At 34.4% G+C, this 144,179-nt stretch overlaps 1 non-coding gene across 1 annotated transcript; it reads right to left on the bottom strand.

Moving 5' to 3' along the window:
• Positions 1 to 75,884: 75,884 nt before the first annotated feature.
• TRNAN-GUU (transfer RNA asparagine (anticodon GUU)) lies at positions 75,885 to 75,956 on the bottom strand. The gene has a single exon. It is a non-coding gene; the product is annotated as a tRNA-Asn (tRNA).
• Positions 75,957 to 144,179: the final 68,223 nt, after the last annotated feature.

Below are 144,179 nucleotides of genomic sequence, written 5' to 3'. Positions count from 1 at the left end.
TTGAAGCATATTCTCTGAAGTTGAATTTATCGCTTCTTGAATATAATTTTTTAGTACGATATTATTAATATAGGTTCTTTCTTTTATAGAAAACGCAATCATATTTCTGAAACACACTATACACTGCAGTGTTTACTTCACTGCTTGAAGACTTCGAATGCAACAGCGGCTGTAAGTTTGTGTGTCTGACGGGAGCAAGGACATTAGTGAAGGGGTGAGAGTGAAGTACATTCAGAAATACAGGTACAATAAAAATGCAAGTAAAAATAAAATGATGTCCCTGTACATCCTGACATTATATTAATAATAAACTTTCAAATTTTGGAGGTTCCCGGTAGAGACTGTATTTTTCTACAGTTTTCAGTACATGATTTATTTGAACACCGAATATACAGCCTCAGACAGCTTATAGATATAAATAATTAAAAAAACAGATTGAGATAGTTTTTAACATTACGAGGTTTATTCTTAAAAATTAATGGAAATAATCAACAGTGGTAACAGATCATTCATATCTTATATTTTAGATTAATTATATTAAAATATGCAACGAAATAGCATTGACTACAAGTATGCGGAGTTCAAGTACTACAGAAACCAATTAAAGTAAATTGATTACAAGTACATATGTCTCGAATAAAAGCAACCGCATATTTGGGATGACTTGTTAGCCTCTAAATCCTTCGAACAAACCGTGACATTTAGCTGCACTTCCTGTACTAAATGTTTCCACAACGCTGTATGAACAACATTTCACCTCAGTTCATTTGATGCCAACTGGCTCTCTTCAGTCAACAATTCTAGAGTACCATATATCTGTTCAACGTTTTGCATTTATAGACTTAAGTGTGCATTTTGAGGAAATGAAATTAGACTTTCATATCTCAAGTAAATTTCAAGAATCCAATTTTACTTGACAATTCTGGTCTTTGAAGTAATTACTCGTACATCTTCTGGGTTACAAGGATGTGTTAATTAGTTCATCAACACAACCAACATAATCACTAACGTATTATTATTATTATTATTATTATTATTATTATTATTATTGCAAGGCGGTGCACTATCACATTTACTTTTTAACTTTGCCCTAGAGTATGCCATTAGGAAAGTCCAGGACAACAGAGAGGGTTTGGAATACAACCGGTTACATCAGCTGCTTCTCTATGCGGATGACGTGAATATTTTAGGAGAAAATCCACAAACGATTAGGGAAAATACGGGAATTTTACTTGAAGCAAGTAAAGAGATAGGTTTGGAAGTAAATCCCGAAAAGACAAAGTATATGATTATGTCTCGTGACGAGAATATTGTACGAAATGGAAATATAAAAATTGGAAATTTATCCTTTCAAGAGATGGAAAAATTCAAATACCTGGGAGCAATAGTAACAAATATAAATGATACTCGGGAGGAAATTAAACACAGAATAAATATGGGAAATGTCTGTTATTATTCGGTTGAGAAGCTTTTATCATCCAGTCTGCTGTCAAAAAGTCTGAAAGTTAAAATTTATAAAACAGTTATATTACCGGTTGTTCTTTATGGTTGTGAAACTTTGAGAGAGGAACATAGGCTAAGGGTGTTTGAGAATAAGGTGCTTAGGAAAATATTTGGGGCTAAGAAGGATGAAGTTACAGGAGAATGGAGAAAGTTACACAACGCAGAACTGCACGCATTGTATTCTTCACCTGACATAATTAGGAATATTAAATCCAGATGGGCAGGGCATGTAACATGTATGGGCGAATCCATAAGTGAATATAGAGTGTTAGTTGGGAGGCCGGAGGGAAAAAGACCTTTGGAGAGGCCGAGACGTAGATGGGAAAATAATATTAAAATGGATTTGAGGGAGGTGGGATATGATGATAGAGACTGGACTGATCTTGCTCAGGACAGGGACCAATGGCGGGCTTATGTGAGGGCGGCAATGAACCTCGGGATTTCTTAAAAGCCTTATTATTATTATTATTATTATTATTATTATTATTATTATTATTATTATTATTATTATTATTACAGGAAGAAATTGTACGTTCTGTGTAATAGATCTACTGATGGACTAATAACAAATCACAGACATGTAAATCTGGAGGGGAGGGGACATCGGACGACCTAGAAATCTAAGGTAGGATATAGCTGAAAAAATTCTGAGAAAAATATATAAGAGATCAAATATTCGTACCTTTATACTGTACAATTTCCAAAAGGAAGTTTCGTTTCTGCTCAGAATTAAGTAACAAAAAATAGGTAGCGAAAAGAAGGTGGATTGTATTATATTGTTAAGTTCTGTTCTTGTGTCCTAAATTGCGAAATAAGAGTTCATCCACAGATCGACACGTGTCCATAAATTTCAGCCGTCGTAATCATGAATTACATAGTGTAACACTAGATATATGGGTTCAATGTATTTAGGTCAAAATGTCCTTTGTAAGTGATATATTGCGCTTGTCGGTGACATCGGCGCCGCGAGCACAACCTCCAAAATGTTACTATGTCAAGATGGAGTGATGAAACCTATTTTATATTACCACAACTACAGTTAACAGTTAGGCCTACAGTTCGTATGTCTTCTTTACTGCAATGCTGATGAATCGTATTATTAATTTATATCTCTTTATTTTCTGAGGTTATTTTATAATAGTTAAGTTAATTATATACTTACTGGATTTTGAGGAACCCGGAGGTTCATTGCCGCCCTCACATAAGCACGCCATTGGTCCATATCCTGTGCCAGATTATCCAGTCTCTAACATCATTCCCACCTCCCACAAATCCATTTTAATATTATATTCCCAACTACGTCTCGGCCTCCCCAAAGGTCTTTTTCCCTCCGGCCTCCCAACTAACACTCTATATGCATTTATGGATTCGCCCATATGTGCTACATGCCCTGCCCACCTCAAACGTCTGGATTTAATGTTCCTAATTATGTCAGCTGAAGAATACAATGCGTGCAGTTCTGTGTTGTGTAACTTTCTCCATTCTCCTGTAACATCATCCCTCTTAGCCCCAAATATTTTCCTAAGCACCTTATTCTGAAACAAACTTAACCTTTTTTCCTCTTTCAAAGTGAGAGTCCAAGTTTCACAACCATACAGAACAACCGGTAATATAACTGTTTTATAAATTCTAACTTTCAGATTTTTTGACAGCAGACTGGATGATAAAAGCTTCTCAACCGAATTATAACAGACATTTCCCATATTTATTCTGTGTTTAATTTCCTCCCGAGTATCATTTATATTTGTTACTGTTGCTCCCAGGTATTTGAATTTTTCCACGTCTTCAAAAGATAAATTTCAAATTTTTATTTTTCCATTTCGTACAATATTCTCGTCACGAGACATATTCATGTACTTTGTCTTTTCGGGATTTACTTCCAAACCTATCTCTGTACTTGCTTCAAGTAAAATTCCCGTATTTTCCCTAATCGTTAGTGGATTTTCTCCTAACATATTCACGTCATCCGCATAGACAAGCAGCTGATGTAACCCGTTCAATTCCAAACTCTCTCTGTTATCCTGGACTTTCCTAATGGCATTCTCTAGAGCAAAGTTCAAAAGAAAAGGTGATAGTGCATCTCCCTGCTTTAGCCCACAGTCGATTGGAAACGCATCTGACAGAAACTGACCTATACGGACTCTGCTGTAAGTTTCACTCAGACACATTTTAATTAATCGAACCAATATAGTTTCTTAGGAATACCAAATTCAATAAGAATATCATATAATACTTCTTTCTTAATCGAGTCATATGCCTTTTTGGAATCTATGAATAACTGATGCACTTTACCCGTATACTCCCATTTTTTCTCCATTATCTGTCGAATACAAAATAAGTTAATTATATATTCAATCAAATATTATATTGTTTAATATTGTATTATTTTGTATAATTTTATTGATCTACTCTGTGACTCAAGTTGGAGCGAATTCCTTTAGAAATCACGCCAACCTAAACTCAATATCCAACAACAGATTACAGATCTATCTACTTCCTAGACTATTGAGACTGGTTTTGTGTTCCTAGAGTTTCGTTTATTCGTCTGTTCTTGCGTCTTATTGACTACATTGCTAATATGAACTTCATCGTTTCATTTCTTGTTTTATTCTATGTAGAAATGCTTCCAGCGAAAATTGCAAATAATTCTGTCTAACCAATTATTTATTCCACGTAAGTAATCTTGCTTCGCTTGATATGAACTTCACCGTTTCATTCCTAGTTTTATTATAAGTAATAGAAATGCTTCCGTCAAAAATTACAAATAATTCTGTATAAGTAATTATTCCACTTAACTAATCTTGTTGTGCTTGTCTTGCACCGTTTCACTTCTCGTTTTATTGTACGTAACAGAAAAGCTTTCGGCGAAAATCATCTGTTCTTTCATGAAGTATATCTACACTGTATTTTTCTTTTTCAAAATACAAAACCGTCAGCACTTTACTACAGTTATGATGCTTCATGCATATCATGCCATGATAAATTGTTTGACTAATGCCGAATATGAACAAAATTGAAGCAACAGTTTAGGATACATCACTGTACACAGGCAGATAGGAAGATGGCATGACCATAGAAGTTTCTTGGTATCAGTGTTTCCAGACAAGTTTCTAAATTAATTTTTTGCAGGATTACAATATTTTATCTCTATAATTCGTATAGTGAGAAAGTAAAACGCGTCAATAAGAATTATGTTAAATATTATAAACATATGAGCATAGGACTGTGGAAGTTTAAAATAGCAACTAATAAATAACTATAGCAAAATATTAATGCTAACTGAACATTTCTGAAATATCTGCCACTATCTAATATTTTATCTGCAGTCTTTCTGAACGACCTATTCACTATTTACGATAATTTCATTGAGTTTCTAATAGGTTTAAACGTTTATTTTAGGACTTTAAATTCTATACTAAACAATATTAGTTTCTTTATTGAATTTCGAAAACAAATAATGTTAAAAATGACTATCATCATAATCATCTATCACGAAATCTTAGCCAACAGTCCTTACAAAGTCTTCGTTTATGTTCGTGAACCTGTGATGTGTAATTTTCTTTCATTTAAGGTCTTCTAACTTGTTTACTTTGCATTTAATTATTTTTCGATTTTGTAGTATGACTAGTTCCACTTTTAATTCTTTAAATTCTTTTAATTTCTCTATTGATTGAAACATATCTTTCGACCTATTTTCGGTCATCTTCGGAACTGGTCGTTGTTGGTCTTGGCGCCTCTTGTTTCCTGTATGGGTGCGTTCGTAGTGCAGTATTTCCATGTCTGTGTTGTAACAAAATTACAAAACACCTCCATATATGCAGAACACATCACAAATGCCAACCACACCTACAGAGACATCAACACAGACATGGAAAGCCAAAAAGCCAGAAACTCAACACACTATAACAATATGAAATATACAGACACACGAAAACACACCCTAACGATATTCTCAACACATAACTCAATTTCAAAACACATACACTCTTTGACTCTACACTACGAACGCACCCACACAGGAAACAAGACGCGCCAAGACCAACAATGACCAGTTCCGAAGATGACCGAAAATAGGTTGAAACATGTTAACAAGGTACGTTAAAATTTAACACAAGAAACTTCTTATCATACATATTCCGATATCTGTATACTCGAATTAAGAATTAAGTGATATAAAAATTCTGAATTCCTCTGAAATGCAATAGTATTTATTTAAAACTTCACATTAATTGCATTTGAGAAAACGCAATTTTCACTTTTCTATCTTTGTAAATATTTGTGATACCCGAACGCGCGAAGAATTACAATTTTCACAAATGTTTAAAAATTCTCATACGAAAGTAATAATGAAACGTAAACAAATTTCAATATTCCCAGATTTAACAATAACTGAAAAAATAGGTAAGCCAATAAGTGCTAAGTAATACTTGAAACCCACTAGTGTTACCCTCTAATGGTATATCTAGTAATACAATACTTCACACCCAAAGTTCGTGTCACTGCAGATGGAAAATCGCATAAGCTCTGCACAAAGGGAGATAAAACCAGAGATGCACTGCATACAATGGGAAGGAGATTAGAGGACTGCGCCGCCCATCCCATGCGTCTAGGTCAGTGACATCGGTGCATCGTTCTAATTACATGGTGCAGTTTACTTGACCTCGATGTCTGATGACCAACTGATTTTGATGCCAGAGACACTCTGCGAATTAATTACGGGTCTAAGTTAATCCTGATTATCAGTACGTGGCTGGAGGACAGCCACTACGCCAAAGAGGTGACAGTAATTCGTAGAAGCATATGTAACTGACAGACGAGATATCCAGACAAAATGATATGGCAAGCCCAGTGACATTTATTTTCTTCTAATTTTCTATCTTCGCCCCCATTCTTGTTCTTCTTCTTTTCCTCCACTTGTACTTGTTTTTCTTCTCTTTTGTCTCCACTTCCTCCTAATCTTGTTTTCCACCCCACTCTTTTTGGATCTCGTCCTTCTTACCTTCCATTTCTTCCTCCTCTCCCCTATTCAATCGCTCCATTTTTCTCCCCAGTGTGCTCCAATTTATTATTCTTCCGGACAATGCAAGGAAAATATGGATCGATAAAAAAATTCTTAAATGTTAATACTCGTACGCAATTAGTCTTTAATAAAATGTCATCAATGTCATCATCATCATTCACGGATTAGGTCATTATACCTGTTCCGACTTCAGCTCATCGCTTCTTATGTCTGCCTACATCACTTCTTCCTTTTGGTTTGTATTGCATTATTTCCTTAGCATATCTTTCTTAATTCATTCCGTCTATAGTCTATGTAGTAGTAGTAGTAGTAGTAGTAGTAGTAGTAGTAGTAGTAGTAGTAGTAGTAGTAGTAGTAGTAGTATTTATTCCATATTTATAAACCCTATTTTACATATAGTATATTAGGGTTATATTTTAAACTAATCATAACAAATTGAAACTTACAGACTACCATACAATAAATATACACTTGTAAGAGTGTAACATATATAAATTAATTAGATTAATGCCTTGAAATTACAGTCGAAAAACATAGAGAATTTAACATGAATAGCATGTTGCACTTATAGATAATATTATGACACTTCGCTAATATACACACATACACACATACATACATACATACATACATACATACATACATACATACATACATACATACATACATACATACATACATACACACACACATACATACATACATACATACACACACACATACATACATACATACATACATACATACATACATACATGCATACTTACGTATGTAGAGACATAACATATAGATACATACGGTGAATAACATTAATTTGATTGAAGGCTTGAAATTATAATCGAAATATCTAGAGAATTTAACATGAATAGACATGTTGAACTTGTAGATCATATTAAGACATTTCGCTAAAATATGTACATTCGTAGACATAATATAACAACATGTAGACATATATTTATAAATATACACATGCATACATACATACATATATACATATATACACTCACACACAGATACATATATATATAATATATATTTTATATATACGTATATATGCACACAGCAAGATGTACGTCAGTAACAGATAATTGGAAAAGATGAACAATATTAAATACCTTGGACATTCATTATCACTTACACATGACTTTGATATACAAAATAAATTTACCAAATTTATAAAAACATAATGCATAATAAATACAATTTTAAAACCATAATTTATTTAGAGTTATACACGAATCGCAGTTAAAAAAAAAAGGAACTCTTGCCCGACAGTTTTAATCGCTGCCGAGATGGACTTCATGAGACACAAAATGGAACCACGAAAGAAATAATGATATCCTGAAATAACTCAAAGTCGAATCAATATTACAATATGTTAATCATTTCAAAAGGATGGATAGAACACTGATACCGAAACAAATCCTGCAGTACGCTCCTCGTGAAAGAAAATTCGTTGGTCGCCCTGCTAAGAGTTGGACTGACGTGAGACCTTAACAGACCATCTAGTCTAATACATGTTTTGGATTATCATGATGATAAAGATGAAATTATAACCTTGAATATATAAGATGTATGAATTTGACGAAACGTTTGTAGCAACAGTGCTTTTGAAAAACAGCGCATATAGTCTATGTAATCTTTACAGTTTTATCTGTATGTCTCTATTTTGTCTGCTATTGCAAATACTTAATACCTGATCTAATTTCTATGTTTTCAATTCTGTTTTCCCTTGTACCGCCTTTAACAGAACGTACAAATTTCATTTCTGATGCTATTTCTTCGTTTGTTTGTCTTTGTTTGTTTCTTTGTCTGTCTTTTTATTTATTTACTTATTTATTTATTTACTTATTTATTTATGTATGTATTTAATTAATTAATTAATTTATTGTATTTATTTATTTATTTATTTATTTATTTAGTGTAAAGATTGGTAATACTGTGATACGAGTAATATTGTGATGTTCTTTTTGAGAACTTAGGCCTATTACAATTTTACTGAGCGAGAGGAAGATCGGATTTTTGCGTCAATGTGTTAAGGGAATGTTCGTAGACAAGTTGCTGCACAAAACCGGTCCTTCTCTGGCACAGTAAAATTGTAATCATTTCTCAAAAAGAACTATCACAATATTACTCGTATCACAGTTTTACCAAACTTTACCTTATTTATTCATTTATTCATTCATTAATTCACTCCTTTATTCATTCATTCATTTATTCATTCATTTATTTCTTTATGTATTCCTTTATTCATTTATTTATTTATTCATTCATTTATTGCTTTATTTATTTATTTATTTATTCATTCATTTATTGCTTTATTTATTTATTTATTCATTTATTCCTTTATTTATTTATTGATTCCTTTATTTATTTATTTATTTATTCCTTTATTTATTTATTTATTTATTCCTTTATTAATTAATTGATTGATTTATTTATTTATTTATTTATTTATTTATTTATTTATTTATTTATTTATTTATTTATTTATTTATTTATTTAATTTCTCATCAATCTTGTGTGAACATGGCGGATTTGATGCATTCCAGTTGAAATCCGTCATTCCCATCTACACCCTTTATAAATGTAAGACAGAATTTTTGAAAATATATTCAGAATATTCTTTTTCTCGCCCCCTATAAGTTTTGTATACAGACTTTCTTCATAAAATTAAAAATAGGAAAGCTACAAATAGCGTTAAATAATTTTTGCTGACCTAATGTATTAATTACAATATATAAAGTTTTTCTAACTTCTTCACTCGTTCCTGTTTACGTAGTCCAATTCTTCCAGTCCGCTTTCTCTCATTCCTGTAAAATATGTCTCATTAAACATTATGAGTACCAATTGTGCACAATACTCTGTTACACAGTCATTGGCCTCTAAATGGCACAGAGGAGATCGGCTTCATTCACACGTAATCTGCTCATTATCATTTCAACTGTCATGTGTTATAAATGACAGGTTTATTGGATTCACTTTAATGAGTCAACACAACTCAACGAATCTCATACAGTAGAGGGCTGATGTAAATCAATAGGCATAATTTTTTACAGATGTTGCTGGAATGAGTACGAATGAATAGACTTTCCAGTTAATCATTCCATATTTCCACATGCCTGTGTCATTCTCGTCGCGTTTAGATGTCATAATTAAAGCAGAAAATATTTCTAAAGCATATTCAGGGAATATCGCTGACAGTGGTGTACTCAACAGCTAAAACACAGCTTTGACGTTACGTACGTGCCATCGACACGGGTTCATACACCTGTCGTTTGTCGTCATTGATTTGTGAAGGCCAGACATGAGTTGACGCAATATCGCAGAAATTCCAGTGTGCTCGAGCGACAGAGAATATACGAAAACCTGAATATTAATAAAGGAAAATAAATAAATAGAATCTTTGAGAAGAAGGCAAGCAAGAGTAATAAAATATTAATGAGCGAAATATTTTTTATATAAGTTTATTTATATATCCTTCAAAACCTACGTCAGATCGTGTGTGAAGGATCTTTGGCTATATCAGTAGGCCGTGGTCGGTGTCCTATGTAATATGGCTTGTATTCATTCTTAACTTATTTAAATTGTATTATTGCCTATTATCATGATACTGACTAAGGCGGCGATGAAGCACGGTATGTAAATTCCAAATCCGGCATTTGTCTTTGTCTCACTGAGGGAAAGCATAAAAAACCTCACAAGATTGGATCCAGGTGGTTATCGTCAATAAATAAATAAATAAATAAATAAATAAATAAATAAATAAATAAGTAAACGGCATATGACTCGGTTAAGAGAGAAGTTTTATATGATATTCTTATTGAATTTGGTATTCCCGAGAAACTAGTTCGATCAATTAAAACGTGTCTCAGTCAAACGTACAGCAGAGTTCGTATAGGTCAGTTTCTGTCAGATGCGTTTCCAATTCACTGTGGGCTAAAGCAAGCAGATGCACTATCACCTTTACTTTTTAACTTTGCTCTAGAGTATGCCATTAGGAAAGTCCAGGATAATAGAGAGGGTTTGGAATTGAACGGGTTACATCAGCTGTTTGTCTATGTGGATGACGTGAATATGTTAGGAGAAAAGCCACAAACGATTAGGGAAAAGCACGGGAATTTTACTGGAAGCAAGTAGAGAGATAGGTTTGGAAGTAAATCCCGAAAAGACAAAGTATATGATTATGTCTCGTGACGAGATTATTGTACGAAATGGAAATATAAAAATTGGAAATTTATCTTTTGAAGAGGTGGAAAAATTCAACAGTAAAAAATATAAATGATGCTCGGGAAGAAATTAAACACAGAATAAATACGGGAAATGCCTGTTATTATTCGGTTGAGAAGCTTTTTCATCTAGTCTGCTGTCCAAAAATCTTAAAGTTAGAATTCATAAAACAGTTATATTGCCTGTTGTTCTTTATGGTTGTGAAACTTTGACTCTCACTTTGAGAGAGGAACATAGGTTAAGGTGTTTAGAATATGGTGCTTAGGAAAATATTTGGGATTAAGAGGAATGAAGTTACAGGAGAATGGAGAAAGTTACACAACAAAGAATTGCACGCATTGCATTCTTCACCTGACATAATTAGGAACGTTAAATCCAGACGTTTGAGATGGGCAGGGCATGTAGCACCTATGGGCGAATCCAGAAATGCATATAGAGTGTTAGTTGGGAGGCCGGAGGGAAAAATACCTTTGGGGAGACCGAGACATACATGGGAAGATAATATTAAAATGGATTTGAGGGAGGTGGGATATGATGATAGAGACTGGATTAATCTTGCTCAGGATAGGGACCAATGGCGGGCTTATGTGAGGGCGGCAATGAACCTCCGGATTCCATAAAAGCCAGTAAGTAAGTAGTAAATAGATAAGTAAATACATAAGTAAATAAATAAATAAAGAAAATGAAGAAAGTAAATAAATAAAATCTGAATCACACAAGTTTATTTCTATTTTAGAACATAAGGAAAGAGGAATGGCGCGATTTTTTAATATGCTATGGAATACATGTGCCTGAGGGAGAGGCGGTGGAAAAATATGGAAAGGGGAGGGGTACAGGCGACGAGACACGGAAGCGGTTCTGCCAGCTGTATGTTAGAGCATATTCCGAATCTCAGCGCTGAGCTCTCCAATGGCATCACGGTGTTCCGAATTCCACCGATGACGTCATTGATGCTCCATCGGTGTCGCACCGGTGCCATCAGCTTGCAGAGGTGGTGGCAGTCTCCATCAGCCCCCATCAGTGAATCTGATTGGTTCTTGTATAGGGCGGGAATTAGCAGACGAATGACATCGTGCACTGTTGTGTCATGGCGATGTGTTCTGTTTTAGTTCTGCTGTATTGTTTGTAATGAGCATAACGTAAAAACAATATGTTAATGGCTTATGAGCGAACATGTCAACGGACCAGTTATTACTACCGGTTCAAGAAATAAGTTGTTTATGATCTCTTTTCTTTGAACGAGATGGTAGTACGGAAATTCCGAAAAATTTTGCTAGCGTAGCACAGATAACAACTTATACAGTCGCCATGACATCCATCGATCCTTCCAGCAGTTTTGTTCCTATTCCGCTGCAGCGTGACGTCATTGTTGTCCACCGGTCCTGTGAGATTCGGAATACGCTGTTAAACACGAGTGTTGTGTGCATCATATAGAATGAAACAAGCTGTGATGGTTAAGTTGCTAGTGGATTTTTTTTTTTTTTTTTTTTGGCATTTCGGAGGAAACGCTAACAAGGGAAGAACTTATAGTTTCTGAACAATTTGAAAACAGTTTATTGAATAAGAGGTTGTTATTGAAGAGAGTAATATACTTATGACTGACGAAGAAATCACGGATGATAAGAAAATTGATAGAGATTTTGGCGATAATCCAGCGTTACAAGATAAATCACGTCCAGACAGAAGTCCTACATTTGTTGATAGTTGTAGGCGCCATCATCACCACTACGTAAGAAGAGCACAAAATTCACTGAAGGGTACTTGGCTGATGCTTATAAAATCTGCACAAAGGAACTAAGAGGACAGGATCCTCCCCAGTTGTGTCCTCCTGGTTTTGACAGCACAAAAAAGACTGATAAAAATAAGACAGTCTTGCAAAAATCTGAAAATATGCTTAAAACTCCATAAACATTACCGTACTGTGGTCATTTTTGTGTTTTTACTCACATTACTTACATATGGCTTTTAAGGAATCCGCAGGTTCATTGCCGCCCTCACATAAGCCCGCCATCTGTCCCTATCCTGTGCAAGATTAATCCAATCTCTATAATCATATCCCACCTCACTCAAGTCCATTTTAATATTATCCTCCCATCTACGTCTCGGTCTCCCCAAATGTCTTTTTCCCATCCGGTCTCCCAACTAACACTCTATATTGATTTCTGGAATCGCTCATACATGCTACATGCCCTGGCCATCTGGATTTAATGTTCCTAATTATGTCAGCTGAGGAATACAATGCGTGCAGTTCTGCGTTGTGTAACTTTCTCCATTCTTCTATAAATTCATCCCTCTTAGCCCCAAATATTTTCCTAAGGACCTTATTCTCAAATACCCTTAATCTCTGTTCCTCTATTTCTGTGTTTTTATAAAAAATTAAATCAATGGCCTCATCAAAATGTAGACAGATACCTTTGTCATTATACATAGTTTCCATATTTTGAGGCTCATACCTGCGTGTTTACATCTAACAGACTATCATAAATGATTATTTATGAGTGCTGAACCAGAGGATGTCTAAATTGCGTATTTTACTAAATTTTTTTAATATAGTGGCATGCCGCATTAGATTTGCACACCCCTAAGCTGAAGAGAAGCCAAGTTCATGTAGTTAATCGTTGATGTAAACACAGGTAGCTACCTCCGAAATATTGTGGAAAGAGTGAACTCGATCATCTATACCTTCTCACCCTTATTCCCTTGCCTGATCTACTCCATTAGGCCCGTTACACACTTGAAGAGTTCTCGCCAGCGAGAAATGTGTTGCGAGAAAATTCAAAGATTGATAACATGGATTCAAATGGACGTCCACACACTGGAGGAGATTCTCGTTCGAGGCGAAAACCTCGAGCGAGTTTCTCGCTGAAATCGGTAGCTCAGCGAATTTTCTTGACACATTTATCAAAGATGTTTGACATGTATACTCTTTATGACGATTGAATGTACAAAAAGATGAAGAAGTAACATCACAGGTGGCGATGAATTATGTTGTTTTTATTGGCAATGAGGAAAGATGGATGATAATTGCAGTCAGAAACTTATCGAACTTGTACGATGTCACCCGTAGGCCTATTTATTTGATACACGGGATGAAAACTATAAAAACACGAAACTTAAGGAAGAAATCCGGGGACAAATATCAGATGATCTGGTCTATACATGTGGAGTAACGGCTAGCGCGTCTGGCCGCGAAACCAGGTGGCCCGGGTTCGATTCCCGGTCGGGGGCAAGTTACCTGGTTGAGATTTTTTCCGGGGTTTTCCCTCAACCCAATATGAGCAAATGTAACTTTCGGTGCTGGATGCTAGCGCGATGCTATAAATCTTGTAATATGTATATTTTGATACAGACTATACAGCAAATTACACAGAAATCGAAATCGTGCGACAACACTTGGAACCCCTTCCTTATCAGTCAGATTGGCCGGCCAGGGGTTTTGAACTGGAACCTATCGAATAGCAAGTCTAGTGCGTTACCACTGAGCTACCTCGCCACCGCATTTAAATGCGGTGCGTTGATGAGCTTCATTCAAAGCTCGTTCTAAACCGATTTAATTATACACGATTCAAACGAAATTATGTTAATGAAATTTACATCGATGATGTAACGAGATTAAATGCTTGACCTAAATGAAGCGATTGTAGCAAAAGTGACCACCCCCCATCAGTCATGTGTCTCGGCCTCACGTGCTCATTAAGGCTGTAGCTCTCATCAGCAAACGTCCTGCGTAGTCGAGACGTGCAGCCATTCTTTGTTTCAAGCTCAGCTCCCTGTCAAACGCATGCCTTATCTGTGAGCCGCGTCGGTTCGTTTACTGCAGGGTGATTATCAACGATATCACACGTTCGGAAATGATGATCTAATATAGAAAACGTAAATATTCTATATTTCTCTCAATTTCAAGAAATGTAATCTATTATGATTATTATCTCATCGTTTTCTTTTTTGAGATTTTTCAATGTTAACATAGAATAAGGAGAACAATATACAGTCATAATGAAAGATGGACACCGAAAGAATTTAAGTAACCTTGATTATAAAAATAACAAGGAAAAGATAAGGCCCGTTACACACTTGGCGAGTTCTCGCTATCACAGATCACATCTCGCTATGATCATCTATGCACCGCCTTCATGCAGAAAGCATTTTTCTGATTATAGTAGTAGTAGTAGGTTTATTTTGCCTGGCAGAGTTAAGGCCATGAGGCCTTCTCTTCCACTCAACCAGGTTTCAATAATATACATGAGATACAAAATTTGATTACAAAACAACACAAAAGAAAATACCTTAGAAATTACATAAAATATAGTAGGAAATTACAATAGACAAGATCAGTTACATAATATATAAAATAAAGTAGAAAATTACACATAATCAAAATCAGTTACATAACATAAGGGGAATATACACACACACACACACACACACACACACACCTAAAATGCCCGAGACAAATTGGACGATTAATTTACTTGAGATATATTATTCAGTTAATATACTAATTGGAGAATACATATGGGTGACAAGACATAAAATGTTGATTAGCAAAGTAATCACTTGTTGGGAGAAATATTACAGGTTATGTATTTACGTATATTGTCGTACTTAAATATATAACCTGTAAGTATACTTTACAAATTACGTACGAACGCTATGTTGAATCTGAGTATTCAGATGATGAGGAAATGGAGTTACATGAACATATTTTGCTAATGAAAAGAAAAAGTACGCCTAAAATTAAAGCCAGTAATATCTGGAAATCACATTATATATCACGAAGATAAGGGCGAGTTTCGGTCACTGACTTCGATTTGGATGATGTTACGTTTAGGCGCTATTTCAGGTTGAATAGACATCAGTTCTTTCGCCATTCAAGATATGATAGAGGATTCTCTAGACCTACGGGTGACATCGTACAAGTTCGATAAGTTTCTGACTGCAATTATCAGCCATCTTTCCTCATTGTCAATAAAAACAACATAATTCATCGCCACCTGTGATATTACTTCTTCATCTTTTTCTACATTCAATCGTCATAAAGAGTATACATGTCAAACATCTTTGATAAATGTGTCAAGAAAATTCGCTGAGCTACCGATTTCAGCGAGAAACTCGCTCGAGGTTTTCGACTCGAACGAGAATCTCCTCCAGTGTGTGGACGTCCATTTGAATCCATGTTATCAATCTTTGAATTTTCTCGCAACACATTTCTCGCTGGCGAGAACTCTTCAAGTGTGTAACGAGCCTAATGGAGTAGATCAGGCAAGGGAATAGGGGTGAGAAGGTATAGATGATCGAGTTCACTCTTTCCACAATATTTCGGAGGTAGCTACCTGTGTTTACATCAACGATTAACTACATGAACTTGGCTTCTCTTCAGCTTAGGGGTGTGCAAATCTAATGCGGCATGCCACTATATTAAAACATTTAGTAAAATACGCAATTTAGACATTCTCTGGCTCAACACTCATAAATAATCATTTATGATAGTCTGTTAGATGTAAACACGCAGGAAATTGTTCGAATCACATTTCTGCACATTTGAAGAATAAAACCAAAATTATTTCAATAATTTAATATCAAAATGCACTGCTTTCTTAAATTGACTGAGCATATTGGTAATTAAATCAATGGCTTTCCCAAAACACGCTATTAAATGTTTCATGTAAAACAATTTTTATCTCTAAAAGGAAGCAAAAAGGAGCAAAATTGTTTTAAACTTTTTTTTTTAAATAACTCAAAGAATGACCTCATGAAATTAATGGCATTACTTTCAGTTCTTCCTGTATACTCATTTCGCTATTGCTCCAACATCACAATCAACATCAATTGCCTATCATGAATGAATATAATTCATATCAATATCATAACATAGAGTCAAAATTTATATTAGGCTGTATAACTTAATAATTCCGTATAACTTCTATTATGATTTACTAAGTTTGTATTGGCTGTTGACTCACGGAATGAGTACTTTAGGAATTTTATGCAGAGGCACCTGGAAGGCACATGAACGAGATGTGGCTGTGAGTCAAATGTTTGTGAATATTTAAAAGTGTTCAGAAGTAAGAGGAAGCAAAAACAAACAAGACCTTCAACCTTAACGATTTTCTCTTTCATTTTTTTTTCTAATTACAGCACGAATATCAGTAAGTATAATTATATAATGTAGCCGTTACGTAAAAACATATAACTTATTTATTTATTTATTTATTTATTATTTACTTATTTATTTACTTAACTTGGTAGAGATAAGGCCATCAGGCCTTCTCTTCCCCTCTATCAGGGGATTGCAACTACAATATTAAGAATACAATTATAATTACAATTAATATTAAATTTACAAGTACAATAAAAATCAAAGTACTAAAAGATTAACTGATTAATAACAGCTAGACAGCTAACTTATATACCTTTACAATGGATATTCAGTGAACAGGATATGAGGAAAAGGTAAAGTCATCTCCATTGTAGGCCCTGAGTTCCACGCAATATCGAGAGGCTAAGATCTCCATCTGTGCTGACAGTTGGCACTAATGACTAGAGAATGGATTTCTAAACCCGTACCTATTTTGTTTCGTACGTCCTACACTTAAGTTATTCAGATATCTTTCATGTCCACATGATCCCCCTATTAAAATTCTATAGGACCTAAAAAGCCTAAATCAACTATAAACTCCTTTAAATATATAAAAACTGTGTGCCTGAAAAGCCCCGTTTTAGTGTTTTGCATATATTTAAAAAAAAATATTGGTACTAAAAATGCAAAAGAATTTCCAAAAATTACAAAAATTCAATATACTATAATATATATCTTACAGGCTAGCAATTCGTCTCATTTTAGTCTTAGAATGGGAGGGAAGAAGATTTTACCTAATATCCTGGAACCGAAGTTAGTTTCGAAAAGTCCATCTAGCATATTATTATTATTATTATTATTATTATTATTATTATTATTATTATTATTATTAGTATTTTCGTTCCATTCAAGAAAATAACATATCGTCGGTTTCTTGGTAAAAGTGACCAAGTCACATTCCAAGGCTTCCAACCATTATGAAAATTTAAGACATAATTTTATATTAAAAACTAATAATATAGCACATTTACCTTCAAAATAACTTATTACTAATATCTAAAGAAGTACAGTTACCTTTGGATGGATCATTAAACCTTTAAATGCCTTTTTCCAACAATTTTGCATTTTGAACTTGGTCACTTTTACCAAGAAACCGACGATATGGAGAATTTTGAAGAACAAGGAACTAAGGGATAAGAACTAAGATCCGGACATAATAGCCTTAATAAAAAGTCGAAGACTGCGTTGGCTTGGACACGTTCTACGGCGTGATGACTCTCTTCTACGGAAAGCTTTCGACTATTCTCCACGATGTAAGAACCTCTTGGTAGACTTCGTCTCCGTTGGCAGGACCAAGTATATGATAATCTTTGTACAGTGGGAGGACGACAAGAAGATGCAGAAAACAGAGATGAATGGCGATATATCGTGAATGAGGCTAAAAAACTTAAGTTTTGAAATTCCCTAAATATATTGATTATTATTATTATTATTACTATTATTATTATAATTATTATTATTATTATTACTTCTGTAACGGATCAAGTTATGTAATATATTTTATTTTAGTAGGTTATTTTACGACGCTTTATCAACAGCTTAGGTTATTTAGCGTCTGGATGAGATGAAGGTGATAATGCCGGTGAAATGAGCCCGGGGTCCAGAACCGAACGTTATCCAGCATTTGCTCATATTGGGTTGAGGGAAAACTCCGGAATAAACCTCAACCAACTAACTTGCCCCGACCGGGAATCGAACCCGGGCCACCTGGTTTCGCGGCCAGACGCGCTGACCGTTACTCCACAGGTGTGGACTCAGTGATGTTGTACGTCATTTTAATAAGAGTCCAAAAGTAGCAATTAAAATTCTGAAGAGGATGGGAATAAACCCTGGGACAAACACCATCGCAGGGTTTGTTGCTTCAATGGAAAATAAGGACAAAATGCCAAAAAAACATTCGCGGCCAGACGTGCTAACCGTTACTCCACAGGTGTGGACTATGTAATATATATATATATATATATATATATATATATACACATATTTAATAAATACTCCTTTAAGTTACAAAAATTTGTGTGAAGCAATGTTTAATTGTAGGATAAATTCTTGTTGTAACAATCTGTATAGAAAAATAATACCGTATCTTTATTGTGATTTGCTTCCGTAAGAGCTCAGTACGTTAATTTTACAAGACAATTACATGCAAATATTTTAAGCTCTACAGTATTTGTGCAGATAAAATTATTTCTGTAATTAATTTCCCTAACGAAAACGAACTTGAACACGTAACGCCTATGACAATATACAGTATGATCCGTTTGAGAAGACATAAAATAAAATGACTATAAAAATTTATAGGCCTAATGGGAGTGCTGTAGAATTCATTTCAGTATCAATGTGATACTGAAGCACGTTACCGTATAACAAACAAAATAAGTTACAAACTATTTAACATTAAATAGCAACAGTTCTCAATTTACCATGTTTTTATTTTAGCTTCCCAAACAGATCACCCTGTAGAATATAACCTTATGTATGAAATGATATTACGAAACATATCATCTAATCCAACTTAGAGTAGATCACCAATTTGCATAATTATTATCTGTAAATAAAACCCATTTATATTCATTTAAATTATTGATTTCATGTGCATAGTTCAAGGATAAAATTACTGGTAGATACTGAGTCAGATAGAAAAATTATTGCACAGGCAGAGACGGATGGACGGACAGATTACAACAAATTTTCATTGCACTGGAAGATGACAAACAAAAAACAAATACTTTAAACTAATGGAACAACCTTCAAGGACCACCTTATAGCAGATGAACTTGAAAAGTCAATAGGAATGCCACCCACATTTCTATACATGACGTGATCATTTTCTATGCACAAGAAATGTTTCACGGTCCTCAATTGTTTCCTGGCCGACATCATGTCTCATCTTGAAACAGACGTCACCTTTCATCTTCAACATCTCATTGTGAATATGTTGTAATGCTCTGTTTACAAAACAGAATACTTCCTTCTAATTGTATTCAAAGTCATCAACAGAAAAAAGGGTTAATTTTTTTTTTTTTTACTTTTCTAGACTTCCTTTGCGCTTTTATACAGCTGTTTCTGTTGTGGGTTTCAATGTCAGAACATTCAATTTGTTAATACCTCAGCAAATAACGTTTCATGTTTGCATGAAAGACAAGTAGGGTAGGAATAACAAAGACTTTAAATAGCGTGAGCATCATTAAAAATGTATCTGAGGGAACCGGCAATTGTTATACGATATGAAATAAATGTGTCATCTTGGCAATAAATTTAATTCTAAGAGACGTAATTTATTTTCAATAGGTACATATTTAGACTCACTGGTTCGATTTCAGAGGGGTAAATAAAAATCCATCTTTCTCCAGAAGGGACTATGGGAATGGCGGCCCATACACGAAAAAAAAATTGCACAACAAAGGCCGTTGTGAAAACATTATGACTGGGTATGTTGTGGAGTGAGTTGATGCACAGCAGTTTAAAATCAATCGAACGTATTCGAAGTGTATTTGCGCAACAAGTATTGTTGCAAAACAAATGCAGATAGAAACATGTATGGTAGTGTTTGACAAGACAACTGTAAACAAGCAGCTTTTAAGAACATCTTAAGGGGTAAGGATGGTATTTTTTGTTAAAAAATGAGTAAATTAAAAAAATTGTTTTCTTTAAAATATTCTGCAATATGTGTGGAATATATTGCATAACATTTTGTGGGTATTTGTGCCCTTATCGGATGTTGAGACGCCATTTTTAAACATCCTGCGCTCTGGATTTTTAAATCACAAATCCCCTTTAATTGTTTCTGATAACTTTATTTTTTTCCTACATTGCGAGACAAAAATGGATATAATTTCTGAACTATTAAAAATACATGCATAAAATTTAGAACACACATTCTCTAGACTATTAGGAAACTTTTCTCTGTAACAGAATTTTGTTAATTGGTTTCATTTTAAAAACATGTCTGTCTGTTTGCAAAAAAGGAAATAAAAAAAGTGTTATTAAATTTTAATTATTTATTTTAAAAATCTAGGGACTACTATCAAAATTCTGTTACAGACTGTTTGTAGAGCATGCTTTTACAAGTAAAATTGAAAAAATTGTTTGAATTCTTCTTTAAAAATGGCTTAGATATATCTAAAATCCTACATTGGGTACATTTTTTTTCAAATCTGGCCCCTAAATCATTTTTTATTATATTTATACTGTATTTGGTTCAGTTGTTATAGCCATGAGCTCTCTACATACAACAAATTAATATTCTACATCAAATAGGAAAAAAGTTAAAAAAAACCATCCTCTCTCCTTAACACAATAAATATCACAAACTAATATGAGTTTTGAATTTTTCGCGGTGACTGTGATCAGAATTAGGTTTTTTGGTAATCCACAGTGTCATGCAACGTGGCATGTCATACGATGGGAGAACTGAAAGACAATATAGACCTAAGAAGAGAAATTTCAGCAATTTTATAAGAACTAATGCGTGTTTATTTTTTAGTATGGTATTTTACGACGCTTTATCAACATCTTAGGTTATTTAGCGTCTGAATGAGATGAAGGTGATAATGTCGCTGAAATGAGTCCGGGGTCCAGCACCGAAAGTTACCCAGCATTTGCTCATATTGGGTTGAGGGAAAACCCCGGAAAAATCCTCAACCAGTTAAGTTGCCCCGACCGGGAATCGAACCCGAGCGACCTGGTTTCGCGGCCAGACGCGCTAGCCGTTACTCCATAGGTGTGGACTAATGCGTGTAATGCAATTTTTTTTTAAATGTGACAGATGTATGGCGGCACAAGAACATCATTTCCAACATATTCTATAGAGATAAGTGGTTTTGTAGTTATTGTAATTTGCATGAGCAATCTATACGTTTGATTTCAGGAGCTATCAATATCCGATTTTTCCTGAAAACAGCGCGCTTCCAGGCGCCACGCACGGCCGTATACTCACGGATGAACACCTATTTTAAGGCTCCATGTGTGTATAAAGTGCGGTTTATGAATTTCTAATTACATATGTCTTGAATTATGTGTAAATGTTTTGGTGCAGGAATTTGGAAGTAGACTGTTTCCTTCGAAAGAGAATTACAATTTTTTAAGTTGTACCAAAGGGCAGAAATGAACTTTAATAATTGATAAATACTGTGATACCAAAAATCATCGTAAAAGTGTAGTATTGTTGGAGCAGCAAGAGAAGGAAGAAACTGCATTCACTTAAAATTCAATTAAGCAGTCTGAGTTTTTTCGTGACGTAAATAAGAAATAAAGCTGTGCTAGGAAGAGTGGGTGAAGAGAGAATGATGCTGAAATTTATCAGTAAGAGAAAAAGCAATTGATTGGGTCACTGGCTGAGAAGCTGAAGAATGCACTGGAAGGAATGGTAAACGGGGGAAGAGTTCGGATTAGAAGAAGATATAATATGATAAACGACATTGAGATATTTGGATCATATGCAGAGACTATGGGGAAGGTAGAAAATAGGAAAGATTGGAGAATGCTAAGTTTGCAGTGAAAGACTTGCCATTTGGCAGAACACTACGTCTGTTCAGTCTTAGAAAAAAGTTTTATCGCACAGACACTTTGTAAGTCCCAGAAAGGAGGCAATGCGCATGATCAGAGAATGAGCGACCTAGTTCACAAGAGGGCTATGGTCCGTCCCAGGAATCTGTGGAGTATAAAGACGAAACAAGATCTCTGCTCAAGTGGTATGTGGGAGGGCTAGGGCCAATGATTACACTGGGGGGAGCTATTGCTTGAACGAAGAGAGCAATCGCTTGCAGTAGGGGATAATTTCTACAGCATGTGAATTCTACTGGGTGTTCAGTTCAAAGTGTGTCAAGGCTCGCTATATGTCGTCATGTGGCTAGTTTATGAGCCTAGAGAATTCAATCTTCCTACACTTCCGCAGAGGTGTATTACTTATTTGCCAGAGAAGTTGCCTAGCAATTACGGCGTTCATTCAGAAGAGTACTTACCGATACGTACGGTAACGCCGATAGTGGCAGGAATGTGAACTGTTTCGAAACATGTACTGAGGTGAGTTTTTTCTTACTGTCGGGATATGGGGAGACGGTTAAGACGATTACTTCCGTATTTGTTGACATTAACTTCGACGGTCAACATGGACACGGAGCATTTGATTTGTGTTGTGGAATGTTGCCGTACGCAACCGATGATAACAAATACCCTGCGTACGACTTGGCCGCGCAAAACATAGTTCGAAAGAGGTTATGGTAGCACACACACCGTACAGACCGCCATCTGTTGCTACGACGTTCAAGTTATACCGTACACTTTCTCAAGTTCATTGAACGCCTTAACTAATAGGCAACTTCTCTGACACAAAAGCTGAAACTCGCTTCAAATCGCTGACTCATTAACAGTGACGTCATGGCACACTTTTCAATGAACACCCAGTACTGTGCCTTCTACCACGAGCATCTTACCCCTTAGCGGACTCGAACTGATGCTGCCCGCAATACACTCCGGCACAGATGGACTCCGCCCCCCTATGTGCGACGTTACTCCACAGATTCCTGGGACGGACCATAGTTGAGGCAATAAAATTAGTTTTGTTCGTTGTATGTCTGATCAAGAGCAGTGCCTCCTTTCTGGGACTTATAAAGTATCTGTGGGACAAAACTTTTTTTATAAAAATTGTACGTATATTGATATAATTTTAAATGATACGTAATTACACCAAATGTCAGTTAATATAGAATTGGCTTTTTATGTGTATTGAAATAAAAACACTGTGAAATTTAATAACAATAACTAAGTGTTTTTTTAACTTTATTGTCGAAGGCATAATATATGCATAGACATGGTCAAATATATACAATTGCAATTTAATTTAAAATAAGTTAATTATAAAGAACGTTATTCATTTCGAGGGCCCATGCGTGCATCCTCAAGATTGTATGGACACAATTTTATTAATTTCGTTTTTATATAATTCCTAAATTTGAGAGAATTTTTTGTATATTTGATGTCATCAGGCAAACTATTGTACGAGGCGCATCCAGAAAGTAAGTTTCCCGATTTTTTTCCCTTGAAAGTAAACGTAATTAGCCGTGTCAATTGCGCATGCGTAACAGATCTATGACGTATCAATCATATGCCAGCCGGACAGGTCCCGCCTGGTGCCAGTAGCGTGTCAGCGGTGGTCCGAAATGGAAGCTCTTATTCCTTCTCCCGCCGCCTGCGAGGTTCAGTCGGTGATAAAGTTCTTTAATGCACAAAGCATTGTGCCAATTGAAATTCATCGGCAGTTCTGTCAGGTCTATGGGCCGAACATCTCTCTCTCTCTCCCTCCCCCTCCCCACCCCTCCTCATCCCCCCCTCTCTCTCCCTCTCTCTCTCTCTCCTCAAGAAATTCCTGTCCTCCGGTGAGCGTTTTGGCAACGACGAAGAGCTGAAGACGTCTGTCACACACTGGTTCCATTCACAGGCGGCAGAGTTCTACGACAGAGGGATACAAAAGTTGATCCCACGATACGACAAGTGTCTGAATTCTGATGGTTGCTATGTTGAAAAATAGCTGAAACATTGCTGTACCTGTTGCCAATAAATGTCTTCCTGAAAGTGTGTGTTCTTCTGTTTAAAAAAATAGGGAAACCTACTTTCTGGATGCGCCTCGTAGATTTTGATACCAAAGACCATATAGGTACTACGAGTATAGTAGGTATGGAAGTCACAATTTTGGTGAAAATCAGACAGATTTTTATAAATTAGTTGTAAAACATTAAAAATATATAAACCATAAACAGTAAGAATATTATAAGCTAAAGAAAGAAAAAAGCATTTTGTCGTAAACTGTTTCTCTCCTAGTAATATTCGTTTGCATCGAAAGAATATTTCATATATGAGTCAGAAATGAATGTTTGATAGAGACTTGTTTATGAATGTAACCTCAATTGTTATCCCGCCTTGATTTTAATTACAAGTTGAAAGATAACCCATTTCTTTCGCTTGACCGTGAGACGAACAAAATATCGACGTTTAGCATTGCCACAACGTGGATTTGGGTCACGATTAGCACCAGAGTGACAAGTTTTGTGTGCGGCCGACAGCCCGTAGAAGCGTCGCCGTGCTGGAGGGAGACCTACTTTTATCCGTCAGATAAAATGAAACCCAGTCTTACAGAGAAAGTCCTACCTATAAAGATGCAAAGTTGTGAAAACTAATTCAGTATGCAAGGAATTATATTGCTTCCCCTTCTTTATATTCTGCAAACATATTCTTATTCAACTTCGATGTTCTCGTTTCTCGGCGTAATCGACATGTAAGCATGTTTTCTGATATCACCTGTCCCAAATCTGACATCTGAGGACGCACGAAGATGTTTATTGCGTACTAGGTCAGTTTTCTTCAAGTAGCTGCTTCATGTCATGGTCAATAGTGATTTACATAACATGGCGAAGATGATGATAATGATGACGGTGGAGACGAGGAGAAGGAATAAATGTAATTTCATTGTCAGCTTTCATTCACGTAGTTTGTTCATGGATAGTGTTAATACCGTAACTATTAAAATAATATGACGAAGGATGGGTGGAGCGGAGAAAAATTCTCTCCGGCACCGAGACCCGAACCCGGGTTTTCAGCTCTACGTGCTGACTCTTTATCCAATAAGACACACCGGATTCCAGTTCCGATGCCGGATTGAATTGACCAGTAAAGGGAACGTAAGAGGTGAAACTGAAACCGACAAGCAAACGTTCTAATGGGGGCAGATAAAAAAGTTAATTTTTTTCTTCCACCATGTTAATAATGTCAAAAGAAGTGCTTATACAAATTTTGGCCACTCGACCGCAATTACGACGGCCGTAAAAAAATAAGTTCGTCAGGGGCCTCTAACAGAAAAAAAAAAACACAATTTCATGGACAAATTTATTGGAGCGGACACAGCAATTGTTGAGCTATTTTTCAACATATTTCCCATCGGAATTAAGAAAATTCTCATATCATGGGATCGACAGAGAGAGGTGCAGACGCAGTCAAACGCTGGTTCCGATCTGAGCCGGCTGACTTCTACGACACAAAAATTGATCCTATGTTATGACAAATGTCTCAGTGTCAGTGGGGGATATTATGTTGACAAATACCGCAACAATTCATGTATCTGTTTCAATAAATATTTCTATGCAATTGTGGTTTTTTCTATAAACGGTCCCAGGGAAAATCACTTTCTGGGCGGCCTCGTAATTACGGTCGAGTGGCCAAAATTTGTATAAGCACTTCTTTTGAAATTATTAACATGGTGGAAGAAAAAAATTTAATTTTTTTATCTGCCCCCATCAGAACGTTTGCTTGTGAGAGGATTGCTCTGAGCGCCACTCATGGGGTCGTAGCTGAACGCGAAAACATCCATGGAGTAAAGTACGTATTTAAGCATTAACCTATACCGGTATGCAATTTATTTACACTGATTTATAATTAATTCATCACCTACAAACAGTATCTATATGCTATTTGTTAGAGAAATACCCGTTCTCTATATGTTTGTCGTTTTGGTTCACCGACATTGACAACTGTGCTACTCGTACTACTTTTCATTCGGTAGATATATAGTCCGAGCTCACATAACTTAACAGTTTCGGTACCAACTTCGTAGTTCTGTTGATGGCTGAACTACTGGATATAATCTAGACAATATTTTTAAGGACCTTTCTTGTTTATTTTAAATTAAAAATTAACCGAAAAATAAAGATTAATATGTAAACTACTGTCAAGTTATTTCAGTTATAGATGATCCGATACAAAAGATATTTTTTGTTACTAAACATGCGCAGTTGGAAAATGCAATAATCATCGCAAAATAAATTTACAAGTACCATTAACAAAAGTTTACGAAAACTAGTTTATGATACAAGAGCTTCTTAAACACTTAATTGTGTCCACAAGCATCGAAAATTAGATTTAGATTTTTTTAATAATAACATATACATAAATAACGCTACATGAAAGTACCCCGAAAGAGCAAAGCTCGTGTTCGGGCACAATTTCGTTTTGATAGAAAGACTTGAAAATGACATACAATTTTACATTGTTCACCAAACATACTTCTTTTTTTAATTTAAGATTCTGATTACACAGATTATACATAATCTTACCGGTAATTCACAAAAATAGAAATCTCTACTGTTTCTAAAATAAAAGTTAAAATTCTTGCGCTAAGATCACATTCTTAAGAAGAGTAGATAGAAACATACATAAATAGACATACTTTGTAGACAAAAAAAATGTACACAAGCATTATTTCTGAAAGAAGTAAATGAAAACTATCGGTGTGGACATACCTAAAGGTTTCAAAGAAACGTATTAAACTAGCAATAGAAACTTAATGTATAAAGGATGATAATCACTATAACCAATATCATAAGAAACAATAATTATCACAGCATGCAAAGATAGAAAATTTCCTCAAATGTATCTGTGAACCCAGCGTACTGGTCATTGCCATTAACCTGCCTAATGAGATTTATCGGGATAAGTAAAATACGGATATGAAGTTCACATATCAGTGATTAATCGTTTGGTAACAAGTGCACTCACCTTGGAGTTACAAACTAATTTTAGCGTGCAAGGAAATGTTCTCATATTCGTACGCTGGAGTTTGAATAGCTCCATTCATGTGATTTCGAGTATAGATTGGCGTTCATAACATTTTATTCCGAGACTTCTTCAATTTCTACGAAAAAATGTAAACAGCGTTATAACTAAATTTTAGTACTCTTGAATCTCTCTTTTAATACATATATCCTGTTGGATTTGTTCCCAAATTCCGTTTTCCGCTTAGATGCATAAATCGATAGCCTTTCCGATTCTGGAATAGAATGATGGGTCTTGTACATCTTAATTCTGTACGCTGATGCTTGTTCCAACTACTTGAATCGGTTATTTTTGAAACCCCGTAAGTCGAGAATTGTAAAGTTGTGGGAAACCGAAAAAAAATGTAATAATTTATAAACTAGGATGTATTTGTAAAACGATTTACTTCTGAATGTTATACAGGGTGATTCATAAATACCTGTAAAAATTTTGTGGGTGTAATGTAGAGGTAAAAATAAAACTAAAATGTTCTATGCAACTTTTCCCGCAAATCCTTACTTCCAGAGTTATGATGCAGTCCCATTTATATTGCCAGGATTCAAAAACATGGGGCAGTAAAGCCTTCGCCTATGTCACGTTCGCATACATAGCGACTGCGGTAGATGTTTCTTATTTGTACACCCCACTACAGTTGATTCCGACCTGATAAGACTTTGCTTACTGTACGTAAGTATGTTTAGTTGTAAGGCACTATTGCAGTTCCTACAGTCACCATGACCCGTAGGACACATTCATTTTGTCGTTAGTTCAATAGGCTTCAGTTGTGTACGGTAAACTAGATCGTGAAACACCAGTTGTTTGGCCAGCCAGATCACCAGATTTCTATCTTTAGGGTCATCAGAAGGCGCTCGTTTATGCCACTCAAATTCTGAACATAGCATAACTACAGTAGTGACATCAAAATAGCTATGAAACCGTTTGGAATGAATTGAACGGGGTCTGTAAAATTCTAAGATCAGTACATACATATGTACAGTAAACGAAGTCTTATCAGGTCGAAATCAACTGTAGGAGGGATGTACGAATAACAAACATCAAACGCAGTCGCAATGTAGGCGAGCATTACACATCCGAAGGCTTTACTGGTCCATGTTTTTGATACCTAGCAAGATAGGACATTTTGCATCATAACTCTGAAAGTAAGGATTTGCGGGAAAAGTTGTATAGGACATTTTAGTTTTAGTTTTAGCTCTACATTACACCCACAAAGTTTTTACAGGTATTTATGAATCACTCTGCATATTGAGTGAATAAGTCACGGAAGGATGCAATGAACGTCTCTATGATATTACTTTTCTGCTAGAGAAGTTAAAATGTTCATGATTTAAGGGATTTCAAAACGTAATGCACAATATGTTGTATTATATTAAGAAAAATCAATAAATTCAGACTTCATTTATAAAATAACATGTGTTACAATAATTTGTTTACTTACATTGTTCAAGTACATAAAATGTTATAAATATTTAAATTATTAATAAGTTGTGCTGAGGCACACGAGAAAAAACAACATTTCATGAAATTACACAGAAAATATTTCAGGAATGGAAATTCTCAATTCATCTGTCTTCAGTTACGTCTCAATCATACACACTCTTCGAGAAACTTTGAATTTCCTCTTCATTAGGTAAATATCCCTAAAATTTTCTCAAATCCTTCATTTTCTTTACAGTTATTGGAAGCCTGTGCAAGTGTGCTCTTTTTCCTGGTATCACAATGACCGTCTTAATCTTTTAACACTTATACAATAGTAATATACGTTACAAGAGCGGTATGTTGACGTTTTCATGGTCGAGGAAAATATTGAAAAAGCGAAACGTAGTTGAGCTTTTTTAATTTCCGAGAACATGAAAACAAACATACCGCCCGTGTATCGTACATTATTTTGTGCGAAGATCGTTTATTACATACCTGAAAGACGAATTTCTAATTAGTTGCAATGAAATCTCCATGTTGGTTTCTGTTTAATGACGGCAACTTCGGAACACCAAAATATCTTTCTTCAACATTGTTGCTATAAAATGTTTTCTGTGTTTACTATACTCCAGCAGGTCGTGATATACGTCTGTCTTTTTTTTTCCCCCAGTCTATAAATGCGAACTTAAAACAAACGGTAAGGTTATGTAATGATTTATTTTTCATTTTAATATTTTAACAATATTATTTATATAACATACTGCTGTAATAACATCGGCATCTGGAATCTTGTTGATTTTTTCACGGCTTCCTTAATGTTACTTGTATTAGGAATGCAATAAGTTTCGTGGAGTAGTAGACTTTGCTTAATTTTTGCAAATATTTAAAAACAATAATTAACATTGCAATTTAGGTGAAATCGCAGTGGTAAGTTTCCAATTTATAATTATTACTATGTTGAACGTCTCTAAAAATAATATGTTAAAAGCCTAAAGCAGTAAAATGAATGTCGCGCTTAAGCGGTAAGAAGAGGGAAATTGTTATGTGTGTTACGTTGGGAATACTGAATGTGGTATTTCACACTTACCGCGTATTGGTTCTGTGCGGAAAACAAGCAAATACGCACGATCTCGCACAAATGATTATTTTATTCATTTTTTTTTCTAACGTATTTAACTCACTGTCGCCCGCTGAATACATGTTGGCATAGTATAAACAATCAGATCAAATACTACAACAAATTAAATACAACTTGCTTTACTGTATGAGTGACTTGCGTGTTTCCAACAACTCGCTATAGGGAACACACTCATAGCGGCCCATGACTTAAGGAGTTTAGAAACCAAAGCAAATATAGGCCTATGCTTTGTCCTCACAAGCTTTCTATACACCAGACTTGTGGTGTTTCAACATAAAATTATATCTCTAGGTTGCGGCTTTCATTTTTTCACACAAAACGAAAATAACAAAATGAGTGACTTATGGGGTTTTAAAAATAACCGATTCACTTAAATTCGAGGCGTTCACAATGATGGGAGTGTGGTGCATGGTTAAACCATTTTAGCTGTGTCATGGAATGTGTGTGTGTGTGTATTTATTCACACTGCAATGGGTATATACCCGGTGGCAGTGGCAACTAATTACACTCAATAAAGACAATAATAAACACAATTAATAAAAAATACAACAATAATAATAATACTAATAATTAATGGATTAATGGCGGGCTTATGTGAGGGCGGCAATGAACCTCCGGGTTCCTTAAAAGCCAATAAGTAAATAATTAGTACTAATAATTAATACTAACAATAATTAATAATAATAATAGTAATAATAATAATAGTAATAATAATAATAATAATAGTAATAATAATAATAATAATAATAGTAATAATAATAATAGTAATAATAATAATAATAATAATAATAATAATAATAATAACAGGGAACATCCTAAATTAAATGAAGCACGATCGGTTATAATAACATTTAAAGTAAATCTAATTTGTACCTTAAACCTATGTTCGAACTAAAACCCACGAGTATGATATGTTCATATCTGCACAAGTACCTTTCAACACTACACTCATTTCGCTGTCAACTCACTCACTGCACTGGAACTGCGACACATTTCACTGATTCTATCCTGATTTCACTAACACTTCAAAAACATTTCACTGTTCAAATACTTTGCACTGCCACTATAAACCATAAAGCTTCACTCACAGGAACACGTTTCACTTACTCAACACACTTCACTGACACAACATAATTCTTCATTGATAGAACACTTCAATAACAAGATATCAATTACAATGGACAGTCTCCCAGCAATTTCGGAACTCTTATCTGCTCTAACTTATATTTAGTAAAAAAAATTATACAAATGTGCCATAAACGTTGCAGTAATCGCTTAAAAACCACAAAGAATATATAAGATTGGGTTGAATGAATGAATGAATGAATATATTGTTTCATGGAAGCGAAGTTGAGAAAGTGAATGCATTGGTGGACGGATCATAGCCTGCTGAATCTGATATGTGACTATCCATAATCTCATACAGCAAAAACTATAACATAACCTAAATAATATCAATAAGATAAATGATAGAAAAGTTTTAATTAAGTATGAAGAAATAAACATGAATCATTTTAAAAGATACATTTGAGGAGTGCTCTGCAAAAACAAGGTAGTCTATGTGTGTGCGGAGAAAAGGACTCCTACAGACATATTTTATTGCAGTATGTCGAATTGGAACATATCCGGAGAAAATATCTAACACCGTCAATGCTAAGTCAGAATAGGGGTTCGTTTGCATGTCTTGACCTCATGGGGAATAGAGAATGCGAACAAAAGACTGGATTGTTCCTCTTGAAGGCGAGACAGATTAGAACTTCAGCTGTTGAAGTTTGTGATGCGAACTGACGAAGGGATAATGGTATCTACTCAATTAGGCCTATACACTTTTATGTCTGTTTTAGGTTAGGATATATTATATATAATGTATTTTGTTTGTGCCATTTTCATTTTAATCTGTGTGTTCTTTTGAAGAGTGGTTGGATCTAATCATAAGTGAGGGGGGTGAAACCTACAAAGTAGGACTTGTTTCACGTACAAAGCACGTACAGTCAGAAGACCCGTGCATTGGATTTAAGAGAAAATTATGATAATATAGTGCATCTGTATGTATAATGTTGCTCAATAAATCCATCAATCTACTATCTATCTAACAAGGTATGTGTAAGAAGTGAGTGTTTGGCAGTAAGTAAAAGTAACATTATTTTCATAAACAAAGAAAGGCCTTTGCAAATCTCCGTTTTTGAATTAGTATTATTGGTACTTAATATTTATAAGTTTCATGTATTATTCGTCAAAATCTCGTTACTGAATTTGTTATTTTGATACATTAATTGTGCCGACTATACCGAGGTATGTGTACATACCTTGTTATTGGGGAGCATCCCTCAATTATTGAAAGTACAATGTTGGCAGACAAAGAAACAAATTCTAGGTAGGCAATAAAAACAAATAAATGCTAGAGAGGTGATAAAAATTTTAGGATAAGCAGCCATGATTCGTTGAAACACATCGATCCGTACCGTTTTATTGGTCAACAGTAGTATGACGTAGTAGAAGTGTAATAGTCACCAAGAATTCCATCTATAAGCAAGTAAAAACAGAAATGAATCTTTTGCAAAATGTAAAGGATTTAAAACAAAAATCAATACGTTTCACTGTGATTTTGCTCTTCTCTTATATTTTTGTACAGAATACCGTTGTAGTTCCTTCCCACTTGTGAGGACAGTGTTAATAATAATGTAACTGATAGAGAAATAACAAGAAACACAATCTCATGACTACCCACGATAAATTAACCTACAGCCCCAATTCTCTCTCCTGCTAACTGGATCTACTGAAGCTTGAAAACGAAGGACTCTCTAGTGGCCATTGGGCAGTCTTCCATCTACGTCCACTCGGAACCAGCCGTCAACAAGTACCTCCCCCGCAAGCACTTGACCTTCCAAGAGTAATTGAACAAATTGTGTAAATAGACAAAAAAAGAGATTTCCTAAAGAAAAAAGGAAGAAAGAATCATCTTGAAGAATATTGTTTTCGTGTAATTTTATTACGTTGATATTGTTCAATAATTTTATATGGTTTTTCAAACCTTGACATTAATTTATCATCTATTATTAAAATTATAGAAGAATTACATAATATTAGCACATTCTCATACTAATAGTGTGGATCCAAGGTCCGCGGGTTCCAATCTGCCAAATGCCGGGCATTGTAGTGTTACGTCAGCAGCAGTGGTGGACAAAATTCTTTTGCTCATATAGTAAGTAACATTTGATATTTTGAGTTACATTGCGTTTTCAGTGTTGTTGTCAGCTCCCTGTTGTCTGCAATATATTATTATTATTATTATTATTATTATTATTATTATTACTATTATTATTATTATTATTATTATTATTATTTTTGGTTCAGTGCCCCTTTAATAGTCATCAAGTCCACACCTGTGGAGTAACGGTCAGCGCGTCTGGCCGCGAAACCAGGTGGCCCGGGTTCAAATCCCGGTCGGGGCAAGTTACCTGGTTGAGGTTTTTTCCGGGGTTTTCCCTCAACCCAATACGAGCAAATGCTGGGTAACTTTCGGTGCTGGACCCCGGACTCATTTCACCGGCATCATCACCTTCATTTCATTCAGACGCTAAATAACCAAAGATGTTGATACAGCGTCGTAAAATAACCCAATAAATTTAATAGTCATCAAGTCGTTAATTATGGGTTGCTTTCCGAATCCGTTGAGCACCAGAAAGAAACGCTATACTTCGCATATATCAAATGTTGGAAGGAGAAGGGAGTATAATAGTTGTTTACATTATGATTATCATAAGGTTTGATATCTCAATACGAGATTGGAAAGTTGTCAAACGAGGAAGTAGTTTAACCAGTCGAGTATTGTAATATGAAGTTTCCAAGTATATCATACAACGTTTTAACCACAATAAAAAAAAAACTTTTAAATAAAAGTAATTGTATTATTTTTATTAGTTTTGAACTTATCTTTTGTGGAGAGGCGATTGTGTTATTAGTTTCTTCATGAGAGGGGCGATTCGTGTATGTATGTATGTATGTATGTATGTATGTATGTATGTATGTATGTATGTATGTATTAACAATACAATTGGGTATACACCCGATGGCAGTGATATACTCGTATAATGATACAATAATAACATTACAATATTAATAAAATTTACAATTACAGAAATATAAAAATAAAATAAAAGTAAATTTACTTCTAACTATAAATAAACAGATGCAATAAACCTAGGACTATAAATAAAACTATGCTATAATAAAGCCTACAATAAGCAAAAGTAACTTATAAGTACTTCTATTACACCCAACTATTACCAACTTAAGTAATTACATATCACCTTAATTAATTACATATCATCTTAATTTATTTACATATCAACTTGATTACATATCATCTTAATTGATTACAACTTAATTAACTACATGACATAACTTAGATAGTTACACTGCACCTACAATTACATTTTCAGTCTAATCTTCTCAACCTTTCCTTAAATGTATTGATTTTCAGAGGACCACCCTGAAAGATTGCCGAAGGTAAGCTGTTCCATTCTACTATTGTGCGGTTAACAAAGGAGCATTTTGCAACGTCCGTTCTTTGTTTCCTGCATTTAAACTTCCTAATATGATCAGCCCTGCCTAAGTATTATTGTGTCACTAATCTAGCATTGATGTCGGTCCATGCTTTGTGTCCCATTTGTGCCTTAAACAATGGGGTCAGTCTGGTTTTTCGTCGCCTAGATTTGAGAAATTCCCACCCTAAGTCTTTTACTATCTCTTCACCATGTCCCTTTCCCATTTTGACATATTTTGCTGCCTTGCGTTTATGTTTGTTTCATTACTTCTGAACAGGATAACAGGATAGGTATTTGTTTATAACAGAAGAACAGAGCAATACTATGAGGAATAAACATTGTCAAAATGAGTGCAAACGAGAGTTCAGATATTGGAAATGCTACAAATTCTGCAATTGAGTGTTTATAATAAATTGTGAACATATTTATGTTAATGTTTATAATAAATAAAATAAATTCAATTTTATTTAATTTAATATGTGGTTCACATTAGGCCACCAGTTAGGTAATAGTAGTATCAGAAGAACAGAGCAGTACTATGAGGAATAAACATTGTCAAAATGAGTGCAAACGAGAGTTCAGATATTGGAAATGCTACAAATTCTGCAATTGAGTGTTTATAATAAATTGTGAGCATATTTATGTTAATGTTTATAATAAATAAAATAAATTCAATTTTATTTAATTTAATATGTGGTTGACATTAGGCCACCAGTTAGGTAATAGCAGTATCATTACCTAACTAGTTTCGTAATAGAAGTATCATTACCTAACTAGTTTCGTAATAGAAGTATCATTACCTAACTAGTTTCGTAATAGAAGTATCATTACCTAACTAGTTTCGTAATAGAAGTAACAGAAGAACAGAGCAGTACTATGAGGAATAAACATTGTCAAAATGAGTGCAAACGAGAGTTCAGATATTGGAAATGCTACAAATTCTGCAATTGAGTGTTTATAATAAATTGTGAACATATTTATGTTTATGTTCATAATAAATAAAATAAATTCAATTTTATTTAATTTAATATGTGGTTGACATTAGGCCACCAGTTAGGTAATAGCAGTATCATTACCTAACTAGTTTCGTAATAGAAGTATCATTACCTAACTAGTTTCGTAATAGAAGTATTATTACCTAACTAGTTTCGTAATAGAAGTATCATTACCTAACTTATTTCGTAATAGAAGTAACAGAAGAACAGAGCAGTACTATGAGGAATAAACAATGTCAAAATGAGTGCAAACGAGAGTTCAGATATTGGAAATGCTACAAATTCTACAATTGAGTGTTTATAATAAATTGTGAACATATTTATGTTTATGTTCATAATAAATAAAATAAATTCAATTTTATTTAATTTAATATGTGGTTCACATTAGGCCATCAGTTAGGTAATAGCAGTATCATTACCTAACTAGTTTCGTAATAGAAGTATCATTACCTAACTAGTTTCGTAATAGAAGTATTATTACCTAACTAATTTCGTAATAGAAGTATCATTACCTAACTAGTTTCGTAATAGAAGTAACAGAAGAACAGAGCAGTACTATGAGGAATAAACATTGTCAAAATGAGTGCAAACGAGAGTTCAGATATTGGAAATGCTACAAATTCTGCAATTGAGTGTTTATAATAAATTGTGAACATATTTATGTTAATGTTTATAATAAATAAAATAAATTCAATTTTATTTAATTCAATATGTGGTTGACATTAGGCCACCAGTTAGGTAATAGCAGTATCATTACCTAACTAGTTTCGTAATAGAAGTATCATTACCTAACTAGTTTCGTAATAAAAGTATCATTACCTAACTAGTTTCGTAATAGAAGTATCATTACCTAACTAGGTGCGTAATGAATATTTTACAACATTTTTATTAGTAATGTAAAGTCCACAGCAAAGTGGATAAAGAAATAAAACAGATTGTCCTCTTCAACATTACGGTCTCCGAAGTACTTCGTGTGGCCATGCAGCTGGACGCGCTATTAAACAGACATAACGGTCAACTACAGTACCTATAAGCGTTATTTGCGGATGCTTCAACACAATATCCTGTCACATCCTCTTACGACTGTAAGATCTTTCTATCGATGAACCCTGGGACTTTGCATAATCATACGAAGCAACTTCGCTGCTTGACGTGCGTCAGTGTGATGATGACGCTTGTGATCCTTTTTTGTTGCTTACACTCCCTTCTTCTCCGAACGTTTGACACAAAGAAAGTGTAGTGTTCTATGCTGATGCCCAACGAGCTTGAAAAAGAGCTAGAAATCTCCTTTGCGTGAGGGTAACGCTCTTCGCTTTGATTAAACCAGAACGACGTCAGTTCTGAGGAAGCGTAAGCTGACCGTGATCCACCATCGTGCCGAACTGACTCTTCCAAGGCAGCAGTAGAGTTTCGCATCATTTATCAGCATGTAGGGGAATTTTCACAAATGATTCTAGGTTACCGTGTAATATGCTTGTAACACCTTTTCTGTTGTAGCTACTGTATGTTTCGAAAATCATCTCTTAGCGATTTTTCTGTATAACTTTTTTAGATATATTCATATTGCCTAATTTTTAGAAGTTTCTTCTGGATAGGTATAATTCTTTATAGATACAGTGATATCACTACTTCTTTTCTACAGGGATACCACTTTATTTTTACCAGCATTTTTAACATTAACCTGGCTATACTCGGAAACACTGTTGCCCCCTTCCATTACAGGAGTTTGAAGTTACTAGTGCAATATGTAAACAAATGATTTTACTAGGTATAGGAGGAGAGAAAAGTAGTGTATCCATTTATGTTGTAGGGAAATACGATATTACGATTTTCAGTTTGATCATCACTTTTACGGAATTTATTAAAATACAGTAGAGTAGTAACATTTTTTTTTTTTCAAAAACTCAACTTTTCAGGCGGCTATGTTCGTTACGTAATGTCTACTTTATTTAGCATACTAATTATTGGTGTTAACATATAATATAGAGAGTGCATTTAAATTGAGGGGGACATAAGTAAAGGGCTGTAAATGCACTTAAGTTACTTTTGAGAAAATGGGGTTTAAATATTTAAGCTTTCGTAAAATCGGTGAAATTTTTATTTAAATTTTAATATGTGATGCGATTAAAATATCCCTTTGCCACTAAAAGTTTAGATACTTTAGCTTACACTGGATGCACTTAACTCATGTTATTACAAATGTCACTAGCATTCCTTTGCTTCTAGCCACCTCAATTCAAAAAAGCTAAACTGAATTTTTAAACAAGTTGCTGAAAATGGTTGCCATTCATTACAATTCAGGCTTCAATTCAGTACGCATATTATTAAAAACATTTTGAAGCATATTCTCTGAAATTGAATTTATCGTTTCTTGAATATAATTTTTTAGTACGATATTATTAATATAGGTTCTTTCTTCTATAGAAAACGCAATCATATTTATGAAACACACTATACACTGCAGTGTTTACTTCACTGCTTGAAGACTTCGAATGTAACAGCAGCCGTAAGTTTGTGTGTCTGACGGGAGCAAGGACATTAGTGAAGGTGTGAGAGTGAAGTACATTCAGAAATGCAGGTACAATAAAAATGCAAGTAAAAATAAAATGATGTCCCCGTATAATGATATTATTTAATTAAGATTAATTGGTGTAAAATGTAGAAGTTAGAAATTTCACAGATCAATAGTCTTAAGGGAGGAAATGGGTGAAATTTTGGCCATTTTTGGTCAAAAATTTGTTTTTCATTTTATTGCATAAAATTAATCTATAGACCCCTAATATATGAGTCTGCAAAGTTTCAGTGCCATGTGACGCTTGGAACTGTCATTAATTACGCCATATTTAAATCATTGAGCTCTTTAAATGCCTAGCATATATACTTTCAAAGTGACTTTTTTTTTCCAATTAAATTTTTTGCTTCTTTCTATATATTCAAAATCTAAACGTTTCTACAATTTTCAAGCTACCAAGCTGAAAATTTTTCTGCATGTTCTATAAAGTACGGTTAACAAATTATAGCATCGGGTTTTTGATTTGTTAATAAGGGTAAAGTTGCCTATTTCCGTGATACCCCTAATCCCGTGATACCTTTTTTAAAATTGAATGTCAGTCTACCGTTCTACTATAGCGACAGACATCTTTCTCGAAAGAGTGCATTCTTCGCCTACTTTTGAGACATCGGTGAACTTCCTAACAAGATACCTAACCCTGTGACATTCAGTGAAAAAAACGTATCACGGAATTAGGCAACTTTACCCTACTTTTCAAATTAAAAAATAATGTGTATAACAATAGGTACTAGAAAATTAAAAAAAAAATATATATATACTTTTGACAAAATAATAATTTTTTCTCTATTGTAGGGATATATTTCTGAAATATGGATGTTTAGTGCATTTCTAGACACTGTCATTTCTTTTCTAGATCATAAACTTGATATTTGTAAGAGGAGATAGATTTTGATAATATTCCTCCATTTTTTTTTTTAGAAAAAGGGCATAATTCAGAAAATATCTGGGTGATGCATGAAAATTTGTAGCATGTATATACAGAGTGTTTCCGAGGTAGTGTTACTAACTTTCAGGGATGATGGCGAAGGACACATGTATCAATTTGAGATAAGGAACCATGGTCCGGAAATGACGGAGTCGAAAGTTATAAGCAAAAATAGTTGTGTGGAAATGTAATTGTAATTTGGCACCACGTGCCCTCCTTCCCTTAACCTTTGGAACAGTCGTGGAAAGATGGTATGGGCCGGAATCTCCTACGTTGGTACTTGTCCCGATACAATCTGTGAGCTTGTCTACTGTTCCCATTGGCTCATCCGTATTCGAAAATCAGGTCTGCTTATTCCGCTCTCCTGTACTCCTCCATTTCACTAGGACTGATCGACTGGACACTACAACTTGTACACATACACTGCTGTCTACAGGCGTGCATATCAGGACCGACCATGTCCGTTACACATTACGCTATCTGCATTGCTTTAGTGTAGTTTCCTGTCCCCACCCTTCAGACAGCGCACTGAATGGAATACAGTAAGTAGACAACGTAAGCAACGTCAGATGAATACAGTATGTGTAAGATGTACAGATCAGTACACATAAATAAGGTGTACAGAGGAATAAAATTATTTCATTTCCACAGAACTACTTTTGCTTGTAACTTTCAACCCGGTTATTTCTGGACCAGGGTTCCTTATCTCAAATTGATACATGTGCCCTTCGTCATCAACCTTGAAAGTTTGTAACACCACCTCGGAAACACCTTGTATATATCATATCTGAAATATATGTGCCAAAAATGAACCAATCAGCTCAAAAACTACAGAAATTAGAAATTTCAGCTATCTCCCCCCTTAAAAGGAGTATTAGACATTCACGCCAGAGATATGGGTTAAAATACTAACAAATTAAAGGAAAGCTGAGTTGGAGAGTTACAATGTTAAGCCAAGTTTCTGAGGGATAGCCTACAGTTCTTTCCCTTGCCATTATTTCACCTGAAGTCTTTAAAATTTATGGCCATTCCACTTTTCTTTTTAACATAACATTCCACATTCTGATTCTGATTACATCTTACGTGTCAATTTGTAAGCGCAAGTAACGAGGTCGTTGCATAACTGAGTTCACTTCCTATTTACCCTTGTCTTCACCTCTACCTGCCTTTTTATTACTCCAACGTCTGGGTAATGTTGACCTGAATTCCTGCCGTCCGTTCTGTTGCCCTGTATTAATAATCGACTTCCTTTCCGTCCTATGATAAATTTTCACTAGTGAAAATATCTTTAAATTATATAGTTACGCTAGTCGTAAGTCTCAGTATTATTATCCTTTTCCATATTTTATGAGCATCCTTAAATTTCGACCAAGTTCAAAACAAGATTGCTTTAGTAATAAATAATATTCCCAGCCTGAAACATTCTTTGAATCTAGAAGAAACTGAACTATTGGCTCTCTTGCTGTCCATTTCACTGTAGATTTCTAAGAACGCTACTCCAAAAGTTTAAAGTAATATGTCCCATTTTTTTCTATCACTATCGCTAATACTATTATTGAAATACAACGTAGATCTACAATATAATACAATAACAACACAAAAATTAGAATATCCGCAACAGGATGCTACTATTGTTTGTTGTTTAGTCAACTGTTCGAAGACAGATTTGAACCTCATAAGTGACATCAATAAGGAATCGCTCACGAGGCAACTAAGTCAGGAGATAATGTGGTACGGTGGCGAGTTCCTTTCTCCCTCATGCTAGCATAATACTGCAATCCTATATTAATAACATAATACCACAACACTCTGCTACTATTACGAGTATATTACAATCTAACTTAAGATTCATTTCTTTGATCCTACAGAATTATCTGTTATCGTTACCATTGATTATTACTTACTTACCTTACTTACTTACTTACTTACTGGCTTTTAAGGAACCCGGAGGTTCATTGCCGCCCTCACATAAGCCCGCCATTGGTCCCTATCCTGAACAAGATTAATTCAGTCTCTACCATCATATCCCACCTCTCTCAAATCCATTTTAATATTATCTTCCCATCTACGTCTCGGCCTACCCAAAGGTCTTTTTCCCTCCGGCTTTCCAACTGACACTCTATATGCATTTCTGGTTTCGCCCATACGTGCTACATGCCCTGCCCATTTCAAACGTCTGGATTTAATGTTCCTAATTATGTCAGGTGAAGAATACAATGCGTGCAGTTCTGTGTTGTGTAACTTTCTCCATTCTCCTGTAACTTCATCCCTCTTCGCCCCAAATATTTTCCTAAGAACCTTATTCTCAAACACCCTTAATCTCTGTTCCTCTCTCAAAATGAAAGTCCAAGTTTTACAGCCATACAGAACAACCGGTAATATAACTGTTTTATAAATTCTAACTTTAAGATTTTTTGACAGCAGACTAGATGACAAAAGCTTCTCAACCGAATAATAACAGGCATTTCCCATATTTATTCTGCATTTAATTTCCTCCCGAGACCATTGATTATTATTGGAAAAAAATTTGCTCTTCCGCCGGGAGTCGAACCCGGAACCCCCAGTTCTACGCACTGGGTGCTCTAACCGCTGAGCTACGCCGAGGCTCAATCAATAGCACCGGATAGATAATATTATACATATTACATTATATTAGGGTCTACTACAATACCGCAATACTATGCTAACATGACACCGTAATATTATACTGTTATATTGCTACATCATGCTACCCTAATAACGAAAATTTATTCTGCCATAATAATGTAATAAATATACTGCTCAATAGTAGTATAACACCGTAATAATAGGCTATATTACTACAACACTGCAATACATACTACAAAACTAGACTATATAACTGCAATATTACACTTACAAATTGGCTTTTAAGGAACCCGCAGGTTGATTGCCGCCCTCACATAAGCCCGCCATCGGTCCCTATTGTGTGCAAGATTAATCTAGTCCTCATTATCATATCCCACCTCCCTCAAATCCATTTTAATGTTACATTCCCATCTACGTCTCGGCCTCCCGAAAGATCTTTTTCCCTCCGGTCTCCCAACTAACACTCTATGTGCATTTCTGGATTCACCTATACGTGCTACATGCCCTGCCCATCTCAAACGTCTGGATTTAATGTAAGCATGTAAGTAAGTAAAGTAAGTTTATCAAACTTGAAATAAATTCCTTAATATCGTTAAGGACTGATCTAATGTGGGGTACTTTACCTGATCTAATTGAAGTGAAGAAATACATAAGTAAGATATTTTGAAATGGTTTCCCGTGCTCCAATTATTGTCCACCAGTTACTGTCAAATCCACAATGGGAAAGATAAATTTATGTCTGAAAACAACTAAGGCCATTTTAACAGCGGGAACTGTTGTAGTAGCGTTCTTTAATTTGTAATCGATTTTTGTAGCAATCAAGTTGAGCGGAGAACACAGATGGCAGTGTCCGATATGGTTACCACGTGTTCAGCCCATGACCCAATAAACAACAAAATGAAGGCCACCCTGCAGTAAGCGGAACAATATTGACAACGTGTCGGCCTGATACGAAGAGAGATTAAAAACACACTCCCTTTTAAATCACCTTTATCTACAATTTAGCCCTTCTGCAAAACAATACAAAACAGCGAACTCTCAGCAAATGAGGTCAGCACTGGGACAAAAATCATTTAAAAGGAAATCACGAAGAATGCAGCGACATTAGATTTTGGGACACGGTGGTAATTCCTTAAACGTCTGCCAGTGATTTATTATGGAGTAATTGCAACATACTTTCTGATGACGATGATAAATTGTAATGTTTATTTTTCGACCGCGGAGTCTCGCGTTGTTGGTGTCAGTCATCCCCATGTGAACTGGGTCAGTGTCGAATGTATCATTAATATTCTGTTCTTGAGTAAGGCGGGTCAGGGATATTCGCCCAAACCACTCACTGACATTGCATTGTTAACAACGGTTCGGTCATCCCCACTTAATGGCCGTGTTAACCTGATAAAATCGAGTTTCTTTTGTAAAAACATTTTGATAGTGAAATTCATATTTTGCGTGTATAACCTAAACCTTGTTAGATAATTGGAGATATCAGACCTGAGTCAATAATTACGCAAGCCATTATTGCTTGTTCACTGTTCCCTGTTATTTTTAATAAACACACTGACGCAGCTATATGCGAATGCAAGGGAATTTTAAATTAAGGTAGGTGTCCCTGATATGGCCATGCTAAGGTTTGAAAATTTTTCTAGCCGCCATTTTGAAAATAAAAATGTAAACCACTTTTTTCTTACTCGTTCTCAGTCTAATGGACTTTCTTAAAACAACTTCCTTTCCCCATAAAAATAGTTTTAATTGTCCAAAAGGTCCCAAATTCCAAAAGTCTACCTAGTGGCCATATCAGGAACATGTGCAAATGATATGGCCACCCTTGTTCCATGTTCTACAAATCGTGATTGTTTTCAGTTTGATAGCGCAGTTGTGCTAAAATTAAATAATTTTGGTGTAAAATGAATAAATATGACACTTAATAATCTTTTTTATAATTCAAAAGTGTAGTCAAAACAGGTTTTTCCATCAAAAATTAAGTTTTTTTTAACTTTTTTGTAATCCCAGCTATAAGGCATGTAAATTTGTCAGGTGAAAAAATAAAAGTGAAATGAACCTGATATGGCCATGGTGTATTGGATATGGCCATATCAGGAGCAGGTAAGCTTTCACGAAAATCGTTTGATTATGAACAACTCGTAAAAGATACATCAACGACAACACCAATCAATAGAACATTAAAAACTGAATGGAGTACGATGGTTTTCATGAAACAAGTATTTGAAAAACATGCATAAAACATAGGAGACTTACCAGAGAAAAATAAGAAGAGGTCACTTGAAAACCGCAAAACAGGCAACTGACGCCATATTCCTCAACCTGACTGGATGGAAAACGATCAAGTGACATACCAGGATGTCCTTTCACTGGATACTGCTGCAATTTAGCGGATTTTTTGGTTCACTAACTCACAATAGGGGGGTGGCCATATCAGGAACATGGCCATAACAGGAGCACCCACCTTAGTACATTATGCAACGAGCCTATAATGGTAGTAATTAAGACACGAGTATGTTTATTAAACGAGCGCAAGCGAGTTTCATAATTTTCATACCATTATAGGCAAGTTTCATACGACTTTTTATGCTCGACCATATTTATAACTTGAAATTATTCATAGGCTAAGTATTCATGTTATTCTTATCTGACTGGGGAGGGGAACTGACCTTGTGCAATATCTCATAAATTGTGAGATGTGCGCAGACGCGAAAGTATTTATTTTTTCCGAGGAACAAATGTCATTGACCTTGATATAATCTAGAGAGTAAAATGAACATTAATCTTGATATAACCTTGAAATTGATTTAGGCATTGAAAAACGAGATGACATATTGAATTTATTTGAATATTATTTACAATTAACGCTAATTATTATAGTAACAGAACATAACCTTCTGCGACAGTATTGGATTTCCAGCCTCCGTGACGTTTCGTTAGTTGTCTTTCGATTGCATATCCGAGAATAATCGATACTTGCACTTTCATATTGCTACAAAGGTGATTTGTCATTGTCTGAACACCTGAACTTTAATGAATAGGTGTACTTTAATGAGGTGCATTAAAGGACTGCTACCAGGTGTATAATTACTACATTTCGGCATGGTCGAGCATAAAACCATTTTAAATTCATCTTGAATCTCGCGTACACTACTTTTAACACTTAAATAAATAAGTGATTCACTAAATGGCGCTTGGTCCACTATGGTTCTGAACCCTTCAAATAACTTAAATTATATTATATTATATTATATTATATTATATTATATTATATTATATTATATTATATCAGAAGTTACTGTAATAACATTATAGCATTATGTCCATCTAGAGAAACTACACTTTCCAATGGTGAAATAATAATTAATTATACAAATCGGTTAATTTAGCTTCCGATATTACTTCATACAAACACAGAAACATTCCCTGTAGGCTATCTTTCATAGCTTTCGATTGTTGCTGTCCAAGGCCCCTTATAGACGAAGTCATTTATTTTTTAATTCATTACACGGCCTTAGATGGCAGTTATTTTAATTTTAAAACTCATTTATTTCATTAAATATCAGTCCTATCAAACTTTTTCAAGGAATAAAACTTATCGAAAATTATGTTTAAAGAAACTTTTGTTATTTAACATTTTTCACAAAAATCAATAATAAGCGAGGTATTTTGATTTATTAAATTCAGACCCCCTTATAACCCCCCTTTTAAATAATGTATTTTGAATGCCATATAGCCTAAAATCTAAGTTACAACGAACTTAATTTATATTCCAATGTTCATCCAAATCCGTTCAGCCATTATCGCATGAAAAGGTAACAAACATCCAGACAGACAGACAGACAGACAGACATACAAACAAAAATTTCCAAAAAGCGATTTTCGGTTTCAGGGTGATTAATTATATATGTTAGGACCAATTATTTTTGGAAAATCGAAAATTACCAGAAAAATTTTGGCTACAGATTTATTATTAGTATAGATAAGTTGTTAATTTTATTGATTTTAGTTAAAGATTGATTTTGTTTCTTTTGGATTTATATTTTAGCGGGGCTTTGGAGTTTGTTGCTATAATATTATTGTTGCTATGTAGCCTACATGCAATTTCATTATTGTTCTTTTTCTTTCTGCATCAGTTGTAATTTTCTGCCAGTTTTGATATTAATCGTAGAATTTATGGCACAAATGATTGTAGATAACGTTTGTGCTGATGCGATGGACTGTAGTGATATAGAAGAGGCGTGGAATGTAGGTTGTGCTTGTATGTATAATTTTACTTCCCGACGGTATGCGGGAAAATTTCATAACAGTATTGTTTTTTTTCTTGTTGCTACAGTTACAGGGAATCGTGTGGGAATTTGAAGTTTCGTGCCATGGTAACACTAATAGTACGTAATAAAAACGCATGATCGTCCAAAAAAATATTATCATGTCAACTAAAACGTCATGACGTCTATTAAGGAGGCACAACTTGTATCATAAAGTTAATATTATGAAAGGATTGTCAGTGCTATAATATTTAATATATCATTGTTGTCATAGCAACCTCTTTCTTCATAGACCACGATGATAAACTACCCATAATTACAAATCTGATGTTATTCCTTTATTAATTGTTTTATAATGCTGTCGTACAAAAAATAACGTATGAAGCACGTGTATAATGTTATACACTGATTGCATTCGTCAAAATTAAGAAACTCGCTTCGCTCGGTCCCTAAAAATTGACTCATGTCATTATAAACTTGTTTCGTAATATACTATTATTTCATACTTGAATTTTCTTAGTTTTATTCAGATAATATTAGGATGTAGACATTATGTTCAGTTCAGGACTCACCATCAAACACTCGACACCATTCATAATAGAAACGATGACATTCAACAATCAATCGATAGATGAAATAATCATGGAAGGAGAGTCAAATGTAGAATTGATGTTCCAAAAATTATTTTAGATAAATCCAAGGAAGCAAACGGGGAACTGTTGTTGTTTAGTCAACTGTCCAAAGACAAGTCTGGACCCCACAAGTGACAACAACAAGGCATCACTCATGAGGCAACTAGGAGAGGAGATAATGGGGTTAGATGGCCAGTTCCTTTCCCTCTCCATTGCATACATCGCTGAATAGATACATATTATAATCATATTTCAGTTGCATACAAACAATTGTTTTTCCTCCGGCACATAGGCCTACCGTCAAGTAAGATGTACTGGCTGGGTAAAAGAAGTACAAGTTGAATGGCGTAAGTTATTATAGTAGCGTAAAGTTCCATTTTGTTTTTCATTCCTCTGAGAAATTCGACATAATGTGAAATAAAGGTTATTTTTAAGTAGGCAATTTTACACCGCGTTTCTGCAATAATACCTATGCTTGCATAGAGAACACCCGCGTCGCTTAGACGGCAAAGAAGTTGCCTAGCTTCCGGGAACCTTACGTACTTAGCTCGGAATGTTGTTTAGTCAACTGTCCGAAGACAGGTCTGAACCTCACAAGTGATACAAATTAGGCAACACTTAAGAGGTAAATAAGCCAGGAGATTATAGGATAGTATGGACAATTCCTTTCCCTCTCCATTGCATACATCGCCGATTAGCTACATATTACCTAATCAGTAAACTTGTAATGTAGGGGACAGATTACACAAGTTGACTGCAGCAAGGTACATAGCTGGGGACGTAATCTAGTAGGAGGACATTGACTTGGTTCTGCGATCGATTACGCGACTAACAAGGTGTATATAAACAAATCTGGACAGCTCCAAAGAATAAATAGCGCTACATAACATTATAAAGATATATTTTTACGTACCTTTCGTTATATGCAGAAGAATTATCATAGAATTTTTCGTGGGTTTGAGTTTCCTCCTTTCTTTTCTTGTGCTATAATGTCTCTGTATATAATATAGCTTGTCATCTCGTCTGTTTGTATTACATAATTTCATGTAATGTTCCCGTCATTCCTTTCAAAACACTCACCAAATTCCGCTGCAAAAATATGCGCCTGAGAACCTTTAACCTTCAGCATTATTATTCAGCAGGTACACTGTTTACGCATGCTACGGTAGTGCCTGGCGAACGGAGTATTCAGCAGGTACATTGTTTATGTATGCTAGTATATTGATTGGTGAACGGATAGTCAACTTGAAAGCACCGTAAAGCACCTTATCGGTCCCCAATATTACAAGCCTACTAACCAGACTTCTAGCTCAGCATAACAGCTAGCAAATAAAGAAAACCCTAATCTTATCTTTAAATGACAGAATGGGCTTAACCATATCACCTGGTAACATTGTGAAAAGCAAACAATTGTATAAATAAATACACAGTGAGGCTGAAGTCAGGTTACAAAGGAGAAAACTGTTCGTCTTCTTTCTACTATTCTGTTCGGTGATGAAGTCAAGTATTATAATGGCGAAATAAATAACCAAAATTAGGGATATTGGAGTGATACCAACCCCAAATGGATGAATCTGTCCAAAATACAGTGGACAGAAAAGTTGATGGATTGGTGCCTTCGAGTGTTACAACAAATTTTATTCACTTTGATTATATTTGAGAGTCTTTCTTGTTTTGTTGTTTAGGACATGTATTATTTTATTCACATATATTGCAATACTAATACTTTCTCCTATGTTACAATCTGAAATGTGTATTAATTTATATCATACATATTTTCATTTTGAACTTGTTATTAATTTCAATGTGAACTCTTGTGTGTTATACGTAACAAAAATATTTCATTTGGTTTATTTTATATTACAGTTCGAAATTGAACTGTACAACAGTTAATTGTAGTTTGTAGATCAATCATATGACATTTATAACAATACCTGCCACAATGTTCGTTTCTCGTTCCGCGTATTACAGAGTATAATAATTATAAACATTCAATTTCGTTTACACGTATTGCAGCTAACATGAAAATTAAGAGAAAAGGTTTCACGAACAGGACACCATGATTCGAATACTGGTATTGATCCATCCATAGTTCAGTTTTCTGACCAATAGAGCGGCAGCTCTATTAGTACGTCGATTTATCATTTTGTCTTTGAGAAACCTTTCTGATTCATCGCTTTTTAGGCTCAGTTGTACTATCACGAAATAAATCTTCGACTAGTTATTCGTAGAATAGCTTAACTATAGAATAAATAGAGTACCGTGTTGTATGACATTCGTTTATTCCAAGGTTACCTATTCCATGAACAGCCGAAATGGAACAGAGGTTGACAGTATTTGTAGATGGTGTTTTGTTTATAAAGTGTATTCACAATACCATTAGTTGTTGAAATATTTTTGAACATATCATTATAACTGAAGAATATTACTGGACAATCTTTTGTGTATTGTAAATATTCATAATTTAAATATATATGTCACTATTATATTGATTAAGACTGGTTGAGTGGAAGAAAAGGCCTTATGGGCTTAACTCTGCCAGCGAAAATAAAACTTTCTATTCTATTTCGTCTTACTTACAACTTACAAATGGCTTTTAAGGAACCCGGAGGTTCATTGCCGCATTCACATAAGCCCGCCATCGATCCCTATCCTGAGCAAAATTAATCCAGTCCCTATCATCATATCTCACCTCCCTCAAATCTATTTTAATATTATCCTCCCATCTACGTCTCGGCCTCCCAAAGGTATTCTATTTCTTCTACGAAGTTTATTATAAGGGAACGAGTAAATCGAAACAAATCAAAAATCAATACATCTATTATATCAGACAGTATATCTCACTTGACGCTATGCATCAGAGGAAGAATAATATAATTGTTTGTATACATCTGAAGCCTGATTAATGTAATATGTTACTAGTCAGCAATGTATGCAATGGAGGGAGAAAGGAACTGACCACCCTACTCCATTATCTCCTGGCCTAGTTGCATCATGAGTAATGTCTTATTGGTGCCACTTATGAGGTTCAAAACCTGTCTACAGACAGTTGATTAAACTACAACTATAACATAGAAGGTACACATAAGGCAGTTGAGATAATGAATGACTGTAAGAACGTGCTAGAAAAAAACTGGTCACAACTTCTAATCAAAAGGTAAGAACATCGGAATTATTTTTTTGTCAAAATTTACAGGTGATGTTTATTTAACTAGCTAGCTAGTTAGTACAAATTACAATTATAAAACAAAAATGTTTCTAGACACTACCGTAAGAGCCAGGCTCGTTTTCGGTGTGGTCTTAGCAAATAATATAACATAAAATTTACAAGGACAGTTTACTAAATACAGTAAGTAACTTAATTCAAACCAATAAATAACACACAAGAGCAAAAAAAAAAAGAAGAAAGAGAAAAAGAGAGAAGAAAACATTTAATATAAATTGACAATCCGATAGAATCCAGTGATATTTAATAAAAACATGAATATAGTCGATAGAAATAAAAGGTAAAAAATACACACATTTGTTAATATTATATAGGCCTATCATGAATAATTTTATAAATTTCTTTATTTAAAAGCTTCAATTTTAAAATATTTCAAATTTGGAAAATGGTTTTTAATTTCATTACAAAGTCTTGGGTCGAAACTAGCACCATGTTTAAGAGCTGCACTTGTATGAAATTTAGGCTCAATTAATGGGAAAGTAGAATTTTGTCTTCGAGTACGATATTCATGTCGATTAGATTTATGTTTTATTTTATTTCTGTGGTAGTAAGTTAGTAAACTATATTTATAAATTTCTTCAATAGTTAATATTTTAAAATCTATATAAATTAAATTTGTTGGGTAATCCATATTTTTGATTAGGCAAATTTTTATTAATCTTCTGTGTAATAAAATTAATGGATTAAGTACAGATGATGCTACTCCGCCCCAATTTATTATACCATATTATATTAATGATTGTACTAAAGCTAAAAATATTATTCTCATTACCTCCTTAGTGATAAAATTTCGAAGTATTATGAATTTATAAATTCCCTTTCTTATACTTGTACACATAAAATCAATTCGTTTATCCCAACGTAAATGCTGATCGATAATAATTCCTAAATACTTGACTTGTGTGGAAGGTGTTATATGTGGGCAATTACAATAATTATTTGTTAATTCATTACATGAAATATTATGTATTACTAACTGATAATTATTCATAGGTGGAGATAAACCTTTCGTTGTTAAAGAAAATGAAATAGTATTATTAGTATTTAAGGATAAGAGATTAGAGTCAAACCAATTTTTCACTATGTTAATTCCATCGCTAGCATTTAAATAAGTGTTATCCCAATTTTTCCCATTAAATGTTAGTACATTATCATCTGCAGAAGAAAAATTATTATTATTATTATTATTATTATTATTATTATTATTATTATTATTATTATTATTAAATAACCTAGCTTAGACAATTACCTACAGGAATTCAGAACGTAATACTGGTATTGTTGTTTAGTCAACTGTCCGAAGACAGGTCTGAACCCCCACAAGCGATACTAACAGGGAACCTCTTATACATACGTTAGATTAGCTTAGGGTAGGGTAAAGTTGCCTAATTCCGTGATACTCCTAATCCCGTGATACTTTTTTTTTCACTCATTGTCACGGGATTGGGTATCTTGCTAGAGAGTTCGCCAATGTCTCAAAAGTAGGCGAAAGATGCGCTCTTTCGAGAAAGATGTCTGACGTTATGGTCGAACTTCACAGCTTTCACTGACATTCGGTTTTAAAAAAGTATCAGGGGATTAGGAAATATTTGGGGCTAAGCGGGATGAAGTTACAGGAGACTGGAGAAAGTTACACAACGCAGAACTGCACGCATTGTATTCTTCACCTGACATACCGGTAATTAGGAACATTAAATCCAGACGTTTGCGATGGGCAGGGCATGTAGCACGTATGGGCGAATCCAGAAATGCATATAGAGTGTTAGTTGGGAGACCGGAGGGAAAAATACCTTTGGAGATGCCGAGACGTAGATGGGAGGATAATATTAAAATGGATTTGAGTGATGTGGGATATGATGATAGAGACTGGATTAATCTTGCACAGGATAGGGACCGATGGCGGGCTTATGTGAGGGCGGCAATGAACCTTCGGGTTCCTTAAAAGCCATTTGTAAGTAAGTAAGTATCAGGGGATTAGGAGTATCACGGAATTAGGCAACTTTACCCTACGTTAGGTTAACGTTGCGTCCGAAAGTTTGAATTTGTGTAGTATTAATACAGCACATGTTATTTTTTTTACCAGACTTGGAATTTAGTTTGACAGATAAGACAACAAAGAATACCAATTAACAACGGACAAATATCCATGACCGCTGACGGAATAAAACTTACGAAAGTAGCATTCACGCAGTTTTAAAGTTGCGTCTTGATCGTAGTACTCACCACGACAAGCATGAGTCAGTTACAGAATCTAAACCTACAGACTGTAAGATAAAGAAAACCAGCAGTTGCACACTCAATAAAACCTCGCCTAGGGTTGTTCACACAAATGCTATATTTAATCTTTTAATACTTCAGCATTACCATCAAGTACCACCAACAACTATATTTCATTTAGACTCGTTGCAGTGGACTAGGCCAACACCAAAGAAGACCAGGAGTTGTGACTGTCTCCTGGAGCCCTTGTAGGCAAAATACGAAATACCGCAGTGTGCAGAGTCATTAAAATATCTGCTATAGTAAACAACGGCTATAAAAGCGAATTTTTCCATAGTCAACAGCACACCACGTAACTTATGTCAACTTGCATCATGTGCTGGCTCAATAAAGCTTCAGGCGCGACGTGCATCGCCGAATGAGGTCGCTAAAAAGAGGTGAACTAACATGTCGGATATTTCCATCAGAAGAAAAGCTTGTAAGAATATCTGAATAGGTCATATTTCAATTTAAGAGTCAGGAAGATTGCAACGACTATATTCTTGGAGTAACAGATACATTTCCAGGTCATTGATCTGGTAGCATTCAGTTCTCCACGTGGTTTACTGAAGAAATGTGTCTAAGTTCGAATTTATTATGCAAAGGTGTGAATTATACGATAAATGTCCTCAAGAAGTGGTATTTTATTCAAGAAAAGAATTTAACTGGAAACTTCTAGTTTACGTCATAGCTTCTTATTATGGACACTTAAAATCTACTTCTTCCAGACCGTTCCCTTCAAACCTAACTGGGAAAAGTTAAGTCATAATAGATATGATGTCTGTTTTTATAGTCTAAAAATGTAGATTTCATCGTCATAAAACTGTCTTCTAGTATCAGCATTCATTCAGATAGTAAGAAAGATGAAATATAACTGACAAAGGTTTTAGACAATTTGAAATGATGTAGCTATTGCGTATCTGAATACTCTGGTAATAAAATCAATGTGCTCTGATTGAAAGTAGCGTAGCTCATAGTTTATGTAAACATATTTAAAGGTATATGTAAGGCGATGGAGTCCCAAAAGAAAGAAAGAGGTTATAGCTCCCATCTTTTCTATACCATCGACATTAATAGAACTATCTGCTTGCAGCAGCGTCTTCCAAGAGATCCGGGTTCGATCATCTGCTAGATAGCGATGAATTCTGTAGTGCATAAAGCAGAAGTTGCAGAGAATTTTTCTCCCGGTACTCCCGTTCCCAAATTTCAAATTTCATTCTACTAAAACTCTTCACCTTTCGCTCACGTCATCTTGGCTTGCAAATTGATAATGTGTTAAATTGGAAAAATCATATTAAAGAAATTATCTCCAAACTAAATTCAACATGTTTTGCTATTAGATCTATGCAAGAGATGCCTAGTAAATATTAATATCTTAAAAGTAATACATACTTTGCATACTTCCACGCGGTAGGGGAGAGTCGGGTAGTATCGGACATCGGGTAGTATCGGACAGTGCATTTCTTTCATCTACCACCATATGGTAGTACCTGAATGACATGGTTACGTTTCTCTATGCGACATTACAGAAACGTAACCATGTCAATCAGGTACTATCATCGTGTGGTATATGAAAGAAACTCACTGTCCGATATTACCCGATGTCCGATACTACCCGAATCTCCCCTAATGAGTTTTCGAATAACATTCTGGGGAAATTCTACAGATAGTAACAGTATATTCCTACCTACTACAAAAATGAGTAATTAGAATAATAGTAGGTGTTAAATCTAGAGAATCGTGTACGCCAATTTTCAAAAAACTATAATTAATGCCCATGGCTTGTCAGTATATTTTTTCATTAAACTTCCTCGTATGCAATAGTGAAAACTTTGTAATAATTCAAGAGTTCATAACATAAATATTCATAAAAAATGACTTTCATACTCCATGGACAAATCTATCGTGCTATCAAAGAGGAGTGCGTTATATGGCAGTAAAAAATTTTAATAGCCTCTCTATGGATATAAAAAATCAAACTCAAAACATCAGATTATTTAGGGCCAAATTAAAGAAGTACCTAATTTCTCACGTCTTCTATTCTGTATGTGAATTTATAACATTCAACAGCACTGCATGAATATTTCTGTCTTATATTAAGTACCGATACTAGCCCCTTGTGCTGTACTAGTGTACTGTAAAACTCTTCTGTATATATTTCAACTAGACTGTGACTTTTAAGACTTTGTAGTACTGTGAAGATGTTATTTTTTTATTGATTTGTTCCATATTATAATTGTGAAGCGATGTACGAATACTATGGAATGTAAATACAATGCAATAAAATACAATTCTTATATTCCTACTAATGTAGAAATCTCTTCTTTTCATTGTCACTACAGTTGAGTTTTATACTAAATGTGAAATAAAAAATTCAATGCTACAAAACACATGTGCCGTGTTTGCGGTCTGATTTCAGTAAATCCTTTCCAAATACAAAACATAGAGGAGTATGAATATGATGACTTGAATACTCATAGGTCAATGGCACGTTAAGAGACCCTATAAATGATGGGAATCGATTGAGTTCCGTTTATAATTGAGAGTCTATTCAGCATATTAACTAGACAAGTCAACTCTGATATAGAGTCACAAAACGGAGCACTTCTGCCCCTCTGAAATAACAATGAAAATGAAGCTGATAATGACGGAAAAATTAATCAAATAAATTCGAAGTTGACCGGTATTTATTTTCAATGGGTTCAAGACTAACTTCGGGTAAAACCACACTCAGACAGATTGTTACAGTCGGAAGATGAATCAAGGCATACTATATTCAGATGCGCTGATCACAACTCCATAGCGGTGCACTATTTATGGCCTTCACTAATAAATAGTCCTGCGTCTGGTTACCTAAAGCCTCCGAGCAACGCGCAACAGTGTAGGCACAGTCTAGTATATACAGTCACGAAGCTCAATACGTAGTAAATATGCATCCATAGATAGTTGCTAACCACTAGGATCGCTAACGTCGCCTCATTACAGACAATGCGAAATAGTACCGGTACAGTCTATTGTTCCTAGCGCCATCACAACTCAAGCTTCGTGACTGTCTATACTAGACTGTGGTGTAGGTATGTACGGAGTATAGCGCGGCGTACACACTTCAGGTCTGCTGTTCAGTGAACCATGTCAAAACAAAACAGAGCTAGGCGTTTGGAAATGAGTGTTCCAACAGAAGAATTTGATAGCGATCACTTCATTAGGAAATAAGAAAATGTATTTTATCAGAAAGAAGGAGAAATTTTTCTTTTCAAGCACTTAACATATTTACAGTCACTCGTTGTGCTGCAGAGAAACTCGTAAAACAAGTAGTCTATGTAAATCATTTTGTTTTTACTGTAATTTATTCTATTACTGTGATTTCTGACATTTATTTATTTATTTATTTATTTATTTATTTATTTATTTATTTATTTATTTATTTATTTATTTATTTATTTATTCATTTATTCATTCATTCATTTATTTATTCATTCCTTCATTTATTCATTCCTTTATTTATTTATTTATTTATTTATTTATTCATTTATTCATTCCTTCATTTATTCATTCCTTTATTTATTTATTTATTTATTTATTTATTTATTTATTTATTTTGCTAATAATTAATTGCAACATAAAATATAAATAAACAGAAAAACTTAGCTCACTCGCCCTTGAAAAAGTAGAACTCGTGCTCAGGGACGGATTCCTGAATTGAAATTAAGAAGTATACAATACAATTTGTTTTATGTCTACTACGCAATAAGAATATATAAATTTAAATTTACAATTTTTATAAAATCCATACATAACTTTTTAAATTTAATACTAGAACTATTAGAATTGACAAGATTCGGATATTTAAATATAAATGTGTTATAGATTCTTGGGCCTAAATTACTATTATGATTAAATAATGTAGCAGTATTGCATTTTGGTTCAAACAATCTTAAAGAATTCATACCTTTTGTTTCATAACTATGCGAATGCAATTCAAAATTATTTCGATTTTTATGTATGAATTTTATTAATACAATGTAATAAATTTGAGTTTTTTTAAGAAAATTAAAGTCTAAAAACAATTTTTGAGATGGAAAATCAATAGGTTTATGAAGACATATTTTAATTATTTTCCTTTGTAATAAATAAAGTGGAATAAAATTGGTTTTAAATAACCTACCACATCCTATAATTTCATACATAATTACCGATTGAAATAAAGTTAAATATATTGTGCGTAATAAACTTATTGACAAGTAATTCCTCAAGAAAACAAAATGATATATTATTTTACGTAATTTATTACAAAGGTAATTAATGTGTTGATTCCATTTTAAATGACTAAAAAATTATGCCTAAATACTTAACTTCAGATGACTCCTTAATAATAATCGCACATTTACACTGTATAATGCAACAATTAGAGTTATGTAATTTAATACTTAATATAGATGTAGAAGATTTGTTACATTTATGTATTTATTTATAGGCTGTGTTCAGTTACAACGTTCACGTGTAAAATAAGAAGGTCTGTTCATAATTAATATTGCAACACGTTGCATTTCGTATTCTCAAAACTATTGAACGTATAAAAAAACTTATTTGACCAAATTTGTTCGCATTGACTTCATCTATTACCTCTGTGAATTAATCTGAGTGGTTGTTTGTAAAGACTACTTTGTTGCAAGTAATATATATTCTTCTACATCACTATACCTTTCATATTGCTATCAATAATAATATGATTTTTCAACAGAGTAAAATAATACTACATAAAAATGAATATGAAGAGTTGTAAGTTTGGATTGTTTTTCAAAATTAATTGCAATATTTAGAAAATATAATTAAAGTACAATTATGAAATTGCAAAAATATTTTTTTGTGGGAAATCCAGAAAGCATAAGTTCATCTTCTAATTTCCGGGTATCCTAAACTATTCCTTTCAAATGATAGTTCAAGAAGAAAAACCCATAAACATTAATATATTTATCCAAATGATAAGAGACCTGTACTGTTTTCAAACGCCTAAAATATACGATAAGAAAGTATATTTTTTACCTCTCAAAAGAAGTCAAGCTAAATATATTATACGCCTCTCTGAAATTTGTCCTTGCAGTTTTATTTTAATAATAAGAGATTGTCCATGTATTGTGAGTCCCTATCACCACGGCATGGCGCGTCCTCAGGTTGCGGATCGAGGAGAAGGCCTCCAGATATGGAGGGTAGCTGTGAATATATTGAATAAGCAGTCGCGGACAGCCGATGAGGGGTGGTCCTTCAGCTTGGGGGTTTGGCGAAGGACTAACCACCCATCACCGTAAAAAAACAGCTTGTTACGAATCCTTCAAATAAGCCTCGGAATGGGACAGGGCATGTAGCACGTATGGGCGAATCCAGAAATGCATATAGAGTGTTAGTTGGGAGGCCGGAGGGAAAAAGACCTTTAGGGAGGCCGAGACGTAGATGGGAAGATAATATTAAAAAAGATTTGAGGGAGGTGGGATATGATGATAGAGAATGGATTAATCTTGCTCAGGATAGGGATCAATGGCGGGCTTATGTGAGGGCGGCAATGAACCTCCGGGTTCCTTAAAAGCAAGTAAGTAAGTAATAAGAGATCGTAATAGATCGTAACAGGTCGTAGTGCTGGGCCATTGTGCTCCCTCTCGCAAATTCCATTTCATTAATAATAAGAATGATATCCGCAAGAGTTCCTCAGATAGTTGAATGTAATTATGATATTCCGACCAGGAAGAAACTTCTTACATCACATATCCACATTCAAGATTTATTGTTGTTCCTGCAATAACTCCTATGTGCAAAATATAAAATTTTTCAGTAGGAAGAAAAAACACATTTATTCATTCTATGGCATATAAGTTTTGGAAATATAAACCTCGGGGAAGAAGAGATATTGGAAGACCAGCCAAAAGATGAATGGACCAATTTCAGTAGCTGCTACAGGAATCAATTTCCTAATGCATGAAGGATGAGGATGATGATGATGATGATGATGATGATGATGATGATGATGATGATGATGATGATGACTATTTAAGTTATTTAATAGAGCAAAACTCTGAAAATCGATAAATATCCCACACAGGAGTTATTCCAGGAACAACGGCGATATGTTAGAAAGTCATGATGAAATTCTAGAGTCAGAGAATCAGATGTATCTACTAGACATGTAAGTAAATATTCCAGACAATGAAACTCTGCTGTTCCCTGCTTTTCCTGAAGATCGGCTCTCGTAGCCTACACGTCATTCGTAGCTGCATACGAGTTACTCAAAACGATTGTGGGATTTAATGCATCTCAAGAAAGCTCCATCAATCAGACCTTTTTATTAAAACAGAAAGTCCTCGGTTTATCTTTGTTTGTTGTGTGTCTGTAAATATTCAAATGTATGATTTCTTTTCGTATCCCGACCCTGAAAAATAAATACGGAATAACTTGTTAAACACAACACAAAACTGAAACAACATTTCTATTGGTATGTGACATTCTGTGACCCGCACAGATCATCATGGTGGCTCAACTCAAGTGTAGGCTACATAGGTCAGCTCATGGATCGTCAGCAAGTGGGCTGGAATTCCATTCCCGGCAAATCCAATGACATTAGTTGTGCAAAGCTCCAGTCGCGGCAGCTTTACCTCCTAATGCTCTGCTCGTACTACTACTATTACTACTACAGCACGTCCCATCCCTCAACTTTGCACTGAATGTGCCCACGGTTGAATTTCCGTTAACGAAATGTTGGCACAATGCTGGAAATTTTCATACATCTCCATACAGTAAATCTTATTTTATTTCATTATAGCTATCATTTTAGATTGTAATAATAATATTTATTTATTCTGGCGAACTTAAGGCCGTCAGGCCTTTTCTTCCACTTAGCCAGAAACAAAAGAAGCTGATACAAATTGCAGTAATGGAAGTCAGTGATTACAGGCTAATATTTAAAGTCAACTGAAAGTGAAATTATATAATATAATATATTATTTAAAGAGGAATACTTACTTACTTACTTACGTACTTACTGGCTTTTAAGGAACCCGGAGGTTCATTGCCGCACTCACATAAGCCCGCCATTGGTCCCTATCCTGAGCAAGATTAATCCATTCTCTATCATCATATCCCACCTCCCTCAAATCAATTTTAATATTATCTTCCCATCTACGTCTCGGCCACCCTAAAGGTCTTTTTCCCTCCGGCCTCCAAACTAACACTCTATATGCATTTCTGGATTCGCCCATACGTGCTATATGCCCTGCCCATCTCAAACGTCTGGATTTAATGTTCCTAATTATGTCAGGTGAAGAATACAATGCGTGCAGTTCTGTGTTGTGTAACTTTCTCCATTCTCCTGTAACGTTATCCCTCTTAGCCCCAAATATTTTCCTAAGCACCTTATTCTCAAACACCCTTAATCTCTGTTCCTCTCTCAAAGTGAGAGTCCAAATTTCACAACCATAAAAAACAACCGGTAATATAACTGTTTTATAAATTCTAACTTTCAGATTTTTTTACAGCAGACTGGATGATAAAAGCTTCTCAACCGAATAATAACAGGCATTTCCCATATTTATTCTGTGTTTAATTTCCTCCCGAGTTCCCAGGCTTATTTGAAGGATTCGGAACATGCTGTTTTTTTTTACGGTGATGGGTTGTTGGCCCTTCGCCCAACCCCCAAGCTGGAGGACCACCCCTCATCGGCTGTCTGCGACTGCTTATTCAAGATATTCGCAGCTACCCTCCATATCTGTAGGCCGTCTCCTCGATCCGCAACCTGAGGACGCGCCATGCCGTGGTGATAGGGACCAACAATACATGGATTTAAAGAGGAATATAGAAAATAAAATAAAATAGGAACTAAAATTAAAATTACAGCTGCAATGAAATTATATAGCTGACATAATATTTACATAGAGAAGAATAATATCGTACGTGAATGAAGTAGAACAATTTATGAAAAAATATATATTCCTAAATTATAGAATACAAATATAATATAGGCTGATTAATTCATACACATAGACTATAAATTTATTTAATCAAATTGAAGGCATTAACACGTTTCTAATTTTCTTGTTATATGTTAGTTGGTTACATGTTAGAAGTTCTGGGTGTAATTTAGCTAAAGTACATTATACAACCGAGAGCCAAAATTAATGCCATACTTTAGACCAGCAGATGTGAAACATTTCGGTTCTACTAATGTTGAATTATTATTTCGTCGTGTGTCATGATTATATGCTCGTAATAGAAACTTATTACGATTTTTTCGATTGCAGCGATATTTTACTACTTAATTAACTTATTATTCCCAGAACATGAATTTTACCAGCAATCGAAAAGTATTGGGAATAAATCTGAATAAGGAACAAGAAAAAAGTTTCCTTCCCAGGCAGGATTCGAAGCACGAAAGTTTTAGTTACCAGTCTATCGTGCTCTGGAGTGAACAAGGCTCTGAAATCAGCTACAAGGGCTGGTCCGGATTTTTTGCCACTACTGTACATAACTCTAACCACAACTAAAAATACGATAATGCGTGAAGTGCAATTTCACGTAATGTTAGCAGTGTGTGAAGTGAGCATAGTGTGTGTGAAGTAATAACACCAGTGCGTGAAGCAAGTAAAGTGTGCGTGAAGTAATACTTTGATGCTATCGAAGAAAAACATTGTATGGTACACATTAGTGAAGATGTTTCTCAAACCTATACTCCTGTCAAAATACTAGCCACTTCACGAACTTGTATCATAAATTACTATTTCGCGTTTATCGCCAAACCCCACTCCCCCAAAAAATAAAAACACGGCTCTGTATTAAAATTTGTGGTACCAATAAAAGTTTTTAAAAATCTGAGAGCTACAAGAAACTGGAATCAACTTCTTCCACAACATATTTGAAGGAATCGGAGCATTCACATTATGTCATACATTTCCTAGTTGAATAATATTATAAAACTCCTACTTGTCACTTCACATTGCACGTATATCGACGACAGTTACTTTAACGACGCATAATCCAGACTAACGACAGTTTATTTTGTTATGGTTGAAGCACGATTGTCCTGTTTGATATACAAACAACATTTGTCTTGGATTTTATTTTAATCTGCGACCGGGACTGCTCTGCTGAAATGGGGACAAGCACGGAAACGGCAGATTGAAGCAACTGACGATAGAAAACAGAGGGAAGACCCATTAATTAGAGAAACATGAACATGCGTTTCCTGCCCGCTTGAAAGAGATTCTGTTTTACAAGTCTTGCATAATCAATGTTTTGTAATAACCGGCGGCCAGAACTCCTCCCTTGACATGAAGTTTTTACTTAAAAAGAGGACTGGAAAATTTAAGAAGACATGTTATTCCTGTGACATTTTGTCGCATGACTAATGTGTGTATATGTTCTGTATTCCTCCATCTTGAAGCGCCTTCCTTGCGACATTTACATTATTCCATATGGTTTATTTAATCGCGACAACGAATGTGTTACTAATCAAATTCTTCATTATAAATTTGCAGTCTTTAACAATTTATACCTATTTTTTTCCTTCATATTTCTTGCACTGTATAAATTTAGGCCAAAAAATGACCGACTGCCATACGCAAAGTCCCCTTCGGAAGATTCTTTATGAACTTAGATTTACACGTGAACGAATTCCTTAGGCACGACTCTATTCTGTTTTTCTTTGTTTTGTTTGTTTATTGCTTTCTCTGCCTGTTTATACATCAAATGTGTCACCGAATCGATGAAAAAGACATATTCAAGGAGTAAATTAGGCGTAAAATAAATATCTTGTCCCTAGCAGTGTGAACCAGACGTTGCTTGAAGCGGACTTAGACACACATTTACGTTACAAAAGATAGGTGCTTCTTTGTATCTAAGGCTGTACATCTGTTTCAGCTCAAGCGTCTGACCAAATACGAAACCTCAAATTTGTACAAGGAATGTTAGAATGTACGATGGAGAAGTAGGCTGACCGGCATTTTGGATAATTCATTGAATAGTGCCAGAATATTGTACGAAATGGATATATAAAAAGTGGAAATTTATTCTTTGAAGAGGTGGAAAAAATTAAAATATCTTGGAGTAACAGTAACAAATATAAATAACACTCGAGAGAGAAATTAAACGCAGAGTAAATATGGGAAATGCCTATTATTATTCGGTTGAGAAGCTTTTGTCATCTAGTCTGCTGTCAAAAAAGCCGAAAGAAGTTATAAAACAGATATATTATCTTTTGTTCTGTATGGTTGTGAAACTTGGACTCTCACTTTGAGAGAGGAACAGGGTTAAGGGTGTTTGAGAACAAAGTCCTTAGGAAAATATTTGGGGCTAAGAGGGATGAAGTTACAGGAGAATGGAGAAAGTTGTACAACGCAGAACTGCACGCATTGTATTCTTCACCTGACAAAATTAGGAATATTAATATAATTGAGATGGGCAAGGGATGTAGCGCGTATGGGCGAATCCAGAAATACATATAGAGTGTTAGTTGGGAGTCTGGATGGAAAAAGGCCTTTGGAGAGGCCGAGATATAGATGGGAGGGTAATATTAAAGTGGATTTGAGGGAGGTGGAATATTATGGTAGAGACTGAATTAATCTTGTTAAGGATGGGGACCGATGGAGGGCTTATGTGAGGGCGGCAATGAACCTCCGCGTTCCTTAAAAGCCATAAATGAGTAAGTAGCCTAAGTAGCAGAATAAATTGTAATAGCCTGTATCCAGAAAATAACTTTTATCGCCATAAATTTTATTTATACTCGTGAGAACCCGAATTCTATAGAGAAAAATCGACACTGTAGTTATTGGGTCAACAGCACACCAGTATTATTTTCGCAGAATATTAATGGTATGATATTTGTAAATGAAGAAGTAATAGTACTATATTTTAATCTAAAAAAATTAAAAAGATACTTCTTGTTTATTTGCATATTACCATATTCATTGTTAATTTAAAATCATTGTATAATAGGTGATGGCGGATTAAGAACTTAATTACATCTAATTCGCCATGTCGTGATTATGGCTGATGTAACAAATAAACAAATAAACAAAAATTCTCACAGAAAAGAATATGTTGTGAGGGTTTAAATCCCTAATTGTAGAGAGGAAAGCAGACATCTAGATATTCGGTCAACAGCACACCAATATTTTTAGTAGGTTATTTTACGACGCTTTATCAACATCTTAGGTTATTTAGCGTCGGAATGAGATAAAGGTGATAATGCCGGTGAAATGAGTCCAGGGTCCAACACCGAAAGTTACCCAGCATTTGCTCATGTTGGGTTGAGGAAAACGCCGGAAAAAACCTCAACCAGGTAACTTGCCCCGACCGGTAATCGAACCCGGGCCACCTGGTTTCGCGGCTAGACGCGCTAACCGTTACTCCACAGGTGTGGACGCATACCAATATTATTCTTACAGAATAGTTTAATGTGTTATGCTATGTTATGCTATGTTAGGGGAGGTTAGGTTACATTACGTTTCGACATATCATATCATATCATATCATATCATATCATATCATATCATATCATATCATATCATATATCACATCATATCATATCATATCATATCACATCATATCACATCATTTTATATCACATCATATTATAGCATATTCTATCATAGCTTTATGTATAAAAAAGACCATATTTACATGTAATTGAAGTCCAACGTCATTTACAGGTTTCCATATAACGACAAAATAGGACAAGTTCTGTGAGCGAGGGAGAATTGTCCATTTTACTAACGGGAATTGAATATAATTCCGCTGTAATTTAATTATGAATGTCACTACTTAAGCCTCAGCAAAGAGAAGCTTAATTGATTTTCTGTGTACAATTAATGTAAATTGTGTAATATTAAATGTCGTTGCAATCAATAGAATACGAGTAAAACGTTGTAATGAAAATTACTATATCTGTAGGCCTACGTAGCCTGTAAAATTGTTTTACATTTTATTAATTTTTCGTGAGATTTGTATAAATATAACAAAATTCTACAATTTATTGAACATTAAATCTTTACGGAAGTCAGAGTCAAATGGTATGACAATTTTTAAGGAAAGGGTCACATCAAATACCACTAGAAATGTATACGTAACTAAATAATCTACAGTGAACTATAACGTTGATAAGTTAAATATAGTGAGTCGGGATAAGTTTTTAAACAAATACAAATACTGTACATGTAAACTACTCAAAAATGTATAGGGATAACTTATTGCAATCAAACTAAAAAATCTTAATCACTTGTTATTTATTCTTACATATAATTAAATAATAAACTAAGTTGAAAGTTTTATAGGGTATTTGTTATACAATACTACCAATACTACAAACAAAAAGAAAAAAAAAGAACCAGGGACAAAAGTTGGGATATATCTGTGTTAAGTATTTATTACAATAAGAACAAGATTGACAGGTTTTTTGTCACATTAGTAACGAGTTGTATTTCCTCGGACATTTGCTACAGCTTGACATTTCTCTGGCATGCTTCGAATGCATTATCAATCTAGTCTTGTGGTATTTCATTGAATGCTATGGGTAGTATCTCTGCAAGTTCTCTAATGATAGTTGGGTGTGGTAGATGGTTGTCAAGTTGCCTCTGAAGCAAATCCAGACATGTTCAATTGCATTTAAGTCTGGAGACCGAGGTGGAAGAGGAAGATGATTAATCTGCAGGTCTTTCAGGGCTTCCATGACTACTGCAGCTCAATGTGCACGTGCATTATCATCAAGAAATACAAAATTCTCTTGACCAACGACATCAGGCCTGTTCGAAATGCTCTCCCTCACTATCTCCTCTGCGTACCTTTGACCTCTCAGTGTTCCATCGGCTATATGAAGTTCAGTTCGCCATCCTAAGGACACACCAGTCCAAACCATAACACCTCCTCCACCATAAGGAACTACTCGTTGGACATATTGCGATAAACTGCGATTACCAGTACACCTGTAGGCTATATTCTCTGACGTCTGTTGTCATTAAAGAGGCAGTATCTGGACTCGTCAGTAAAAAGGACATTTCCGCAAAGAATACCTTCTTCGATTCTATGATTGACCCATGCTAATCTTTGTCTGCAATGGATTGGTTCAAGTGCTAAACTTCGTAGTGGTCTATAGGACGTCAAACCTTCTTCCCAAAGTCTATTTCTAATTGTCTGATCAGATACCAAAAGGCCAGTGGCGTTCTGAAGGTCTTGTTGCATATGTCTAGCTGTAGCAAATGGTGTTCTTCTTGGTTGAATGATGATGTGACGGTCCTGTCGAGGCGTAGTCTTACGATTTGATCCACCGCCAGGTCTTCTGGTTACCAAACCTGTCTCCCGAAAACGAGAAAGTACTCTAGAAATCACACTCTGGGTTGTACCTATCAAATCTGCTGTGTCAACCTGTAAGTAAGTAAGTAATAGCAAGTTCAATATTTAAATACGTTTGTGACACACTTTGCACAGCACGATTTTGCAGTCACTAATAAAGGCATCGTCAATTTAAATGTACCGGTAATCTTTTAACTTGGATGCGACTGACGCCAGAGCAGTAGACTAGTTAGCTGTATCACCTGATTTCGAAATAAGCTTCTCAAGAAAACTCAAAGAACTACTGTTTTCTTTCAGAGTAATTTATTGGGGGTATGTGCCAAACGGGTCATACTTACAAGGTAATTTTCACGCTTTCTTTCACCGCAATAGCAGTAGACCTACAATACCTACTCTTTTGGTATTTGTTCCTACTTTACCGCTACTTCTTCAGGGATATATAAAATGTTAACATGGAAAAGGAATGTCCATGTTTTGGCAAAATGCGTTATTTTACATTATTAAATTATTTTTATGCATTAGAGACGAAGGAACAAGCTTTATAAACAATTTTAAAACGTGTAACTTATGTGTTAAGTCGAGAGAAAATTGATGAAAAAAATGTATATTCTTCAATAACACTGGTCAACACACATTTTGGTGCCTTCAATGATAGACCTGTTTCTGAGTATATTCGACTCGCTGATTCAAAAAATGCCACCAGTTTTTCCCTATCAGCTCTAGTTCTTGAGATACAGTATAAATGCCATATACCTCTATTCACTCTCATCGGTCGTCAAAATTCAAGATATTTTATGGTATACTGTTTTAATTAATCTCTTCTTAGCATGAAAGAAACACATTAAAAATTATAATAAACGTGAAATACACTAAATCTACTTATTCGAAACGAAAAGCACGAGTCTATGATACAAATATTCCAGTCATTCAATACAGAAGAGGCTCCTTTTATAGTGAGACTACCGAGAGTGGGATCTACCAGAACAATCACGCACAATGTTCCAACAGTAATCGTGCATCTGCCTTCTATTGTTTTTATGTACTGGTGAAAATTTTCACCCTGTTTTCACTTAAGTCACCGAGGTTCTCTGCAAACGAGCTAAGTGAATTAAAATATGTAATATATGACAAAATATTTATTATGCACCAAAATAAGTAAAAATATGTAAATTAAAACTTCGGAATAATGGTCCCTTTGGTGTGATTCCCCGACGTTTTAGCTTTTCTTATAGCTAAATATTATATAGGAACAAAATAAGTAATTACATAAAATCCGGGCTCTAGTGATTACTATTATGTTATTAAGGTATACATTAAGGTATACTTATTTACAAATGGCTTTTAAGGAACCCGAAGGTTCATTGCCGCCCTCACATAAGCCCGCCATCGATCCCTATCCTGTGCAAGATTAATCCAGTCTCTATCATCACACCCCACCTCCCTCAAATCCAACATTAAGGTATACATACAAAAAAATTTTGTTTTGCATAATTTTGCTCTGTAAAATTTTTATACAATTGAGAATGGTACCAGAAAGAGAATGAAGTGAACAGATCCCTTGAAATTATGTCTAAATTGTTTATAAAAATTATTTTGTTTATAATTTTGACATACAACTGGAAACATGATACCTCATGCAGTTTTTAAGACAGAGCCAATTTTTTTTTTCACTCTTTATAGCTAAAACTACTCTTTAGTGCCTGACATAGAGCTATTTTTTATTTTCATTTACATTAATTAAATATTACCATATATGTAACTTATACTAATACTTTATGTTGCATATGTCATTTAAAAATCCATAGATAATTATTAACTACATGAATGTTATTTTACTAATTGTCAGGCACTGGGGGACATTTCAAGCTTCAAAATGACACCAATAGGCTATCTTCTTGGTATCACCATATTTGGCTGAGATATCATGTTTAAAAGAATTAAATATTCTAATATTACTATTTACAGGAAATGCGCCACAAATTTTCAGAGCCTAGAAGACTCCATCATCATATGTCATCCCCTAAGCAGCTTCATATCGGTCCAGTTTCAGCTTCTTTCTGCCTCTCAAATACCTCCTCCTTGTTTTAACTTCAGGTGTTGAATGTTTTTTTTTTTTGGCATTTTGTCCTTATTTTCCATTGATGCAACAAATCCTGCGATGGTGTTTGTCCCAGGGTTTATTCCCATCCTCCTCAGAATTTTAATTTCTACTTTTGGACTCTTATTAAAATGGCGTACATCACTGACACACAAATTTACAGTTTTATGACTAACAGTAAAAGATTATAAATTACTTCACTATGTTTATTTATTTATTTATTTATTTATTTATTTAAATTCAAATATACAGAATAAAGAAATATAATTACAAAAACAAGCAAAGAGAAATACAAATAAAATAATACAAGCAATATAAAAAGAAGATACAGTAGTATTAACAAAATTTGAGACCGAATGAGCAGCGCTCGTGCTCGGTCGCAGTTCAGATATAATATTAAAATAAAAAAATAAAATAATAATAGTAATAATAATAATAATAATAATAATAATATAAATAAATAAGTAAAATAAAATAGGAACTAAAATATAATTACAGCGGCAATGGAATTAAGTATATAATATAATATTAACACTAGAGAAGAATAATATCGCACGTGAAAAGTAGGACTAATATATATTTCAAAATTATAGAATACAAATATAATATAGGTTGATTAATTCATACACATAGGCTATAAATTTATTTAATCAAATTGAAGATATTAACACGTTTCTAATTTTCTTGTTATATGTTAGTGGGTTACATGTTAGAAGTTCTGGGTGTAATTTAGTTAAAGCATTGTACAACCGAGGGCCAAAATTTATGCTATGCTTTAGACCAGCAGATGTGAGACATTTAGGTTCTACTAATGTTGAATTAATATTTCGTCTTGTGTCATAATTGTGTGTCTGTAATACAAACTTATTACGATTTGTATGATAAAATTTTAACAGCGTATACTTATAAATTTGTTCAATATTAAATACATTAAATTCAGAATAAATTAATTTAGTTGGATAATCGAAACGTTTCTTCAAACAAATTTTAATTATTCGTTTTTGTAGTAAATTTAACGGACTAAGATTAATTTTTGTACTTCCACCCCAAACAATTATACCATATTGAATGATAGACTGAATAATGGCCAAATAAACATTTCGTAGAACTCTAATAGGTAAGTAGCATCGAAGATTAACGAATTTAAAACAAATGTAAAAACATGTTTTCAATCTAATGATCATGCACTGATATATATGCATCTCTTTTGGGACTAGAAAGAAGTTTATTTTACAAGCAATGCTGGACGAGGGGATTGACTGTTACGAAGATCACTCCAAAAGAAATCCACAATATTTATTTAAGTAGAAGTGACCGTGGCTGATGACGTAGAATTTTGGAAAATGGGACTTATCTGAAAAACCATAAGGCATAAATCGAAAATTCTTATATCAAGTTAAAGGGGAGAAAATTCTCCATTAAAATAGTTATATTTTGAAAATTCTAATTTTTCATCATTTTTTTGCGTTTTGTGGGTGTACATATACCTTAATCTCTATAAACCATACAACATATATTATTTTAGTTTGTGGTTACTTCAAAATTGTGTTGATATACGTAGTCCAGGTGATTTAACAATTTTTCATGGCAGGAAATATGAATTTATTTCGGGTATCGATTTAACATGTCTGATATGTAAAGGCCTATTTAATAATAGTAAGCACACCCACCCTAAATATTTGATCAACATTTCAGCCATCCCGGATCTGAACATCTGACTTCACTGTCGCCGGAAGGTTCGAGTATCTCTCTTTAATTTAGCCGGGAGCCTGAGTTTCCTGCCAATAGTCACTCAGCGCTAAATATCACTGGAATAGTTCATCTCAGCTACTCGCTGATGAAGTAGGGGGTCTCCCAAACGCCCCAGTTAAACTTGAAATACAGTTACTTCTAGCATTGTACCAGCCACTATCCTTGATAAAAAGCTGCAAGGTTACGAAAGATGACAGAACTCTTGTCATCACACATATAATACAGTTTTATTTATTATATTGCGAACATTATGTAAGTCTGGTAAAGTTTAAACTATAAAATGTCTCCAAAATCAACAGAGATATTGTTTATTTTTGTTGGAAACATTAGGATATCAAGCGAATCAGGTTTGTATGAACGTTAATTCTAAACTCTTGAGTAACACTGATGTTCCTAGCAGCATTGTCTATATATAGGTTAAGACCCGTTGACAGCGTTATAGGCGCATAAAATAAAATAAAGTCTGGCGACCTGCTTCACAGTCTGTGAATGATGGAGTTTGTGGAGAGTTGACATGAGTTTCTGTGCCAATGTCTTCTTACCTGAATACATTTGCAACCCGATAAATTATGTAGAAATATTTCGAAATTGTTTGCAAACGACGTAAATTCGTTGTAAAATAAAAACCAAAAAGCTGGAGTTATTTCCGCAGCAAGGATAGATTTTGCTACAATGTTTATTAAATTTTAATTTTATTTATTTTTATTCATATATGTTTTTGATAAATTATTTTATATCTATTACTATTTTTGTTTCTAAATAGTATTGCGCAAAGGAATAGTTTTAAATATTTTTCTTTCTGAGGAAACCCGTTTCAAACATTATTAAAATATACATCACATATTCATTTGTATGAGGTCTCGCCCACCTCATTGAATACTACACGGTTACTATGAAGTAGCCAATATGTATTATTACTATTTGATACGAGAAAAATTCGTACCGGCACCGGGAATCGAACCCAGGACCTTTCAGCTCTGCGCGCTGAGCGCTCTTCCCAACTGAGCCATGCCGGGACACGATCCACGGCGCCGCCCGAACCCCTCTCGTAATGCTTTTACGGTCTTACTACCTGCATTTGAGACGATACAAGTCCTGAGCACGAGTTCTACTCTTTCAGGGGCGAGCTAAAGTTTCTCTGTATATTTTATATTTTATGTTACGATTATTAGCAAAATAATAAAATAAATAAATAAATATATGCAGGAGCGCATATTTAAATGACTTTGTGGCCATATTCAACATCAGTTTGTGACAACTGCTAACAGTTAATACATCACATATTCATTTGTATGAGGTCTCGCTCACCTCATTGAATACTACACGGCTACTATGAAGTAGCCAATATGTATTATTAAATAGTAGTCACAAACTGATGTTGAATATGACCACAAAGTCATTTAAATATGCGCTCCTGCATATATGACTTGTATCGTCTCAAATGCAGGTAGTAAGGCCGTAAAAGCATTACGAGAGGGGTTCGGCCGGCGCCGTGGATCGTGTCCCGGCATGGCTCAGTTGGAAAGAGCGCTCAGCGCGCAGAGCTGAGAGGTCCTGGGTTCTATTCCCTGTGCCGGTACGTATTTTTCTCGTATTGAATGGTAATAATTATTAAAATATGTTTATTTTATTTAATAATCGGCGTAAGTATGGGTGCAATATTCATTCTGTCAATTAGGCATTCATTTACTCGTATATTATGCAAGATGTTCAAAAATTACTAAACAATTCTAAAGAAATTTATTCTAATACAGATTTGTATTATATTTACTGTTTACATACATAGTTATATTGCGAAATTATTTGTGAACGATGTAAGGTCATTGTGAAACAAAAATATATATAAGCTGTGAATGGAATGGAAATTACGGGAGGGGGCCACTATGGCCCAGCACTGCGATCTGCGCTACTCCTCAAGCTAGGCGCAATCCCAAACCCATAAGGTTTGCTGCCTACCCAGCAGGTAACCCTCCTCGACTCTAGGGCAGACTCCTCCGTGAGGAATCAGACGACGATCGGAGAATGCTATGGAATGATGATGAAATGAAGAAATAATGATGGAATGAAGTAGGTGCCTAATATTGGGCAAACCAGGAGAACGCCGAAAAAAAAGAAACAAATTGCATGAAACTTTTTTTGTTTAAAATACTATCTCAAAGAATAACCTCCTGAAATTAATGACATTACTTACGGTTCACTCTGTAAATCCATAAAAAAGAACCTAAATATTAAATCACAGGTTTGTATATACAGTGGACTCCCCTAAGTTCGACTGAACAGAATTGAAAGTTCAGTCCAATAAGGGTAGTGGGTGTGGCAGGTGAAATGAATGCAAATTCTTATTGCTTATCCATCAACGAATACAGTACTGTGCTTGCATTTCCTGCCCGCCTCGAGACTTGTGTATGCGCTTCTAGTACCACAGTGGGTTTTGACAGTCCCGTCTCACAAACGACACAATTCTCAAACAGAAAAAGAAAATTTCATTAATTTAAAATAAGTGATTAAATATAGATGTCCTAATCAATAAAATATTCCGTTTTCCTGTAACAAAAGTATCACTACAAGACACAGAACCAATCCCCATTCAAATGACAAGCCCATTTATTAGGGGCGTGTGTAATTCTCCTACGTAAGCAGTCGAACTATAGGATGTCGAACTTGTTTTCTGTCGAACTTAAGAGCTTCCACTGTATCAAGTAAAAAATAAGTTTTACCTAAATTCCGCTGCCTACTCATGATCCTTTAAAAAATGGGAATGAGATCGGTAAAAGCTCTCAATCTTTGAAATCGGAGAATTATTATGCATACATACTGAAGGACATACCAATGAGGCGCATTGAAAGCAGACAAATGAGCCGTTCAGAGAAAAGTGGTGTAAGTCAAAATTGGGTAATGAGGTTTAAAGTAAAAATTCTGTAAAATACAGCGCATAGTAGCAATTAATATGGCCTTCTTGCTATCACCGACTACTAATAGTTTAAATAAATTGAATACCAATTGCTATTTTGCGCTGTATTTTACAGAATGTTTATTTCAACCCTCATTATCCATTTTTAACATACACCACTTCTGCTCTGAACGGCTCAAATAGAGCTGCAGATTTCTCCACCTGTCACTCAGGAAGTGATACAGCCAATACCACGTTTCATCAGCAGTTTACCACACGGAAAAAAATCGATACTCAATATTATACGAGGTTGAATAGACCCGGAGATATTCCCGAAATAACGATGAAGTTAAAAGTTCTGTCTTCACGTGACCATGAATGTACGTCCACCCACACTCCCTAGTTTTCGTTTATTGACACAACAAACTTGACTTACATTACATAAAGGATAATAAAATAATACTGCAAACAGAATCAGGTAAGTCACTTATTTAGGATTAAAGAAGAGACTTCAAAACCTTTCTTCTTTACTAAGAGAGATGGAAAAGTGTGTGAAGGTAGAGTAACCCGTAAGCAGACTAGTGAAGTGGAAAACAGCAAATCTGTTTACGCCGTGAATTGGGTATGATAATCTACAGGGACATCATTTTATTTTTACTAACATTTTTAATATTAACCTGGCTATACCTTTTGCTACCCCTTCCCACGACTGGAGTTCGATGATACTGCGTAAAATAAAAACAAATCACTTTACTAGGTATAGGAGGGAAGAAAAGTAGTTAATCCATTTACGTAAACTAGGAAATATCGCAATTTCGAGTTCGATAATTTTCATTAAGTTTTTGTTTAATCAAAATACAGTACAGTATTAACAATAAGTGTTTTTACTCACGAACTGAGCTGTCCATGCGGACGTATTCATTATGCAGTGTATATTATACTGTCTACAGCACATTAGAGTACGATATAGAGAATGAAGTTAAAATGAAAAATAATCAAAATATGGATATTTAAACACATTTTTGAAAATGGTGACCGTTCATTTCGATACAGGGTTCAGTCCTTTTGTGCATGTTATCGCACTATAGACTATTGTACCTAATTCCAATTACCAGTTTCGCCCTTCGTATTAATAACTCATGTTGAAATAATTCTGTACCTACTCTGTAAAAACGAACCTTACGTACTGTAAATTCAATCTTCACTTCTGTCCGATCCGAAAAAATAAAATTACTCAGATATGCTATCTACTGTCCGTCCAAGTAGTTATGTCAGAGGATCGTAGAAAGGGGGGAAATCACGTGACAATTAATTATTTAACGAGGCCCTTTTATTTAAGTTATTTTAAACAGTTGCATAATATTACGTAGACGTCCAATTCCTAACAGAAATTAATGTTTTCAGAAAAGACTAAGACAGCCCAGCCACTAGCCTTATCAGCGGCGTGAGCAGAAGCAGATGGGGAAAATCGGGATGCGACGTAGGCAAACGGACGACAGCACCTGTGCGAAAATATGATTCAATATTGAAAGCTGTTTCGTCACTAGAAAACGCGAACATATTTCTGGAACGTACTATACTCAGTACTGCTTGACTGCATGTACGCGACCTTGGTTGTGTTGGATGTTTACTGGTAGAAGGGGTGGGAGTGAAGTACATTAAAAAACTCAGGTACAATAAAAATTGAAGTAAAAATAAAATGATGTCCCTGTATTTTCTTTCATGCCTTCCAGTTTTAAATTTAGCTAGAAAACCTCCATTTTTTACAGCAATGACGTGTTTTATTGCCTTCTAGTGTAGGGAGATACAGCTCCAGAAAGCCTTATGTCTGAACACGATGTTAGCTTGTCCATGTGGAAATTACGAACCTTAATGCCAAGAGGTCAAGAGCGCGGACGTTCAATAACAAAGGGATAAGTACCACACGTGTCGTCGTATATGTATGATTGCCCATACACACCACTACGTTTCAAATTGCAACCGTACTGAAGGACTTCATTCACACATGTAGAAAGAATTCAATTGTAGTATGGAATTATAGGAACATAGTTGACGGTCAAGGCCTGTAAATATGTAAACTGAAATTTCATAAATAACACTACTCGACAAACTTCAACTTTTTATCAGTCTTACTAAATAGATACTCCTGGACACGAAAACGATAGTACAAATATTATAAGACGTAAAGTTTTTGTGTTACAGAGGTGCAGTAGATATCGCCCAAAATCATACAATTATGCTTTATTTTACATGTAACACCGATATTAGCATTAATGAAATTAATTTACTGAGTAATATAAGTAAGAGAATACATGAAGTTTACAGAAAAAACAACAAACAGCTCTAAATTTATGACGATATCGAAAAAGTGGCCATGAATTCCCATGTTATGTAGTAAAAATCGGTAGTTTTTACACAACTTATTAAACCTTCATTTAAATCCATACATTACTTTAAATTGAACGGCTGAGTGGAAAAGGGATAACATTACAACTTCCCTACTTTGTGGGAAACAAAAAAGTAAGTTTACAGAAAAAACTAAGGGTTCTATTGGAAAATTTACTATTAGGAAATTGTAGGACTAGTCATTAAGTGTTCACTCAAACAGTCTCAAAGTCAAATACTTATTTGTTTAATAAATATTAATAATTTAATATTTTGGAACATTATCCATTTTCTACTCAATGTTTTGACAACAGACAAAATTATTAACTATAATGTTTTTGTGTTATGAAATGTTTAATACTACTAAAAACACGCTGGCCTTCTATGCCCAAGGTTACGGGTTCGATCCCGGGCCAGGTCGATGGCATTTAAGTGTGCTTAAAACATGATTAATACTATTTTTATTCTTCTCTATTATATTTATATTGCTTAATTCTATAAATTATTTCTTAGTCCGCGTTGAACCATACCATGATTAATATATGTATACCGCCGTTATAATGAAAATCTTCTTCCTGCGTCAGACTTATGTCAGTACATTTACTGACATGTAAAAGAACTCCTGCGGGACAAAATTCCGGCACATCCGGCGACGCTGATATAACCTCTGCAGTTGCGAGCGTCGTTAAATAAAACATAACAAAAAACACTTTAAAATGAAACTGAAAACTGAATAACTTCAAGAAAAATCCTAATAATCTTAACCTTGTCCACCACAAATGAGGGGCTCAGAATACAAGTGATGCAAGACCAAAAATTAAACATTTGCTAATTTAAAGTTTAATACAGACAACAGTGTAAGAGGTTTCTGAATGAATAATAAAATTAATCTATTATTTAATGGTTTGGCAATAGGTGGTAGCACTTTACCAGCACACTGAAACAGATTGTCATTCTGCAAATAAAGATTTCAGGTATAACTCCCTGTAAAGTTCATTTGAATAATTTCGAGGTACTACCATTTGTTGGTAGATGAAAGAAACGCACTGTCCGATATTACCCGATGTCCGATACTACCCAACTCTCCCCTATAACATCAACCATAACATAACCAATACATAACTATAGTAATTAATTTAACTGTTTTTTTCCTTTACCTTAATTTTCGGTATCTCACTTGCTTTCAATTGCATCAGGTACCGACAACTCTTTAGTCTACTATCAATTCAATTCATCGCACGAATCAAAATAACAAAAGAGGAAACCTCAAAGTGAACAGCATAATTTGCTAAGTAACATGAACTTGCTTCACTTGTCTTCTGACAGAATGACAATCTGAATAATTTCGAGGGAAAAATTGTTCCGGAGCCGGGTATCGAACCCGGGACCCTTGGTTTAACAGACCAACGCTCTACCACTGAGCTACTCGGGAACTCTAACCGACACCGATCCAATTTTTCCCTCTATATCCACAGACCTCAAAGTGGGCTGACAACCGTCAAGCAACCAACTTCGAGTGCACACTAACTCCGTGTGACTTAAATTGTGGTTTTCTGTTAACGAACAGTGACGTTTATTATGCAAATCAAGATTTCAGGTATAACTCCCTGTAAAGTTGAAGTCGAAATTATTCACATCAACTTTACAGGGAGTCATACCTGAAATCTTTATTTGCAGAATGACAATCTGTTTCAGTGTGCTGGTAAAGTGCTGGTTCGATACCCGGCTCCGGAACAATTTTTCCCTCGAATCAACTTTACAGGGAGTTATACCTGAAATCTTGATTTGCATAATAAACGTCACTGTTCGTTAACAGAAAACCACAATTTAAGTCACACGGAGTTAGTGTGCACTCGAAGTTGGTTGTTTGACGGTTGTCAGCCCACTTTGAGGTCTGTGGATATAGAGGGAAAAATTGGATCGGTGTCGGTTAGAGTTCCCGAGTAGCTCAGTGGTAGAGCGTTGGTACGTTAAACCAAGGGTCCCGGGTTCGATACCTGGCTCCGGAACAATTTTTCCCTCGAAATTATTCAGATTGTCATTCTGTCAGAAGACAAGTGAAGCAAGTTCATGTCACTTAGCAAATTATGCTGTTCACTTTGCGGTTTCTTCTTTTGTTATTTTGATTCGTGCGATGAATTGAATTGATAGTAGACTAAAGAGTTGTCGGTACCTGATGCAATTGAAAGCAAGTGAGATACTGAAAATTAAGGTAAAGGAAAAAACAGTTAAATTAATTATTGTAGTTATGTATTGGTTACGTTATGGTTGATGTTATAGGGGAGAGTTGGGTAGTATCGGACATCGGGTAATATCGGACAGTGCGTTTCTTTCATCTACCAACAAATGGTAGTACCTGAATGACTTGGTTATGTTTCTGTATGAGACATCACAGAAACGTAACCATGGCATTTAGGTGCTATCATCTGGTGGAAGATGAAAGAAACTCACTGTCCGATATTACCCAATGTCCGATACTACCCCACTCTCCCCTAACTGTGTTTCATTTTGTTTTAACTAACTCCTGAAGTGATAAACTGTTGGTTTTATGTGTGCAGATTACATGTTTATTAATAAAACATCATAGAAAAGTAACTTATATGAAGACAGAATAGAATATAAGCTTATTATGTCTTTTTTCTCGAAACTTTATTGTAATTATTTATAACTAGCCGTACTCGTGCGCTCTGCTGCACCCGTTAGAAATAAATATAAAGTAATTACATAATTAAAATAGGACATTTTATCCAGGGAACATTCGTGTTTGATAGAAGAATAAATCGTTTAGTATGTTACTTAATTTAAATTGTATTTAAAAAAATTAAAATGTGATCATTTTGACCCAGAGACATAAACATTATTTTAGGATATACAGGAAACGAATGTACAGAATAACCTATCAAGTTTTCTGTGCATAAGAATCTATTTTAATCTTACCTGTCCTGGATTCACTCAGAAGTTACTGTAATAACATTATAGCATTATGTCCATCTAGAGAAACTACACTTTCCAATGGTGAATTAATAATTAATTATACAAATCGGTTAATTTAGCTTCCGATATTACTTCACACAAACACAGAAAAATTCTCTGTAAGCTATGTTTCATAGCTTTCGATTGTTGTTGTCCAAGGTCCCTTATAGACGAAGTCATTTGTTTTTTATTTCATTACACCGCCTTAGATGGCGTTGTTATTGTAATTTTAAAACTCATTTATCTCATTAAATATCAGTCGTATCAAAATTTTTCAAGTAATAAAACTTATCGGAAATTATTTTTAAAGAAACGTTTGTTATGTAACATTTTTCACGAAAATTAATAATAAGGGAAATATTTCAATTTATTTAATTCGAGCCCCCTTATATCCCCCCTTTTAAATCAAATATTTTGAATGCCATAGAGCCTAAATTCTAAGTTACGACGAACTTAATTTATATTCCAATTTTCATATAAATTAGTTCAGCCATAATAGCGTGAAAAGGTAACAAACATCCAGACAGACAGACATACATACATACAACAAAAATTTCAAAAAAGCGATTTTCGGTTTCAGGGTGGTTAATTATATATGTTAAGTGCAATTATTTTTGGAAAATCGAAAATTATCAGAACAATTTCGGCTACAGATTTATTATTAGTATAGATTAATATAAATAGAGAATTGTTAAAACTGTATAACAAGTGAAAATCATAACTAAATCATTATTTTAGTGTACACTGACAATATTTCCATGTAAAATATTCCAACGTTTTCAGCGGATAAGTGAAACAAGTCCACGGTTCATTTCTCAATATTTAATTTGAGCCATAAATTTTGTTTCAGATATTTACAGTCCTATGGTATAGGTAAAAGGGGATTTTGTGTTTATAAATAAAATCATATTGGATGAAAAATTGTGCTACTGATTTCTGTATTTGATTTGTTTCTAAAACAATGAATATCTCATTAACAGTTTTTGTGGACTTCCACCACTTGTGTTCTCAGTGCCTCAAATACAACGCCGCCTCCGTCGGTATTTGAAGACGTGTCTGCCAACCGAGCTACCAAGGTGACGTATTTATGCATATATTTCGTTTATAAGCCTAATTATAAAATTAATATACATACAATTTTACACTAACTTCACAAATATATAGATATTTTTAAACAATTAAGCAGCTTAAATTAGCAAAATATTACCCTTTAATGGTGCAGTACATAAAGAATTATGACATGGAAAATTTGTTATTAATTACGTATTTAAATTAAAGTTATTACTCCTATTTTTTTTTACTAAAATATGTATTAAATTCACATAATATAAACAAAATAGGCTACCAATAATAATTACCTACATAAAGGATACAAAGTTTTGTTATTTAAAACTTCATCGGTATCGCTTTAATAATTAATACTGCTATGGGTACCATAAAAAATTTTATAATCCGATCACTGTGTATGAAATGATCAAAGGGCACATTATGACGCTGTAGGGAAATCATGGTAATGGATTGAAATCCCTCCTATGGTCTGAATGTTTGTCCATTTTGACGTCATGGAGGTGAAGGACCGGTGAAGAGTAAGGTCAAGGTGAAAGAAGATTGACATAGTAAATTGAAGGAAGTAAGCATGAAATAAAGACAAAAAACTAACAAGGAGAGGACACGCTCTGTATATCACCGAATGGAATAAGATTGTGTGAGATGAAAGTATAAGACGTACTGTTTAAAGTTATACCTGGTATGGGTGGCTAATGACCCCTCGTTTTGAAAATATTGGCTATTGTTTGTGACATACTTCCGTTAGGTGATTAATAGGGAAGCGTTAGACTGTGTAACACTGTAGCCCATATGGTTGGATGCTGAGTTGTTATCCAGGCAACCTAAGTTCGAATCTTAACTGGTCCTATTGTGGTCACAGTAATCTATTTACATATATCATATTTCTCAATGTATTGAACGCTTCATCATGTTTTAAACAAATTATAATTAGCTAGCATTGTATTGTAAAAGATAAACAATGAAATATTGCTCATGTAGGCAGGTAAGATGTCACTGGTGTCTGTTCTGTTTCTGTAGCAGCTATTCCACTTCATTGTGTCCTGATTCATTATGATAAATGTCATAAAAAACACACAAAACATATTTCCTGCACCATGCACAGCAAATGAAAGAAGGTTGTGCACAGTCACACACATTTTTCCGCACTTCTACTGCGAAATAGATATCATTCACATTCACAAACACTTCTCATTCGTTTATTAATTTTGATGCATACCACGCATATTTCAACATGGCTTTGAATATAGGAGCTGACAACTGAAAGTGAATATAAAATTTAAAAAAAATTAATAATAATAATAATAATAATAATTATTATTATTATTATTATTATTATTTATTTTATTTATTTTATTTATTTATTTATTTATTTTATGTGCTGTACAACAGCCAGTGGCCAATTACAGTTCAGCACAAATATAACAAAAAACATAAAACAAAAACAATTATTACACATAAATATAATTACAATTAACTACAATAATGACGATGAATGGATAACTAAGAATACTATGAGACAATGTTAATTGAGTATAATGCCTAAAATAATACATAAATGATAAATCGTTGCCAAGAGCAAACAAAGTCTATACATTGAAGGGATCGAATTCGCAGCCATGCATGTTGGCATTTTTAATGCATCTGGAGACTGGTGAAAGAAATTTCGAATTTATAATATAGAAAAGTTTGTGGGCTCTCATATCTTTTGTTGGAATACGTAAGGTAATATTGTTTAAGAAAGAGTCACAGGATATATCACCTTTGAGGACTTTACAAAAGAACAGATAATCTAGCTCATGGCGTCTAGCATATAGATTTTGACAATTAAAATATTCACATTTTCTCTCATAACTATACCCGGAATTAATGGGCAGAAATCTGAATGAACATAAGGATATAAATTTTCTTTGTATATTTTCTAATTTAGCCGAGTCCGTAGTTGTAATCGAGTTCCAAACTACAGATGCATATTCGAGTTTCGATCGCACCAATGTATAGTATAGCATTAAAAGAGAATCGGGCGTGGAAATAATAATAATAATAATAATAATAATAATATCAAGCTTTAAAAAATGAGAAGCCATTAGGATTCGAACTGTGGTTGTCTGGATGACAACTCAGCATCCAACCATATGAGCTAAGCCGTTACACAGTCTAATGTTTTCCTATTAGACACCTAACGGAAGTATGTCACAAACAATAGCCAATATTTTCAAAACGAGGGGTCATTGCCCACCCATACCAGGTATGACTTTAAACAGTGCGTCTTATACTTTCATGTCACAAAATCTTATTTAATTCTGTGATATACAGATCTTATCCTCTTCTTGTAAGTTAAAAAACTGTAAGAGGCAATCAACGAAAGGATGAAAATATTTGTCTGTAAAAATCAGAAAACAAAATATAAGTCAGAAACAATTAATGAAAGAGGGAACGAAATAAATTGGTAAAACAAAAATACAGGAAAAGAAAAGGATTAGTAAAAATATATGTGAAACTTAGATAAAAGGAAGAAATAAACAGAAACGAAGCAAGGCGAAAAGAAGAAGAGATAAATATGAATAAATAAGAAAAAAATAAGAAATAAGAGGTGACGAAGATAAAGACAAAGAAAAAAGAACGAACAGAAGAGACAGAAATGAAGAGATGAGAGAGAAACAAGGGTGCAAGACGAGAACGGGTGAAAAAGGGAGCAGAAAAGAGAAAAAGACACACAAAATAAAATAATTGGTGAGGAAAAACGAAAAAAGGACGAGAAAGAACAAAAGCAAGCGCGAAAACGAAATAACATATACATTATTTCATATGTGAAGAAACCAGATAAGAGCGGCTTAAGTATCACAATGGCAATGGCAGTGATTTAACCAGAGGAAGGAAGGTCAGTACCGAGAGGAGAAGTGAAAGTGTTTCTGTGAGTCCAAAAGCTAAAATGATGAGAAGTAAAGTGAAGAAAAAGAATGACGAGTGTATAACAGAAAATGGGTAAATGGATGTTTCTGGTCTAGAGACGGCTAAGGACTTAGTTTTTTATTGGGTTATTTTACGACGCTGTATCAACATCTCAGGTTATTTAGCGTCTGAATGAAATGAAGGTGATAATGCCGGTGAAATGATTCCGGGGTCCAGCACCGAAAGTTAACCAGCATTTGCTCGTATTGGGTTGAGGGAAAACCCCAGAAAAAACCTCAACCAGGTAACTTGCCCCGACCGGGAATCGAACCCGGGCCACCTGGTTTCGCGGTCAGACGCGCTGACCATTACTCCACAGGTGTGGACCTAAGGACTTAGTAAAGAAGGTGATAGATGAATTAGAAGAGTAGAAGAGGAAGTTCAATTGTAAGTAGATAAGAGGAGTTAATGAAAATAGGGTAAGAGTACTGTATGATGGCGAAGTATAATATGTAGAAAATTAGTGAGATCGGAATAAGAAAGGTACGCATGAAACAGACAAAAATCGAGCATATTGATAATGGTGTAATATGTTTTAGTAATAAGTATTATTAGAAACAGTGTGTCCTCGATATAATAATAATAATAATAATAATAATAATAATAATAATAATGATTTATTTTAGCTGGCAGAGTTAAGGCCGTAGTAGTAGTAGTATTTATTTATTTAACCTGGTAGAGATAAGGCTGTCAGGCCTTCTCTGCCCCTCTACCAGGAGATTCCAACTACAATATCAACAATAAAATTACAATTAGTATTAAATTTACAATTACAATTACAAATAATATTACAGTTAGTATTAAATTTACAATTACAATAAAATCAAAGTACGAAAAGATTACCTGAATAATTAAAGCTAGATAATTTATCATAGAGAAACAAAGAATATTTTATATTTACTGAATTACAAATTAAATCTAGAATAACAAAATTGTATAGTGATGAAATTACTGGATATAGTTAAGGCCGTAAGGCCTTCTCTTCCACTCAACCAGCAAAAAGTATACATACATATGTATGAACTTACAAAGAATTCAACAATTTGATTTAGATAAGTGCTACATGTAATACAAGAGTTATTTACGAATTAAACAACAAAATACTATGAACTATTAATTAAATACTGAAATAAACTGTATAGCAGAATAGTAGCGATATAGTCTAAGTGATCTGAAAATCAAGAAGAGAGTGATAAAGTGTCAATTGTGAATGAACTAGAGAAGTGTAATAGGAATTAAGTAAAGCCATAGAGATAATGAAAATAAGTGAGGAGTATGGCGGGGGAGGCTAGCTAGGATAGCGAAGTATAATATGTAGAAAATTAGTGAGATCTGAAAATGAAATGTACACAAGAAACAGACGTAGTAACGAACTTATTGGACAATGGTGTAGTATGTTTTAGTAACAAGTATTACTGAAACAGTGTGTGTACGATATAAGTGTACTGGAAATCAAGAACAGAGTCGTAAAAGTGTAAATTTTGAATGATCTAAATTAAGTTGTTAGGATTTAATGGGAGAATATTGATCAATTTAAAAGGGGTCGAATAAAGTATAAGAGCGTGTACAAAAGGTATATCTGTAACAAATGTAATTGTGGCACCGGATACAAAAATTGTGAGGTCCACATTACATGGTTGTAAATGTTGACATCAAATATATCATATTATATAATATAAATTATTTACATCAGAGTGCTTTAAATTACTGCTTCCTCCATTTTTCTCTCTGTGGGACTTATGAATGCAGATCGGCATTCAGAATATAACTCATCACAATCATCACAGTTTATTTTGCCGAGGTGAGCTGTACGAAAATCTTAGTATAAAGCGAGGAGACGATTAATACGAGGAGCATCCAGAAAGTAAGTTTCTCTGTTTAAAAAAAAAAAGAACACACACTTTCAGGGAAACATTTATTGGCAACATGCACAGTAATGTTTCACCTATTTTTTAACATAGCCACCATCAGAATTGAGACACTTGTATCGTGGGATCAACATTTGTATCCCTCTGTCGTAGAACTCTGTCGCCTGTGAATGGAACCAGCGTGTGACAGACGTCTTCAGCTCTTCGTCGTTGCCAAAACGCTCACCGGAGGACAGGAATTTCTTGAAGTGTAACAAAACGTGAAAATCGCTGGGAGCAAGATCAGGACTGTAGGGTGGATGATCAAACAACTCCCAGCCAAATTCCGTCAAAACAGCTGCTGTGCGCCGAGCCGTATGTGGACGAGCATTGTCATGGACGAGCACAACACCTGCAGTAAGCATTCCACGCCTCTTGTTTTGAATGGCACGTCGCAATTTTCGCAGTGTTTCACAGTAACGGTCAGCGTTCACTGTTTCACCTCTTGGAAGGAAGTCAATGAGCAGAATGCCCTTCCTGTCCCAGAACACCGTGCACATCACTTTCCGTACCGACAGCGCCTGTTTGAATTTCTTCCTGACCGGAGATCCACTATGCCGCCAATGCATTGACTGCTGCTTGATTACCGGGGTGAAGTGCGAAATCCAAGTCTCATCGCCCGTGACGATCCTGTCGAGGAACTCGTCGCCGTCATCGTGATACCGTTGTAGAAATGTCAGTGCTGCTCCTAAACGTTGCATTTTGTGTTCGAGTGTCAGGTTTTTCGGCACCCACTTTTCTGAACAGTAGGTGCTTAGTGACAATCTCATGCAACAAGGATCGCAATATCTGCGGAAAATGGCTGCTCAGCTCCGTAATCGTGAAGCGACGGTTCTCCATGATGCACTGCCGCACCAGCTCAACACGATCATCATTGGTGAGGGACGGTCGCCCACTGCGCTCTTCATCATGAACACTTTGACGACCTTCGGAAAACTGCCTACACCAGCGACGCACCATCTGCTTACTCATGATGTTCGGCCCATAGACCTGACAGAGCTGCCGATGAATTTCAATTGGCGCCATGCTTTGTGCATTAAAGAACTTTATCACCGACCGAACCACGCAGGCGGCGGGAGAAGGAGAAGCTTCCATTTCGGACCACTGCTGCTACGCTACTGGCACCAGGCGGGACCTGTCCGGCTGGCATATGATTGATACGTCATAGATGTGTTACGCATGCGCAATTGACACGGCTAATTACGTTTACTTTCAAGGGGAAAAAATCGGGAAACTTACTTTCTGGATGCGCCTCGTAGTTTCTATGAAGCGATGGAATGCAATTTATCCTTTCTCTTTATATTCATAGGCCAGTACACTATTCATTGGATTTCTCCCCTGTGTAATATGGTTTCTCTTTTAGCCTGGATTTCATGAGTGACGATGAGACCTGTAACATCGTGCATGTCGTGGCCAAGATCTTAATCCTTGGAATTCGCCCCAGTTTAGTTTTTCTTAAGTGTCACGCCCAGGTCACTTCTATCCTTTATTTTGCATCTTAATATCGGAAACATCTCTCAAGTCTTGAGTTATTTTATCACATTTTTGTGATGCTGACGTGGCGATCCAGAGGCCAGTTCACACTTTCATCCTTTCAACATCCACGTAACAAAAATCAGATTAACACGAGTTATATAACAAACCCTGAGACTTAAAGAATCATCTCTGGATGGCTCGAGGCGATGTTTACGCTTCACTTTGTCTGTCAGTGAATAATGTGTTCCCCAACACACTCGCAATACCAACTGAAAGAAATGTGTTGCACAAAACAGATATAATCAGTTTTTTTGTTGTAGTAACCAGCCACAAAGACGTTTATAGTACATAGGATAAAGGCTGGTAAATTGTGATAGTTCTTTTTGAGAATTTATTACAATTTTACTGAACGAGAGAAAGCTCGGTTTTTGCGTCAACGTAGGAAAGCTTTGAGAAAACTGGATTTGCAGTGAAAGATCTGCCCTTGGACAGAACACTGAATGAATGAATCACATATTTAATATAACAATTAATGCTTTCAAAAGTCTTGGACTTTTTAGGTGCTAAAAAAATTTACAAAACATTTCGATTTTGACTTTCATTTTTAATTGTCATGCACAGCTAAATTGAAATACACCACAGTAATTGTGCTTTCACTTGAAAATCACTTAGTAATCAAATTGAAACAGTTCAAAAATTATTTTCAAGATATCTTCACTTGAATAAGCATTATTCGGCCTTCCATAACAAAATTTTGTACAACAGTCAACTTAATGAATTTAATTTAATGTATCTTACCAGTCGCAGATTATATGCTGAGTAACTTTTATTCTATAAAATATTTAACGGTCTATTGGTTCATAACGAAATTTTGTCACAAATGCAGCTTAACGCTCGAAGATAAAATTTAAGAAGTTTGGCAATGTATTGTTACACTACAAAATACCAAACACCTCACCACATATAAATTCACCATTGTTAAAAATGTATTCCAAATTCAATAAATTATGTATGATATGTGATCTAGATTTCAGCATTAATTATATTAAATATAAATTTTTCGTTTTAAAATATTGAAGGTAGTTCACTTAAAATAATATTGCTATCTATTTCTTAACCTGTAATCTTCATTTATACATTTTACATATTATATTTATATCTGTGTTTATCTTTTTTTTCATTTTTATTACCTGTGTCTTGTATTTCTATCTGTATTCATCTCCTTTTTTTTTCATGTACAGATTGTTTTTATATCTTTATTAATTTTTTTTTTCAATTTCTATTTGTATTTTAAATTTGTATTACCTGTGTCTTCTATTTATATCGGTATTCATCTCATTTTTTTATTTTACATATTGTATTTATATCTGTATTTACAAGTTTTTCAATTTTCATTTGTATTTTTTCATTTTTTATTACTGTCTTGTATTTATATGTGTATTCAACTCCTTTTTTTCATTATACAGATTGTATTTATATCTTCATTTATCTTTTTTTTTCAATTATTATTTGTATTTTTCATTTGTATTACTTGTGTCTTTTATTTATGTCTGTATTCATCTCATTTTCTTATTTTACATATTGTATTTATATCTGTATTTAACTTTCTCAATTTTTATTTCTATTTTTCATTGTTATTACCTATGTCTTGTATTTATATCAGCATTCATCTCTTTTATCATTCTTAATATTGTATTTATATCTGCATTTATCTTTTTTTTTAATTTGTATTTGTATTTTTCATTTGTATTAACTGTGTCTTGTATTTATATCTCTATTCAACTCCTTTTAATTTTTTTTCAATTTTTACTTGTATTTTTCATTTGTATTACCTGTGTCTTGTACTTATATCTGCATTCATCTCCTTTTTCATTTTTCTTATTGCATTTATATGTGTATTTATTGTCATTTTATTGTATTTTTCATTTTTATTACCCAAGTCTTGCATAATATATCTGCATTCATCTCCTTTTTCATTTTTCTTATTGCATTTATATGTGTATTTATTGTCATTTTATTGTATTTTTCATTTTTATTACCTATGTCTTGCATAATATATCTGCATTCATCTCCTTTTTCATTTTTCTTATTGCATTTATATGTGTATTTATTGTCATTTTATTGTATTTTTCATTTTTATTACCTATGTCTTGCATAATATATCTGCATTCATCTCCTTTTTCATTTTTCTTATTGCATTTATATGTGTATTTATTGCCATTTTATTGTATTTTTCATTTTTATTACCTATGTCTTGCATAATATATCTGCATTCATCTCCTTTTTCATTTTTCTTATTGCATTTATATGTGTATTTATTGTCATTTTATTGTATTTTTCATTTTTATTACCTATGTCTTGCATAATATATCTGCATTCATCTCCTTTTTCATTTTTCTTATTGCATTTATATGTGTATTTATTGTCATTTTATTGTATTTTTCATTTTTATTACCTATGTCTTGCATAATATATCTGCATTCATCTCCTTTTTCATTTTTCTTATTGCATTTATATGTGTATTTATTGTCATTTTATTGTATTTTTCATTTTTATTACCTATGTCTTGCATAATATATCTGCATTCATCTCCTTTTTCATTCTCAATATTGTATTTATATCTGCAATTATCTTTTTTCAATTTTTATTTCTATTTTTCATTTGTATTAACTGTGTCTTGTATTTACATCTCTATTCAACTCCTTTTTCCATTTTACATATTGTATTAAGTATCTTTAATAACCTTTTTTCAATTTTTAATTGTATTTTTATTTGTAATACCTGTATCTTGTATTTACATCTGCATTCATTTCTTTTTTTATTTTTCATATTGTATTTATTGTTTTTTTATTTGTATTACCTGTGTCTTGTATTTATAACTGCATTCATCTTCTTTTTCACTGTTCATATTGTATTCATATCAGTATTTATTATTTTTATTTGTATTTTTCATTTGTATTACCTATGTCTTGTATTTATGTCTCTATTCATCTCCTTTTTTCATTTTTCATTTGCATTTATCTTCTTTTCCATGTTTATTTTATTATTTAATTTTTTGGAATAGATAACTAAAATATTGTATTGTATATTATAACTGAGGTTTTGGCCTATTTATAGACAAATAAATAAAGAAATTGATTAATTAAAAATGAATAAGTAAATAAATAAAACAAATAAACAAATAAATAATGAAGCAAATAAGTAATCAAGTAAATAAATAAACAAATAAGTAAATAAACCGATTTTGCTCGTGAAGCATCATGTTAGATCTGAATAATAATAATAATAATAATAATAATAATAATAATAATAATAATAATAATAATAATAATAATATGATGATGATGATGATGATGATTATTAATAAAAAAATTTATTAGACACCGACAGAGGAAACTGAAGTACTCTTATAAAATTTCCATCAACGCATTTTTATCCAGTAAAATCTTCACTTGAACTCTCCGTAATTTAAACCCGGATCTGCAGCATGGAAAGCCGACGCTTTAGTCTTGTAACATGCGATACAATTATCTCACCATCATACAGGCATGAGAACTCTCCAACTGCTACTGTGAGTCATGACACCTGTCAGAAAGCAGCAGCAAATGACAAACGTGTCAGATAGTGTACAATGCCGGTCCACAAATTGAAATATCCATCTCATTAGCTGCTGAGTTGGAATGAAGGGAGGCGTTGAACCAACAAAACGCATCGCCGTCCTCAACGCGCAAACAAGGCCTATAAAGCTATCAACGTTCTCGTAGAGGAGGTTTCTGTCTCTTCGAGCTTCAGTAAATCGCTTCTTATTTCGCAAGGTGCGAGCACGTGTCCACTTCTCATAATTCTGGGCGCTCGTGCCAGAGTCTTGCTATAAATTCCCGGCGATTAGTCAGATTTCATTTCGTAAACCATCAACAAACGGAGTACACTGCTTCTGCATACGTACAGATGCCAATCCTTCCTTTTTTGCTTCTAAAAAATATATATATATATTTATTTATTTATTTATTTCCTTATCTTATACTTATTCATTTACACATTCATTTATTGACATATTTATTTAGTTATATATTTATTTACTTATATATTTAATTACTTATTACTTATTTAACTTATTAATTTATTTATCTTATTTATTTTTTCACTTACTTCATTATTTATTTATTTACTTCATCATTTATTGATATATCTATTTCAATTATTTATTTATTAACATTTATTTATTTATTTACTTATTTATTTATTCATTTGCTTCATTATTTATTCATTTATTTATTTGTAATTATTTATTTACTTATGATTTATTTATTAACTCATTTATTTACTTTTTTATTTATTTGCTTCATTATTTATTCCTTTATTTATTTTTACATACTTATTTATTTACTTATTATTCTACATCTTGATTACACAACTTTTAACGCATTATCACATCGGAATATAAAGTTTATGTTGCTTTCACGTATTAAATACTAGGTTACGGTATCTTGTTGACTAGTTTCAGCCTGTGGGCTATCCTCAGAACTGGGTGGTCTTCGTGCCTTCTGATTGCGTTTCCTGTGGGAGTGTATTTTTGTAGTGTAATGTGGAGTCAAAAAGTGTGTGTGTTGAGGATTTGGTGAGGGTGTGTTTTTGTGTGTCTGTATAGTTCGTATTGTTCTATTGTGTTTAGTTTCTGGTTTTTCGGTTGGAGATGTAGAATTTTCATATCTGTGCTTATGTTGCTGTAGGTGTGGTTAGCATTTGTGATGTGTTCTACTTACGTGGAAGTGTTTTTTGATTACTTTATGGCTGTGATGGGTTCTTTCTAACGTGTTTGAAATGATTTGCCTGTCTGACCTATGGAGAAGTTGTTGCAGGTTATTGTATTGAGTTTGAGTGTGTTTGTATTTGTTTGTGTTGTTTGTGTGTTGAGATGCTTTTGTAGAGTGTTTTGTGTTCTGTATGCAATTTTGTAATTTAATTTCTTGAATGAGGTTGCAATCTTGTGTGTGTTTTTGTTTTCGTATGTTACTGTAATTTATTTATTGCGTTCTTGTGTTTGTGTTGTATTCCTATGTTTTTTTGTAATTATGTTTTGTCTTTCTTATGATGTTGTCTATTATGTTAGGGTTGTATCCGTTTTCTTGTGTTATGTACCTGATTGTGTTTAACTCTTGTTTGTAGTCTTGTTGGCTCATTGGTATGTTGAGTACTGTACTCCAACCAGGAGAAAGTCTCAGGGGAATGAGACGCAGCGGGGTAATGCTGTGAATGAATGTTGATGTCATAAGATGTCACACACGTGGGTACACGCATCTCAATTGGCTAACTCTCAAAGCACAAACGATAAGATTGATACACACATACTTATACTACCCTAGTTACAAAATTAGATCACGTTTAATCGCTTAGTCTTTTAAACCCTCCATAAAGGAAATAACATATGCAGGAGAGCGCATGTTTTTTTTAAATTGACGTTTTAACGGTAATATTATCTATTTATTTCGCTCCAATAGATGACGCAATAGTATGCACATTCCTTTCACGGTTAATCTCCTGGTTGGAGAACAGTAGTCTGTGTACCATTGCTTGAAATGCAGTTTGTTAGTGTTGTGTTGTGTGATTGGATGTGTTGTGTATGTGTGTTTTGGGTTTTCTGTAGATTTTGAATGTATGTTTATTGTCAACTTTTGTTATTGTGATGTCTAGGAAAGTTATGAATTTGTTATTTTCACATCATATATATATATATATATATATAGTATATACATATGTGATGTGAAAAGAACAAATTCAGAATCATTAGTAAAATAAATCCTATTAATAAAGTTTATATTTTTAAATTACATATTATTTACATATTATTTAATTTATTACATAATGTCCTGATGGCCTTAACTTTACCACAATAAATATATTATTATTATTATTATTATTATTATTATTATTTCTTTACATGTTTTGGCAATTTCGGACACATGTTTATGTACATATTTCTCATTTTTTCATATTAAATAAAATCCGGACTCTAGTAATCACTAACAGGAATTACGTTAGCCGTTAAACTCGAGGTCCTCGGGTTCAAATCCTGCCCACAACAATGGATTTTAAAGGGAGATAAAACCTTTAACTTGACTTGCGTCCCGTATTGTAGATATTGGCATGTGAAAGAACTCTGTCCCTGAGGGAGGACTGCAAGCTACTCGTATATTAATTGGTCATTTCTCATCTACCATTGCATTTGAAAGGCTCGCTAAATATGATACTACTACTGCTGCTACTACCACTACAGAGGACGAGTTGACAGATACAAAGAACAATATCGGTTTGTCACAGACATTCCTTATGAGACTGGTGATGAACAAAGGGCCGTCGACAGTTTGTCTCTCTGTACACTGTACGTAGTTTGTTAGTTCTGCCATTCTCATTCTATCAGTGTTACATAATATCATCTAAGCAATTAGTAGAAGAGACGGACTCAAGTAGCTTCAATATACGGTATATATGGTACAATCACTATGTAGCAATCACACAGACATGGATCAGGCATGTGGCTAACGGTCGATAGCGTTCCTGCGGCGACCGAGTGATCAGATCTTCAGCCTCTCATGCTTCCTGAATCAGCGTTACGATAACTTACACGGCACTCGTAAATAACACATCAATGTTCATGTGTGTTAGTTACAGTACAATTTTTTAGTGGTGACAGCTCTTATCGCTTGTGGTGAGAGAGCAGACTGCAGTTCCACAGGTCCACAGATAGGCAATTCCGAGGAACAGTTGCCAGCTGTCACATCTAAGCAACTGCACTCAACATTATGGTGATGATTAATCTGAAATGGGGCTTTTCTCGAAAATTTTTTGATGAAAATTTTAATTTTTATATGTTTTATGTGAATATTTGAAAATATATCTGTGGCCGGGAAGAAAAAGGTCCTAAGTCAATTTTTTGTGAAAATAATATTTTTATATATTCTGAAAGCAGAAACAGTTCTCTACAATCTGGTAAAACGGTTAAAGTCAAATAAGACTCCTGACTGGATTTATAGAGTGTTACCAAATGTCCCAAGTACTTTTTGAATCGATCACACACAGAATAAAGGACTTAAGAATATTTAATACTTTATTCCTTAGAAACATCACATGTTTGCTTTCCATGCTTCCCTATTAAAAAGATCTAACTTGTATTTCAGCTATTTTATCACATACCGATGCCCTTTCCTTTTAAAACTTAAAGCAGCAGGTAAACAGTCCTATATGTTTAGATCTATTTTGCTTTCCTAATAATTTACATTTCCCATTTATTTTGATATGAAAAAGGTCTTATGTTTAAATAGTCCCTTCTCAGTTTGGGTTGTAGTCTTAAAAGGGCTTAAGTGCGGCTATTTTTGGAAATAATCGAGAAAATTGTTAAATGAGCAACATTAACTATTTTAGAAGAAATATAAACAAATAATATCCAGGAAAAAACCTCTTAATTAAAAGAAATTATAATTGACACCAATTTCAATCTTTCTACTGCTCTCCTGAAAAGTATAAAATTTTTACTTAAGACCTTTTTCCTCCCGGCCACAGATGTATTTATATAAAAAAATGTGTTTTCATGTGAAATAAAATTTAAAATACGAGGGAGAGTCAAAAAGTAACCTTAATAATTGTTTTATTAAATGAATACGTACAATAAGACTACAAATACTTCTTCACTTTTCAACATAGTCCGCACTACATTCAATACAAGAGCCTGTTACCTATATAGATGTTATATATGTGTATTACTACGATCTACTACGTGAGTCTGATGTTTTATTTATATATTAAGGTTACTTTTTGAATCAGCCTCGTATATGCTCAGGTGACCTTGTCCGAAACTTAAAACACAATTACGAGTTTCTATTACAGTGCAAATAAAATATTTATGTATCTAAGAATCCTAGCCCTAAATATTATTCAGTCAACGCCGTGGATCTAATTTGAGTCCACAGAATGTTAAACTTTCTAGCACTGAACAAGTAGATGGATTTATTGAGCAGTATTATACTTACAGATGTACTATATTATCAGAATTTTCTCATAAATACAATGCACGGGTCTTCTGACCGTACGTGCTGTATAGGTTTCACCCCTTTCACATATGATTAGATCCAACCACTGTCCATAAGAACACACAGAATAAAACGAAAATGGCACAAACGAAACACATTATATAATGTATCTAACCTAAAACAGGCATAAAAGTTACAATTGAGTAGTTACCATTATCCCTTCGTCAGTTCGCATCACGAACTTCAACAGCTGCAGTTCTAATCTGTCTCGCCTTCAAGAGGAACAATCCAGTCTTTTGTTCGTATTCTCTATTCTCCATGAGGTCAAGACATGCAAGCGAACCTCTACTCTGACTTAGCATCGAGGGTGGTAGATATTTTCTCTGGATATGTTCCGATTCGACACACTGCAATAAAATATGTCTCCAGGAGTTCTTTTCCCTGCACAATGGACAAAGGCGCTCTCCTTCGTTGAAAATTGTATTACCCTTCCACGCTCCCAATCTTAGCCACGCTAAACCTGCTCTACTGTCTTTGTTACAATAATTTATGTAATCACACCTCCCCCAGTTAAGCATGAGATCTGATTGTAAATGTAGTGAGGACTTTTCCGAACATTGGAGCTCAATTTCTTGCCTCTCGATATTAATTAAACGCATCTTCACATTGCCCCATACACTTATATTATTCTCTCCTTTTTCCCACACCCATCTCATTCCTATATGATGCAGCCCTCTCTGCAGTTTATAAACCCACCCCTCTCTATGTTGAAAAGAAGCAGCCTATCCCATTACAGGGATTTGTTTACGCTACTTTGGAAAATTTCACCATCGCTGTCGCATTCCTAATGGAAAAGAATACGAGTATGTAGTTCAGTTACCTCAATTACAATACATGAAATAAGTCTTTTATATACTTTACTTCTTCAAGTGATTAATTTTTTGTTAAGTGATTTTAAGTTTGCCTATGTACATAAAACTACGAGTATATTTCAGCTCTTTGTACGTAATAGTAATGATACTATACAATTCAGTATAAGCTTCACACAGTCACACGTGGCGTTGTGTGAAGTGGGGTTGATGGAGTGTTGTATGACTGGTCTCCCAGCGATCCCACTGCAGTCCCTAATTGTTAATTTAGCGTACCTAGTGTCTATTCAGGAATTAGATTGGATTACATCAGATAACTTTTGAGATGAACAGTAAGCCTCTATGAAATCAGCCTGTCGGCTTTTTGTACTCCCTTGATTACGTAACACTGTTAACACAGTTATGCGTCTTCCGCTAGTCTTATCGACGTCGTAGAAATCTTCAGCTGCTTCGCAAAGATGAGAGCAACTGATTCTTTCTTTCTTTTTTTTTTTTTAGCTTTCCTGAAACGAGCTTCAGAGATCAGTGCAGTATCACAAGCTTCCTCAGAAACCTGTCCCTACTAAACAGACAACTTGGATATGAAATGACCGCCGCTAATTTTGTCAGGAACGTCCTTAATTCAGGGAATGGATTTTTTACTTCTGTGTATGTACGACACTTGATTCAGTTTTATTCCCTTCGTTCTAGATCGCGAGCGAATTCGCGAATACTGGACCCAATGGTAACCATTATGATCACTGGATTACGGAAAAGATAAGAAAGTTCGCCAGACTATATAACTTCAAGGCTATTAACAAAACAAAATAAAGTAACTGAACACTTTAAATCTGAATGGAACCTTATGAAACTGTACTTCGAAACTAATGATGGTGGTGGTGATAATGGTGATGACTCTGGTGGTGATGATGATAATGGTGACGATTCTGATGGTGGTGATAATGGTAATGATTCTGGTGGTGATAATAATGGTGATGATTTTGATGGTGGTGATGGTGATAATGGTGATGATTCTTATGGTGGTGATAGTGGTGATGATTCTGGTGGTGGTGGTAATAATGGTGATGATTCTGATGGTGGTGCTAGTGATGGTCATAATGGTGATGATTCTAGTGGTGGTGGTATTAATGGTGACGATTCCGGTGGTGGTAATAATAATAGTGATGATTCTGGTGGTGATGATGATAATGGTGACGATTCTGATGGTGGTGATAGTGGTGACGATTCTAGTGGTGGTGGTGATAATGGTGATGATTCTGGTGGTGGTGCTGGTGATGATAATGTTGATGATTCTGGTGGTAGTGGTAACAATGGTGACGATTCCGGTGGTGGTGATAATAATGGTGACGATTCCGGTGGTGGTGATAGTAATGGTGATTATTCTGGTGGTGGTGATAGTGGTGATGATTCTGGTGGTGGTGATAATGGTGATGATTCTGATGGTGGTGGTGGTGATGGTGGTAATAATAGTGACGATTCCGGTGGTGGTGATAATAATGGTGATGATTCTTGTGGTGGTGATAATGGTGATGATTCTGGTGGTGGTGGTGATAATAGTGATGATTCTGGTGGTGGTGATGGTGGTAGTGGCGATGATAATTTCATTCCCAAACGCTATCGCACTCTGCCTTCTCAAAATTCTAAATGTGCTCCTGTCAGAATTTTTTATTGTCTCTTCTCTTTATTTATTTTCCTAGATATGCAAATAATTTTAATTAACAATAAAAATATTGCCGAGCGAAGTGGCTCATACGGTTACATATGACACTCACATTCGGAAGGTCATGGGTTCAAACCCTGTGGTCGGCCAGTCGTAATGCTGACATGTTTAGGTAGGCGCCAAACTTCAAGATCAATGCTTGCCTTATGAAAGACACGTAGGTATTGGCGACATAAGTTTGGGTCAAAAACAGGGTATCAAGGTTAAATTAAATTCATTTTAGTCCGGAAATTTTTGACCGGCAGTATAGAATGATATTGGGCGACGGCAGAACGAACCATTCTTCTGAAGAAGGAAGAGTCATAAAGTCGGAAAGTAAGGAGAGAAAACTGTCTTTATGAATTAATACAATCAGATAGCCAGTCTGACATGTGCTTCAAGAACAGCACGGACGATAAAAACAGAGGTCGATATAAGTGATATCTGCCACAGAACAGATTAAATAATGTCATGGGTGTATAATAATAACCTCTTATAAAACATTCACCTTTGCCAAAACTGAAACCTTGTTGATATACTGCCGGGGTTTCCCCACGTCCCCACTACTAGCTGTCAGTAAATTCTACCTAGTTTCGCCACTGTCTAGGAACAAGTGGAACAGCTGGTGGAGGGGTGTTTGGTTAAACTCTGAGTACCCAACACACCCATCGTAACGTCCACATCGTGTGGACCATAGCCAGAAATGGGTTGTTCACCCGTCAAACATCTCTCCCTTCTCCGACCGGCGTGCCAAGACCCCCACCACTTAATTATACAATCTACAGTTTGTTCAGAACTCGGGCACCATTCCTATCTCTATACCAGATTTTAAGTATACCGCGGATTCAACGAATTCTCAAAGAAGAGATTGTCAGCATATGATGATAACTGAGAATTATAAAAATGAAAACCAAGTTATCTGAAATCAGTAAATTATATAATACGAGAATATCTACACATAAAAGTAATTATATTCCTGTAAAATATTAGTATTAGTATTTGTTTAAAGCGATAGGGTTGGAAGTAAATCCCGAAAAGACGAAGTATATGATTATGTCTCGCGACCAGAATATTGTACGAAATGGAACTATAAAAATTGGAGATTTATCTTTGGAAGAGGTGGAAAAATTCAAATATCTTGGAGCAACAGTAACAAATATAAATGACACTCGGAAGGAAATTAAACGCAGAATAAATATGGTAAATGCGTGTTATTATTCGGTTGAGAAGCTTTTGTCATCTAGTCTTCTGTCAAAAAATCTGAAAGTTAGAATTTATAAAACAGTTATATTACCGGCTGTTCTGTATAGTTGTGAAACTTGGACTCTCACTTTGAGAGAGGAACAGATATTAAGGGTATTTGAGAATAAGGTTCTTAGGAAAATATTTGGGGCTAAGAGGGATGAAGTTACAGGAGAATGGAGAAAGTTACACAACGCAGAGCTGCACGCATTGTATTCTTCACCTGACATAATTAGGAACATAAAATCCAGACGTTTGAGATGGGCAGGACATGTAGCACGTATGGGCGAGTCCAGAAATGCATATAGAGTGTTAGTTGGGAGACCGGAGGGAAAAAGACCTTTGGGGAGGCCGAGACGTAGGTGGGAAGATAATATTAAAATGGATTTTAGGGAGGTGGGATATGATGATAGAGACTGGATTAATCTTGCTCAGAATAGGGACCAATGGCGGGCTTATGTGAGGGCGGCAATGAACTTCCGGGTTCCTTAAAAGCCAGTAAGTAAGTAAGTATTTGTTTATATGATTGTAGAGACTGGATTAATCTTGCTCAGAATAGGGACCGAAGGCGGGCTTATGTGAGGACGGCAATGAACCTCCAGGTTCCTTAAAAGCCATAAGTAATTAAGTAAGATACGTAGACATAAGGCATCAGGCCTTCTCTTCCCCTCTACCAGGGGATTACAACTACAATACGAAGAATACAATTACAATTAATATTAAATTTAGAATTACAATAAAAATCAAAGTAGAAAAATATTACGACCGAGCGGGCTAGCGGCGTGGTAGATGGCTGGCCTTGCATTCGGGAGGTCCGGGGTTCGATCCCAGGGGCCGGCAATCCTAGATGAGGTTTTTCATGGTTTCCTCAGTTATTTCCAGGCAAATGCCGGGATTGTACCTCTTGAAAGTCCGGCCATGGACGGCGATCCTTCCCTTAATCCTTTTATATGTGTGAGTGAATGATGTGTAATATCTCAAATGTTTGTGTTGTATCGGAGGTGGCCCTGGCATTGAGCTGATCCCTCGTCCGGGGAGGCCCTCCATGTTCTTGTGTGGTCAAAAAAGTATGTATGTGATCCATAGATTAATTCCTCTCCCAACAGGTCGCGGCTCTGTAAGGCCCGGGTGACGTGAGTCGTGTAATAAGAACCTAAAAGTTGAACTAAGAGAAAGAGGAAGAAAAGGATTACCTGATTAATAAAGGCTAGACAATTTATTGTAGAAGTTAAGAACAAAGAAAGATTTTATTTTTTACTGAAGTACAAATTAAACCTAGAATAATAAAATTATATTGTGATTAAATTACTGGATACTGAAATATTTTGTGCTAGAATAAGAGATATATTTTACACGAAGCAATGTCTGAACGAGTCTCAATTACTGACCAAGTGCCTAGTAAGTTTGTGATTGAATTCAATTTTATTTCGACAGTCCCTGGTACTAGCAGGTAGCGAATTCCAGAATCTATATATCCAATCAGATTATAAATTATTGTAGAAATCAAAGAAATACAATTACTAACACATTTCTTTTCTTTCTTACTTGGTTATTTAACGACGCTGTATGAACTATTGGGTTATTTAGCGTCGGTAGAATTGCTGATAGAAAAATAGTATTTGGCGAGATAAGGCCGAGGATTTGTCGTAGATTACCTTGCGGTTGGAAAAACATCGGAAAAACCCAACCAGGTAATCAGTCCAAACGGGAATCGAACCCACGCCCGAGCACAACTCTAGACCAGCAGGCAAACATGCCACCGCCTGAGCTACGTCAGTACCTACGTTGGATATAGCTTAACTTATTACATTGATTACTACATAAATATAATACTTGAAATACAAATCTTTTTAAAATAAGTGACATGATTAGCACTAACTTAAAAACACAGACAAGTCAACACGACTTTTAGATTTTGTTACACTATGGTAATTCCTATTTTATATAGTATTATAATTATTTCAAATTGATTTATTTTACGACGCTTTATCAACTGCGATGGTATCTAGCGTCTTAGTAAAATTACGGTGATGATTCCAGCGAAATGAGTCCAGGATCCAACGTCGAAAGTTACCCAGCACCCAGCTTAATGGGTTGAGAGAAACTCCATAAAAACCTCAACCAAGTAACTCAAGATTTAAACTAGGGCCAGCTCGTTTCACGGTCAGAGACTATCCTAAGGATGTTATTCATAGACATTTCGCTAGCCCGCGCTACGAGCGTGCTAAACTAACCCCGGCTATCGACTGGTTACTTGTATATGATTCATATCATATCATATCGCTAACATTGGTTTATGAATACGAAAAACGTTAGTTCGCTGATCATCCACCGGAAGCCCGCGCTAAGAATGTCTGTAAATACGGCCATTAATGTTTTTAGTAGGTTATTTTACGACGCTTTATCAACATCGTAGGTTATTTAGCGTCTGATTGAAATGAAGTAGATAATGTAATGCAGATGAAATGAGTCCAGCACCGATAATTACCCAGCATTTGCTCATATTGGGTTGACAGAAAACCCCGGAAAAAACCTCAAGCAGGTAACTTGTCCCGAAAGGAAATCGAACCCGGACCACCTGGTTTCGCGGTCAGATGCGCTAACCGTTACTCCACAGGTGTGGACCTATTAATGTTAAGTACTTATTTCTTCATATCGTGCAGTTTAAATAACCAGATACTTCTTCTGTCTGATTTAGTATCTCACTTTGCGGTAGATGAGTTTTAAAATCAATAAAGGGCTGCATAAAACTACTTACTTACTTACAAAATCTTTTAAGTAGGTACACTCTACTTAGAAATGTTTTTAATGAACAGAACTAGATCTTGCGGAATTTTCTAAATAGTCTTAAATGACCAAGTTGTTATTTTTTTCTCCTCTCTCTTTTTCCTTTTTTTTTTTCTTTTCTTTATTTTATTATCTTGATATATTATTTAATCATTTGTATTTGTATGCCATTTAGTAGACTTTGCTAATCAATATTTTATGTCTTGTAACCCACATGTATTCTCCTATTAGTATTAACTGTATAATATATCTCAAGTGAAATAATCGTCGAATTTATCTCGAGCATTTTAGGTCTTATAAATTGTGTGTGTGTGTATTCCCCTTATGTTATGTAACTGATTTTGATTATGTGTAATTTTCTATTTTATTTTATATATTATGTAACTGATCTTGACTATTTGTAACTTTACATTATGTAACTGATCTTGGCTATTGTAATTTTCTACTATATTTTATGTAATTTCTAAAGTATTTTCTTTTGTGTTGTTTTGTAATCTAATTTTGTATCATTTTCATGTATATTATTGAAACCTAGTTGAGTGGAAGAGAAGGCCTCATGGCCTTAACTCTGCCAGGCAAAATAAACCTACTACTACTACTTACTTACTTACTTACTTAATGGCTTTTAAGGAACCCGGAGATTCATTGCCGCCCTCACATAAGCCCGCCATTGGTCCCTATCCTGAGCAAGATTAATCCATTCTCTATCATCATATCCCACCTCCCTCAAATCCATTTTAATATTATCTTCCCATAACTAATTGATGTAGCATAAAACTACATCAATTTAAAAATAAATGTATACGATAAGAACTTTGGTTATTTTATTAATATAAAATAATAAATAGATAAATTAATCAATTAATCAATTAATGAGAAAATAAGTAAATAAATAAATAAACATCGAAATTAATTAATAGCTGGATACAGCATGCAGATATAATAACAGGAGAAAAAATGTAAAACTGGAATAAAAAAGTACATCCATTTATAACCGTCGTTGAATAGAAATATGAGAGTGGAACATACATTAGTCTGCCCCACGAAAGAATATTAGAACATACAGATGTAAGTAATAAGATAGGTTTAAATAGATGCGTGCATTGCTGTGGTAGAATTTAAAATAGCTTCAGGGAAAGCACACAAAGTAGTTGTTATTCCTTTCATGTTTTACGGAAAAGGAACATGGAGTTCAGAAAATCCAATAACGAGATTAAGAAATGGCAGAAATGTAGTCCGTTGTAGTAGTTTGTTGTATGAGTTCAGGATTACAAGCCAGTGTACGATAATATACACGAGCGTGCTCGGAAGCCAGTCAAGATCTGCAGAAACAACTTAATTATTCAAATAAGTTATATAGGAACATATTCTCAAGATTCCGTATATACCTAAATTCTTTGGAATTACAATCAAAGAACTCACAGACATTTTTTAACATCAACAGAAGGATTGATTAAAAAGTATTCTGAAAACGGAATAAGCCTGACAAGACCTGAAGGTAATGAAAATAAATATGATAATGATAATGATATCGGTGAACGAAAAAAGATCAAATAATAGTACGAGCCTATAATGGTAGTAATTAAGACGCGAGTATGTTTATGAAACTCGCTTGCACTCGTTTCATAATTTTCATACGAGCGTCTTAATTACCATTATAGGCAAATTTCATACGACTTGTTATGCTCGACCATATTTCTAACTTGAAATTATTCATAAGTATTCATGTTATTCTTATCTCACTGAGGAGCGGAACTGACCTTGTGCAATAGCCTACCTCGTAAATTTTGAGATGTGCGCAGACGCGAAAGTATTGATTTTTTTCCGAGAAACAAATGTCGACGACCTTGATATAATCTTGAGAGTAAAATAAACATTAATCTTGATATAATCTTGAAATTGAATTAGACATTGAAAAACGAGATGACAAATTGAATTTATTTGAATATTATTTACAATTAACGCTAATTATTACAGTAACAGAACTGACTTTATTTCAAATGTAGGTTATTTATTGTGCAATTGGTGAAATCGATACTTGCACTTTCATATTGCTACAATGGTGTTTTCTGATTGGTGGAACACCTGAACTTTAATGAATAGGTGTACTTTAATGAGGTCCATTAAAGGGCTGCTACCAGGTGTATAATTACTACATTTCGGCATGGTCGAGCATAAAGCCAGTTATGAAGTATTGGGTGAGTGGTTTTTTTTCCATTAAAAGACACTTGGTACAGTGCTTATGGTCCAATACTAAAAAACGTCTATAGATATTTGGTACAGTATATTTGGTACATTGCATATGGTCCAACGATAAAACGTCCAGACTCATTTGATACAGTATATTTGATACATTGCTTACGGTCCAACAATAAAATGTCCAGAGACATTTGGTACAGTATATCTGGTACATTGCGCATGGCCTAACGATATCGCTGTTAGACTACTGTTTTCAGATTGGTAGTACACGAACTCTGATTTCAAGCAAAAATTTAAGTTTCTTTTTAAACGTAGGAAGTGAAATTATAACATAAACAAGAAATAAACTGAAACCCAGCGGGTTTGAAGTTCAAAGTAAATGTTTAATAATTCGTTCTTTGTAGCGCTTTGATGCCGCTGAAGACGCTAGGATAGTGCACGTGTAATGTAATAAATGCTGATGTTTAATAGCGAGGTCTACTCATCTTATGTCTGTTCTTTCGAATTAAATTATGCCGAATTAATTGTTTCATAGACTTCTGAGTCCTGAGACATTTGTTGTTTTATTTTTAAAGTTCAATATACTTCTACACTTCAAAAAAAGAAAAGTCACAGACATGAGGAAAAATACTGAAAAAATTCTGCAGGTTAGAGTTAGGGCATAAATGCAAATATATTATACTATATTTCGGGTCTCTGCACATACATCTTAAATCATAATCATATATGAAGTATAGTATAGTATACTGTACTATGAAGTATAGTATAGTATACTATACTCTCAGGACTCAGGAGGTTAAAGTGAAATTCAAGATCTTTCAATTATGAAGGTTGAAAAGAAAATCATTACCTTCTTTCGTATCTACGATAAAATACGTTATTCTGTAAACAAGTTTTTAAGTAATTTTTTCTGCGTTCAACCATTAATGATCATTTTCTTCTTGAAAATAATGTGCGCAGTGCAATGTGCTGTAATATTCACAAAATGGACACCACTATCACCAACATATGAATAATTATACCATATCTTAGTATTAGTAACTTCAAAACTAAACAAGTATTAGTATTTATTGCTACATACAACACAAAATGAATACATATTACTGGTGTAGAGCACATTTGTTTGAGCAAGCACGTGTTCGGGAGCGGTTCCTATAAACAACTATTTTGTACTAAATGGAACATAACAAAGTTTCAATAAATTACTAACCCAATACAATTATTACAAAACAGGGATAATTACGAAGATAAAAGTAGAGAATCAAGTCAAGAACAGAATATAAGTTGGAATGAATAAACAGTATATTGAAATTATGAAAAAGGAAAAATGGACATAAATATTAAATAATTTACTTACGTTTTTCCTTAAATTTATTAAACTCAAAATAACCTAGGCCAGGAAATATTATCAAATTAGAGTTGTATAACTTTGGCCTGTAACTCTGGCTATGATTTATTCCAGTGGTTCTGTAATACTTGGGTCTAGCTAAAGGGCATACCAAATTCCTTCTGGTAGTATAAACATGATGTTGTTCTTTATATTTCAGACGATTTTTGTGATAATATTTTAATAATGTATATTTATATATTTGTTGAATTTGGAAAACATTAAAATCGGAATAAATCAAGTTTACTGGATGATCAATTGGCTTGTTTAAGCAAATTTTATTTATCCGCTTTGAAGCAGTGAAGTGAAGGTACCTAGTCAATGTCACCTTATTTACTTCCAAATTATTTTATCACATTTCAAAAGTTGTACAATTCGACTAAGGTTCGCTGATTATAATGGTTCCAACAGGCAACCTTGTCAACTCAAAGAATGGCCGCCAGCCAGCTATCGGAGAATGCTATGGAATGATGATGGAATGGAGATCGGGAGGGAAAATGTTGCTGGCTAATTTGGGGAAACGGGAGAACCCCGAGAAAAACCTCAACTGCGATCTTGTTCGATACAAGTGTCACAACGGATTTTTCAATGAAAAATCCCACACCGCCTGTCTGACAGACTGACAGTCTATACCTCCAGATCACGAATATGAATCTAACGTAATGCTGGTTTACATGGCTATAGGCATAAGTGAATTTGGTATTACTTAGGCCTAACATATTGTATGTTATTTGGAATCGTTGAAGTTATTACGTAAATTAAATAATGATAAAATGTCTCAAAACTGAAAAATATTTGAGGAAATGGAAAGTTGGCGAAAGAAAGTAGAAATAGCAATCCTAGTGGGACATCAACGTCTATTATACAACATTACTCCTGCTCTTCCGGTCAAGTTAAACGACACAATAATCACTTTTCCTTCCTGTTTTAAAAACCTTGGAGTTTACTTTGATACGCATTTAAACTGGAATAACCAAGTAACCCATATTATCAAAAAAGTGCTTTCCATACAGCATTCCTTAAACAGCATTCGAAAATTCCTTCCGCTATCACTCAAGAAAATACTAGTGGAAACACTAGTAATGCCCCACTTCGATTATTGTGATTCTCTACTGACCGACCTCAATGTCAAACAGTCGCAAAAATTACAACGTGTTCATAATTCCTGTGTTCGCTTCGTCTGCGATGTCCGTCGCGCTGACCACATTACCCCATCCTTCCAAACTCTAAACTGGCTACGGCTTAACGAACGTAGAAATTTTCATTCTCTTGTTCTCCTTTTCCAAGTCCTTCACACCTCTACACCTACCTACCTACCTTCCCTCCCGTTTCAGTTACCTGTCATCATATCATAATCTCTTCACACGCACGCAAAATAGCCGCATACTAGCCATACCAACACATAAGACATCATCGTATTCATCATCATACACAATCTCGCTTTCGCGCTTGTGGAATACCCTACCCAGTGACATCAGAGACTGTCGGAATTTAGTAGCGTTCAAGAGCAAACTTATTAAACATTTTCTTACTGCGTAGAATAGGTTTAATTTTTACTTAGTTAATAAAAAAAATTTTCTCTCTTCTTAACTTTTACAATACACTGTCTAGCCTTTATTAATCAGTTAATCTTTTAGTACTTTGATTTTTATTGTATTTGTAAATTTAATATTAATTGTAATTATAAAATTGTAATTGTATTCTTAATATTGTAGTTATAATCCCCTGGTAGAGGGGAATAGAAGGCCTGATGGCCTTATCTCTACCAGGTTAAATAAATAAATAAATAAATAAATAAATAAATAAATAAATAAATCAATCAATCAATAAATAAATAGAGAAAGAATAGATTGAGGAAGAAGACGAAAATGTTCTATTAACTTTGCATTTTTTTCTGGACACCTGGTTGAAAGAAAACTTTTTACAATACCATTTAATAAAATTGTAAGACTACAGTATTGCTGAAATTTTAAAATACTTCTTCCAACTTCGACTCAACATCTTACTTCAAAGTACGCATTCCCTTGTTGAACTATTTACTCGAAACAACGTTTAAAATCGTAATTCGAATTTATGAAATCAAGAACTGCTATATGAATGCATTATTTCACTGTAATAGTCGCGCCAACGGAGTAAAATTTAATGGACCAAGCTGTACCGAGCGCTGTAGATCGTTTACGGTGGAATGAAATAATTTTGGCTGGCGAAGACGGGAAGACATATCGTTAGTAACCTATTTTAAGGAGTATTCTTTACTGGCCTTGCGCCATGCTGACCATATGGTCACTGAGACCCACAATTCGCAGACATATAGTGTTGGTTCATAATCTTGATGGCACGAATCATGTCAAATGGCCCAAATCCTTGGAAGCGAATGATTGTGTTTTCTTGGCAACCATTTTGTCACTTATCTTCAAAAGAGAAAAAAAAAATGGACTGCGAGAATATTTAATTTGTCGTTTCCTCCTTATTTTTCTTTTGTTATACTTTCTGTAGGGACCCTTTTCAATTCTTCGCTAGTTCTTCGCTCTGTTCTTTCTTCACATTTCGTCCATTTGGTTAATTTCTTTATTCTTTTGTCGCTTCTATTTTTTCTGTTTCCTTTTCTGCATTTTTTCTTGACTTTTCCTTGATTGCTCTCTGCTTATTCTTCTCGTTTTCGTCTTTCTATTCGTTGTTATATATTTGCCCCTTTTCTTGAAATTTCTATCCTCGTCATTTTTTCATGTTCTCTCTGTTCTAATTCTTTATTCTTATCTCTTTTCGCTACTGCTGTTATTCTTTTTCTGTTCCTTCTATACTTTTAATTTCTTTTCTATTCTCTATCGTTCTATTCTTTACTCCTTTTTTGTCATCTCCTTTGTTCTTTCTTTCTTTATTTCTTTCTCTCTTATTTCTTTCTTTCTAATGGTGCTCTTTATTCTTCTCTTTGTCTTTTATTATTTTATTATTATCTATAATATTAATTCTCTCGGGTGTTCTTTCTTCCCATACTCACTCCCCTTATACTCTTTTCTTCATCTTCTCCTTCTATCTTATCATTCTTATTCTCAGTTGCTTTTCTTTCCCTCCTGTTCTTATTTTCATCCTTCTTTTATTTTGACGTCAAACATCTATATTCGACCTACAGGGGAGGACAATTGTATAGTTTTGAGATTAAATGTTTATCTGACGTCAATCGTGGAGCCACAGAAACAGAAGAATAAGATGAACTTCGTGCCAGGCTGGTTTTCCATGTAGTCCGTTCCCTTCAGTCTCTGTTAATAATGTGTCTTGAGGTTACCCACACTGTCATCTCCCTCATGTGGTAATTGTTATCGTGGGTCACGTCTATTTTCGACTTTTACCCTACGTTTTCTTAAATTCCTTCATCGGAATGGTGAGACAAATGAGCAATAGGCTTGGAGCCCACAAGAATTCTCCCTCACAACTTAAAATTCCCTCACGATGGAGCGCGATCGTATACCTCCTAATTATTTCTCCTTCAATTTCCCCTTCTTTCGTTGCGTTATTCCACATGGTCCGTCTCGGTTCATTATCTAATAATTGTATAGGATGTACTCATCCTATCTTTGGTAGTATTAATTTAATCCTTAAATCTATCCTTACCTTATCTAAAACTACATATAAATATTAAAAATGTTTTACGCAATTAAAAAGATTTCATAAATCCCATAATAATTTTTTCTGCTTTTTTATTACCTCTGTTTTTTCTTTGTCTTGACTATTTTCGCTCTTCTATCCTTTTTTGTTCTTCTTGATCCATTATCTGTTTCTTTTTTTTTTAATTTCGTCCCTTTCCTTTTATAATTTTTCGTTTTTATCTTTGCCATTTTAGTCCTCATTATTTTCCTTCTTTCTCCCTAATGATTCTTTTCTTTATTCTTCTCTTTGTCCTTTTAATAATTAATTTGTTTCAAGATTGTGATGCCAACAACAGATTATAAATTGAAATAATGTGTTTTTGGGTACACCGGAAGATGCTTGTTACACTGTATTATTATTATTATTATTATTATTATTATTATTATTATTATTATTATTATTATTATTATGCTCTATATTTGTCTTCCTCTCGAGTGCTCTTTGTTATCATTCCCACTACTCTTCCGTTTCTATATTATTTTACTTTTTTTCATTCTGTTCTCCTTTTGTTATTATCCTTGTACTCAGTCATTTTTTTCTTCCTCTTCTATTTTTTATTTTCATATTTCTATTCCACTCCCCTTTTTATCTTTTGTTTCTCTATTTCTATTCTTTGTACATGTTCTCCTTCCTTTTTGTTCCTGTACAATACTTTTCGTTCTCCTTCCATCATTAATCAACTCTTCACCTCCTTTTATTGCAATGTTCTTTCCCACTTTTCTATATTTTTCTTGATTTTTAGTTCTTTTGCTAACGTATTGCGCCATAGGGCTGTAACATTTTTTTTTCTCTTTCTGTAATATTTGTTTATTTATAACACCTTTATCCTTTATACGTATTCCCATCATATCATTCTACATTCATCCCACGCACAGTCAGTATTATTAACCACAACAGAAGTAAGCTTGACGAGATCACATTTTTTAAATCGCACTCATTTCTATTAAGAATAAAAAACTTCGCCATTAAACAGAGAAGAAACAATTGATTGAAACGAGATCGAATGGTTTACTGGCCGGCCCCAAATAGGTTTTATTAAATTGTATTGTATCGAAGCATTCCACCTACACATACACCGAATATTTTTCACATTCTCTTTGAAGGTAACAGTACAAACCAGAATATTGTACTATAGCAAGTCTTCGATGCTACAGCCAATAGAGGGCCAAAGCTTACCAGCACACTGCTAGCCTCACAACCACACGCCTCAGCATTGTTGAACGATCATCTTACCAGTAAGGCAATAGCGTGTGGACAGCACAATGAGCTCCTAGACTTTATAGTTGGTTTACGAAATCGAATTTCTCTACTCACTGTAGCTCCCCAGATTCATAACGATTCTGGGTGGCCACCAGGCGTAAGGAAACTTTCTTTCTCATAAAAACTCAAACTAGCGATCATTTCGTAATTCTAGCCGGAGGTATGACCTAGACCGCGCGGCTACAGTGTGGAATGAATAAATAATATGGGATACTACTCGTTACAGTGATAGTAGTAGTAATAGTAGTAGTGGTAGTAGTAGTAACAATAGTAGTAATAGTACCAAGTGGCATGAGTAATGATATTTTATTACTTTATTTATTTATTTAACCTGGTACAGATAAGGCCATAAGGCCTTCTCTTCCCCTCTACCAGGGGATTACAACTACAATATTAAGAACTAGCCGTACCCGTGCGCTCCGCTGCACCTGTTACAAATAAATATAAAGTAATTACATAATTAAAATAGAACGTTTGATCCAGGTAACATTCGTGTTTGTTAGAAGGATAAATCGTTTAATATGTTACTTAATTGAAATTGTATTTAAATAATTAAATTGCGATCATTTTGGTCCAGAGAGCACTTATTTGGTGCAATGACAATTCCTTTAACATGTTTCTTATTTGTTATTACACGCAATAGTTTAATGAAGATTGACATATCATTTAGTTTTAATGTGTATACTTTATATTACTTGCTATATGGTTCCATTGAATTATGGTAATAACTTAATTTTAACTCTTGTTTTCTACGTCTTCAGTAAATGGCGCTTGGCCCACTATGGTTCTGAAACCTTCAAATAACTTAAATAGTGATACAGCATAAACAGTGAATAATTTCAAGGGAAAAATTGTTCCGGGGCCGGGTATCGATCCCGGTACCTCTGGTTGAACGTACCAGCGCTCTACCACTGAGCTACCCGGGAACTCCACCCGACACCGTCTCAACTTTTCCCTTTATATCCACACAACCCGCGTGGGCTGACGAAACGCCAGAGACCCACAACGAGTGCACACAATGTCTGTGTGACTTGGAATTGTGGTTTTCTGTTAACGAACACAGTAACGTATATATTATGCAAATCTAGTCTTTCAGGTGAAGCTCCCTGTAAAGCAGATTTGAATAATTTCAAGGGAAAAATTTTTCCGGGGCCGGGTATCAATCCCGGGACCTCTGGTTGAACGTACCAGCGCTCTACCACTGAGCTACCCGGGAACTCCACTCTAAGTTACAACGAACTTAATTTATATTCTGATTTTCATATAAATCGGTTCAGTCATTATCGCGTGAAAAGGTAACAAACATACAGATATACAAAGAAACATTTCAAAAATGCGAATTTCGGTTTCAGGGTGCTTCTCTGCAAACATTATAAAGCACATACATTTAACAAACCCAGCACTCTTCACTAAACTGTTCAATAAATGTTTAAAAGTTTCAACTTTTCCAGATCTGTGGAAAACTGCAGTCGTGAAAGTGATACCAAAACCAGGCATTAACAAGAACAAACATTCAACAAATACCTTACGTCCCATCAGTCTAGTTCCTGTAATGGGAAAAATACTTGAAAAACTTATGATAGACCGCATCATGTATCACCTTTATAGCAACAAATATCTCAGCAGCAACCAGTATGGTTTCACTCCCAACAAATCAACAGAAGATGCTGTCTGCTCCGTTGTTACGTGGATGAAAAACTTGTTTATGATCACACAAGTTGGTCTTCTAATATCATTAGATGTGTCTGGCGTCTTCAATCATGCCTGGTGGCCAAGAATCCTACACAACCTTAAAAGAAAAAATTGTCCAAGAAATATTTACCAGCTTGTTCAAAGTTACTTTACCAACAGGAAAGTTCAACTCAGCCTCTGCAACACCACTGTTACCAAAAAAAGTAGAGCGGGGCTGCCCCCAAGGATCAACTTGCAGTCCTGGCTTTTGGGTCATCCTTTACGACTATCTACTTCAACTGCCCCTTTCTGAGAGCTGCAACCTGTTAGCATATGCAGATGACGCTTTACTGCTGGTGAAGGCAGATTCCACTTCAAAACTAACTACAGATGCGAACACAGCACTAAGCATCCTGTTCGAATGGGGTCGTGACAATAAGTTGCAATTCAATCCAGAAAAAACTGAAGCCATGTGTGCAACTAGAAGAAGAAAATTGGTCACATCGAGAATCGAAATGAACAAGCAAGAAATCGAAATAGTTGATCAGTTACAGTACTTGGGTGTTGTTTTTGGACAAAAAACTAACGTTCAGAGTACACTTTAATCATTTAGCAACTAAATCCAGCAAATTGTTATCTGGACTCTAAATGGCTTCAAGACCCACATGGGGTTTGAACTCGGACATACTACGTATTATATACAGAGGAGCTGTAGAACCTTCAATTCTATACTGCGCATCTGCCTTCCAGGACACACTACATAAACAATGGACCAAAACAAAATTAGCAAAAATCCAAAAAGGCTTTCTACTGAGGATTACTCGAGCTTAATCAACTGATGCAGCTCAAGTCATCGCAGCTATTGAACCACAAGATCTTACTGGAATCTACAGAGCTCAATTATCTGACTTAAAGAAAAATCGAAAAAAACTCCACTACGACATTCAACAACCACAATATTGAACAGTTAGCGGATCACATAGCAGTGGGCCACCCAAGCATTCCATCAAAAGGACAACTCCTCCTCACCTGCTCCTCGACACACGACTACCACATATATACAGATGGATCACGACACAAAAGTAATCAACTGGAAGAACAAGTAGGCTGCGCATTTGTTGCCTACCACAGTGATAATGAAACATTTTGCACCAAGATAAAACTCTCTCCTTACTGCACAGTTTTTCAGGCAGAACTTCTAGCAATTAATGAAGCTATGAAATGGTGCATTAAGAACGAAAACTCAGTGCGCATATTTAGTGACTCCCAAGCTGCCCTTCACTGCATCGCTGACAAGTACAACCGTCACCCATTAGCGATAGAGGCAAGGGAATTACTTGAAAAGTACACGCAGCACATAAGCCTCACTTGGGCCCGTGGACACAATGGTGTAAGAGGAAATGAAAGACCTGATGAGCTAGCGAAAGCAGCAGCCTCCAGCAGCGAAACTCCGACCTACAGTCTACAACCTATATCATACATCAAGAGACAAATACGACAACAGACTCATCAAAACTGGAATACTAGATGGACGACAAGCACAACCGGATCACTACCAAGAGACACCTACTTCCCAACAATCCACGACCGACTCAAAAGCCATCACTTCAAACCTACTTTCGTGACAACGCAGTTTCTTTCTGTACATGGGAAATTTGGTCCTTACTTCGACAGATTCAACATTCCAGCAGACATCGACTCTACATGCTCCTGCCGCGAAGACCTTCACAGTGTGAAACACCTTCTATTTGACTGTCCTATTATTGAAGCAAAGAGATTACACTTAGAGGCACATCTTCTGGACTGCAATACCGAATACAGGACTCCACTATGTGAAGTAATCAAAAAAACCCTGTTGCTACAGACAATTTATAGACTTGCTAAACTTCATTTTTAAAAGACTTTAGATACATATTTCACCATTATCTGTGTCAAAATAAATAGTAGGCTATAGATAAGTAGTTTACCCATAACAAAAAACTAAAACCCTAGCATACCGCTTGGTGAATTAGGGTTCTTTTCCGCGGATTTTAATAATAATAATAATAATAATAATAATAATAATAATAATAATAATAATAATATATATTAGGACCAATTATTTTTGGAAAATCGAAAATTACCAGAAAAATTTCGGCTACAGATTTATTATTAGTATAGATACAATTACAATTATATTTATAATTAATATTAAATTTACAAATACAATAAAATCAAAGTACTAAAAGATTAACTGATTAATAAAGGCTAGACAGTTTATTGTAAAAGTTAAGAAAGAAAGAATTTTTTTTTATATTGTCCTGTCGATAAGAATAGAATCTTATATTTGCTGAAGTATCATATAGCATGACGCATTAACGTAATCCAAATGTACTACAAGCAGAAAAATTACAATGCCTATATATCAATCTTTAGCTCAATGTCAAGATATTCTCCCTTATCTATTTAAAGTTTCCCAGAGATAAAAGTTACAAAGGGTTAGGCAGGGAAATCGATTAAGTACACCAAAATAATCCACATACTCTGGAAGAACTAAGAGACAACATCAGGGAATTTTAGCGGGTGATACGTCACTTCTTAAACAGGTGCGACAAGTCTTTAGGACAAAAAGGCAATTTTAGCACTTCCTTTGTAAACTCTTTTCAGTAAAGGATGTTTTACATCCTAATATTTAGTAATAATTTAAGCGAATAGTTTATCGAATTACTGATAATAAAGCGAGACAAAAATACGAGCGAGGTGTTGCCCGATTCGCTACAAGTCGTATATTTGTACATTTAATAAATTTTATGCTCGACCATGCCGAAATGTAGTAATTATACACCTGGTAGCAGTCCTTTAATGCATGTCATTAAAGTACACCTACTCATTAAAGTTCAGGTATTCAGCCAATGACAAGTCAGCTTTGTACTGTTATATCGATTATTCTCGAATATGCAATCGAAAGACAATTAGCGAAAAGTCACTGTCGCTGAAGGCTATGTTCTGTTACTATAATAATTAGCGTTAATTTTAAATAATATTCAAATAAATTCAATTTGTCATCTCGTTTTTCAATTCTAAATCAATTTCCAGGTTATATCAGAGTAATCTTCATCTTAATCTCTGCCAAGGTCAATGACATTCGGCCTCGGAAAAAATCAATACTTCCGCGTCTTCGCACATCTCACAATTCAGGTCAGTTCGCACATAACCATAAGAAGACCTAATTTTAAATAATTTCAAGTTAGAAATATGGTCGAGCATAAAAAGTCGTATGAAACTTGCCTATAATGGTAATTAAGACGCTCGTATGAAAATTATGAAACTCGCTTGCGCTCGTTTCATAAACAATCATACTTGCGTCTTAATTACTACCATTATAGGCTCGTTGCATAATGTACTAATACAGTACACGGCTGATACATCATAGACATGTTCGGTGTTAAATATCTGATAAATAATTCGAAACTTCTACTTTGATGAAATGCATGACAAATAAAACTCAGAATGAAATCAGTACGGCCAACGTTGCGATTGCAATCGTATTGTACCGGTAGGTCCAATTGGTTTACCGTCAAGACAGAAATAAAGAATCCGTAATTGTGGAACTCTCTCTGCGGAATTGAACCCTGCGAGTGGCTCGGCCGAAGTTCGGGTTGCTGTCGCGTTCCAATTTTATCATTGCTCTACAACCGCAGTATTACATTTATATGTATACAGGGTGGAAGGGTACCTATTACAATAATTCACAAGGTAATTGATGAATCAAAGCGAACGAGTTTTGTCAAATAAGTTTTTTGATATGTTTGAGAACAGGAAATTTAGGCCTAAAATGTTGCAGAGCTGTAAAGAACAGGACTGCTCCTTGAGGTATTTGCTCCGCTGTGGGGGTGAGTGTAAGGAGAATGTAAACAAAAACGTCTCATCAGATACGTTTCCATCAAATTACTGTAGTTGAAAACGTAAAATATTCAATTCATTAATTAATTACGCAAATTGTTTAGTTTTTAACATTCTTCATTACGCTATAGCCTGTTTAATTCTAGATTAAATACCACGAAACTTATTTAGCATTCACACTATTCTTTGCTTTTACGTGGTTACAAAATTAGTAAAGAATGTACATTCTAATAAAACAAAACTATTTCCATTAAAGACTCCTTTACATTTGATGTAAACTCAAAATAACATTATTAGGAATACACATTCTGTAACTCAATCTCCATTTAAGTTATTATCTTTGAAGAAATTAAAAATAAATTAATTTTGAAAAGAAGTTAAGTTTACAGTAATGGTAAGTGTTATGTAAGTGCAGTAATTTGATCGAAAAATGTCTGATGAGACGTTTTCGATTACATTCTCCTCTTGTAAGTCTTGCCACCGGCGTAGTTCAGTCGGCTGAGGCGCTTGTCTGCCGATCTGGAGTTGTACTCGGGTGTGGGTTCGATTCCCGCTTGGGCTGATTACCTGGTTGGGTTTTTTCCGAGGTTTCCCAAACCGTAAGGCGAATGTGAGGTAATCTATTGCGAATCCTTGGCCTCATCTCGCCAAATACCATCTCGCTATCACCAATTCCATCGACGCTAAATAACCGAATACTTGATATAGCGTCATTAAATAACTAACTAATAGAAAACATTTTAAGAGAAATTTGTTTCACTTGGTGCACATCATCCACTATCCAGTTGAAGGATAGTGAACGTAGTTTGAAAATTATTAATAAATTACGACAGAGTTACATAAAGATAATTTAAAATATTTTCTTCGAAAGACGTCAAAGAAAGTTGTATAACTTATAGTGCGAGGAAAGAGACGAAGACTTGTTATGCGCTGGAAACACGAATTTTATAGTTCCCTTGAAGACGAAACTGTTTAAAAGAATCTATTCAAGTTGCTCTTTATGATGATTGTTATTTATATTTCCCAATGCCACCAGGTTGTCTTTACACATTCCTGGTTTCTTCTCCTGGCAGTGGTTTACGTGTAATCTACATCTGAGGTTAGGGCGTCTGAAAGGCGGAGTTAAGTTGTCCCGATGATATGATAGGGGTGATTATGATTATGTAACGCCAGGAGAGTTCTTAAATCTGGACTTAACGTACATTTAAAACAAAGAACGAACACAAGAAGAGTTACCTTTAAGGAGAAACAACTGTGCTCTAACAGGTAATCGAACCTGGGACCTCGATGATATAACCTTAAAATAATGAATGTATAAGGTTTTTATACAGATTGTTTAAAAAATACACAGCAAAAATTTAGGATAGAATTCCACATATTTATAAGATAAGAATGTTGTATAAACATGGGTACGGAAATTGATAATTATTGAGATAACAGACATTCAAGTTTGTTAGTGCTACAAATTAACGGTACAAAATTAACTTAGTACGGTACATGTGCTAGTCGTAGTTAATAAAGATCAGTGTTGAACGGACTCTGTTAGCACTCGTAGATGGATTGTAGTAGTTTAAACACTAGGTAGGCACGGACTCTCTATTATTGTACTGTGGATAAGATTTCATTAATAGTCCGGCAAGAGACGAAGAGATGTACTTCATGCACGATGGTCCCCTGAACATTTTAGTCTTAAAGCTTGTGAAAACCTGGATGAACGTTATCCTGATCACTGGATAGGTAGAGGTGGACCAGAGTAATGCACGGTAGCCCACAGCTCAGCACTGCCAGTCCGCATACGTCAGTAGCCCAGCTCATCCAAGACCAACACTACTTGACGCGGCCGCTTCCTAGCCCGTCGCTTTGAAGCCCACCGCACTGCACTGACATTAACCCACCAGTTGGTTTTATTCTATTGCTTTTCCGTTTGCGCGCATTGATTGTACTGTCGCTTGGCGTGTGGCATGAGCATACAGTTCTCCGTATACCGAACAACATACAAAATTAAATTATTTTCTACTGCTATCGAACACAGATTTAAAAACTGTCCTAATGGTATTTTTTTAATTTCCATCCGACTCTGTTGTTTTAACTCTCTACAGCGATTTTATCCTTCACTACTTTTTCTCTAGAGAAACTGTATTTCAGAATGTGTGCTTCCACGCCGATGTCTGTGATGAAGATTTTCCGGGCTGAGATGCCGTGCTCTACCATACTACCAGTAGACCACGGCATCTCAGCCCGGAAAACATTCATCACAGAGACTGTATTTTCTTTACGATGCTCCATTATCTGGACTCATCTTGAAATCAAGAACTAAAACAAAAACGTTTGAAACACTAGCCGATCGTTGATCAAACCGCACATGCAAGCACAAGCCCGCGAAAAATCAATTAGGCCTAATAAGTAACTGATAAAAGAGGAGACGGGCTCGTTGCCTTAATACCAACTCACAGCACAAAACCGTTACGCAAGCAGCTAGCCCGGGCAGTGCGGTGATGTCACGAGCTTGTTCCGTGCGAGACTGTGAAGCCCAGTGCGGTGCAGTGCGGAAGCAGCCCATGGGCTGGGTAGTTGTGCAGGTCTCTGAAGTGGACTAATTGCTTGGCCTCCACACTAACCTGATCTAAACCCGCTGGACGTTTCTGTCTGAGGGTATTGGTATACCTAACTGCTGTGAAGGATGAAGCAACACTTCATGTAAGAATTGTGCAGGGTTGTCAAACAATACGTAAAAAACCAGATATTTTTGAGCAGGTTTGTACCTCAATGACGAAAAGCAGAAGGCTACAGTGTGGCAGAGGGTGGACATTTTGAACTGTAAGATACTGAACATGGAGCACATCTTAAAACTAAAGTGGAGCTAGTAACGTACTAACATAAAATGCTTGATTGTCTAATATTTCAATAATTGAAGCGTCGGCTGGAACAACGTTGTAAGTTACAAAATTTTTATTCGGCGTGTCTCCGTGTAATAATGTTGTATGTCATGTTACCTTGCTATACTCTTTGGCTTGTAACTGTCCATCAATGCAGTACGTGAAATTTGTCCACTCAAAAGTTTGCTACCCTATAAGAACAACGTTGTACGTGTACACATTTTTGCAGCTCCTGTAAATTTTATCAAATGTAACTTATAACGTTGTTCCAGCAGACGCTTCAATTATCAATTTCCGGACCCACGTTTATATAATAATTTTTTTTTTCCTCTACATGTGTGGAATCCAACCCTGAAATTTTGTCGCGTATTTTTAAAACATCCTGTATATGCATCAGTCTTTTAGCTTTAACTATTTTATTTTATTTTATTGTTTTCATTTTTTCGTTTAAGATCTTTATTGTTGCAATTTGTAATTTTTCGGAACTAGATCAAGAAGAAAAGTCATTGGCTGTAGAACGGAAACGGACTTCCTCATAGGTGAATTCACCAGAGGAAGCTTAGTAAAGTTCACACCCCCCTTTATTGCACAGTTGGCAACTCTCTAATACAAACAAACAAAATCAGAGCCTACAAGTTCTAGTGATAAAACTGGAATATTTGTTTATGAGATTATTTCAAGCCAGTCGTTAGAACTGAGGTATATAGTTTAGAGAAGCAAACAAACAGCCATCACCGACAGACATACCTATTATTTTTATCAGTCCTTGGCCTGCCCGGCTAATTTTTAATGACATCAGAGAACCATATGGTTATCCATGACGCTTTATATCATTTCATATCCGACTCCATGATCCGAAGTGTCCAGTCATCGTCTTTGAAACTACGCAATACTCCGGAAAGCGGAAACGTTTTATGGGCCGCACTGAACGACCTTCAGCATTTATTTTAAACGACGGAACTCTCTGCGTATTGATACGTCGACCGGAAAACGATGTTGACGACTTGACGAAGTGACTCAACGCCCCGTGGTTTACCTTTACTTACTCGTGTGTAATTATTTTAAGCAATTAATCTTATAAACAATTACATCCCACGTGAGATTTCAAAATATCTGCGGTTTAGTAAATTAGCCTATTTGACGTCGTTAAATTTATTAAACGGCATTTTTCAGCAAAACCTGTTATTATCACTGGCGGATCTCTATTTACAAGCCTCTCAAAGTAACATCTAGGCTTCTTTTTTAATTTGATTATCTATTCAGAAATAAATAAATAAATGATGTCATACCAGTATAAGTATGAATGAAAAAACCGGATGAAGTTGCAAAAATAAACATAAAAGGAAAGAAGAAAGTGGACTAAGAAGCTTTCTTCCCTCCCCACGCTCCTATTTGGATCCAGCGAGTTCGCTTACCCCCACCATAAGGCTTTTAATGTACGATTAGTTAGTCCTGATAGTCGCCGGCAATGTGCGCCTGGGTCAGGCGAGTCCATTAAGTTACACCAAGGAGTGTTCAGGTTAGTCAGTCGCTTGCTTTGAGAGCGATCGGATGTCGTGCGTGTGGTAGAGCGGTGTGTTTCCAGTACAGTTAAGCTGTAATACATTTCTTTACTAAATGCTCACTCTTATCTCTGCTCCGTAGCTCTCCCCACTACGCCTATTACTTCCCCTCTTTCGCGTCGCTGAGCTGCCAGGACTATATAATCGGTCTGTACTATAATTATGCTACGGTACACAAAAACATTTGATTTCCCGAGATAACGAATGACCTATACCAGTAAACTACTGCAAAATTCCCACGTCAGGCTAAGAACTACTATTTTATTTACCTCATACAAACTGTTATTCTTCTCTTGGTGTTATAGCCTTTCTCCACTGGGTGTATAGCATTTTTAATGAGTTTTTGTTTTACTGAGCAAGATATTAAATACAATTTTCGGCCATTCTGAGATACATTTTCTTAATTATACGCTCTTCGTGTACGTATTTCCGTTTTTTTTTACCCGATGTATTTCCTCTACCTTTTGATCCAAAATAATAGCAATCACTGCCAATTATTCTAAGTCTGTAAATTATGTATTTTCGAACATCGCAGACTTCAAACTAATAAAACTATGGTGAGATGTGCTTAGAAGTCACTGATATGTCATGGTCTTCAGGATATCATGAAACTGAAATGAACAGAAGCGACGCTGTTTCTAATATGTGGGAATCGACCTTTCGGTAACAAAATGTTTATTGGGTCAGTGTACATTTCAATTGATAGAGAAAATAATTTCTGTACTGTAATTAAGGTTCCCCAACAACGAAGTTTCCTCTGATTCATCAACAGCTAAACTACCAACAAAAGGGCAGTTAATGTGAAACCGGTAATTGATCACCAGTTACACAAAGGCCACGCCAACGGTTTCAGTTCAAATCTAAGTTAATAAATCACACCAACGCTCCAAAAAAAAAAAAAAAAGGCAATCATTAGCCCCATTCCAACCGTCTACAATTCACTGATATGTTTCAAGTACGGTATGTATTTTACTTTATTTTGTGACGTAATTTGAAGAAACTGTAAAATTCATTATACTACAAAGTACTGGCTGCAAAACTAAGTAATAATTTTCATGAACTCTGTATTTTAATTAGGTTAGTATTAATGTATTGGTAATTTCTAAGGCTGTGTCCTACAGTTCAGTGCTTTAATTTTACTTATATTAATATTTATCAATTTTATAACAAGTAAGGCAAGCTCCCCTTGCACTGAGAGACAGATGTAGAGCAGCGGTGACCAAAGCGGGTGTCGTGATTACATCGTGTAATCACAGACATTGAAACGGGTACGAGAAGTTTCCTGTACATTGCTCTGTGTTTCATTCACGTACTGAAGGCAAGCAGTGGCGGTATCATGTCGCTCTACAAACTCAGTCTCTACAAGCAGTGAAAGGTGGTTTCGTAAAGAATGAGAAGGAGAACTTTTTTGTTGTTCTGTCGGAAAAACTAATATATTCAATATGCTCAAGGGTTCAGTTAGGAGTATACAGAAGCATTAATTGCCAAGCTGAATGATTTATTATTATTATTATTATTATTATTATTATTACTGACCACTAAGTATATGTTTCTATAATTCTTCTGTACTTGCATGAATATTAATATTTTTAGATCTTCTCCCTACAAGGATAAAATTATTAGGTTTTATCTCAATTTTAATCTTCTTAATCTTTAGATGAGGGTAACTATTTATTAGTTATTCATTTAATAATAATATTGTAGAAAACCTGATTCAATATTATGTGCCAACGAACTGTTAAACGCCAGGAATTGATATGTCTTAAATCATAGTCAGGAAGAGAAAGATTAGATAAATAAATGTAATGAAGTCAGCTGCCTAATGGGGTTTGAAATGTCTCGTGCTTTAAAGCCTGTTAATAGAACAGAAGTTCTCAAAAGAGTAATGATTAAAATAGCTTAAATAACTTGTCCATAAGTAGTTTTATTTTTGAAAAACTATGAATTTCTCGACCAAGTATCGAGAGAAGAATTGAGAACATTCCTGATTATATTCAAGAGGAAGGTTAAAAAGGCAAGAAAAATCGTATATTATTCACTGACTCTTAACGACAGCAGTGACATTACTGATGCAGCAAAGCTTGAGATTTTTATCCGCGGGATTGATCAAGATGTTAGAGCAGGAACCACCACTGGTTGTAGTTTTCATGCCAAGTACCTTTCCTCCGTCTCCTTACTTCATAGGCTGTCTGTCGCATGTAATCACTGCAGCTCGAGTTTTGGTCACAGCTGATGTAGAGAGTTACAACTTTTTCACCTTGAAATTAGGAGAAAAGTTGTAATCAGCAACATGGTCCGTCCGCCTTACATCCCCACAAAAAAAAAAAAAAAAAAATGTACACTCGTATAAATAGCTCAGGGGTCTCTTTGAACTCTAGCGCTACTATACAAAATATGACAATATATCGACGATAAATCCCGCCAGTGATTGAGTTTCAACGTCGGCTCTTCTAGTCTGTAGTTGTACTGAAGAGCTTAGCGGATTCTACCGAGGAAGATGAAGTTCAGGACGATCACTTAATTAGAGGTAAAAGGCCATATAGAAACATTAGCAGAAAAAATTATGAACAATCAAATACAAATAATGATATAAGTACAGAACAAAACTATTTACTAAGAGGTAGGCAACAACAAAAACTTAACTTTCCTATAATCAGAAAATCCAAAACAAATTAATCTGAACAAGATGTATTTAGTAGTAAAATTCTTTTTTTATAAAGACAACATCAAATTAATTTTTATATTCAACACTTTAAATTTCAATAAGGTTAGGCTACACATAAAATAAATTTAATAAAAAGTAGAATAGAATTAAACGAAAATGTGAGCATGGAAAAAGAATGGTGTAACTGTAATTGATATTGATTTACGTAATTAATATGTCAAGAGTGTTTACAGGTATAATGCAAGATGTATAAATGATAAGCAAATAACTTGTTGACAAGCATGTAGCAGGAATTTAGACTGACCTACTGTACGCGCTGAGAAATACCGATTCAGCTATTGCAGTGTGCTGGCTATATGTCAACAACTCCTAACCTGGATGCGGTATGATGACATGGAATAATTAGTTAACATTCATAAGTGAATCTATAACTAAACATAAATATGAAAGTTATAGAATAGATTTAGATGATTAAAGTAAAAAAAAGAAAAAAATGTTTATAGCAGAAAATTGTCAAAACGAGCCAATAAATAAGTTTTAAAGTTTTAATGGTTATCACGATTGGTTTAAACATGCACTAAAACCAGACGTAAGAGCAAGTTTGAACCAATAAATTACTGACATTTGCGATAGATTGTAGTACATTATGCAACGAGCCTATAATGAAGGTAATTAAGAAGTGAGTATGGATATTTATGAAACTCGCTTGCGCTCGTTTCATAATTTTCATACGAGCTTCTTAATTACCATTATAGGCGAGTTTCATACGACTTTTTATGATCGACCATATTTCTAACTTGATATTATTAATTTTATTGTATCTGACCTGGAGCAATGTCCCGTATGTTGTGAGATGTGCGCAGACGCGAAAGTATTGGTCTTTTCCGAGGAACAGATGTCCACAGTGACCTTGCTAGGCCATAAGAACCTACAGAGATAACATTGAAACAAAATTAGACATTGAAAAACGAGATGACAAATTGAATTTATTTGAATATTATTTACAATTAACGCTAATTATTATAGTAACAGAACATAACCTTCTGCGACAGTATTGGATTTCCAGCCTCCGTGTATTTTCGCTAATTCTCTTTCATTGCATATCCGAGAATAATCGATACTTGCGGTTTTATAACGATAGAAAGCTGACCTGTCATTGGCTGTACAGTTGTAACCTGAGTCGTCATTGGCTGAAAGACCTGACCTTTAATGAGTAGGTGTACTTTAATGGCATGCATTAAAGGTCTGCTACCAGGTGTATAATTACTACATTTCGACATGGTCGAGCATAAATTAATTTAGGAAACTGTATATTTATCATGTATAACCACTTTTTGTATATAGATCATTTTTTAAATTATTAAGTTTGTAATTTTGTGAATTAATATAAATAAATCATACTAGTCTGTAGTTGTGCCGGAAAATTCAATTTGGCTCACAATTTTCTATTAAGTATCAATATTGTTTCTTCATTTTAATTTTTTACTTTTCCATACAGTATTTCTGGACGCACTGTTCAATAAATTATAGGCGACGTTGCCATCCTCAGTAGCCTAACAGCTAATTAGTATGCTCGTCAACAGTTCTGAAGTTTCCGGCTTCAAACACATACAACTATAATTTCTCAATCTTTATATATCTGCCATGCGTTTAGGCATGATAGAGAAGTCAGTATTGCTTATTGATGACAGAATGTTTCCATAAACTTGTCAACATTGCCCCCAAGGTTAGAGGCGATTTTACATTATTTCAAGCACGAAAAATCATAATTTATTTTCTATTGGCTACATTTTTGTAGCTTAATTTTGGAATTAGTGCGCCGAACAGATTGGTAAAAATGGAAAATATCGAGCTTCGTGGTGTCATTAAATATTTTGTAAAAAAAGAAACGAGTCCAACAGAATCGAGAATAAATGATCAAATGGAAGCAAGGAAAAAAGTTGAACTCCCATCGAAAATAGACATACTAAACTCATTCAATATAAATTCCATCTTACGAGTATATTGTTCTAATTTTAACCCCGTTTTGCTGTAAGTATGAAAATAAATGTTCCATCAATTTTGTCTCAGGCTCGTTGCATAAATATCGCTGGGTGGAGTTCACTTTTGATTGAAGATCAAGAAACTAACTGAGTTCTATCACTAATTATTATGTTGTATAACAATGATTTTACGTTATGTGATCTTGCTTAGCCCTGATCTAAGATATAGATTCTATTACTACCAAACGAAAAGAGTCGTTCGGTGGAAAATTATTACTACAGATTATACAGTAATTCCACGAATGTAATAACAAGACATTGGAAAACATGACAACACAAAGAAACATGAAATCTGAAAGTAGCATAATCTACAACCAAACATACACGCCGTAAAACAATGAAATATACAATTATACGCTTAATAATATACTTGAAATACTAATGAAGACCTTTACCTGCACATCTTAGATAGATTAAATCACATTACAATGGACTCTCCAAGTTCTAAAAACAGAACTGAAAGTTCAGTCCAATAAGGGTAGTGGGTGTGGCAGGTGAAATGAATACAAATTCTTATTGGTTATCCATCAACGAATACAGTACTGTACCGGCATTTCCTGCCCGCCCCGAGACTTGTGTATGCGCTTCTAGTACCACAGTGGGTTTCGACAGTTCCGTCTCACAAACGGCACAATTCTCAAATAGAAAAAGAAGAGTTCATTAATTTAAAATCAGTGATCAATATGGATGTCCTAATCAATAAAATATTCTGTTTTCCTTTAACAAAAGTATCACTACAAGACACAGAACCAATTCCCATTAAAATAGCAAACCCATTTCTTAGTGCCCGTATAGGGGGGTGACTAACTCTCCTCCGTAAGCAGTCGAACTATAGGATGTCGAAATTTGATTTCTGTCGAACTTAAGAGCTTCCACTGTACTTATAATGGTATAACGAAGATAGTTATTTTTATGATGTTTCTAACTATAACTCAAAGATACTTTTGTACAGTAGGGTTTCTCTTAATAAATAGAAATTCAATAATAATTATAATTATCTGCATATAATTAAAATAAACTTCATTCACTGTTTTATTTGGAGAATTAGTATTTACTCTTCCTTATTTTGATTAACTATTATTTAGTTTTTGCTAAACTAAGTTCAACCACCTTAAACAGAGAAAAATAGCTCAGATTTGATTTTGACCAAAATCTAAAGGCTGGGCCACAATAAACCAAGAACGGAAACGACAACGATAACGGAAATATTGTTAAAATAAAAGTATTTAAATAGGAGCAATCACAATTAACTTTCACGTTCCGGTTCCCGGGCACCGGCAAGATTCTCGTTAATAGTGAATGCTCACATTTAAATACATTTATTTTAACAATATTTCCACTCTCGTTCTCGTTGTAGTTTTCGTTCCCGGTTTATTGTGAACCAGCCTTAAGTTCAGCTTAAGTTTAGATTTTAGATTTATACAAATACAAATATACATATAATGAAAGATAAAAGATGACATAAAGGCAAAACACAATAATAATAATTTATTTATTTTTATTTATTTATTTATTATTAATATTTGTGTGCTGAACAACAGCCAGATGCCAATTATAGTTCATCACAATACACAAAGAGAAGGTAGAAAAGTGCAAAAATAAATAAATAAATAAGTAAATAAATAAATAAATAAATAAATAAATAAATAAATAAATAAATAATATCTTAAATAAAGAAAAACATACATAAATAAAATTGAGAACAAGGACAGTAAATACTAATAAACGAAACTATACTTTAAAAGGATCTAAATTGTTTCCATGCAAATTGGCATATTTTATGCATTTACAGATTGGAGAAAGAGATTTTGAATTTCTGTTGTAAAACATTTTTTGAGATCTTAAAAGCCTTTGTAGGAATACGAAGGCTGATATTGTTTATGATGGACTCACAATGAATATCGCCCTTGATAATTTTGAAAAAAATTGATAATCAAGGTTTTGACGTCTAGAATAAAGGCTACAGCAGTTAAAATATTTACAGGTAATGTCATAATTAAAGTCAAAGGAATTGGGTATAAATCGAAAAGCACATAAGGAAATAAATTTTCTTTGAATATTTTCCAATTTCACTGAATCAGTTGAAGTAATGGAATTCCAGGCTACAGATGCATAAATATATAATAATAATAATAATAATAATAATAATAATAATAATAATAATAATAATAATAATAATAATAATAATAATAGTAATAACAAAAGAAAGAAAGATAATACACGTTCTTCTAACGTAAGGTTCCAAATCATACTTAAACCGTATTCACAAGACAATATATTACAAAGCAATATAAGACGGAATATATTACAATATACATATTGAAATATTGTTGTATTAATAAATTATAACTGGGTCACACCCCAAAAATCAGGAGGCTTGAGGTCGGGTGTGGCAAATATAATTAATGAATTCAAGGTTAATTTCATTACCTGACCTCAGATTAACATTAGTTATGTAACTGACCATAAGGGCAGGCAATATTTTTATTATGATCACAATAAGTTAAGCCTTTAGCTTGATGAAATTTCAAATTGTTATTTTATTAATTCTGACCCACGCTTTCACTAAACACATTATTATAATAATGTTAATGATAATTATGATTACAATGAAGGTTATAATATAACTGTGACAATAATAATAATAATAATAATAATAATAATAACAACAATAATAATAATGAAAATAGCAAAGAAAATAATGACTTGAGGGTAATTATAATAACGACACGAAACTGGTCAATTAAGAGCAATGAAAACATTACTATCTCAAAATAGTTTCAACCACGACAAATTCTACTTGAACTCACTTTGAATGTTCATTCGAGTCCCTATTGTTACAATTCGAAGCAATAGCCTTTAACGTTTAGTCTGCACCGTGTCCACTGTCCGTCGTTTAAATCGATATGAGAAGGCGTGGTGGGTTGGAAGCTACGAGGATCATACCACCCTCTATCTGCCCTACAATTCAAGGAATTTTAACGCCACAGTGATGCCAGTTGGTGGTCAGCCACGCGTTATCAAGTGCGAACTGAAACGGGGGAAACACGCGTTCAAATTAAATTTTATTCGGTCCTTGACATTTAGATGCTTTTTATAGCTGGGCCTAAGGAAGCCAATGATACACGAGATAAATCCACCATGTGGTCGGCAATGCTGTGTCTTTTACAGCCCGACGACAGCAGGCAAGAATCTCACAGTGAGCACTGCCATCAAAATCACCACCGCTACAGTCAACATTTCATCACAGTCTACTATATACAGTCACGAAGCTTGAGTTTTGAGGGTGCTAGAAACAATAGACTGTGACGGTACCATTTTGCATTGCCTGTAATGAGGCGATATTAGAGATCCTAGTGGTGAGCAACTATCTAATGTTTGCATATTTACAACGTATTGAGCTTCGCGACTGTATATACTAGACTGTGATTTCATCATTATCGTCATCATCATCATCATTTTCGTCATCACAATCTTAATCTTCATTATCATCATCTAGAGTATCCATACTTCTAACTTTGTCATCTTTGTTTTCATCATCATCATCATCATCATCTCTGGAACTCTATCACAACATGTCAGAGACTGTCGGACATTATCCAGTTTCAAAAATGAACTAAAATTGCACTTTTTCAATTCAGATTCCTTTCATTTACAAGCCCTTTTCTCTGCGATATATACTTTTTTTCCTTCCCTTCCCCCTTTTTTGTGCTTTTGATCACCAGACGAATTTATTATCATACCCGTTTTATTGTGGATTTCATTTAATTTTCGTATTTTTTCTTCTCTTTTATTATTATTTTACTACATTCCATTTTGTTGCATTCTTCCTTACGTTTTCCCTATTAACTATTTGTATTAACTGAGTTGCTTTTATTATTTTCCAATCTTCAGATCTGTATTTTACTTTCTTTTTTTCTATTGTGGTATTATTTTCATGTTGTTTAGTGTCGATTTTGTTATGCTATTATTATTATTATTATTATTATTATTATTATTATTATTATTATTATTATTATTATCCGTACAGGCCAATTTCTATCGCATGCTTTACCAATTCACTGCGGGCTAAAACAAGGAGATGCACTATCACTTTTCCTTTTTAACTTCGCTCTAGAATATGCCATTGGGAAAGTTCAGGATAACAGAGAGGATTTGGAATTGAACAGATTACATCAGCTGCTTGTCTATGCGGATGACGTGAATATGTTAGGAGAAAATCCACAAATGATTAGGGAAAACACGGAAATTCTACTTGAAGCAAGTAAAGCGATAGGTTTGGAAGCAAATTTCGAAAAGACAAAGTATATGATTATATCTCGTGACCAGAATATTGTACGAAATGGAATCATTATTATTATTATTATTATTATTATTATTATTATTATTATTATTATTATTATTATTATTATATTATATTATATTATATTATAATGATAATAATAATAATAGTAATAATAGTAATAAAAGTGATAACCTCTACTGATTCTGTTTTCGTATTGTATTCTTTCAGGTTTCTTTTCTGTTAATTGTAATTTTCATAATTTTTTGTAAATTATTAAGATATACTTACTTCAGTCCTTTAGGACTACCTTCATTGGACACCAGTTGCTAATAAATAAATATAAATAAACAAACTATTCAGAATACAATTAAATTTGTAATGACTTGTCCAAGATATAAATTATACATCACTTTTCCACACTTATTTTATACAACGAAGCTTGTTTATTTTTCCGTTTTCCATCGTATTTAAACTAATTTCTCGCTAGGCCCACAAATAAGAGACAATAAACAATAATAATAAGAATATAATTCAAAGGTTACTCATAAACGATTTTGTAGTACGACGATAAGAAATTAACGGAGTGACAACGGGAGAATTCCACCGCTGTGAAGTAACGATTAGCATATCTGACCGTGAAACGAGCGGGCCCGCGTTCAAATCTTGTTGGGATAATTACCTGGTTGAAGTTTTTCCGAGTTTTCACTCAACCCATTAAGAGAAAATGCTGGGTAACTTTTAGCGCTGGACCCTAGCATTGCCACCTTCATTTAACTCAGACGCTAGATAATCATAGCAGTTCATAATGCGTAATAAAATAAACCAATTAAAAACAGTAGAAGAAACCGAAACATTCGTAGAAATCTGCTCGCGTACATTTTATTCATCTTATAGAATCTGTCTGATATCAAATTTGGATCTCAGTTGATATATGCTGTCTATTGAGCAATAATTATGCGTCTGAAGTTGTAGCAAAAATGAAAATATATTTCCTTCGTCCGAAATCGAACTCGAGCCCTTACAATCCATGGAAATTTTTCTGCCTGCTTAACAGAACGGTTAATTTTAAACAGAGACATTTGTTTGTCTATTTTTGTAATATCGTTATTACTTTTGTACGTTCGATATGTGAAATTTTACTCGGCTTTTTAAAATAAGCATAAGGATGTCCGTTACCAAAAATAAAGATGAAAGTTAACGCCTCAACACGGATGCGTGCATGCAATATGAACATGACCTCAAATCTTTTAATGAGGTCCATCTTGATTATTTTAAAGAAATCCTTCAACGATTACGGATGTAACATTACATGGCAAAACGTCTTAAATAATAAATTACTCTGTATTACTCTACATAATATATGACAGCTAACAGCTACGGAAATTTGTAAATATTTAATAATAATTCATAAGATGGACGTTTAAAATTTCCTGTTATAAAATTCTGCACAAACCCCTCACGTTTCGACCGGCCTTCAACCACACCCCCGAGTGACGTCACTCTACAACTGACGTCACGATGTGACGTCACATGCGTAGAGAAAATCACTACGCACAGTAGTAGAGTACATGTGGGTGAGTAAAATTGTCTGGGTAGCACTTTAATTACTGTCGATGACGACGGGAGATAATGGGGCGAATAATCACGCAAAAACCACAAAAGGAGAACAACGATTCTCAAATTGGAGGCTTCTGATTGCGATGCTGTGTAATTAATACATCTTTATCATAACTGCATCGTTTATGACGCTGCTGTGATTGCTGTCAAAAGTATAACTAGGCCTAGTATACAAATATTAACTATACCACCACCACCACCACAACCACCACCACCACTACCACCACCACCACTACCACCACCGCCACCACCACACAGGGTCAGGGGATGCAGACGCAGATGGAGTCACTTTGAGTAATTTTTGTAAGAAGTTTGCTTGTTAGCAATGAAGTAGCGTAACTGTGAAAAACAGCATTTTCATTACCATTTTTATATGAAAGTTGTTCAATGTTTTCTTGTTAGGAATACGTCTTCAAAATATTTGACACCAATCTGCAAACACCTTGTATATAATGATCTTTAAGAATATAAATTATCTATATATGTGATTTGAACTGGTAATGGAAATTATGGGAAAACGGCTGAACGAATTTTAATAAATGACTCCTCATTTTGAAGCTTGGAATCCAAAGTTTTTCAGAAAAATAGTACTTTTCAGTGAAATGTCAATTTTCCTACATCATTTTTCTATTTTTCAAATCCATCTTTCATCAGTTTGAGAACTAATTAATGGATTTCAGAATAAAATAAAACACACACTACAATAAACAATAGACTATTACACGAAGGTCATGACCTACAGGATTGCTGACATAGAGTTCAGATGGCTCAGATTCTTTCACATCATAATGCCAATATATCGATCTTCATTTGTGTAATTTTTTGATAACGTATAGAAAATAATTTACAGGTCTGATTCTCTGGTCTGTAGTTTTCCGAGTACAGCTGTGTATTGGATATTAAGAACTACAAAATTTAAGAATGTTTGATGACATTATTACCATTAAAAATTAAATATTATTATAGTTCACAGCAGAAATTTTGGACCCAAATTATATAATACATTAATTAGAGCTTACCCTGAGCTAAGTACACTTAACACACATAGATTTAAGAAACAAATCAGATTAATTATTTAATTGTTTAAGGTAATTGAGTTAAAAATTGTTATCTAATATTCATGTACTTCTGTATTTTCTATTTGTATATAGACCGCGTTATTACATGCTGTATGTATTTATTAATGTTATTGTGCTCAATGAACTCTCGTAATATTTTTATATATTTTGTATAACTGATCTGAACTGCGCCCGAGCACGAGCTTCTGCTCTTTCGGGCTGCAATACCTAATGTAGCTCAAGTGTATAGTATTAATAAATATTATTATTATTATTATTATTATTATTATTATTATTATTATTATTATTATAGTTAATGCAACACATAATGGTATACTGATAATATGAAAGTGAAACGCTGGTGAAACCTTTTGGGGCTTTAAGTAAGTAGACGCAGAGAAAGAATATTTTATATTAGATCTCCATTTCTATAATTTACTGTGTAACGGCTATATATGTTACTGAAAACTATAAAAACTTACGTAAGGTAACAATATTGTTATTAAAAATGAAACACTTTTATAGTTATTAATCAAGTAGTGTGGGTCTTTTTCATAAATTTAATGGCAGTGTGATATACATTTTTATATGTCTGTTTCTCTGATTTTCCTTGATAGTAATTGAGTCATGCTTCCTATTTTAGCTGCGTCTTTAAACTACATCAAAATTAATTTCATATTTTTTTGGTTTAATCGATTAGATTTGTGATTACTGTCAAGCATATTTTGTTCTAGGAAAAATAGCATGCCATTTCATTTCTTTCTACCGTGATGAGTAAGTTTATTTCCCGCAACCAGCAACGAATGAAACACTGAAACTGCTAACGATTTACGATGGACAATTTTATTTAGGGCGCATATCAGATTCTACAACTCTGACATATCATTCACCTCATTTTCCGCATCTCAGAAATAGATTCCTCACAACAATCTATATTACAGAAAATAGACGAGATAACATTCAGTGTTACACAAATTAATCCAGCAGTATTTGGTAGATCAGTATTGTCTGGAGGAAGCGCAAAAATTACAATTCCTAAGAAAAGACTAAAAGGTATTACTTACTGATAAAATAAGAGGCCTACAAGATTTTGTAGTCTCTTGATCACCTCAGCAAGATCTCTTAGTGGGAAAAAGTGATTCTGCCCTCTACATTTCAGGGTAGTTCACCAAACATGCAGCAGCTATACCAAGATGCTAAGTCTTTTGTTCAAAGCATGACAAACCTTACATTTTCTTAACTTTCACCTACAATCCGCAACGACCTGAAATAGCTACTGCATTAGTCCCACATGAAAAACTCGCTGATCGTCCTGATATTGTTACTTGCGATTTCGCATTGAAACTCAAGAACTGAATATGGATAGGTTCAAGAAAAAGTATTTGGCATAAAAAACATTCAGAGGGAGTATGGTTCACTATTATGGAAGCAAATAACTTCCAAAATGTCTCTTATTCTTCATTGAAAATAAATCTGAACAATTTTTATTTGAACTTCTTAAGGACTTAGTTTGCAGTATTTGCTGCACAAGCCACTAGTTATATAATACTAGTGACTTGTGTAGCAAAGGCTGCAAACTAAGTTCAGTAGACGTTCGAATAAAAATTTTTCAGATTTATTTTCAATGAAAAATACCAGACATTTTGAAAGTTATTTGCTTCCATAATAATGAAACATATCCCTCTGAACGGTTTTTTATGCCAAATACTTTTTCTTGAACCTATCCACCTTCAGTTTTTGAATTTCAACGCGAAAATGCAAGTAACAATGCCAGGACGATGAGTGGGTTTTTCATGTGGCAGTAAAGCAATAGCTATTTCAGGTCATTGTGGATTGTAGGTGAAAGTTTAAAAAGTCAGGTTTGCTATGCTTTCGAACAATAGACATAGCATCTTAGTATAGCTGCTGCATGTAGAACTTGAAATGTAGAGCGTAAAATCATTTTATCCTGCTCAGAGATCTTGCTGAAATGATCGGGAAACTACAAAATTTTGTAGGCCTCTTATTTTATCAGTAAGTAATACCGTCTTTCCTTAGGAACTGTAATTTTTGCGTTCTCTCGAGCCAATACTGAAGATAATGACGCATATAAGTATCTATACCACACCACCATTAAGTATATGAAAAACCCAACCCCACTTGATCAATAACTATAAAAATATTTGATTTTTAATGACAATAGTATTATCTTACGCAAGCTTTATAGTTTTATATATAAACATCATGTCATTTACTATAATAATATTTCATTTCTAATGGTAATAATGTCATCAAACACCTTAAGTTTTGTAGATTTTAATATCCAATACACAGCTGTACTCAGAAAATTACACACCGCAGATTGTAAATTATTTTTAGTAAGTCTTGAAGTTTTGAAAACCAGTTGAATTTGAACTACAAATATGTTAGCAATCTGCAGGTCATGCCCTTCGTATAATAGCCTATTGTTTATTGTAGTTTGTCTGTGTTTTGTTTTATTCTGAAAAGCCATTATTTCTCAAAACTGACGACAGACGAATTTTGGATAATAGGAAAATTATGTAGGAAAATTGAAATTTCACTGAAAACTTCTATTTTTCTGGAAAACGTTCGGTTCCAAGCTTCAAAATGAGAGGTCATTTATTAAAATCCGTTCAGCCGTTTTCCCGCAATTTCCATTACCAATTCAAATTATATATATGCTAGCCTATATTTAATGATTTAAGAAAGGAATTTGAATTCATTGCATATGATGTAGGCCTATTATTAATTAAACTTGTGTATTATGAAATGGGGATAGAACAAAATGTTTTCCGTTCATATTTGGTTGGACGTTCTCACATTGTAGAAATAAATGGAGGTGAAAGTGCTGTAGCTCCAATTAAGTATAATATTCCACTAATATGGTGTTGTTAGCAGAAGAGGAGTGATACTAAGGGACGTGCTACAGAAGTTAAATGACAGCTGTGAGCAGTATGGAATGAAGATAAATGCCAGCAAGGCGAAGATCATGGTCATAGAAAGAAAAGTAAAGAATGTAAACTTGTGAATTCTAAATGAGACAGTAGAGCAAGTGCAAAGCTTCAAATATTTGGGATGTACTATACTAGTATAAGCAGTAACATGAGCTGCTGCCATGAAGTCAAAAGGAGAATAGCAATGGCAAAGGAAGCTTTTAATAGAAAAAGGAGCATCTTCTGCGGACCTCTGGAGAAAAAACTAAGGAAGAGACTAGTTAAATGCTTTATGTGGAGTGTAGCATTGTATGGGGCAGAAACATGGACACTACAACGAAGTGAAGAGGAACGAGTAGAAGAATTGGAAATGTGGATATGGAGAAGGATGAAGCGTGTGAAATGGACAGATTAAGAAACGAAGCTGTGTTGGAAAATGTGGATGAAGAAAGAATGTTGCTGAAACTGATCAGGAATAGGAAAAGGAATTGGCTGGGTCACTGGTTGAGAAGAAACTGCCTATTGAAGGATGCACTGGAAGGAATGGTGAAAGGGAGAAGAGTTCGTGGTAGAAGAAGATATCAGATGATAGACGTTGTTAAGATATATGGATCATATGAGACAAAAAGGAAGGCAGAAAATAGGAAAGACTGGAGAATGCCGGGTTTGCAGTGAAAGACCTGCCCTTGGGCAGAACACTATGAATGATTGAATTAATTACTTAACTTATTGTTCTAACCCAATATTTTGGGTTTGCAGTTAATGCATCTGAGTTAACTCTTAAATTAGCTGAACTCTATTTCCAACAGTAATTTATTTAACCGAGTCGGACTGTGAAGAAAACAACTAAGACAATAAGAGATAAGATAAGATAATAACTGCCTCCCATTGGAGGTAGCCCAGAAGGACTCAGTGTACTCTTCTACATGAATTTTACGATATTAAATGTTTAGATAAATTTTGTAGAAAGAAAATTAAAATAAACATCTATACTAATAATAAATCTGTAGCCAAAATTTTTCTGGTAATTTTCGATTTTCCAAAAATAATTGGTCCTAACATATATAATTAATCACCCTGAAACCGAAAATCGCTTTTTTGACATTTTTGTTTGTATGTCTGTCTGTCTGTCTGTCTGTCTGTCTGTCTGTATGTTTGTTACCTTTTCACGCGATAATGGCTGAACGGATTCCGATGAAAATTGGAATATAAATTAAGTTCGTTATAACTTAGATTTTAGGCTATATGGCATTCAAAATACATTATTTAAAAGGGGGATTATAAGGGGGCCTGAATTAAATAAGTCGAAATATCTTGCTTATTATTGATTTTTGTGAAAAATGTTACATTACAAAAGCTTCTTTACAAATAATTTCCGGTAAGTTTTATTCCTTGAAAAAGTTTGATATGACTGATATTTAATGAGATAAATGAGTTTTAAAATTAAAATAACTGCCATCTAAGGCCGTGTAATGAATTAAAAAACAAATGACTTCGTCTATAAGGGGCTTTGGACAACAACAATCGAAAGCTATGAAAGATAGCCTACAGATAATGTTTCTGTGTTTGTATGAAGTAATATCGGAAGCTAAATTAACCGATTTGTATAATTAATTATTAATTCACTATTGGAAAGTGTAGTTTCTCTAGATGGACATAATGCTATAATGTTATTACAATAACTTCTGAGTGAATCGAGGACAGGTAAGATTAAAATAGCTTCTTATGCACAGAAAACTTGATAAGCTATTCTGTACATTCGTTTCCTGTATTTCCTAAAATAATTTTTATGACCAAATGGGTGGTCTCTGGATCAAAATGATCGCATTTTAATTATGCAAATACAATTTAAATTAAGTAACATAATAAACGATTTATTCTTATATCAAACACGAATGTTCCCTGGATCAAATGTCCTATTTTAATTATGTAATTACTTTATACTTATTTCTAACGGGTGCAGCGGAGCGCACGGGTACGGCTAGTATATGAATATAAAGTGAATAAAAAAATTAAACAGAGTGAATATGATGACTCAGAATTTGGCAAGAGCGTTTCAAAACTGAAGTTATGATGTCAGCAGTAAGTGTCTGTGGTAGTTCAAAAGTCTTCCTGAAGCTTTCAAAGAACTTGGGAATCACACCACGAGCTCCAATAAGAAGACCAATCACCTCAATGTCTTCAAGCTGGTATTTTGCTTCGAAGTAATCAATGTTGGCAGATAAATGTTGATCTTTTGTTTATTGACAACCTCCGGCTGGCTACTCCCCGTTTCAATCCTTACGGTAGGATCAATTATATATCCTTTCTTGGTAGTCTGGGAATACGCTATGATGTCAATACGTCTAGAGGAGCCATTAGTAGCAAAGCAAAAAACTTCTTCTTCTACTATCCAAGACTTTTTTCTTAAAGCAGTTGCAATTAAGGATCGAACATGATGGTGTCTGGCATTTCGGAGGAGTAAACCTCTGTTACACTGACCTTGGACGTGGGCAAGGGTTTCAGTCTCCGGGCAGCCATGTCTGCAATAATAACTACCCTCTGACTGAGGTTCTGTCTGATATGTACATATATTATCTCACTTGACGATATGTGTCAGAGGAAGAACAATTTGTTTGTATGCATCTGAAGTCTGACTAGTGTAATATGTAGCTAATCGGCGATGTATGCAATGGAGGGGGAAAGGAACTGGCCATCCTACTCCATTATCTCCTGGCCTAGTTGTCTCATAAGTGATGCCTTCTTGGTATCACTTGTAAAGTTCAGACTGTCTTCGGACAGTTGACTATACCGGTACATTTATTGTAATTTGTGTAATTTTTGTAATTTTAATTTTTCTATACAGGCAATTCGTTATCTCGTGTAACTTAACTGCGCGTGAGGAGTAGCTGAAAGTGGACCGAGAAACTTGCCTCTCTAGCTACGCTTCTATTTTCTGCCAAGTAGCTTCCTTACCCCCACCATAAGATTCTTACTGTCAACTACGGAGCACACGTGCATTTGGTTTCACGAGATAACGAAAGACCTATACCAATTTACTGTATTTTCTGTTATTTTACTAACATTTTAACATAAATTAAAATGTTGTCTATGTGATAATTTGTCAATTTGAGGGTTAAATAATTTAAAAGAACAACGGAAAAATGAACATACTTGAGACGACATCGCGAAGCCATTAGGATTGATTGATTGATTGATTGATTGATTGGCATGAAATGTATAATTATAATCCACAGGAGTTATTCTGACAAAAATACTCGTAACATAGAGCACGATTGGATTTATATCAAACTTCTACCTCTTGCTTAAGGGAAGAGGATACTGAAATTTCGATTAAAATTCTTTTTTTTTTTCAAATAATATATATTTTTTTTGCTAAAAATAATCTTTTGACTGTAGGGAATATATTACAAATAAAATTCAAGTTCTAACTCAATGCTATGACATTTAATGATGCCATTTTTAAAACTCTATTAGCCCACTTTATTTTTAAATCTCATTTGTTTCAAATTCACTGCATTCGGAATCTGATTTCTGTTGTTTATTTCATTTAATTTCATTCTTCAATAGTGTGGCAATCACCAATAGCGTTTCATTTTACTTACTAGTTAGCAGGAGGTGGTATTATTCCTTGATTTGATTTTGTCAGACATGCTTGAAAATTTTTTATCTAAACTATAGAAATATGGTTCATGACAGAAATAGTTATTGCAGTGTCTGAAACACTTAGTATGTAAATAGTGTGTATTATATAGGTTGCAGTTAGTGTAGTTTTTTGTTTTGAATGCATTTGTATATACTGTATAGCTAGTTAAATCATGGGCAGGATTAGCAAATAGAAGACAGTATAAAAACTGTGAGCAAATGCTCAACAAATGAGGCAGAAAATGCAAAACAAAGTAGTAAATATAGTAAGACCACAACAATCAAGTGAGTGTTTATATTAGGTGACTCTTCAGATATTGTGTTTTTCCGTAAATTGCTTTTTTGGTCACCGTGCTTACCATAAATTGATATAACTCACAAACTATAAATAATAGGAAGCTCAAATTTTGTACAGATCTTAGACTATTTAAAAGATTTGGCTTCATTAGAATTTTGATATTTAAATTTAATATAAAAGTAATCAATAATATGCAAAGAAGTGGCTCGAAAACTGAAATCTATGATATTCTAAAAATCAGTTATGTTTCTGTAAAACTTATTAAAATTCAAATCAAGCCATTTTGCAGTAAATCTTTGTATGAATCTAATTGGAAAAGAACTTCTCAAATATCTAAAAAAAAAAAAACTGACAGAGTTATATAATTGTTTCTAAACGGTTACAAATTGAGGGCTAATTGCCAAATTTTGGCCCTCTTTTGCAATTTAAATTTTATACATACGGTTGTTCAGTAGACAAAAAATTGTAAGTTTCAAGGAGAAAACAAGGAATTTCAAATTTTCAGTATCCTCTTCCCTTAAATCATACATAATTCTAGCAATGTGCGTAATAGTCCGTCGTGCACTAAACAGCAACATCATTGTTGATCTGTCCGTTCGTATCAACACAAAGATGAGCAAGTGAATTTTTATAATGGTCTATTTTAATCATTATGGAAAACACAAAGTGATGCAATGAATCATATATAAACAACGGATCTATTTGACTATAGGATATCGGTAATGAATTTATGAGAGTGTTAGTTGGCTAGATTGCAGAAGGGATGATGTTATAAGATAGAGCGGTTTATAACGATGGTTGGCGTATTAGTTTATTTACATGGCTGTGAATTCTGGTGGTTAGGCTGTTACCTGTGAAATTTGTATTGTCTGTTGGTATTAATGAACGTAGTTTAAATGATTTAGGCCTACCGTTATAATTATCGAGTGTATCGATGGTAAATGGTTATGCTATTTCCTGCATTTGAAATTACTTTATTTATTTCTTGTTTACTAACCGTACCCGTGCGCTCCGCTGCACCCGTTAGAAATAAATATAAAGTAATTACATAATTCAAATAGGACATTTGATCCAGGGAACATTCGTGTTTGATAGAAGGATAAATCGTTTAATATGTTACTTAATTTAAATTGTATTTAAAATATTAAAATGCGATCATTTTGATCCAGAGACCACTCATTTGGTGCAATGACAATTCTTTTAACATGTTTCTTAATTGTTATCACCAATTATTTTTGAAAAAGCGAAAATTAACAGAAAAATTTTGGCTACAGATGTATTATTATATTATATTATATTATATTATATTATATTATATTATATTATATTATATTATATTATATTATATTATATTATATTATATTATATTATATTATATTATATTATGTAAAAGTGTGTTGATAACGGATGTACTCGAATTAGAACGTTTTTAATTTGTTGTGGGAGCTCTTGAATCTCAGGAGGAACAGCTTTTACAACAGTGCAACATAATCTGCTTAGCTCATTACCCAATTTTTTGCATTGCATTTATTGCATATATATTTTTTGTATTTTAACACGATTCAATTGAGCATAGTTAAAATTTGAATTATACAATAATGGATTGCTAAGCTAACGTACTATTACTGCATACGAAATCAATACACTCTCGTTGTTCGTTAATTCTCTGAGATAAAAATGAATATGTTCATAAACATTATTTTAAGAAATACAGGAAATGAATATACAGAATAACCTATCAAGTTTTCTGTGCATAAGGAGCTATTTTAATCTTACCGGTCCTCAATTCAGTCACAAGTTACTGTAATAGTATTATAGCATTATGTCCATCCAGAGAAACTACTCTTTCCAATGATGAAATAATAATTAATTATACAAATCGGTTAATTTAGCTTCCGATATTACTTCATACAAACACAGAAACATTGTCTGTAGGCTATGTTTCATAGCTTTTGATTGTTGTGTCCAAGGCCCCTTATAGGCGAAGTCATTTGTTTTTTATTTCAATACACCGCCTTAGATGGCAGTTATTTTAATTTTAAAACTCATTTATCTAATTAAATATCAGTCCTATCAACATTTTTCAAAGAATAAAACTTATCATTTTTAAAGAAACTTTTGTTATGTAACATTTTTCACAAAAATCAATAATAAGCGAGATATTTCGATTTATTTAATTCAGGCCCCCTTATAACCCCCCCTTTAAATAACGTGATTTGAATGCCATATAGCCTAAAATCTAAGTTACAACGAACTTAATTTATATTCCAATTTTCATCGAAATCCGTTCAGCCATTATCGCGTGAAAAGCTAACAAACATCCAGACAGACAGACAGACATACAAACAAAAATTTAAAAAAAGCGATTTTCGGCTTCAGGATGGTTAGTTATACATGTTAACACCAATTATTTTTGGAAAATCGAAAATTACCAGAAAAATTTTGGCTACAGATTTATTATTAGTATAGATTTACTTGATTATAGATTTCGATGTTGGTCAGAATGGAGATAAGCGAAGGAGTGAACATTGAATTTCTGATTTAAATTCCGAATCGTCTTATGATGAACATAAACATGCCTGATATTTTTCTTGATATTTATGTATGTTGAGTTTGTATGTGGATCTATTCGTTGTTTCATTTTATTTATATTTGATTTGGAATTTAAATTTGTGCGAGAACTACGGTTATGAGTTAGATGGATTAAATAAGGGGATAGCTAACAAGCAAATATTGTGATGGGGGCAGATAAAAAAAGTAAAATTTTTTCTTCCACCTAATAATGTCAAAATAAATGCTGATACAAATTTTGGCCACTCGACCGCAATTACGAGGGCCATAAAAAATAAGTTCACCAGGAGCCGTTAACAAAAAGAAAACACAATTTCATTGAAAAAATTACTGGAACAGACACAGCAATTGTTGAGCTATTCAACACACACTGTTAAGAATTGCTTATAATACAAATTTAGAATTATATAACACAGCACACTTTTTTTGGTTATTAACTTCACACTATAATCAAACAAGAACCTAAGTTAAATACATACCTAAGTCTTTGTTATTTTGCTGACAGTTAAATTTTGTGTACTTTATATAATAAACGTAGACAATGTTGTACGTGTTTAACAGTGTGAAATCTTAGGCTCAACTGTACCACCCAATTTGTCTGTTAAATTTATCAGCGGGGATGTTTGGCAAGAAAGCGGAAGGCTTTTCCACCAATTTAGCTGTTATCCCGTTATTCGTAAATTAAATATATGGTAATTTTAGAGCTGTAACACAATTTTAGCACATGAAATCGCTCTAGTTCTCAATGAAATTATGTTCTATGAATTAAAGGAAAGTAATTAATTTCCAGTTCTCAAGAAAAATATTTATAAATAGTAAAGGAAAGTAATTAATTTCCAGTTCTCAAGAAAAATATTTATAAATAGTAGATGAAACAGCCACCATATGTTCAATGCTATTTTCTTAATTTGGAATCTTCTATATGGAGACTCGTCCAATTTGGCAATATTTGTATTTTGACACAGTTTGTAGTTACATATTCTGAAATTAAATAGTCCTCTATTATAGAATGTGTTTAAACATTAAATCTCAATAAACCTCTGAAAGAAAATTCTACAAATCTAAATTACTTTACACATAAGACACTAATAAATAACAAATTACATGTTTCCAGATTTGGTACTTCATCAGGATAAATTGGCAATAGTACAGGGGCAATTTGGCAATTGGATTAAAAAGTAATTTTTTCAAAATAAAACAGTGGTACAAGGTTTATAAGGCTTAATTTACTGGGACAAGAAGTCACTAAATACCACAAAAAAAGAAAAGAATTGAATGGATTTTTCCGACCACTCTTATTAACTATATTAAAGGGTTGTCTTCTAATTTCTTTTGCCGTTACCAAACCCAAGTTCTTGCATTTTTATTACGTATGTCACCAGTTTTTGATCTTCCTCAACGGTTAGAGCTACGGGTCTTCCTTTCTTGGGAATGACAACGTCATCGGGTCCTGAGGATGCATACGGAAACCTCTTTAAATTGTTAAAGGGCACATTGTACTTGTTAGAAGCCTTATAAGTCTACGATCTATTTTTCAAAACACTCCCAACCGCAGCCCGCAAATCATCTTTGGAATATTTTTCAGAATAATGTCTTCGTTCCCTTGGCATATCTGCAACACACCACACACAGTGCTGCATTGAAGACTGTAGAAGTCCCTCACACGTCTCTACTCTTAAATTTTACCATCGAGTACACATTCTTGTTCAAAGAGAGCAGCAATATATCACTATAAAGGAAAATGGCTAATTCACACTACCCTGGAGAAAACCTTTTTTGCTAAGAAGAACATAAAACGAGCTAAGTCCTGATGTGTTATTAACAGAAAATATTAATTATATAATGGCTTACCTTATAATATGGAATCTCAGCTTTTGATATAGGCTATAATGCACAAACATACGTAGGTAATGAACAACACTTTCTTTCCGTCTTTGTATACACACGTCCACACAATCACCACGTTCACAGGGAGTATTCAACACATCTTTCTATTAGTAACAATATCTGCTACTACAATGCGCGGATTCGAATGAAACGAAAACTAAAAGTACAGTCAGATGTTGCACTCTATGAAGGTGTCATTGAACTTCTTAAAACTGTGGAGGAAATTTGGCAATAAAATAAATATAAGAATATTGCCAAATTTCCCATATTGCTAAATTTGCCGAGTTTCCCCTGTGTTACGTCGCACGCAATCTTTTGGTTTCAAGAGATAACGAATCACCTATAAACTACAAGATTCAGAAAGCGATAAAATTCCGTCGTTAGTGAAGAAATTAAAGTTACGGAAAGTCAAAGTTCCTGATCCCTCAACGAACCACACTTCTTGATATAGATCACACTATCAGAGCATTATTTACCTAAAAACACAGCATTCTATAGGGAATGAAAGCTATAGTAATAATAATTTTACATTTCTGTCACTGAAGAGCTTCTTTTCACCACATAACAGTAAATTTAATGAATAATAAGTTTATAATTTCATAATTTGATTTTCTTACCTGGCAGTACACGAACTCCTGCAAGGTGGGGTCTACACGATGCTAGAACTCCGTCTAAAAAAAAAAACAAGAACACCACATTAGTAATGAAGAAACAAGAATGATCTAGGCGGAAATATATCCGGAAACAATACTCTCAACAAACTATTAGGCACTGTTGACACATTCCCGGCGACTTTGTCGACAAGAGACCAGAAATCGAGCGACCAAACGTGGAGACCAAGATGTCACATTCTGCAGCGACCGTCAAGGAGAATGGACGTGGAAGAAATTACCATAATGATTTATTTGCAGAACAATACATAAAAATAATAAAGTAGTTCTGCTTGCATCCTTTATTGCAAGAATGCCGTGAAAAATTAATGTTTAGTGCATTTTTGGAGGGTGCAGAATAATATGGAAATAAATTTTTCAACTTTGTAGAAAAGTCTGTGAAATCTTGATGCTTTGTTCAATGCATTGATATTCTCAATAACTGAAATGAATATACATATGCGTACTTGCATTTCTCCTGAAGAAAAACTGTTTCTTCCTTTGAGATAAGTTATTTATTTATATTCACCCTTTGAGATGTTATTTATTCACTCACATTGATACAATCAGAACATTGAAATATCTTTGAATAAACAAATATAATTATAATACAGTAAATTAAATTAAATTAAAAGTTGTTCCTAATCACAGCAAAAATTGGTTCCCAGCACTGTGATTGTTGTTTAACGTCTTTAATACACATACTTAATTAAGTTGTTTTTAAGTAATCCGGAATTTCATTGCCGTCCTCACATAAGCCAACCATCGGTCCCTATCCTGAGAAGGTTAATCCAGTCCCTACCATCATATCCTACCTCCCTCAAATCCATTTTAATATTGTCCTCCCATCTAAATCTCGGCCTCGCCAAAGGTCTTTTTCCCTCAGGTCTTTCCAACTAATACTCTATAAACATTTCTGGATTCACCCATACGTGCTTCATTCTCTGTCCATTTCAATCGTCTGGATTTAATGCTCCTAATAATGTTAGGTGAAGAATACAATGCATGAAGTTCTGTGTTGTTTAACTTTGTCCTTTTTAATTTTATAAGACATTCAGTACAATTAGCTTTAGTAAAATCATTAATAAAATATGGTATAATAAATTGTGGTGGAGTAGCATCATTTGTACTTACTTACTGGCTTTTAAGGAACCCGAAGGTTCATTGCCGCCCTCACATAAGCCCGCCATTGGTCCCTATCCTGAGCAAGATTAATCCAGTCACTACCATCATATCCCACCTCCCTCAAATCCATTTTAATATTATCTTCCCACCTACGTCTCGGCCTCCCCAAAGGTTTTTTTCCCTCAGGCCTCCCAACTAACACTCTATATGCATTTCTGGATTCACCCATACGTGCTACATGTCCTGCCCAACTCAAACGTCTGGATTTTATGTTTCTAATTATGTCAGGTGAAGAATACAATACATTCTTTCCAGTGCATCCTTGAGTAGGCAGTTTCTTCTTAGCCAGTGGCCCAGCAAATTCCTTTTCCTCTTCTTGACCAGTTTTAGTACTGTTATTTCTTCATTCACTCTTTCGAGCAGAGTTCCGTTTCTTATTCCATCTGTCCATTTCACATGTTCCATTCTTCTCCATATCTACAATTCAAACGCTTCTAATCGTTTCTCTTCACTTCGTCGTAATGTCAATGTTTTGCTCCATATAGTGCCGCAATTCACAAACCTCTTCCTTAGTTCTTTTTCCTACGATCCATAGAAAATTTTCCTTACACTCTTAACTTAAAAGCTTCCTTTGCCATTGCTATCCTCCTTTTGACTTCTGGCAGCAGCTCATATTACTGCTTATAATATACCCCAAGTATTTGAAGCTGTCCACTTGTTCCACTGCAGTTCGAATTAGCAAGTATACTTTTCTTTCACGGTCTTGGTCTCCCTTTCACCATTATTTCCAATGCATCCTTCAGTAGGCAGTTTCTTCTTAGCCAGTGATGCAGTCAATTTATTTTCCTCTTCTTTATCAGTTTCAACATTATTTTTTCTTCACCCACTGCTTCTATCACAGCATCGTTTCTTATTCTATCTGTTCATTTCACACGCTCCATTCTTCTCCATATTCACAATTCAAACACTTCTAATCGCTACTCTCCATTTCGTCGTAATGTTGATATTAATTGTAAATTTATTCTTCATTTTATAGTTGTAATCTCCTGGTACAGGGGCAGAGAAGGCCTGACGGCCTTATCTCTACCAGGTTAAATAAATAAACTACCACCACCACCACCACCACCACCACCACCACCACCACCACCACCACCACCACCACCACCACCACCACCACCACCACCACCACCACCACCACCACCACCACCACCACTACTACAGTGCCAAAATTCACAAGCCTCTGCCTTAGTTCTTTTTAGAAAGGTCCGTAGAAAATTCGCTTTATCTTTTTAACTTAAAAGCTTCCCTTGTCATTGCTATCTTCCTTTACATTTCTGACAGCAGCTCATGTTACTACTTATACTATACCTCCAAGTATTTGAAGCTGCCCACTTGTTCCACTA

The sequence above is a fragment of the Periplaneta americana genome, chromosome 12 (assembly GCF_040183065.1).
Source record: "Periplaneta americana isolate PAMFEO1 chromosome 12, P.americana_PAMFEO1_priV1, whole genome shotgun sequence".
In the NCBI taxonomy this organism is placed as follows: Eukaryota; Metazoa; Arthropoda; class Insecta; order Blattodea; family Blattidae; genus Periplaneta; species Periplaneta americana.
The sequence above is the reverse complement of the archived record's forward strand: the minus strand, read 5'-3'. Positions and strand labels throughout refer to the sequence as shown.